The sequence below is a fragment of the Oncorhynchus masou genome, chromosome 22 (genome assembly GCF_036934945.1).
Source record: "Oncorhynchus masou masou isolate Uvic2021 chromosome 22, UVic_Omas_1.1, whole genome shotgun sequence".
NCBI lineage: Eukaryota > Metazoa > Chordata > Actinopteri > Salmoniformes > Salmonidae > Oncorhynchus > Oncorhynchus masou.
The window spans coordinates 25,971,930-26,098,953 of NC_088233.1; the positions used below are offsets into that span (position 1 = coordinate 25,971,930).

Sequence of the window (127,024 nt, forward strand, 5' to 3'; positions counted from 1 at the left end):
TTAATGGGGGACATCATTTTAAAAATTAAATCGGGACCTTGGTGATGCAGTACAGGAACGTTTGGATCGCTGTCGTCATTGCTCACACAGAAAGTGCCCCCTGCCCCAATGATTTGGCTATTCAAAGAAGTATCCAGAAGATGGCAGCATCATACCATACTGGAGACTTAGTCAAGGAAATCAAGTCTGTTTTGAATAACACTGGAAAGATCTCAAATTTATACTCCTTGCATCCTCTCTCCTCATCTCCTTCTCAAAGCCCATTGGAGGAGATGTCAGAGGGGAGGGACCTCTGGCTTTCTCATTCAATGGGTTTTGAGAAGAAGATGATGAGAGAGGACACGAGAAGTATGCATTTGAGATCTTCCTTAGGTCTTTCTCATTTGGTCTTTCCTGGAATCCTTGTGTCCTCGACAAACCAGAAGGTTAGCTTTCTGTCCTCGCACTTTTCATCTTTATTTGAGTCCGTGTGTCTTCTCACTTAATTTTCAAATCACATTGGATGAGAAGATCCATGTTATCCAATGCACTTTGAGAAAGAGTAAGTGAGGAATCAAGGAAAGTTGTTGAGAAAGACACACTGTTCCTGGATGATTTGACATGCTAAGATGGATTCATTGTAGTCATACTTGGGAGTCAAATTTGGTCAAACTGTCCAAACAGATGGTTTGTTTCCTGGGGCAAAAAGGTCACTGATACGGTGCCATCTGTTCTCAAATCTCCATGTTATGAATAGTCCAGTGCTGTATGTCTATGATGCGGCATATTTCATGGCATTTTGAATGAAAATTATATTGTCCTGAATTCACATAGCCCACTGTATGGCCTACAGGTGTGGAGGCCTACTGGTTGCTAGGCTCAGCATGACTCAGTTTTCTCAATTAATTAAAAGTGAGCAGACTCAGGTTGGTGGTCAGAGTTGTGTGACCCAGAACATTCTGGGATGTAATGGTGAGCATGATGGGGCCTTTGGCTTCAGTCGTGGATGTTGCCCCTGAAAATGCCTAATGTAAAAACATGATTGCACAAAAATCCTTAGCTATACACCTTAGGTCATTTGGACCAGTTGCTGTGTGGGGTGCAGAGCTGTTGGCCGGGGTTAGTGTAGCCAGATGGAAAGCATGGCCAACCGTAGAGAAATGTTTATTGAATTTCTCTATTATCGTGGATTCATCAGTGGTGACAGTGTTTTCTAGTCTCAGTGCAGTGGGCAGCTGGGAGGAGTTATTCTTATTCTCCATGGACTTTACAGTGTCCCCAAACTTTTTGGAATTAGTGCTGAAAGTTGAAATTGAAACATGAAAACAGAAAACAAAATGAAAACAGACAAATTCTAATTAAGTGATGACCTGTTGAACTGGTGACCTTTCTGCTGTTTGTCTTTACAATCAATGACCAACAATCTCTGGATCTGATTATGGTAATAGGGCTTTTATAAGGCTGGAGGAAAAAACATACTCTATGAAATAATTTCAGTCAATGATGGAGTGGGGCAGGGCAATGTCTTACAGACAGTCCTCGAGCTGAAATATCCTGATGTAGCAGGCCCTCCGTCTCTTGTTCGCTCACACAAACCCCCCCTCAACATTGAACACACACATGCACAGCACACACTCAATTGCACATTGGGTTCCACTGCCTGTTCGGATTCAGAGAGCCAGGATTATGAATGGGGGGTTTCAGAGGGCATTCTTTCAGGGCATTGCTGTGCAGTGATGTGCTCATCCAGACCTGAGTTCCTTACACATGACATGCAGAGCAGAAGGAGACCGTCGTACATTAACGGCAAAATAAACACATGGACAACCACACGATAAAAGGTTCCCTCTTTTCTCCCACAGCTTTGGCCCACCTCCTTGTATCATTTGGGTCTTGCAGGACCTTTAACCATTATCTAACTAGGCAAGTCAGTTAAGAACATATTCTTATTAACAATGAGGGCCTTCTCCAGCCAAACCCTAACCCGGACGACGCTGGGCCAATTGTGCACCACCCTATGGAACTCTCAATCACGTCTGGTTGTGATACAGCCTGGAATTGAACCAGGGTCTGTAGTGACACCTCTTGCACTGAGATGCAGTGCCTTAGACCGCTGCGTCACTAAGGAGCTCAATGAATCAGATTGTTCTGAAATAATTTCTGTAGTTAGAAACAGACAATATTAGCATTGAAATGTTATTTGATCTCTGAGAATCAGTCACCTAACTAGATGATGAATGCTGGGTTCCACATAAAAAGAGCAACAACTAAATATTATGGCTGCTGTACAGTATCAGCTCTCTATGTCTGAGTAGTATGGAGACACATCTTGGAATAGTATGGAAATGAATCTTCATCATATGTAATGTATTCCTTGTGAATCTGGTGATGTTAAATTAGCCATTTAAATTAAGTTCATAATTTACCATGACATTTTGCTCTCTAGATGCCACATCATTTTACAGACAGTCTTATTCAGAAAGATTTACAGGCGAATTTAGGATTAAGTGATTTACTGACGTGCACATCAGCTCTGGGCTTTGAACTAGCAACCTTTTGGTTACAAGTTCACTGCTCTTAAGCACCATGCTAAAATCAAATCAAACATCAAATTTTATTTGTCACATACACATGGTTAGCAGATGTTAATGCGAGTGTAGCGAAATGCTTGTGCTTCTAGTTCCGACAATGCAGTAATAACCAACAAGTAATCTAACTAACAATTCCTAAACTACTGTCTTATACACAGTGTAAGGGGATAAAGAATATGTACATAAGGATATATGAATGAGTGATGGTACAGAGCAGCATAGGCAAGATACAGTAGATGGTATCGAGTACAGTATATACATATGAGATGAGTATGTAAACAAAGTGGCATAGTTAAAGTGGCTAGTGATACATGTATTACATAAGGATGCAGTCGATTATATAGAGTACAGTATATACGTATGCATATGAGATGAATAATGTAGGGTAAGTAACATTATATAAGGTAGCATTGTTTAAAGTGGGTAGTGATATATTTACATCATTTCCCATCAATTCCCATTACTAAAGTGGCTGGAGTTGAGTCAGTGTCAGTGTGTTGGCAGCAGCCACTCAATGTTAGTGGAGGCTGTTTAACAGTCTGATGGCCTTGAGATAGAAGCTGTTTTTCAGTCTCTCGGTCCCAGCTTTGATGCACCTGTACTGACCTCGCCTTCTGGATGATAGTGGGGTGAACAGGCAGTGGCTCGGGTGGTTGATGTCCTTGATGATCTTTATGGCCTTCCTGTAACATCGGGTGGTGTAGGTGTCCTGGAGGGCAGGTAGTTTGCCCCCGGTGATGCATTGTGCAGACCTCACTACCCTCTGGAGAGCCTTACGGTTGAGGGCAGAGCAGTTGCCGTACCAGGCTGTGATACAGCCCGCCAGGATGCTCTCGATTGTGCATCTGTAGAAGTTTGTGAGTGCTTTTGGTGACAAGCCAAATTTCTTCAGCCTCCTGAGGTTGAATACAGCTAATATACATTGCACTGGTCTTTTCTGTTTTACCATTGAATACTATTAGAGACCATACCATTTGAAACCATTAGAACTGCTGTAGCCTAATCGTTTGGTTGTTCACCAGGAATCGTCTAACTAATACAGACCTTTTTTGAAGGGATGAAACCAAACACAGATGGTCTGTTTCCTGGACACAGATTAAGCCTAAGAGAATGATGAACGACATTGCTTTCATGGAGGACTGGCTTGATTGTGAAGATGACCACATTATATATTTTCATCATGAGTTAAAGCTATTGGTTTCCTGTTGTGATCTTTTTAATAAGCTCAGGAGACCAGCAAAATGGATAAAAGGTTGTGGCGGTAGCAGGAACAGCAGCATCTAGTGGGTGAAACCTGGGACTTTCACACTAATTTATGGTAAATATTGTAAGCAACTTCAATTTACAACATTAACAATGTCTACACTGTATTTCTGATCAATTTGATATTTTAATGGACAAAATATTAGCTTTTGATTCATTACAAGGACATTTCTAAGTGACCCCAAATGTTTGAATGGTGTAAGTCGTTTATTTTTGGTATCTGCACTTTACTACTTTTTTTAACCACTTTTACTTCACTACATTCTTCCAGAAATAATGTACTTTTTGCTCCATACATTTTCCCCGACACCCAAAAGTACTCGTTACATTTTGAATGCTTAGCAGGACAGGAACATGGTCCAATTCACACACTTATCAAGAGAATATACTGGTCATCCCTACAGCCTCTGATCTGGCAGACTCACTAAACACAAATACTTCACTTGTCCTTTGTCCTTGTCTTGTCGTGTCCCGTATATGTATGTATGTATATATATATATGCACCTTTCTTCGCATATCTTTTATATATTTTCTTTTCCAAAAACTCAACTTCAAAACACTCTCCTGCAACCCGCCTCACCAATTTAAAAAAAGTATTATTTACCTCAAATCTGAAATCCACAATAGAAGCTAGCCAGAAGCTAACCAGAAGCTAACCAGAAGCTAACCAGAAGCTAGCCAGAAGCTAACCAGAAGCTAACCAGAAGCTAGCCAGTTTACTGGCTAATGTTAGTATTCAGCTAACCATGGTTTGTGGTCATCAGCTATCCTTTAGCTTGAAAATCTATCGGCAGTTTTGTACAACGCGACTCAGACTAGAGCATACCGGACCTATTTTTCTCTCCATGCCCCCGGATTTCAACCGCAAGCTCTGGACATTTACACCTGGATCTCGCAGCTAGCTAGCTGCTATGCATGTGACTATTGGCTTACGTCGATCCCGGAGCAAACATAAATTATTCCGGAGCTAGCCAGCTGAAAAGTTCCATCAGTTCCATCATTCTTGGCTTACTATAACTATATATATTTTGCCAATTCGATTGATCCCCTCTACCACACGGAACCCCACTAATCTACAGAAGGAAACAAACGAGGTGGCTAAAAACAGACCTCCATCCTATACTATCTTGCTACCGATGGCCTGGCTAGCTGTCTGAATCGCCATGACCCCAACCAACCTCACTACTCACTGGACCCTTATGATCACTCGACTAAGCATGCCTCTCCTTAATGTCAATATGTCTTGTCCATTGCTGTTCTGGTTAGAGTTTATTGGCTTATTTCCCTGTAGAGACTCTAGCCCTGCTCATTATACCTTATCCAACCTTTCAGTTCCACCACCCACACATGCGATGACATCACCTGGTTTCAATGTAGTTTCTCGAGACAATATCTCTCTCATCATCACTCAATACCTAGGTTTACCTCCACTGTATTCACATCCTACCATACCTTTGTCTATACATTATACCTTGAAGGTATTTTATCGCCCCCAGAAACCTCCATTTACTCTTTGTTTAATATGTTCAAGACGACCAATTCTCATATTGGGTTCCACTGCCTGTTCATATTGGGTTCCACTGCCTCCTCTGTTCCTCTGGTGATGTAGAGGTGAATCTAGGCCCTGCCATGCCTAGCTCCACTCCTATTCCTCAGGAGCTCTCCAGGAGCTCTCTTTTGATGACTTTTGTAACCGTAATAGCCTTGGCTTCATTAATGTTAACATTAGAAGCCTCCTCCCTAAGTTTGTTTTATTCACTGCTTTAGCACACTCTGCCAACCCGGATGTTCTAGCCGTGTCTGAATCCTGGCTTAGGAAGACCACATTTTCAGACAAGATAGAACAGCCAAAGGGGGCAGTGTTGCAATCTACTGCAAAGATAGCCTGCAGAGTTCTGTCCTACTATCCAGGTCTGTACCCAAACAATTTTAACTTCTACTTATAAAAATCCACCTCTCTAAAAACAAGTCTCTCACTGTTGCCGCCTGCTATAGACCACCCCCAGCTGTGCTCTGGACACCATATGTAAACTGATTGCCTCCCATTAATCTTCAGAACTCGTGCTGCTAGGTGACCTAAACCCCAAAGCCGTAAACACAGGCACCCTCATAGATATCATCCTAACCAACCTGCCCTCTAAATACACCTCTGCCGTTTTCAACCAAGATCACCAGCAATCACTGCCTCATTGCCTGCATCCGTAATGGGTCAGCGGTCAAACGAACTCCACTCATCACTGTCAAACGCTCCCTGAAACACTTCAGCGAGCAGGCCATTCTAATCGACCTGCCCGGGGTACCCCGGAAGGATATTGATCTCATCCCGTCAGTAGAGGATGCCTGTTTTTTTTAAATGTCTTCCTCACCATCTTAAATAAACATGCCCCATTCCAGAAATGTAGAACCAGGAACAGATATAGCCATTGGTTCTCTCCAGACCTGACTGCCCTTAACCAACACAAAAACATCCTATGGCGTTCTCCATTAGCATCGAACAGCCCCCGTGAAATGCAACTTTTCAGGGAAGCTAGAAACCAAAATAGACAGGCAGTTAGAAAAGCCAAGGCTAGCTTTTTCAAGCAGAAATTTGCTTCCTGCAACACAAATTGGAAAACGTTCTGGGATACTGTAAAGTCCATGGAGAATAAGAACACCTCCTCCCAGCTGCCCACTGCACTGAAGATAGGAAACACGGTCACCACCGTCCTAAACGATATCTTAACCGCCATTGATAAGAAACAATTCTGTGCAGCCGTATTCATTGACATGGCCAAAGCTTTCGACTGTCATTCAGCACATCCTCATCGGTAGACTTGACAACCTTTGTTTCTCAAATGATTGCCTCGCCTGGTTCACCAACTACTTCTCTGATAGAGTTTAGTGTGTCAAAACAGAGGGTCTGTTGTCCGGGCCTCTGGCAGTCTCTATGGGGGTGCCATAGGGTTCAATTCTTGGACCGCTCTCTTCTCTGTATACATCAATGATGTCGCTCTTGCTGCTGGTGCATCTCTGATCCACCTCTACGCAGACGACACCATTCTGTATACTTATGGCCCTTCTTTGGACACTGTGTTAACAACCCTCCAGGTGACCTTCAATGCCATACAACTCTCCTTCCTTGGCCTCCAATTGCTCTTAAATACAAGTAAAACTAAATGCATGCTCTACAACCGATCGCTGCCTGCACATGCCCGCCTGTCCAACATCACTACTGTGGACGGCTCTGACTTAGAATATGTGGACAACCACAAATCCCTAGGTGTCTGGTTAGACTGTAAACTCTCCTTCCAGATCCACATCAAACATCTCCAATCCAAAGTTACATTTACATTTTACATTTAAGTCATTTGGCAGACACTCTTATCCAGAGCGACTTACTTAAATATTTAATTGGCTTCCTATTTCGCAACAAAGCATCCTTCACTCATAATGCCAAACATACCCTTGTAAAACTGACCATCCTACCAATCCTTGACTTCGGCGCTGTCATTTACAAAATAGCCTTCAATACCCTACTCAATAAGTTGGATGCAGTCTATCACAGTGCCATCAGTTTTGTCATCAAAGCCCCATATACTACCCACCACTGCGACCTGTATGCTCTCGTTGGCTGGCCCTCGCTTCATACACGTCGCCAAACCCACTGGCTCCAGCTCATCTACAAGACCCTGCTAGGTAAAGTCCCCCCTTATCTCAGCTCGCTGGTCACCTTAGCAGCACCCACCTGTAGCATGCGCTCCAGCAGGTATATCGCTCTGGTCACCCCCAAAACCAATTCTTCCTTTGGCTGCCTCCCCTTCCAGTTCTCTGCTGCCAATGACTGGAACGACTACAAAAATCTCTGAAACTGGGAACACTTATCTCCCTCACTGGCTTTAATCACCAGCTGTCAGAGCAGCTCACAGATTACTGCACCTGTACATAGCCCATCTATAATTTAGCCCAAACAACTGCTATTTATTTCTATCTCTACTTTGCACATTCTTCCACTGCAAATCAACCATTCCAGTGTTTTACTTGCTATATTGTATTTACTTCGCCACCATGGCCTTTTTTTGCCTTTACCTCCCTTATCTCACCTCATTTGCTCACATTGTATATAGACTTATTTTTCTACTGTATTATTGACTGTATGTTTGTTTTACTCCGTGTGTAACTCTGTGTTGTTGTATGTGTTGAACTGCTTTGCTTTATCTTTGCCAGGTCGCAATTGTAAATGACAATATGTTCTCAACATGCCTACCTTGTGACTCGGGGGCAGTATTTTCATTTTTGGAAAAATAACGTTCCCGTAGTAAACGGGATATTTTGTCAGGACAAGATGCTAGAATATGCATATAATAGACAGCTTAGGATAGAAAACACTCTAAAGTTTCCAAAACTGTAAAAATATTGTCTGTGAGTATAACAGAACTGATGTTGCAGGCGAAAGCCTGAGAAAAATCCAATCTGGAAGTGCCTCATGTTTTGAAAGCGCTGCGTTCCAATGCGTCCCTATTGAGCAGTGAATGAGCTATCAACCAGATTACTTTTTCTCCGTATTCCCCAAGGTGTCTACAGCATTGTGATGTAGTTTTACGCATTTATGTTGAAGAATACCCGTAAGCAGCTACATTGCGCAAGTGGTCACCTGATGCTCCCAGAGTGATTCTCGCGTAAAATAAAGAGGTCGCCATTATTCCTATCGGTCCTACTGAAAAACAAATGATCCCGATGGAAATATTATCAAATAGATATTTGAAAAACACCTTAAGGATTGATTATAAACAACGTTTGCCATGTTTCTGTCGATACTATGGAGCTAATTTGGAATATTTTTTGGCGTTTTCGTGACTGCAATTTCCGGGCGATTTCTCAGCCAAACGTGAAGAACAAACGGAGCTATTTCGCCTACAAAAATAATATTTTTGGAAAAAAGGAACATTAGCTATCTAACTGGGAATCTCGTGAGTGAAAACATCCGAAGCTCCTCAAAGGTAAATTATTTAATTTGATTGCTTTTCGGATTTCCGTGACCAAGTTACCTGCTGCTTGCTGGACAAAATGCTATGCTAGGCTATCGATAAACTTACACAAATGCTTGTCTAGCTTTGGCTGTAAAGCATACTTTGAAAATCTGAGATGACAGGATGATTAACAAAAGGCTAAGCTGTGTCTCAATATATTTCACTTGTGATTTTCATGAATAGGAATATTTTCTAGGAATATTTATGTCCGTTGCATAATGCTAATTAGTGCCAGTCGATGATTACGCTCCCTCATGTGGGATGGGGAGTCACTAGAGGTTTTAATTAAATAAAGGTAAAATAAAAAAATAAAAAAACTTGTAAATTATGTCTGAGTGTTGGAGTATGCACCTGGCTATACGTAAATGGTGCCATCTGTTTTGCGTAATATAAATTATTTGAAATTATTTAAACTTTTACTTTTGATCCTTAAGTACATTTTATCAATTACATTTATTTTGGTACTTAAGTATATTTAAAATCAAATACTTTTAGACTTCTACTCAAGTAGTATTTTACTGGGTGACTCACTTTTACTTATTATTACTATTATTTATTTATTTATTTATTTTCCATTTACTTGTCTTTTACTTTTACGTAAGTATGACAATTGTGTACTTTTTCCACCACTGGGTGAGAGTGCTGGTTCCAGAGTGTTAATCATTGACCCTGTGAAATCACGTCCTTCTACACAGCAGTCAGACACCAGGCAGGTAGAGGAAGGAAGGCAGCTGATGGCTGCTGCCAGCTAATTGGGACAGTGAAACTTGGCCGTTGTCTATTCGTCACCAGGTAGCAACGCTGTTCCCCTCGCTGCCATAAACACACAGCCATTCATTAGAGACAGGAAGATGGACAGCACATGCCCCACTCCTATTGGTCGCCATGCCCCACTCCTATTGGTCGCTTTACATCGGTGTAGCCTCTGTGTTGCCATGTGGCTGCTCTAACACTGGAAGGGAATGTATATCGTGGTATAGAGAGAATATTTATCAGTTTTTTATAAAGACTTATGGGTATATGTTTCTAGAGAATGTAGGTGTAACCAATGTGAAATGGCTAGCTAGTTAGCTGGATGCGCGCCAATAGCGTTTCAATCGGTGACGTCACTTGCTCTGAGACCTTGGAGTAGCTGTTCCCCTTGCTCTGCAAGGGCCGTGGCTTTTGTGGAGCGATGGGTAACAATGCTTCGAGGGTGGCTGTTGTCGATGTGTGCAGAGGGTGCCTGGTTCGGGACGAGGAGAGGGACGGAAGCTATACTGTTGAATAGGTTACACCATCGCTCTCTATATATAGTGGTGTAATATTAATGTCGACATTTTGGTTTGCCAGAGGTGGTATAAAAATAATCAGATGTAGGCTTTTGTAAATAAAACGTGTTCCTAGATGGAATGACCTTGTAGAGCACAGCAATTGGTTTTTCATTGCTGTGTGACGTGAGTGTCGGAGCATGTTTATTTCAAGTGGAGTAGGAACCCTTTTCTGCAGCCCTGTGATTTACGGCTGCAACTCTAACCAAGGCCTCCTGTCAGTAGCAATGAGGAGTTAGTTAGTTAGAAACCTAAACAGAAACCCTATCCCACCCCCTTGTATTGTAAGTGTCCTGTTTGTGTCACCATTTCGCCTAAGCCTATTGCTATTCCAGTCGGGGAGAGGTTAAAGGGGTTGACTGTTTAAACTTTAATATTGTACATCACCGGCTAACACCTTGGGTCACCTGGTGTTCAAACCACACACACAAATCCAATTTCGTTCTCCCGGCTCTCTTTAGCTTCTGAGGTCAACACTCACTCCCACCCCCACCCCCGCCCACTGCTTCTCTCCTTTCCTCTTCCCATCACTTCCTCTCTCCCATCCTCCCACTAACCTCTCTCCCTCACTCCCACCATTTTCCCTTTCTCTCTTCCTAAATGTTGAGGTGATCTTTTACTAAGCAGGCTATTTGAGCTAAGGTTGGTGTTTCCCTGTATGGATGTGTACCTTCTCTCTCCCTGTGTTATTGTCCTGCCCTGAGATGACATTTATACTCTAGGATCGCCTGTTGAAAATAGAGACTGACTCAATGTGCCCCATAACCCATAGGCGACAACCTCATCTGCCTTTTCTGAACTTTCTTCACTACACTTTTTTAATAAAATGGCAATTCCAATCTGAGACTCACATTTTCCACTTTAGAATGTATGCCAAACAAAAGCCAATGCTTGATAAGTTAAACAACTATATGCACAAAGGTATCTTATTACAATTTCCACAGATAATTCTACGAAAAATGTTTTACTTGAACAATAGTGCAGATGCCAAGTTCTGTAACAGAATTACAGTTTGAGCTGTCGAACCAGGGTGAACGTTTTGAATCGTATAGCACTGAGATGCAGTGCCTTAGACCACTATGCCACTCTGGAGCCCTCTTTGGTTTTAGTTTGACATACATTTTAAAATTGAAAAATCGGTGTCTCTGCTTCATTCCATGGAATTGCCCAAAAGATATTGAATCCTCCCTTTCAGGTTGTGGATTTGATTCACCAGCCCTGCAGGAGACATGAGGTGATATTGGGGAAATCATCCACCAGAACCCATCTTCCCTTCTCCTCTTCCTGTACACCCAGTACTGCTGCTGTCCCCCACGCTTTCTCCTGTGTGTCTGTAGGTGTGATGTGCATAATATGGATGTGGTGGAGGGAAGCAGAGTTTCCTAATTGCAGTCTTCTTCCATTGCTAAGCAGATGTTAATGCCTTCCAGAGATGTAGCCTGCTATCAAACATTCCAGGGACCTCGCCTGGTCTTTCCCATTAAATATTGAGCGTGCTGTTCTTTTGATATTTTCCCGAAACATCTGGGTTTTTTAACACCACAGAGTCCGACTAGTTGCTATGATGCACATTCTGCAGGATGATAGAAACTGACTTATTTAGCATATAGCATAAAGGCACGTGCCTTTTGATCATATTGTTAGTCTATATTAGGAAGCAGAGGCAGTGCTTCCTTTCTAGCCATAGTTTATTTTTCATGTATGTATGTATGTATGTATGTATGTATGTATGTATGTATGTATGTATGTATGTATGTATGTATGTATGTATGTATGTATGCATGTATGTATGTATGTATGTATGTATGTATGATGTAGCCAGAAATTACCTAATGATTAGGGTGTTACAGCATTCCTTGGAAATTGACTTTCTATACTACGGTCTATTGCCTATTTTTCATGTATCTTTAATTTTGTATCCCAGTTATTAACTTAAGTCTTTGATGACATTCTAAGTGGTCTGACTGCTGCTTGTGTCCTGCAGGTGAGGCGGTGGCAGCTGGCTCTCTGTTAGATCGAGACACACAAAGCTGTGGTTACACTGGAGTCCAACAATGATGGTGTCCTGGCCAAAATACTGGTGAGTGAACAGTGTGGGTGCGTGAGGCAGCTCTTCGGGCTTCCCACCTCTATAATTGTCAGACCATCACTGATGAGGTGTGCTTCATGACAACTCTCTCTCTCTCTCTCTTACTGTTTCTCTGCCTCTGTTTAATGTGGAAATATGAATGGTTTTAACAAAGATGGACAGATCAACTGTCTCTCATCAACACTGTGCCACATGTTTGTCCCTCCAAACAGTGTGATTAAAGCAGTTTATCGTCTGCTGTCAGATCGATCTGGCAGAGACGGAAAACACCTCCTATTACATCCTAACGAGAGAGAGGATGTTGATGGCAACTCAGTCTGGTACTGCTACGGCTGGAAAACCCTCCCTCCTTTCCTCCATCCTCTTCCTCATCAGAGCTAAATGATCCAGCAGCCATAATTACTTATTTGTTGCCCTTTCTAATTGGAACCCGGCATTCATCAACTAATTAGGTGACCCTGATTATACACACGCACACACACATGCCTGTCTTAAAGTTGATGTCATTGTCCCCTCCAGTCAGTCATCCGACTAGTGAGTGTCACATCATTCAGAGCAGTGTCCAACTGGCAATTATCAATGTAAACCAGGCCGCTTAGCACAGCGCAGCATGCACATATTGTTTTAGCGGTTCATGTGTTGTCTGTGAGTGTACCCTAAATAAAGAGCGGATTTTGAGCTGGTCTACTCTACCACATGCATATTGGAATTACTTAGATCTTCCAATAGGATGGACTGGACCAAGTTATCACTAACAGCAGGGGAAGTGATCTCTCTCATGTATGTACTTTCAATTATTATAATAGGTCTCTCCCTCAGCCATGTCTATAAGGGATCCTGCTTTTGTCAATTTAACGTCAGATTTGACATTTCATAGCAGGTTAGGAGAATATAAACAGCAGGTTAGGAGAATATAAACGGCAGGTTAGAAGAACTTAAGCAGCGGGTTAGGAGAACATAAGGTAGGTTTAAAATATATACATATATATTTCACCTTTATTTAACCAGGTAGGCCAGTTGAGAACAAGTTCTCATTTACAACTGCGACCTGGCCAAGATAAAGCAAATCAGTGGGACAAAAACAACACAGTTACACATGGGATAAACAAACGTACAGTCAATAACACAATAGAAAAGGTCTATGTACAGTGTGTGCAAATGTAGTAAGATTAGGGAGGTAAGGCAATAAATAGGCTATAGTGGCAAAATAATTACAAGTTAGCATTAACACTGGAGTGATAGATGTGCAGATGACGATGTGCAAGAAGAGATGCAAAAGAGCAACAAAACATTTTTTAGGAGGTTAGGAGAACTCACGCAGCAAGAAGAGATGCAAAAGAGCAACAAAACATTTTTTAGGAGGTTAGGAGAACTCACGCAGCAGTTACAGTTAGGAGAACTTAAGCAGCAGGTTAGGAGAAATTAAGCAGCAGGTTAGGAGAACTTAAGCAGCAGGTTAGGAGAACTTAAGCAGCGGGTTAGGAGAACTTAAGCAGCGGGTTAGGAGAACTTAAGCAGCGGGTTAGGAGAACTTAAGCAGCGGGTTAGGAGAACTTAAGCAGCGGGTTAGGAGAACTTAAGCAGCGGGTTAGGAGAACTTAAGCAGCGGGTTAGGAGAACTTAAGCAGCGGGTTAGGAGAACTTAAGCAGCGGGTTAGGAGAACTTAAGCAGCGGGTTAGGAGAACTTAAGCAGCGGGTTAGGAGAACTTAAGCAGCAGGTTAGGAGAACTTAAGCAGCAGGTTAGGAAAAGGGTTATCTAAAATTATCTGGCTCTCGTTGTAGGTCTGTCTTTTTTTAGTCCTTGCTCCATTCCTGTATTGCTCATTCTCTCTCACTCTCATTTTGTAATTTTTATTGATTTCTCTTTCTCTTAAACTCCCCACTCTCTCCCTCCTTCCGATCCATGTCTCAGCTGGGGATGAGGTCATTTCCATGGCAACGGTCTAGGAGTTGGGGGTAGGGGCTTAGGAGGACTGGGAGCTGGCAGAAAAAGAGAGAGGCAGTGAATTATATAAGCCCCCCTAGGCTCAGACAGTATCCAGATCAAGACCCCACTCCACTCCTGAAAAACACACCCCTGAACAACACACCCCAGGCCCAACCTGTAGTGGGCGTGTTGGAGAGGAAGCATACCAGTCTCATTGTGTGTGTGTGTGTGTGTGTGTGTGTGTGTGTGTGTGTGTGTGTGTGTGTGTGTGTGTGTGTGTGTGTGTGTGTGTGTGTGTGTGTGTGTGTGTGTGTGTGTGTGTGTGTGTGTGTGTGTGTGTGTGTGTGCGGGATGTGTTTCTTGGCTGTGTGGGGCAGAGACAGTATGGTCTCTGCTCTGTGTAAGTCATATCGGAGATTATCCCACAGTGAGTGTAGTATGGTGGTCTCTAAGTATGTACCCACTAGGATTCTAATTTAGCAGCCAATTTAATGTGCAGCCTGTGGGGATAGGGCAGGGTATGGGCTAGTCAGGTTGCCTGCAGAGCTCCACTGGTGTTATTTATGAGGGTCAGGCCTTGCTGCATCCTTCAACCTAGCTCCTCTGGCTCCACAGGCTAAATATCTGGTGCCTCATTTATCAATATTGTGTGGAAACTATACTAACTACTTTCAAACAGAATTTAGGATGTTTGTACGTATAGAAAAAGTGTGATATATCAAACAGTCTTACAGACGTCAAATGCACACCGGTAGGAGATAAGCAATCATAAATATAAATGTTCTCAGCATCAGTGCTTGTGCACGACCTTGGCTATTTGAATTCTGTAAACGCTCCTAATTAACCATATATAGTCAATTATCATTTTAAAGCCCACAGGGTATATACATTGCCATGAAATAAAATTACACAACCAAGTAAAGTGAAGAAAAAAATATAGTTTTCTGATACTGAAATAGAGGTGCTGGTGGCAGACATTGAGTACAACCAAAATATTTTATTTGGCTCGCTCAGTTGTGGCTTGACCTGTGAAAATAAAAACATAGCTACAAAGAGAACCGTTAGGACAATCCAAGTTGCTTTAGCAATGGCAAATATTATACACTTAAAATGAATAGGCAACACTCACCAATAAGCTATCCATCCTCAACAGCTCCCTCCCATAAGCGTATAGGCCAACATTGCAGTTCTGCAGAATGAATGAGTCATGCGTGCCACCAAATCACCTGCACATTAACCTCTAGCGTCAAGCAATCCCGTATCCGGGAGCGTAATCATAGCCTCAAGCTCATTAGCATAATGCAACGTTAACTATTCATGAAAATCGCAAATGAAATGAAATAAATATATTGGCTCACAAGCTTAGCCTTTTGTTAACAACACTGTCATCTCAGATTTTCAAAATATGCTTCTCAACCATAGTTACACAAGCATGTAAGAGTATTGATAGCTAGCATAGCATTAAGCCTAGCATTCAGTAGGCAACATTTTCACAAAAACAAGAAAAGCATTCAAATAAAATCATTTACCTTTGAAGAACTTCAGATGTTTTCAATGAGGAGACTCTCAGTTAGATAGCAAATGTTCAGTTTTTCCAAAAATATTATTTGTATAGGAGAAATCGCTCCGTTTTGTTCATCACGTTTGGCTAAGAAAAAACCCCGAAAATTCAGTCATTACAACGCCAAACTTTTTTCCAAATTAACTACATAATATCGACAGAAACATGGCAAACGTTGTTTAGAATCAATCCTCAAGGTGTTTTTCACATATCTATTCGATGATAAATAATTAGTGGCAGTTGCCTTTCTCCTCTGAAGCAAATGGAAAAGTGGACGCAGCTGGAGATTGCGCAATAATTTCGACGGAAGACACCAAGCGGACACCTGGTAAATGTAGTCTCTTATGGTCAATCTTCCAATGATATGCCTACAAATACGTCACAATGCTGCAGACACCTTGGGGAAACGACAGAAAGTGTAGGCTCATTCCTGGCGCATTCACAGCCATATAAGGAGACATTGGAACACAGCGCATTCAAAATCTGGGGCATTTCCTGTATGAAATTTCATCTTGGTTTCGCCTGTAGCATTAGTTCTGTGGCACTCACAGACAATATCTTTGCAGTTTCGGAAACGTCAGAGTGTTTTATTTCCAAAGCTGTCAATTATATGCATAGTCGAGCATCTTTTCGTGACAAAATATCTTGTTTAAAACGGGAACGTTTTTTTAATCCAAAAATTAAAAGAGCGCCCCCTATATCGAAGAAGTTAATTAAGAGTGGAAGTCTTTTCTGTTTACATATTTGAACTTGTTTTGGGATGGTACTTTTATGGCGATGTGGGTTCTGTGCTGTCTATTGATCCGTTTGTACAGTATTTGGGAACCCATTGATGGAAAAGAAATGCCTGTTGATGTCAACCTGTTGTGCGATAGTGTATGAAAATGTATGTTAATTTGTTTCGCTGATAATTGTATCCAAAACATTGGTTTATTGAGGTGCTGTGAGACATGTTCCCAATGGAAATAAAATACAATCCAAAAACGATTTTAATTATTACTCTCACAATTTCACACATTTTCAAAATATATATTCCACATTCTACACTTGACAAACAGTTCCCTTATTCTATCACTTGTCTTATTCATGGTCATGGCTGTGCATAAATTTACACACACTCTTAAGCATATCAATAAATCTAGCCCTTTGCCACGCTTGGTTTATGCATAGATTTGTGCCTACTCATGATTGATAAATGAGACCCCAGGAGAGGGGGATGTTACTCATAGAGGAAGTGGGGTACGCACCAACACCGATAACAGAACCACTAGCCCACCCTCTACCCTGACCGTATGGCTTCAATATGAAAATCTGATCATGATGCGATCAATCACACCAATACACACACACTGGCAAAAACACAACTAGTATTTCTGTGAACCTAGAATATGCATGAACACACAAAAGGCTGACATGGCACATGTAGCGATCACCCACACATTGATTGGTGGGTGGATGAAGGGCGGGTAGGGGGGCCTGGATTGAGATATGGATTGATACTGTGGATAGAATTTATGTCAACGTTTAGCCATCGAGATTACCAGTGGCGAGACGGATAGATGAATAAATGGAGGTAGGGGTACATGGAAGAAGAAAGGCTGAAGAAGATATCTGAAGATATCCACAGTGCTTACATGATAACAACCATCATGCAATGTATCACTCTCTGCTTCCTCCTTCTTTCCCTACACAGTTTGTCAGGACGCTGTTATTTTAGGATAGATGAATCTTAATTGACTGGACTTCATCCAGGAGGGAGGTTGTTGGCCATGACACCCACATTCATACTACACACACATCACAACTGCTAGTACCAGACTCGTGTTATACTGATCAATTTATACACTTGCCCCCATCCTCCCCTCCCCCAATACACTGCCTTTTAGTTTATGTTCGTATTCTTATATTTCATTTTTTTCTTATTGTTGTTGCATTGTCGAAAAGGAACATGCAAGTCAGCATTTCTTTGAACAATGTATACCATGCATATCCCGTAAATACGACTAATACAACTTGAAACTTGATGTCTCAACTGACAACTTCCCTGTACTGTAACTGGCCAAAGCCTAATGGAGCCCATCATTTGAGACATAGCTATTGTGTTGAGTGATCCCAATGATGGTTTCCATTGGGCTACTTCTTTCTTCTCTTTGATCTGGTGAGAATGTGACCCACAGGGTAAAACAAAAAAGGACAATTTTACAATATAGCCTACAGCTATTCCCTCCCTGTCAGTGTAAGTCATGTGCACATAAGAATTAGGGTAGATAGGGTACGGGGCAGCATTTGGAATTTTGGATGAAAAGTGTGCCCAAATTAAACTGCCTTCTAGTCAGGCCCAGAAGATAGGATATGCATATAAATGGTAGATTTGGATAGAAATCACTCTAAAGTTTCCAAAACTGTTAAAATAGTGTCTGTGAGTATAACAGAACTGATTTGGCAGGCGAAAACCTGAGAAAAATCCATTCAGGAAGTAGGATTCTTTGTTGGTGTAGTTTTCTATTCAATGCCATTACAGTATCTATTGACTTAGGACTCAAATTGCAGTTCCTATGCCTTCCACTAGATGTCAACAGTCTTTAGAAATTGTTTCAGGCTTGTATTCTGAAAAATGAGGGAGTAAGAGCAGTCTGAATGAGTGGACCCTGCCGTATCACAGAGCTTTTTCATGCGCACAAACAAGAGAGTGCCTTTCTAGTTTACCTTTTATATTGTTATTGTACGGTTGAAATATTATTGATTATTTAAGCTAAAAACAACCTGAGTATTGAATATATCCATCGTTTGACATGTTTCTATGAACTTAACAGATGCAATTTGGATTTTTTTGTCTGCCTGTTGTGACTGCGTTTGAGCCTGTGGATTACTGAAGAAAACACACGAACAAAACGTGTTTTTGGATATAAAGACAGACTTTATCGAACAAAAGGTACATTTATTGAATAAATTAATGTCTTCTGAGTGCAACAATATGAAGATCATCAAAGGTACAGTGGGGAGAACAAGTATTTCATACACTGCCGGTTTTGCAGGTTTTCCTACTTACAAAGCATGTAGAGGTCTGTAATTTTTATCATAGGTACACTTCAACTGTGAGAGACGGAATCTAAAACAAAAATCCAGAAAATCACATTGTATGATTTTTAAGTCATTAATTTGCTTTTTTATTGTATGACATAAGTAGTTGTTACATCAGAAAAGCAGAACAGAGATCATACGTCTCCTGTAGTTCTTGCCAAGGTTTGCACACACTGCAGCAGTGATTTTGGCCCACTCCTCCATACAGACCTTCTCCAGATCCTTCAGGTTTCAGGGCTGTCGCTGGGCAATAAGGACTTTCAGCTCCCTCCAAAGATTTTCTATTGGGTTCAGGTCTGGAGACTGGCTAGGCCACTCCATGACCTTGAGATGCTTCTTACAGAGCCACTCCTTAGTTGCCCTGGCTGTGTGTTTTGGGTCGTTGTAATGCTGGAAGACCCAGCCACGACCCATCTTCAATGCTCTTACTGAGGGAAGGAGGTTGTTGGGCAAGATCTCACGATACATGGCCCCATCCATACTCCCCTCAATATGGTGCAGTCATCCTGTCCCCTTTGCAGAAAAGCATCTCCAAAGAATGATGTTTCCACCTCCATGCTTCACGGTTGGGTTGGTGTTCTTGAGGTTGTATCCTTCTTCTTCCTCCAAACACGGCGAGTGGAGTTTAGACCAAAAAGCTCTATTTTTGTCTCATCACACCACATGACCTATTACCATTCCTCCTCTGGATCATCCAGACGGGCCTGGACATGCGCTGGCTTGAGCAGGGGGACCTTGCGTGTGCTGCAGGATTTTAATCCATGATGGCGTAATGTGTTACTAATGGTTTTCTTTGAGACTGTGGTCCCAGCTCTCTTCAGGTCATTGACCAGGTCCTGCCATGTAGTTCTGGGCTGATCTCTCACCTTCCTTATGATCATTGATGCCCCACGAAGTGAGATCTTGCATGGAGCCCAAGACCGAGGGTGATTGACCGTCATCTTGAACTTCTTCCATTTTCTAATAATTGCGCCAACAGTTGTTGCCTTCTCACCAAGCTGCTTGCCTATTGTCCTGTAGCCCATCCCAGCCTTGTGCAGGTCTACAATTTTATCCCTGATGTCCTTATACAGCTGTCTGTTCTTGGCCATTGTGGAGAGGTTGGAGTCTGTTTGATTGAGTGTGTGGGCAGGTGTCTTTTATACAGGTAACAAGTTCAATCAGGTGCAGTTAATACAGGTAATGAGTGGAGAACAGGAGGTCTGTGAGAGCCGGAATTCTTACTGGTTGGTCGGTGATCAAATACTGATGTTATGCACTAAAATGCAAATTAATTACTTATAAATCATACAATGTGATTTTCTGGATTTTTGTTTTAGATTCTGTCTCGCACAGTTGAAGTGTAACTATGATACAAATTACAGACCTCTACATAGTTTGTAAGTAGGAAAACCTGCACAATTGGCAATGTATCTCCCCACTGTATATATATATATATATATATATATATATATAATACTTATTTTACTTATTTTCCACCATAATTTGCAAATAAATTCATTAAAAATCCTACAATGTGATTTTCAGGATATTTTTTCTAATTTTGTCTGTCATAGTTGAAGTGTACTTATGATGAACATTACAGGCCTCTCCCATCTTTTTAAGTAGGAGAACTTGCACAATTGGTGGCTGACTAAATACTTTTTTGCCCCACTGTACATACATAGACGTAGGTGATCATACCACTGGGGAGTGATCACATGTATAAAATCAGCTATGCCCTTAAGTGTGGTACAGAACTTACTCTGAAACATACAAGCTGTGTTTCCGTTGTAAATTTCTGTCCGCATGTCACGAACGTCATCAGGGAAATGACCGGACCAAGGTGCAGCGTGGTGAGCGTACATTTCTTTTTATTATGAATGTCGCCAACAAAAACAAGCAATCAAAAACAACAGAAAAGAACGTGAAGCTTAGTAGGGCTATACAGGCTTCTAACAAAGTCAACTACCCACAACCAAGATGGAAAAACAGGCTGCCTAAGTATGATTCCCTCACTTCTGTTGTGTCCTTCACTTCCTTCATCAGAGTCCCCTTGAGGAGAATTGTGGTTGCTTCTCCATTTTCTTTTGTCAGTGGTATGAGAGGGTAGATCTGTGTATAGTCACCTGGGGGTCCTCTGGGTTGAGTCTCATATGGCGGTGGGGAGTACTCCTGTTCTGCCTCTGTCATGACTAATTTCTTTCCTCCCACACTTATTGTTCTCTCCAGCTTTAGTTTGATTACGGTAGCCTTGTTCATGAAGATCATCATTCCTATCACGGTTTCTGAAACAAGGATACCTTTCTTCTTCCCCTTCTTTTTGTCAATTTTTCTTCTCTGAATTATCTCCTTGACTAAATCCAACCTAGTCTTGTTGAATGAACCATCCAGTGGATATCGTTTTCTTCTGCCATCTCTGTCCAGACATGCCATTTCTTAAAAGTTAATGTAAATAGAAAATAGATGATTATCGCTGAACCATCTCTCCAAAAACAAAATAACTAGTATTTAATTTAATCATAATCGGCCACCCCCGTAGGATAGGGCAGCCTCAGACAGCCTCAGATAGCCTCGTCAAGCCACCTCTACAAAATCATCCTACCTCTCCTCATCCTACCTCTACCTCTCTACATTCATTCATCAATCATTCATTCCATTAATCATATATTGACATCATGCATTTCACCAATAGCCAGTTATGTAATATCTCCTATCTAGAATTTGACTATGTCATATTAAAAGTTTATGTATATATTTGGGTGAGTGAGGTGTCACTTACTTGTTAGGGAAACCACACCAGCGAATGCCAATTAATTACAGATTTAGATTAAAACGATGGGTGACCAGAAGTTTGTGTCCATCTATCACCTGCAGAGTAACGAGATTACTGAGAGGGCTAAACAAATGATTAAAGGGGAGCTTGTAAAAGCCTGTCATTCCACAAAAATGAGCTGGGTGGAATGCTTGCCCCTTGTCCTCGTGAAAATGCGCAGCAGCCTTAACGAAGGTATTGGGTGTACACTTTACGAGATGTTAACAGGATGACCCATGAACACACCAGGTGTTCGACCTATGACTGACCGACAGATAGACATAACTGAGGTCTCTCCACTCTGCCCACAGGAAAGCAAAGGTTCCCCCAAGTAAAGACCCTGACAAGCTTCCCATGAACGAAGACTGGGTGAAATTCAGAGTCCACAAACAAAAATTGAACCAACCACGATGGATGGGTCTGTTCCAGGTAACCATAGTGACACCAACAGCCCTGTGAGTGGTGGAGAGGTCCGGCTGGTATCATTTCTCCCACTGCAAGCAACCCCCAGAGTGGGAGCCATGGATGAGCCACTAGAGGGAGAGCAGGGCCCCGAGAACATCTGAAGGAGAAAGAAGGTCAGAGCCAAAGGAACAAAGCAGAGGGCCCAGACCTAAAGGCCGGAAAGAAAGATGAAGAAAAAGGCGTCATCATTTCACACTCACTATCAGGTTCTATAACTAGGAAACAGTGACTACCCCGGGTCTGGTGGTTTGTTTTCCCCATCATCCTTTCCATGGGTCTCCTTGTTGGCTCAGCCAAGGGACCCCCTGGGGGATCTGAGGAAAACAACAAATGGATGCAAATGGTGAGAAAAATTGGAAATCAGACTAAGAGGCCAGTAACCCAGGTTTTAGTGTTTAGAAAGCCTACATCATTGGGAGACAGGTTGAGCCTATGAGAAGTACGGAGTTTGAATGTGTTTTTTTATACTTTGCTGAGAGGTAATGAGAAAAAACCTACTAAGCGAAGGGAGACCACAGGACTGTTCTTTGGGAGAAGAACTGAGCAGTTAGCCGGGGATCATGTGACACATGTACAGTATACACAGGGTCAGTCATTTCCAGTACCATATTTACAGGGGGGATACTGGAGTAATAAGAGTTAGATTTGTATAGGGGTAAGGTGACTAGGCATCAGAATATATGATAAACAGACTAGCAACAGCGTATGATGATTGTATGTGAGTGCGTATGTGTTTGTGTGTAGAGCCCGTATAAATGTATGTGCATATTGTGTGGGTGTGAGCATATTAGGAAGTGAGTGTTTGTGTGTGTGTGTTGGAGTGTCAGTGTGTGTGCATATTAACAGTACAAAAAATAAATATAATCATATATAATTAATGGTTATTTTCTGAAATCCATGCATAGCCTACTAAAAATGGTGTCCTCATCCACCTCTTGACCTATCGTTCTTCACTGAAATCAAGTTATTATGTGAGTCAGTTGTGTTAAAACGGCATCGTTTACCTGTCTGGTCCATTTGATGTGCTGCTCATGTATTTGACTAAATGACTCTGAGCGACTGAATGGCTCAGTAGCTGTCCTTTAACAGCCAGATGATGGCAGTGTTGAGCCCCACTGGTGGTGCTTGTGTTTCTTCTCTCACTCCCTCTGTCTCTCTCGAGTCTAAATGTGTGCTTATATGCCTTTACTTCATTGATGGAGACATCCACACATCAGATGGTATGCCATAATAATAAAATAAAATGACAGTGGCAAGGGGGGGTGTTTGTGTGCGTGTCCATGTGCGGGTGCGTGTGTGTGTGAGTGTGAATTACAGCCCCCAGCAGCAGCTTCTTAGGCAGCTGTATTAAATAAGTCTATAAATACCTGGTTGTCTAATTGATGTTTATGGAGAACCTATTAGTGGGGAGGGAACATCATTGGGCTTTCTCTCTCCCTCACACCCCAGTCACATGCTTTGTGTGGCACATTGTGGAACACTCCGTGGTTGTACATTTCCTTGTCCACTGCTCAGTATGTGTCCCACAAAACATCAAGCTCTAATCTGGAGTAGGAAAAGGCACCATAGTCACAGTGAGAATTGAATGGTTTTATATTGTAGTACAATAGACTAGCTGCATGTATGTGGACTCGATGGGACAGTGTGGAGAAGAGGAAGATCAGCTGGAAGGATCTGTGGGCCATGGAAGCGAGGCGGTTGAGCTTTTCAATCAGAGCAACATATGACGTCCTTCCAACACCAGTTAATCTTCACCAATGGTATGGTGAAGATCCGGACTGTGCCCTCTGTTCCATGCCAGCCAACCTCAGGCACATTCTCACAGGGTGTAAAACAAGCCTCACCCAAGGACGCTACACTTGGCGTCACAACCAAGTCCTTAAAAACCTTGCGTCCGCCCTGGAGGACAAGCGAGCTGCCACCAACTCCCTACCACCCACAGCAGCATCACACTCCTTACGGACAAACTTTGTCCGCGAAGGGGTTAAACCACCGAAGAGCGGCTCTACACCATTAGAGCGAGACCAGCTGCGCTTGGCCCGCGACTGGAAAATGCTAGCTGACATTGGCCGGCAACTTGTGTTTCCTCCGGAGATCGCAACCACCACCCTAAGACCTGACATGGTGCTCTGGTCCCGTTCACTCAATAAGGTCTTCATCATTGAGCTCACAGTACCCTGGGAAAACTCAGTAGATGAGGCTTATGAGCGAAAACATCTGCGCTATGCTGATCTAGCTGCCGAAGCACGGCATCATGGCTGGAACACAGAAGTCCGACCAGTGGAGGTGGGCTGCAGAGGTTTTGTGGCAACATCTACAACCAGACTGCTTAGAGACCTGGGAATTAAGGGCCAGAGCCAGCGTTCAGCAATCAAAGCTGTATCAGAGGTGGCAGAAGGCAGCAGTCAGTGGCTCTGGATGAAGAGGAAAGACCACAGCTGGGCCCCGAAGTGAGAGGGCCAGGAGGTATGCGGTCAACAATGCTTGACTCAGGGAGGAGGACGCCCCTGCCATGCATAGTCCCATGGGATGTTGGCTATCAACAACAAGGCAACTCCTATGACTAATTGGGAATGGGACGCAAGCGTAGGATTGATCACCCTGTCGCTGGCCGCCTTTGGGGAGGGTGTATAGTGTGAAAGCCCGAAACACCCTAGGAACCAAAGGTACACTACTGACGATGCGCTCCCCAAATTTCACCACGTTCACTGTTTATTAACTCTTGGAAGTGCTTGCACAACGGATAGTAACATCTCATCCTGTGTTCTTGGAATCTGGGACAGTGATTGTCAGAGACAGTTTATGATATACTGCGGTGTTGCAATGATCCAATACAATGAAGATGTATGGATACCTCATCTGCCACCTTTCCCCATCCTCCACTCTGGATTATAAACCGGATAAACGCAATCACTGTCCCAGTGCTCCATCTCTGTCCTTCTTGCTCTCTCTGTCTCTCACTCACTCATACACTGAGTGTCAAAAACCTGGCTGCAGTCCTAACCAAACACTCATTACAGCCTGTCAATGTGTAATCATTAGTGGCATTTTGTTCCCCACTGCTGTCTTTAGTGGTCCTCATGTTTATAAATCTGTTACAATGAGAATCATAATAACCCTTTGGGATGTACATGGATAAGATGGTGACACTAAGATGGTGACCCGTCTTGCCGGTTCCTGCTCGACTTTGCTTCTTGGAATGAAAACCCACAGAACGGTAGATCTCCTGGAAGAGGGTTGGGCAGCCCTGACCTAAGGTAACACCGATGACAAAGAAGAGTAAGGAGAGAGGGAATCCAAGCTACGCTGAAAAGATGGGCTACACAGCCTCTTCCTAGTATCCTGATGGCTCATGTCTAATCAATGAAAAATTAAGTTTGTGAACGCAGAGCAAGGCTTCAAGTGATAAAACGGGGCTTATGGAGAATACACTCGACTGTGCTTTTCAACCAGACTGCTTCTCCATATGCTGAATAGATTGATCGGCAGCTTGTGGAATGAGTTGGGGGTGGAGAGGTATGTTTTCTAACACAATTCCTGGTCAACAAGATATCCCCAACATGTATCCTGCCCTACAAGAGAATCCAGTGTGTTTGACCATATATACACAAACATCCATGACCCATACGAGGCCATCCCCCACCTCACTTTGGCCAATCAGATCAAGTCTCTCTTCCTACTCCCCACCTACAATCAGCAACTCGATGGACCCACCAGCGAAGATTCATCCACCCACCTCCTGAGTTGCGCAGCAGTCTAAGCTGCCACTGCAGCCTCTGGTTCAATCCCAATCCCAGCCAGCCGTGACCAGGAGCCCCATAGGATGGCGCATAATTGGCCCAGCACCGTGAGGGTTTGGCCGTGGGGATTTCCTTGGCTCATTGTGCTCTAGTGACTCCTTGTGGTGGGCCTGGCGACAGCCAGCTGACTTCAGTTGTCAGTTGAACGGTGTTTCCTCCGACGCAGTGTGTTAAGAAGCAGCGCAGCTTGGCGGGTCATGTTTCCAAGGACACATGACTCGACATTTGCCCATCCCGAGCCCGTTGGGGAGTCGCAGCGATAAGACAAGATCTTAACTACCAAATGGATATCACAAAATTGGGGAGAAAAAGGGGGGGAGTGCAAAAATGTAATAATAAAATGATTTATCCATCAACATTGAGGAATATTCATCGTCAATCACAATCTTTAGAAAATGTGTTGATGATGTAGAACCCACAATAAAAATCCAGATATACCCCAACCAAAAATGGAGGATCGGGGAAATCCATACCATGCTGAGAGCCCGTGCTGCGTTATTCAATGTCAGCAGAACAAACCTTGATGTATTGGTGGCGCACAACGCATACAAGGCAAGCAGGTACAATCTCCGCAAATCCACTTGGGATGCAAAACGATAATACATACTCAAACTTGAATAGACTCGTGTCATATATGGCAAGGACTACAGAATATCGATGCAGTGCCCATCGAAGCCTCCCTCCCAGACAGGCATAACACATTTCATGCTTGCTTCGAGGCAGACAATACCGATCCATCCAGGAAGAATCTCGCTGCTACGGACGACCAGGTGCTTTCACTCTTCGAGGCTGACATGAGGAAAACTTTTGAGTGAATATTCACTAAGCAGCCAGCCAATATGGCGTCCCTGGCCGCGTCCTCGGTGTGTGCTGAACGGCTGGGGGCATCTTCTCGGACATATTCAAACTGTCCCTGTCTTAGGCTGTAGTCCCCACCTGATATAAGGAGACCGCCATTGTCCCAGTGCCCAAGAAAAACAAGGTGACATGCCAAAATGACTATCGCCCTCTCGTGCTCACCTCAGTCATCATGAAGTGCTCCAAGAGGCTTGTCAAGGCCCAGATCAAGGCATGCCAGGCACACTGGACCCACTCCAATTTGTCTACCGCTCCAACAGGTCCACAAAAGATGCAATTTCTATTGCTATTCACATGGCCGTAACACATCTGGACAAGAGGAACACCGATGTGAGAATGTTGTTCATTGACTACAGTTAAGCATTCAACACTATTGTTCCATCGAATCTTGACACCAAGCTCAGTGCCCTGGATCTGGACACAACCCTCCGCAACTGGATCCTTAACTTTCTGACAGGAAAACCACAGGCTGTGAACATTGGCAACAACACCTCCTCCACATTGACTCTTAACACAGGGCAACCCCAGGGGTGTCTCATCATTACTCTGCCTTACTCCTTGTTCACCCATGAGTTGACCGAGAACCCAGAGCTCTAGAGCTCCTCTGTGGAGATGGGAGAACCTTCCAGAAGGACAACCATCTCTGCAGCACTTCACCAATTTAGGCCTTTTATGGTAGAATGGCCAGACGGAAGCCACTCAGTTAAAGGTACATGACAGCCCGCTTGGAGTTTGCCAAAAGGCACCTAAAGGACTCTCAGACCATGAGAAACAAGATTATCTGGTCTGATGAAACCAAAATTGAACTCTTTGGCCTGAATGCCAAGCGTCACATCTGGAGGAAACCTGGCATCATCCCTACGGTGAAGCATGGTGGTGGCAGCATCATGCTGTGGGGATGTTTTTTAGCGGCAGGGACAGGGAGACTTGTCAGGATTGAGGGAAAGATGAACGTAGAGAAGTACAGAGAGATCTTTGATGAAAACCTGCTGCAGAGCACTCAGGACCTCAGAATGGGGCTGAAGGTTCACCTTCCAACAGGACCTGATGACCACCAATGGTCACCTTCCAGCAGCTACAGTATATCCCTAGTTTCAGTCTCCTAATATTCCTTACACCTCTGAAGATTCTAGCCACTTCCATGCTAGGCAGAAGAACATAGGTGTTTTATCTCTGAGCAGTGAAAAGATTGTTTTTCAAAAGACAGTTGGATAAGGGGAACCTTATGTGGTGTTACCAACACTTAGTGGAGACTAGAGATCCTGACTGCGAATGTGTCACCCTCAAGGAAAAGCCAAGTGTTGACTATAAACATGTTTTTATTTGAATGAAATATTCCTATTAACTACTATTTTCTTTACATAGATGAATGTGCTGACCACAAAATCAAACAAAAATTATCAATGGAAATCAAATGTATCAACCCATGGAGGTCTGGATTTGGAGTCACACTCAAAATTAAAGTGGAAAATCATACATACTACAGGCTGATCCAACTTTGATGTAATGTCCTTAAAACAAGTCAAAATGAAGCTCAGTAGTGTGTGTGGCCTCCACGTGCCTGTATGACCTCCCTACAACACCTGGGCATGCTCCTGATGAGGTGGCGGATGGTCTCCTGAGGGATCTGCTCCCAGACCTGGACTAAAGCATCCGCCAACTCCTGGACAGTCTGTGGTGCAACGTGGCGTTGGTGGATGGAGCGAGACATGATGTCCCAGATGTGCTCAATTGGATTCAGCTCTGAGGAACGGGCGGGCCAGTCCATAGCATCAATGCCTTCCTCTTGCAGGAACTGCTGACACACTCCAGCCACTTGAGGTCTAGCATTGTCTTGCACTAGGAGGAACCCAGGGCCAACCGCACCAGCATATGGTCTCACAAGGGGTCTGAGGATCTCATCCCGGTACCTAATGGCAGTCATGCTACCTCTGGCGAGCACATGGAGGGCTGTGCGGCCCCCCAAAGAAATGCCAACACCATGACTGACCCACCGCCAAACCGGTCATGCTGGAGGATGTTGCAGGCAGCAGAATGTTCTCCACAGCGTCTCCAGACTGTCACATTTGTCACATGTGCTCAGTGTGAACCTGCTTTCATCTGTGAAGAGCACAGGGCGCCAGTGGCGAATTTGCCAATCTTGGTGTTCTCTGGCAAATGCCAAACGTCCTGCACGGTGTTGGGCTGTAAGCACAACCCCCACCTGTGGACGTCGGGCCCTCGTACCACCCTCATGAAGTTTGAGCAGACACAAGCACATTTGTGGCCTGCTGGAGGTCATTTTGCAGGGCTCTGGCAGTGCTCCTCCTGCTCCTCCTTGCACAAAAGCGAAGGTAGCGGTCCTGCTGCTGGGTTGTTGCGCTCCTATGGCCTCCTCCACGTCTCCTGATGTACTGTCTCCTGGTAGCGCCTCCATGCACTGGACACTACGCTGACAGACACAGCAAACCTTTCCACAGCTCGCATTGATGTGCCATCCTGGATGAGCTGCACTACCTGAGCCACTTGTGTGGGTTGTCTCATGCTACCACTAGAGTGAAAGCACCGCCAGCATTCAAAAGTGACCAAAACATCAGCCAGGAAGCATAGGAACTGAGAAGTGGTCTGTGGTCCCCACCTGCAGAACCACTCCTTTATTGGGGGTGTCTTTCTAAATGCCTAGAATTTCCAACTGTTGTCTATTCCATTTGCACAACAGCATGTGAAATTTAGTGTTGCTTCCTAAGTGGACAGTTTGATTTCACAGAAGTGTGATTGACTTGGAGTTACATTGTGTTGTTTAAGTGTTCCCTTTATTTTTTTGAGCAGTGTATATTAAAAGATGTGTACAACATAAGACATAAGAAAAAGTTTTTTAAAAGATTCCCAAGTCCCCTGCCAAAAAAATTGCAAAATATTTACCAAAAATTATATGGGGGATTGGAAATGATAACGACAATAACATTGATGGAAGCTACAATCTATCTGCAATATTAAAGCTGATCTTTAGTATTGTACTGTGTAACGGATGTCGTCTGGAGATAGAGAGGAGGACCAAGGTGCAGCGTGGTAAGTGTTCATGTCTTTCTAATAAACAAACTGAACACTGGAACAAAACAATAAACGATGTGAACAAAACGAAACAGTACCGTGTGGCCCAAACACTCACAAGGAAACAAACACCCACAAACCAAAAGTGAGTACCTAAGTATGATTCTCAATCAGGGACAAAAATTGACGGCTGCCTCTGATTGAGAACCATACTAGGCCGAACTCAAAAACCAACATAGAAAAACAAACATAGACTGCCCACGCCAACTCACGCCCCCCTGACCATACTAAAACAAAGACAAAAACAAGGGAACTAAGGTCAGAACGTGACATACTGAGAAAAACGTCAACCCTCGGGGCACTTTGGAGGAGGTGGGGCTGAACAAGTCACAGCTGTGGGTTTTCCTCCAAAACTTATGGTTCAAAACCAACTGACATTCAGCCAGTTACAAGGGCTTGTGGTGTGATCTAACGCAGAAACCAACTTCCTGATCAAGTTCTGTGTCGCCATGATCAAAAGAGACGGCTCTCCCTTTCGCCAACAGCTGTTGTTGTGCTTTCTGTCTTATTTTTCCTTCCTGTCTGGCAAACAGAGCTACGCCCTTTAGCAGGAATGACAGCTCAATAAGTGGATCCCTTTTGGAAATAGATGGAGTGTCGCGGCCCTGGCCCATCTATTGTGCTAGCCCTATCATTTAGAACTAATCAATATTGACAGAGGAAAAACACCTAGCTGACAGTGGGGGGGAGGAGACATCCATGCTGTGCTTTTTTGACTCTGTTAGAAAGGGAAATGGATAGCTAGAGAGAGGGAGAGAATCAATGTGCGATGGGAGGGGGGGTTAAGAAACTGTAAGCAATCCATTCCCCCCTCTATTAGTCTTTACCCTTGTTTGTGTTTTGTTGGAATAGAACAGCGGCAAGGGGAAATTAAGTTGAGTAGGCAGTGGGGAGGGACGCACAGCGAATTGAAGGGTCTGCCCATGGTCCCTCTGGAAACAGTATTGAATGTTGTGTCGAGGTGCACATCTTTTGAAAACCCTCTCTCTCCTGTTCTCTTTCCATTCTTCCTATCATTTGGCCTCTCTCTCTTTAGTTTCTCACTCATTCTCCCTTCCTTCTTCTCCCTAGTGCTCCTCTTCCTTTCTCATTCTTTTACTTGTTATTTTGTGCACTCTCTTTCTCCCCCTCTCCTCAGTCTTCTTGAGCAGTCTAAGTCATATCAAATGCTATCTGATGAAGTGATTATTGTTTTAAGTGTGTCTCTGTCTTCCCACAGATGGAGGAGGGCAGTCGTGCAGTGCATCTGGGGACTCTGATCGCCCTCATGGTGGAGGAAGGGGAGGACTGAAAGACGGTGGAGATCCCTCCCACTGAGGCAGCCGTGCCCACCCAGGATCCTCCTCCTGCAGCTGCAGCCCCGTCCCCTCTGCACCCCCACCACCTCACCCAAGAGTAGCCCCCACAGGACTGTGAGTCTCACCTCCTTGGCATGAACACCTAAAGAGCAAGCAGCTGGCTCATTGGTAACAAAAAAAAACTCCAGAGGAACTAGACTAGAGCTGAAGCCTATCCTCTTTTGCATGGCCAGATAAACTTTCAGAATAGATAGCTGCAGTCTTTAGAAACAAAGATTGAAAAACAGATGCGTTTCAGGTCCAATACAAATTAAGGCATTTTAATTAATTATGTAAAGAGTGCCTTGGTCCTCCCTTCTTTTTGATGACCAATTTACGAAAGAGCACCTTCTGTCCACATTAGTACCCCAGGTCATCTTAGGTTTCATTACATACAGTCGAGAAGAACTACTGAATATAAGATCAGCGTCAACTCACCATCAGTACGACCAAGAATATGACTTTCGCGAAGCGGATCCTGTGTTCTGCCTTTACAACCAGGACAACGGAATTGATCCCAGCCGGCGAGCCAAAAAAACGACTCCGTAAAAGAGAGAAACGAGGCGGTCTTCTGGTCAGACTCCGGAGACGGGCACATCGTGCACCACTCCCTAGCATTCTTCTCGCCAATGTCCAGTCTCTTAACAACAAGGTTGATGAAATCCGAGCAAGGGTAGCATTCCAGAGGGACATCAGAGACTGTAACGTTCTTTGTTTCACGGAAACATGGCTCACTGGAGAGACGCTATCGGAGGCGGTGCAGCCAGCGGGTTTCTCCACGCATCGCGCCGACAGAAAAAAACATCTTTCTGGTAAGAAGATGGGCGGGGGCTTATGCCTTATGGCTAACGAGACGTGGTGTGATCACAGAAACATACAGGAACTCAAATCCTTTTGTTCACCTGATTTAGAATTCCTCACAATCAAATGTCAACCGCATTATCTAACAAGAGAATTCTCTTCGATTTTAATCACAGCCGTATATATTCCCCCCAAGCAGACACATCGATGGCTCTGAACGAACTTTATTTGACTCTTTGCAAACTGGAATCCATACATCCTGAGGCTGCATTCATTGTAGCTGGGGATTTTAACAAGGCTAATCTGAAAACAAAACTCCCTAAATTGTATCAGCATATCGATTGCGCAACCAGAGCTGGCAAAACCTTGGATCATTGTTATTCTAACTTCAGCGACGCATATAAGGCCCTGCCCCGCCCTCCTTTTGGAAAAGCTGACCACGACTCCATTTTGCTGATCCCTGCCTACAGACAGAAACTAAAACAAGAAGCTCCCACGCTGAGGTCTGTCCAACGCTGGTCCGACCAAGCTGATTCCACACTCCAAGACTGCTTCCATCATGTGGACTGGGATATGTTTCGTATTGCGTCAGGCAACAACATTGACGATTACGCTGATTCGGTGTGCGAGTTCATTAGAACGTGCGTTGAAGATGTCGTTCCCATAGCAACGATTAAAACATTCCCTAACCAGAAACCGTGGATTGATGGCAGCATTCGCGTGAAACTGAAAGCGCGAACCACTGCTTTTAATCAGGGCAAGGTGACTGGCAACATGACCGAATACAAACAGTGCAGCTATTCCATCCGCAAGGCTATCAAACAAGCTAAGCGTCAGTATAGGGACAAAGTAGAATCTCAATTCAATGGCTCAGACACAAGAGGTATGTGGCAGGGTCTACAGTCAATCACGGACGACAAGAAGAAAACCAGCCCAGTCACGGACCAGGATGTCTTGCTCCCAGGCAGACTAAATAAATTTTTTGCCCGCTTTGAGGACAATACAGTGCCACTGACACGGCCTGCAATGAAAACATGCAGACTCTCCTTCACTGCAGCCGAGGTGAGTAAAACATTTAAACGTGTTAACCCTCGCAAGGCTGCAGGCCCAGACGGCATCCCCAGCCGTGCCCTCAGAGCATGCGCAGACCAGCTGGCTGGTGTGTTTACGGACATATTCAATCAATCCGTATACCAGTCTGCTGTTCCCACATGCTTCAAGAGGGCCACCTTTGTTCCTGTTCCCAAGAAAGCTAAGGTCACTGAGCTAAAGGACTACCGCCCCTTAGCACTCACTTCCGTCATCATGAAGTGCTTTGAGAGACTAGTCAAGGACCATATCACCTCCACCCTACCTGACACCCTAGACCCACTCCAATTTGCTTACCGCCCAAATAGGTCCACAGACAATGCAATCTCAACCTCACTGCACACTGCTCTTACCTATCTGGACAAGAGGAATACCTATGTGAGAATGCTGTTCATCGACCACAGCTCGGCATTTAACACCATAGTACCCTCCAAGCTCGTCATCAAGCTCGAGACCCTGGGTCTCGACCCCGCCCTGTGCAACTGGGTACTGGACTTCCTGACGGGCCGCCCCAGGTGGTGATGGTAGGCAACAACATCTCCACCCCGCTGATCCTCAACACTGGGGCCCCACAAGGGTGCGTTCGGAGCCCTCTCCTGTACTCCCTGTTCACCCACGACTGCGTGGCCACGCACGCCTCCAACTCAATCATCAAGTTTGCGGACGACACAACAGTGGTAGGCTTGATTACCAACAACGACGAGATGGCCTATAGGGAGGAGGTGAGGGCCCTCGGAGTGTGGTGTCAGGAAAATAACCTCACACTCAACGTCAACAAAACTAAGGAGATGATTATGGACTTCAGGAAACAGCAGAGGGAACACCCCCCTATCCACATCGATGGAACAGTAGTGGAGAGGGTAGCAAGTTTTAAGTTCCTCGGCATACACATCACAGACAAACTGAATTGGTCCACTCACACAGACAGCATCGTGAAGAAGGCGCAGCAGCGCCTCTTCAACCTCAGGAGGCTGAAGAAATTCGGCTTGTCACCAAAAACACTCACAAACTTCTACAGATGCACAATCGCGAGCATCCTGGCGGGCTGTATCACCGTCTGGTACGGCAACTGCTCCGCCCACAACCATAAGGCTCTCCAGAGGGTAGTGAGGTCTGCACAACGCATCACCGGGGGCAAACTACCTGCCCTCCAGGACACCTACACCACCCGATGTTACAGGAAGGCCATAAAGATCATCAAGGACAACACCCACCCGAGCCACTGCCTGTTCTCCCCGCTATCATCCAGAAGGCGAGGTCAGTACAGGTGCATAAAAGCTGGGACCGAGAGACTGAAAAACAGCTTCTATCTCAAGGCCATCATACTGTTAAACAGCAACCACTAACTTTGAGTGGCTGCTGCCAACACACTGACTCAACTCCAGCCACTTTAATAATGGGAATTGATGGGAAATGATGTAAAATATATCACTAGTCACTTTAAACAATGCTACCTATTATAATGTTTACATACCCTACATTATTCATCTCATATGTATACGTATATACTGTACTCTATATCATCTACTGCATCCTTAGTAATACATGTATCACTAGCCACTAACTATGCCACTTTGTTTACATACTCATCTCATATGTATATACTGTACTCGATACCATCTACTGTATCTTGCCTATGCTGCCCTGTACCATCACTCATTCATATATCTTTATGTACATATTCTTTATCTCCTTACACTGTGTATAAGACAGTAGTTTTGGAATTGTTAGTTAGATTAGTTATGGTTATTACTGCATTGTCGGAACTAGAAGCACAAGCATTTCGCTACACTCGCATTAACATCTGCTAACCATGTGTATGTGACAAACAAAATTTGATTTGATTTGAACCTACTATTGTCTACCTTAGCAGCGCTTCCTTCCTTCTTTTTCTACTTTAGAACCTTTAAAATATAATAAATTGGAAGGTTGTGCATAACTATGGTAGATGTAGGAACCAATCTATCTTTTCAGACTGTCGAGTATTTATCTGGTCAATATGTCAGTGTATTAATTCTGTTTGTAACAGTGCGTTATACAGTATCACAATGTATGTGGACACCTGCTCGTCGAACATCTCATTTCAACATCATGGGCATTAATATGGAGTTGGTCTCCCCTATTATAACAGCCTCCACTCTCCAGGGAAAGCTTTCCACTAGATGTTTGGAACATTGCTACGGTGTTTTGCTTCCATTCAGCCACAACCATTAGAGGTCGGGCACTAATGTTGGGCGATTATGCCTGGTTCGCAGTCCGCATTGCAATTCATCTCGAAGGTATTCGATAGGGTTGAGATTGGCCTCTGTGCAGGCCAGTCAAGTTCTTCCACACCAATCTCGACAAACCATTACAGTTAGGACCTCTCTTGTGCATGGGGGCATTGTCATGCTGAAACAGGAAAGGGCCTTCCCCCAATTTTTGCCACAATGTTGGAAGCACAGAATCATCTAGAATGTCATTGAATGCTGTAGCCGTAAGATTTCCCTTCACTGGAACTAAGGGGTCTAGCCCGGACCATGAAAAACAGCCCCAGACCATTATTCCTCCTCCACCAAATTTTACAGTTGGTGCTATGGTTTGGGCAGGTGGTGTTCTCCTGGCATCCGCCAAACTCCGATTCATCCGTCGGACTGCCAGATGGTGAGGCGTGATTCATCACTCCAGAGAACAGATTTCCACTGCTCCAGAGAACTATGCGGTGAGCTTACACCACTTCAGCTGAGGCTTGGCATTGCGCATGGTGATCCAAGGTTTGTGTGCGGCTGCTCAGCCATGGAAATGTGTTTCATGAAGCTCCTGACGAGTTCTTGTGCTGACGTTGCTTCCAGAGGCTGTTTGGAACTCGGTAGTGAGTGTTGCATCCGAGGACAGACAAATGTTACGCGCTACGTGCTTCAGCACTTGGAGGTCCCGTTCTGTGATCTTACCACTTTGCGGTTGATCTGTCGTTTCTCTAGAAGTTTCCACTTCACAATAACAACACTTACAGTCGACCGGGGCAGGTCTAGCAGGGCAGAAAGTTGACGAACTGAGTTGTTAGAAAGGTGGCATCCTATGACGGTGCCACATTGAAAGTAGCTGAGCTCATCAAGAAGGCCATTCTCCTGCCAATGTTTGTCTATGGAGATTACATGACTGTGTGCTCGACTTTATACACCTTTCAGCAACGGGTGTGACTGAAAGAGCAGAATTCACTAATTTGAAGGGGTGTCCACATACTTCTGTATATACAGTGTATGTTAAAATGTATTTGGATTATACATTGAATTTGTATGTTTAAGGACTCTTGGAAGATTATTCAAAATGAGGACTAAAAGAAATCCTAATACAATAGAATATTCTCTGACCAATCAGAACATTACGGTGAGACTAACTTTGTGTGTGTCCCTCGGTCCCTGTCTTTCTGTGTGTGTTTTGTCTTCTCCCCCCAGGTTGTGGCTGAGCTCGGCAACACACGGTCTAGACACACATGGTCTAGATCCCCAGCTGGCCTCACCCACTGGACACGTGTATTGTCACCAAGGAGTGAGTAGTTCACACAAGCTGTGTTCAGGGTGGAGAAATGTTCCAAATGTTACGGATAGTAATTTAATGAATATGGTGTACATGAGTCCCCTATTCTAATCTAGCTCTAATCTAGCTGCATGGCAGACGATCATATCATTATCGTGTAAGTACAGAGTGTGGGCACTGGGTGGTATGTACTGAGTGTACAAACATTAAGAACGCAAGCGCTTTCCATGACAGACCAGGTGAAAGCTACGACCCCTTATTGGTGTCACTTGTTAAATCCACTTCAATCAGTGTAGATGAAGGTGGAGGAGACAGGTTAAAATGATTTTTAAGCCTTCTTGGTGACAGGTGCACCGGTTTGTGTCAAGAACTGCAATGCTGCTGGGTTTTTCATGCTCAACAGTTTCTTGTGTGTATTACGAATAATCCACCACCCAATGGACATGCAGCCTACTTTTTAGAACTGTGGGATGCATTGGAGTCATGGGCCAGCATCCCTGCTTTCGACACCTTGTACAGTCCATGCCCTGACACATTGAGGTTGTTCTGAGGGAAAACAGAGGGGAGGAGGGGTGTACCTCAATATCAGGAAGGTTTTCCTAATGTTTGTAATACTCACTGTATGTGTTATATAACACTGAACAAGGTCAATGCAAGAGTGCAGATATCTCTGAGGAGGAAATAATGAACTGTCCGTTTGAGACAAACATTCATGTCCCAGGATGATAACGATTTCTACTAGGGGTGGTGTTGGGGGATAGAAAGCTACGCAGTTCAAAGAACTTCCAGGTAATATCAATAAGAGGCCAGATTAAAGCTGATGCTCACCTCAGAAATAAGCACACACATTATTGGAAAATGCAGAGCTGACAATTTGTTACTTCAGAAAACCAAGAGTGACAGCGTGACTGAAATCGAGAGAGAAAGAGCCAGCGTGGTATGAAGTTAGTGAGGGAAGTGACAGAATTTGAAAAAGTAAGGGAGTTGCAAGGTGCTTTAACCCTGTTATGTGGGTGGGCTCACACAAGGGGAAGCTGTGAAACTGCGCACACACAGACATACACGTTTCTAATGGCCACCTGCTGTCACGTGGGTCTGATGGAACATTCTCATTTCCCACCCCATACCCTGCTGGGGAATCTCATTAAGACACAGCTGTCTCCATGGCAACCCAGTCTCTGGAGCTCACTGGTGGCCATAGAAACACAGACCATATGTTTTGAGAGACGTGTGTGCGTGCGTGTCTGTGTGTTTCCGTGTGCCATTTTGTTTGTTAGTCGTGTTTGTACACGTGTGTCATTTTGTTTGTTAGTCGTGTTTGTACACGTGTGTGTGTGTGTCTGTGAAAGAGAGAGTGTAAGGAGATACTGTATGAGGAACCACACCCGACACAGAAAGTTCACCTAGGGTAAACAATGCAGTAAAGTATTTAGCCTACTTCAGTGAGGGGAGATGACCAGGTGAAGGAAACCAAATCCCTTCAATCAGTGCTTACCTTGACATTTGATAGGCTGTGATGCGCCATGGTTTCATGTGTCCTTTGTTAAAAACATGCTCGGTTACAGTTTATTGGTTATTTTGTCACCCAAATTTCTTTGTTAACCGCTCAACACAAAATAGCCAAATGTGCTCACTTTGGAGAAAATATTATTTCTATTTTATTCAGCTATGTTCAGTTGTGTTCTTCATACTATAACATAATACAAAATAATTCCATGGAATTCTAAGCAAATCTTGTCTGCAAAATGAACCAGTGTAGCCCACAGACATATGCAATAGCCATATCAGGGCTTAACATAAGGACGACTCAAAGTATGCTATTCTGTTCTGAAATAGATTACATTTTCTTCCTATCATGTTTCTTTAGACCTGTCTATAATTACAATTAAATGTATTTATTGTGAAGGTGTAGGCTGTATTAAGTGGATTTATTGGACTATTTAAAGTGTAGATGTTCTAGAGGTCTGCATCAATGGCTTGTAGGCTATGCATGGCATCCAGGAGATGCTGGACGTGTTTATGTTAATTAACAGTCAATTCCCGTGAGACCGGCAGTTATTTGCTTGACAATCACCGGGTGACTAAATTTCAAGACACATCAGCCCTGGGTGCGTACCACGCATAAGATTTTCCCGAAGCGGATCCTTTGTTTGGCGCACCACCCAGGACAATGGATCGGATCCCAGAGACCGAAAACAATGACTCCGTAGAAGGGGCAGACAGAGCGGTCGCGCACCGTTCCCGAGCGTACTACTCGCCAATGTCCAGTCTCTTGACAACAAGGTAGACGAAATTCAAGCAAGGGTAGCATTCCAGAGAGACATCCGAGACTGTAAAGTCCCGTTTCACAGAAACATGGCTCACTCGAGACACACTATCTGAGTCGGTAAAGCCACCTGGTTTCTCCACTCATCGCGCCGACAGAACATCTCTCTGGTAAGAAGAAGGGCGGGGGTGTCTGCCTTATGATTAAAACCTTTTACAGCTGCGGTTCCTGTACAGGAACCAAATCAGCGGAAATTCCAGAGCGCCAACTAATTGTACTCGATACAACTCAAACTTTCATTAAAACTCACATGCAGGGTACTCAATTCAAGCCACACTCGTTGTGAATATAGACAACATGTCAGATTTGTAAAATGCTTTTGGGTGAAAGCATGAGAAGCTATTATCTGATAGCATGCAGCCCCCAGAAACACACAAAGGGGACGTAAACAAAGAAATTAGCGTAGCCGGCGCTACCCAAAACACAGAAATAAAATATAAAACATTCATTACCTTTGTTGGCACTCCTATATGTCCCATAAACATCACAATTGGGTCTTTTTTTCGATTAAATCGGTCCATATATACCCAAAATGTCCATTTATGAACACCGTGAAATCCATGGAAAAAGGAACGTTTCCCAATGCAACGTAATTTTTTAAAATTCATAAAGTTCCCTATAACTTTGACAAAACACTTCAACCTACTTCTGTAATCCAAGTTTAGGTATTAGTAAACGTTAATAAACGATCAAATTGATCACGGAGCGATCTGTATTCAATAACTATAAGTTTTCAAAACGAAGTCCAATTTCTAGTCGACATTTTTTTTGGGTGCACATCTGAAGACCGGATGTGGTATTCAGTGGTCTGACCAAGAATAAATGGGCCTGGAAATCACAACACTGGCGACATCGTGTGGAAGCTGTAGGTATTGCACGCTCAGTCCCATCTTTATGGAAAGCCATAGACAATACAGAGACTGGCGGATGGATTTTTTCTTCTTCGATTTTGTGATGAGGTTTTCTTGGGATTTTCACCACGGAACTCGTTCTGTTATAGTCACAGACACCATTGAACCAGTTCTAGAAACTTCAGAGTGTTTCCTATGCACACATACTAATCATATGCATATACTATATTCCTGGCATGAGTAGCAGGACGTTGAAATGTTGCACGATTTTTAACAGAATGTTGAAAAAAGTAGCCCGATCTCTAACAGGTATTAACGAGACGTGGTGTGATCATAACATACAGGAACTCAAGTCCTTTTGTTCACCTGACTTAGAATTCCTCACAATCAAATGCTGACCACATTATATACCAAGAGGCACTGCGCAGCAGTGCCTCTTCAACCTCAGGAGGTTTGTCACCATAAACACTCACAAACTTTTACAGATGCACAATTGAGAGCATCCTGTCGGGCTGTATCACCGCCTGGTACGGCAGCTGCTCCGCCCATAACCGGAAGGCTCTCCAGAGGGTAGTGAGGTCTGCACAACGCATCACCAGGTGCAAACTATTTGCCCTCCAGGATACCTACACCACCCGATGTCACAGGAAGGCCAAAAAGATCATCAAGGACAACAACCACCCGAGCCACTGCCTGTTCACCCCGCTATTACACAGAAGGTGAGGTCAGTACAGGTGCATCAAAGTGGTGACAGGCAGTGGTGCTTCTATCTCAAGGCCATCAGACTGTTAATTAAACAGCCATCACTAATATTGAGTGGCTGCTGCCAACATACTGACTCAACTTCAGCCACTTTAATAATGGAAAAATATATGTCATCAATTTATCACTAGCCACTTTATATTATATAATGTGTACATACCCTGCATTACTCATCTCATATGTATATACTGTACTCTGTACCATCTACTGCATCTTGATGTAATGTATCGCTAGCCACTTTAAACAACGCCACTTTATGTTTTCATATCCTACATTACTCATCTCATATGTATATAATGTACTCTATACCATCTACTGCATCTTGGCTATGCCGTTCGGCCATCACTCATTTATATATTTTTATGTACATATTCGTATTCATTCCTTTACACTTGTGTGTATACGGTAGTTGTTGTGAAATTGTTAGGTTATATTACTTGTTAGATATGACTGCATGGTCGGAACTAGAAGCACACGCATTTCTCTACACTTGCATTAACACCTGCTGTCCATGTGTATGTGACAAATAGATTTGACTTGTCAGCCAGGTTAATTCAGTGATTGACTATACAACTATCCCTCATACACACCCAATATAGCAGGGAAGTAATTCAAAACAAACATGCGGACACTCCCACTCTGTTAAGTAACCCTTCAGTGAGTTTTCTAACTAAAATAAACAGATGTTATGTGGAGTGGTGATATGACAGCTCTGACTCAAACTCAACTGTGAAATCATTAGTCTCTCTGTCTCTCTATATATATATTTTATTCAATTCAAAGGGTCTTTATTGGCATGGGAAACATATGTTTATATTGCCAAAGCAAGTGAAATGTACAATAAACAAAAATTAAATAAGCTATCAGAAATGAACAGTAAATAGTACTCTGTTTCTTTCTCTCTTTCACTGTCTCTCTCTCGCTCTCTCTCCCTTTATCTGTCTCTCTCTCTCTGTCTTTCCTCTACTCATCTTCATTTAATGGAGAAGAGGAAGGCCCCGTGTTTCTGGAGAACATTGTTTACCATGAAACTCAAGAGGAGGGAAGTGTGTGGGGTGAAGGTGGGAGAAAAATATCTTGATAGGCTTTCAAGCTTTCATTCCCCCTGCCATGTTTAACCTTGGAAAACACAAAATATCCAATAACAATGACAGGCATGTTGCTGCTCTCTTTTCTCCCCCCTCTCTAAGACTGACAGGTATGGCATGTTCAGAGAACACAGATTGATAAAGCACCACTACCTATCTCTACCATGCTTCACCTCACCTCAATGGCTTGGAAATTACTATTTATCACTTGCCATATGTGTTCCAACATAATAAATGGTTAATGGGATTGATTTACACAAGTATGATACATGAATATTGTAGCATGGACATTATTTTGTAATATCTGTGGTAATTCCCTTTTCTACTGAGGCTGTAAATTAGACTATTGGGTGTTCACCCGCTAATGTCACATTACGTAATAGGTTATCATGTCAGGGCATGTTCTTGTATAAGCATATAGTGGACTTTGTCTTTAAAAAGTGAACATTTACATTTAGTCTGCCTCAGAGGGACGTGTGTATAAACCAGGCATATTGTCTTCATACAATAAGGGTATTATAGTGGATTATGTCCCCCGTTGTTAACACCAATACCAAGTTAAAGGCACATCCACCATTTCAGAGTGCTACTGTATGTTTGCCTGCCGGAGGGTAGAGAAATGCTGTAGAGATTTTTTAATGCTGCTGATTTATAGTGTTTTTATGGGAACGGTTGGTTCAGAAATACAAACATTTGTCCAAGGAAGTCTGTGGTCGTAAGTTATTTCAAGGTACGCTGTACATTTATTTTAGGTAGACTTTTGATTTATTCTCCACCTGTCCGCAGCATACATTTTCTAGATATCTTATAGCCCTCTGATAAGTGATGTGAAAACTCTAAGCTTTAGTTTTACCAACATCAGCATTACGTTTTATGTCTTTACAGTATACCTTAACACAGCATTCTTTTCATAGAATGATAGACCATGGATATCTAGTGTTTGATGATGAGAGACTCAGATATTTCTCTCTCTGTGAGGACATGAGGCTTTTCTTCACTGGAAGGAAGAGGTTTTCATGACCATCACTCTGTCCCAGATGACAGTGTAGTCTGGGTTTGACTCAGGACAGTTGGGATGGTGTGTGGGGTGGGGAGTTGTGCATGCGCGTGTCTGTCTGTCTGTCTGTCTGTCTGTCTGTCTGTCTGTCTGTCTGTCTGTCTGTCTGCCTGTCTGCGTGTGTCTTTAATATTCCAGTCACCATTTGAGGCTCTTTTGCCTTGTCTGTCTATCAGTGGGAGTATAAATGGCCTGTGTGAAAAGCAGATGCCTTGTGTGAGGAAGGATAGATCAGCCAGCCAGTGAGCCAGCTAGCAGCACACAGTAGCCTATCAGTGGATGATGTCATCGCCACACACTGGGGACTCTGGGCTCAGGATTTATGAGCTGATCAATTGATGTTCTCATCACATGGAAAAGACACTTCATATTGCTTTGGGATTTATGGAGAACTGTACCTCACTCCATCATACAGAGGAATAGGAGAATATTTGGTAGATGGTACACGTATATTGTGGGGTTTTCTTCAAGTTATAATGTGAAAATCTCCCTATGCAGCCCTCGTCCCTTTTAAAGAAACTCCACAGGGAGGTAATGACATAGTCAGTGGTGGTAAATCTCATATCTCCTCTTGTTCACTGGCTGGGCTCACCATGTTCTCTTAGCCTGAATAGGAGCTGTCATGCGAATTCAGATGCGCATGTATCAGCAGAATGGGTAGGGGTAGGGAGAGAGGAGTGGCAGGTAGTGATTTGGCCACCCAAGCAAATTGGCTTAGGTTTTCAGAGGGCATGTAGCTTCCTGTAGCTTACCTAACCTGAAGGAACCGGGCTCTTCTGCCTGCCTGCTTACTCTGCAGCTATTAGTGAAAGTGTTCGCTCCTGCACAATTGTTTGTGTGTGTCACTCTCTTATGTGTGGTTAGACGATTTCCTACATTCCAACAAGGTCCCCACAAACAATAACCAAGAACAATGAGAGGGAGGTAAGGAGAGAGAGGGAAGGAGAGAGGGAGGGAAGGAGAGAGGGAGGGAAGGAGAGAAGGAAGAAGAGAGGGAGGGAAAGAGAGAGGGACTACATGGAAAGGGAAAATGAGAGCAGGGTGTGGGGCCCAGCGTTCTCCCTGCTGTATGAACGAGGGCAGCAGGTGCAGCTGACTCAGACAAAGATGAGGGGTAGGAGGGCCTCAGTGCACTGGTGTGAAACTAGAGACCTCTGAGCAATCACACCTGATACCTGCCTCACCCTCCTTGCCCCACCTCCCGGCCTTGACACCCTCCCTGAAAGCAAAGATTAGGAATACTGGGGCTGAACTTTCCTATTCTATTTACATCTCTTTTTCCTCCTCTTAGTTTCTCTTCCTCCATCTCTCCCCCACCCTTTACTTTCACGTTTTCACACTGCTCTTTTTGTAGGAGTGGCGGTGTCATTGTTTAGAGTCTAACTGGCAGTGTTTGGTCATAAAGGTGACAATGTTAATTTTATTTTATTTGATCATTTAAAATAAATCCAAATGTTGCAGCAGATGGGTCGTTTCATGTAACCAGTCCCTTTTGAAATAGAAATATTGAATTTTAAAAGCATGTTAAATTAAATTAAGTGCCCTTTAATTAATATAGACCAAGTTTACGTTTTTTATATGACTAAATACTTGCTAAAGTGCAGGTCAACTTTCATTTTAATATGGTGGAACTATTCCTTTTTAATTTTTATCTAAGGAAGTGTTGATAATCTAATAGTCAAATCATCGTGTAAAAGCAGGTGAGCTGGTTGTAGTCTTTTTGGCCATTTTCTGGTGTTTTGTGATGGAAAACTGAGTGGGTCGATCACAACACATCAAACCCTGTTATCCATACAGTGTCTTCAGAAAGTATTCACACCACTTTACTTTTTCCATATTTTGTTGTGTTACAGCCTGATTTTAAATTTGACTAAATTGAGATTTGTTTTACTGGCCTACCCACAATGCCCCATAATGTCAAACTGGAATTATGTTTTTAGAAATGTTTTTGCTTAACAAGTTGCATGATAAGATTTATGGACGCACTCTGTGCTCAATAACAGTGTTGAACATGATTTTTTAATGACTACTTCATCTCTGTACCCCAAACATGCAATTATCTGAAAGGTCGCTCAGTCGAGCAGTGGATTTCAAGCACAGATTCAACCACAAAGACCAAAGAGGTTTTCCAATGCCTCGCAAAGAAGGGCACCTATTGGTATATGGGTAAAAAAAATGCAGATATTGAATATCCCTTTGAGAACAATGAAGTTATTAATTACGTTTTGGATGGTGTATCAATCCACCCAGTACAAAGATTGCATACTTCCTAACTCAGTTGCCTGAGAGGAAGGAAACTGCTCAGGTATTTTACCATGAGGCCAATGGTGACTTTAAAACAGTTACAGAGTTTAAAGGCTGTGATAGGAGAAAACTGATGATGTATCAACAACATTGTAAGTACTCCACAATACTAACCTGATTGACAGAGTGAAAAGAAGGAAGCCTGTACAAAATACAAATATTTGAAATTCGCATCCTGTTTGGAACAAGGCACTAAAGTAATGCAGCAAAAAAATGGCTAAGAAATTAACTTTATGTCCTGAATACAAAGCGTTATGTTTGGGGCAAATCCAACACACACATCGCTTCATATTTTCAAGCATGGTTGTTGCTGCATCATGTTATAGGTATGCTTGTCATCGGCAAGGATGTTTTTTTTTGATGAAAATACACAGAATACAGCTAAGCACAGGTTGATCAACAACCAATTTGACAGAGCTTGAAGAGTTTTGAAAAGAATAATGGCTCTTAGAGAATAAGGTTCTAAGAGACTTGTATTGGGGATGGTGAATACGTATCTAATCAAGATATATTTGTTTTTATTTGTTTACTATTTTTACAAATGTAAAAAAAAAATCCACTTTGACCATAAAGATGGCTGCCAACTTTGAACCTCCATGCCAGGTGCCTTTCTGACAAACCACATGAATTATGCTTCAGGAACACTTGATGAAACTAATGATAATCAGAGTCAGGTTTTGTTTTCACTCAGTGGTTGTGATTGGTCGTTGGATTGATAAAGATAATCATTTGGAGAGCGATGTGCGGGTGTTGTTGTCTTTCGTTGCTCATATTTGTTCTGTTCGTTTTTTATTTACCTACATCTCCTAACTTGATCAGCCTGCCCAGTGTGCCCATGTGAAACGCATGCTCTGTTTGTCAGATGAGAGAGTGAATGCATCTGACATCCGATCCTGGCCTCCATTGTGGGGAAGTGTTTGTTTATGATTGGTGAGTGCTTGTCTTCTCACGTCCAATCTCTGTGCTAGTCCTAGGAGTATTTCATAACTGAAAGTTACCACTCTTGCTCTCGACTCCGGTTGTGGTTGAGATACATTTAGATATTAGTGTTTTCTCCCCCAAAGCCAAGCAGGGTCCATATCAATAGGCCCAGTCACTCAGGGAAGGCCAGAGTTGGATGTGTACGCTGGGATAGAAAGTACATCATGTATGCTTTCCTCAGACTTTCAATAACACAACACAGATAAATAGCTGCTTATTGCAGAGCTACGTAGCTACATACTGGTGTTTCTGCATCTACTGTCATTCTGCATACAGGTGTGTGAGAGCAAAGTGAGGGCAGTTTTTTTATTTCCATTATGAGAGTTTGCGCATATGGATGTTTGGACTGTAAGGGTGTCAGAGGAGTGGCGCAGTGTTCAGTCTTTTCAAAGCCCATGGTCCCAGATCCACCCTCCATGAGTCATACTGTACTCATAGCCTACATTACTTTGGTCTTGTTCAAATTATACTTACTGTAAGGTACTGGGTGTCGTGAGGGTGAAGTCAGGCGCAGGAAAGCAGAGTTCAATATAGTGCTCCTTTAATGCACACACGGTGAACCACGGCCACCCCACTTTTGGGTGCTCAAACAAAATGTCCCAGACACAGGGAACGAAAACAGTCCAGCTCTAAATACACGAACACGTTCATTTGTTGCAAACACCAGGGTTACAATGATCAATCCCGCACAAAGAAACGGGCGGGCCGGCTGACTAATAAAGCCCAACTAATACAACCAACTCAAAACAGGTGCAATCTATAAACACATAAAGAGGGGGAGAAAATAATCCGTGGCAGCTAGTAGGCCGGCGGAAGGGGAAGGGGAGCCACCTTCGGTTGGAGTCGTGACACTTCCTTTGTATTGATCTGTGTAATAGGTGCAAGTGGTGGTGAATGTGTGGGTCTTTTCTATTTTGCTTCATTTGTTTCATCTATTCTCTACCTGCCATTCTTTTCCTCTATAGAGATGACCTGACTCTCCTGAAAAAGTGTCCTGATTCCAAGGCAGCTCCCGTTACTGTAGCCCCAGCAATGGCTGTCCCCAGTCCAATGGCCACCCCAGCACTTGCACAACACCCCCAGACAGCAGGCCCATGTACCCCCCTCAATCCTTACCTGGCAAGCCTGGAGCACCAGTAAGTACACACACACAGCAAACTGCCCTAGCACTAAACACACAATTCTAAATCGAGATCTACACAAAGTGCTCTTGGGGCCAGGGCTTGATTTGGGATGGGCAATGTCTTCTAAGAAAGTACATGACTGCCGTGCACCTGCACTCAGTGGAAAACATCATGATGTTAGACGAGCGTGTTATGGCCAGGGTTAGAGACGAGTGTGTTTAACTCTTCAAGACTCAATGGTGTGCGAGCAGATAAAGGGAGACAGGGACCACCTCAAGGTTAGTATGACTCACTATGGGCTCCTACCCTCCTTACCCTATACACACACTCTACCTTGTCCTCTCTCAGTGCTGCAATTCACTGTAGATAATTGGCATTACCCACAATTTATCAATGTATCTATTCTTGGTTGAATTGAGGGTGCGTTGTCACAGATTCACATAGAAGGTTCACATTGATTGACTCCTGACTTCACATGACTCACTTGCCAGTAAGTGTTGGAGACTCTTTCTAGCCTTATGTAACATTTGTATAATGTCCTGTGGGGGAATAACAGAATATTGCAGTAAATAATCCCTCAATCAGAAAGCCAAGGTTATGCAAATATTTTCCACGTGCCTATCGGTATTTAAATGGTGTGATTTGTGGCTTTCATGTCCTTAATTTCGTCCTGTTTATTCCTGTTGTGGCACCTCTTCCCATGTACTGGTAATAATAAGCATGTTATAGCCGGTCAGTGAGTTTTGTGAGTAGACAGTTATTTTGTATTTCAGCAGGGTTTGGAAGAAATACTAGGGAATTAACCAAACACAAACAACTAGGCTTCAGATATTAACAAACATTGTATTACCATTCTGCTCCAGAGTGTATGAATAATTGGTCATATAAGATTAGCAGTGTCTTAATAGTTCCCCTGAGTGCCCCTAAGCCATATGTGTTCTGGTAGATTTTCTATGGAACAGATCCTTATCATTGTTTGCACAAAGGAGAGTTTACTCACAGCCCCTATGATGCCATGCAAGGTGAGCATGAACGCCTATCGCCTTACTCCTCATGCACAACGAGAGACCTAGCCATCCGATAAACTGACAGACAGAGACCTGGGACTTTTGGCTGTGCACGGGGTATCCAGACCGAAACATCTGGTCAGTGGAGACAGTGTAGAGAGCTGAAGACATAGACCTCTGACCGGGTCCTGACCAACTCCTCTAACCTCTCTGTAATTTGGAATGTGTGCTGTTGACAGCGTTTTCTATGGCCTGGCACCAAGGTCACAGTGTTAACAGGACACCATGTAAAAATGTATTTACTGACTGACTGATTGATTGATAAAGCCCTTTGGTTTGAGACGTGTACGACGTCTGCAAGCATAACATTGGTGTTGATAGCCATCCCTCCCTCCCTCTCGGCTTACCGAGGGAGTAACCGTATGTCGACGAGAGAACCAGAAACCTCAGACACAGGCGACTGTCTCAACATGTCTGTTAAAAATATAGAGAAACAGATAAAGAGACAATCGGCCTTGGTCTCCTCAGGTTTATCTCGCTCGCTCTATGAAAGTGCCCTTGCTTCTAAGTGACTGCTGGGACTCCAAAGTCAGTATAACTTCGGTTTCCTTTGACCGATGGCGGGTGAGGAGGCAGAAGGGAGGCAGAAAGGCTCCTGGGTCTCTTGATAAGTCACGGTAGTTGTGTCAGGGCGCTGGACATCGCTCAGAGAGAAAAAGCCCACCTCCCGTTTTAAAATAAAACTTTAACCTATTTTTAAGTAGTATGGTGATGGGGGATTTTGATTTCAATAATCTGATGTTATGAGGGAATAGGATACTGTGGAATGATGACTCACACACATACAGTGGGGCAAAAAAAGTATTTAGTCAGCCACCAATTGTGAAAGTTCCCCCACTTAAAAAGATGAGAGAGGCCTGTAATTTTCATCATAGGTACACTTCAACTATGACAGGCAAAATGAGAAAAGAATATCCACAAAATCACATTTGTAGGATTTTTTATGATTTTATTTGCAAATTATGGTGGAAAATAAGTATTTGGTCAATAACAAAAGTTTATCTCAATACTTTGTTAATACACCCTTTGTTGGTATTGACAGAGGTCAAACGTTTTCTGTAAGTCTTCAAAAGGTTTTCACACACTGTTGCTGGTATTTTGGCCCATTCCTCCATGCATATCTCCTCTAGAGCAGTGATGTTTAGGGCCTGTTGCTGGGCAACACGGACTGTCAACTCCCTCCAAAGATTTTCTATGGGGTTGAGATCTGGAGACAGGCTATGCCACTCCAGGACCTTGAAATGATTCTTGCGAAGCCACTCCTTCGTTGCCCAGGCAGTGTGTTTGGGATCATTGTCATGCTGAAAGACCCAGCCACGTTTCATCTTCAATGCCCTTGCTGATGGAAGGAGGTTTTCACTCAAAATCTCACGATACATGGCCCCATTCATTCTTTCCTTTACACGGATCAGTCGTCCTGGTCCCTTTGCAGAAAAACAGCCCCAAAGCATGATGTTTCCACCCCCATGCTTCACAGTAGGTATTCTTTGGATGCAACTCAGCATTATTTGTCCTCCAAACATGACGATTTGAGTTTTTACCAAAAAGTTATATTTTGGTTTCATCTTACCATATGACATTCTCCCAATCTTCTTCTGGATCATCCAAATGCTCTCTAGCAAACTTCAGACGGGCCTGGACATGCATTGGCTTAAGCAGGGGGACACGTCTGGCACTGCAGGATTTGAGTCCCTGGCGGCGTAGTGTGTTACTGATGGTAGGCTTTGTTACTTTGGTCCCAGCTCTCTGCAGGTCATTCACTAGGTCCCCCCATGTAGTTCTGGGATTTTTACTCACCGTTCTTGTGATAATTTTGACCCCACATGGTGAGATCTTGCGTGGAGCCCCAGATCGAGGGAGATTATCAGTGGTCTTGTATGTCTTCCATTTCCTAATAATTGCTCCCACAGTTGATTTCTTCAAACCAAGCAGCCCTACCTATTGCAAATTCAGTCTTCTCAGCCTGGTGCAGGTCTACAATTTTGTTTCTGGTGTCCTTTGACAGCTCTTTGGTCTTGGCCATAGTGGAGTTTGGAGTGTGACTGTTTGAGGTTGTGGACAGGTGTCTTTTATACTGATAACAAGTTCAAACAGGTGCCATTAATACATTTAACGAGTGGAGGACAGAGGAGCCTCTTCAAGAAGAAGTTACAGGTCTGTGAGAGCCAGAAATCTTGCTTGTTTGAAGGTGACCAAATACTTGTTTTCCACCATAATTTGCAAATAAATTCATTAAAAATCCTCCTTTTTCTGATTTTGTCCTTCATAGGTGAAGTGTACCTATGATGAAAATTACAGGCCTCTCTAATCTTTTGCAGTGGGAGAACTTGCACAATTGGTGGCTGACTAAATACTTTTTTGCCCCACTCTAGGTTACTCTGGCCTCTCAGTCTATAACTGCCGAACAACGGCACCTTGACTTTTGCTTTAGTATTGTTATTTAACATACAGTTGAAGTCGGAAGTTTACATACACTTAGGTTGGAGTCATTAAAACTCGTTTTTCAACCACTCCACAAATGTCTTGTTAACAAACTATAGTTTTGGCAAGTCGGTTATGACATCTACTGTGTGCATGACACAAGTAATTTTTCCAACTATTGTTTACAGACCGATTATTTCACTTATAATTCACTGTATCACCATTCTAGTGGGTCAGAAGTTTACATACACAAGTTGACTGTGCCTTTAAACAGCTTGGAAAATTCCATAAAATTATGTCATGGCTTTAGAAGCTTCTGATAGCCTAATTGACATAATTTGAGTCAATTGGAGGTGTAACTGTGGATGTATTTCAAGGACTACCTTCAAACTCAGTGCCTATTTGCTTGACGTCATGGGAAAATCAAAAGAACTCAGCCAAGGCCTCAGAAAAAAATTGTACATCTCCACAAGTCTGGTTCATCCTTGGGAGCAATTTTCAAACACCTGAAGATACCACGTTAATCTGTACAAAAAAATAGTACGCAGGTATAAACACCATGGGACCACGGAGCCATCATACCGCTCAGGAAGGAGATGCATTCTGTCTCCTAGAGATTAACGTACTTTGGTGCGAAAAGTGCAAATCAATCCCAGAACAACAGCAAAGGACCTTGTGATGATGCTGGAGGAAACAGGTACAAAAGTATCTATATCCACAGTAAAACGAGTCTTATATCGACATAACCTGAGTGGCCGCTCAGCAAAGAAGAAGCCAATGCTTCAAAACATCCACATGACCATGGGGGAAAGATTGTACTTTTTGGAGAAATGTCCTCTGGTCTGATGAAACAAAAATAGAACTGTTTGGCCATAATGACCATCGTTATGTTTGGAGGAAAAGGGGAAGAATGAAGATCAAGCCGACGAACGACAATCAAACTGTGAAGCATGGGGGTGGCAGCATCATGTTGTGGTGGTGCTTTGCTGCAGGAGGGACTGGTGCACTTCACAAAATAGATGGCATCTCAACGCCCTGCCCTCTTACCCAATAGAATATTTGTGGGCAGAACTTACAAAACGTGTGTGAGCAAGGAGGCTTACAAATCTGACACAGTTACACCAGCTCTTTCAGGAGGAATGGGCCAAAATTCAAGGCTACCCGAAAGGCTACCCGAAAAGTTTGACCGAAGTTAAACAATTTAAAGGCAATGCTACCAAATACTAATTGAGTGTATGTAAACTTCTGACCCACTGGGAATGTGATGAAATAAATAAAAACTGAAATAAATCATTCTCTCTACTATTATTCTGACATTTCCCATTCTTAAAATAATGTGTTGATCCTAACTGACCTAAGACAGGGATGTTTTACTAGGATTAAATGTCAGGAATTGTGAAAATGTATTTGGCTAAGGTGTATGTAAACTTCTGACTTCAACTGTATTTGTACTTTTATTTGATAGCTTAGTTTTGTTAATCCTGATTTGATGCCTTTGTTTAGCGTAGTCTAGTGATTATTGGACAATTCTGTATTGTGAAGTTGATAGAAGGCTCCTCCTGTACTCAGACAGAGACCAGACCCTGGCCAAGCTAAGAGCCAGGCCTGTCCAAACACGCCAAGCAGCAGCCTCATAAAGACGACCCAGACTAGTTGGGGTTGGCCATGGTCAGGCACCCAGCCTGCTTTCCATCCCTGCCTCTTTATCACTGTAATGGGGATGGAAAGATCTTGTTTAGTTTCATGACTTTGTTGAGTACTAAATGTTGCATTACTGCAAAAGGGGTTACAGAAGGAAAGATTTACACAGGAAATTAGGAAATTACATCCAGGATTTAGTCATAATGGTTATTTCAGTAATGTTTATAAAAATGCCACATTTCCTCCTCGTCTTGTTTCCCATATTGTATTTTGAAGACCATTACATTGACAAGATACAAAAAAATGATTTAATATACCACCTTAGAGTTGGTCCCATTTTTAGTTCAGCGACATCGATCACAATCAATCAATCAATCAATCAATCAATCTATCTTTTGTAACAATTTTTTTCAATATCATCGAGAGTACTATAGCTTCAGAGGAAAGTCTAACTTCAGATATGTCTGTAACCTGTAATGGGAGGAAGGGTTGGGGGGGTTCAATTTCAGGTGAAAGTGATTTTGTCCAGAATGGAGTTATTGATGGAAGCTGAGTCATAAAGTCATCCAGAAACATAAATCTGCACATTGACCGACTGACATTCTTCAATTTTCTCCTCTCCTCTCTTCTCCTAGGGTACCTACACAGAGATCACTGCCTCCAACATATGGTGTGTCATTGCCCAGAGGCTAATGCAGTCCAAGACCACCATCCCCCATGCCTACGCCACCGTAGACTGTGACCTGGGTGCCATCTTGCAGCTGCGCAAGGAGATGGCTAAAGGTGAGGCCACAGCACAACGTAACATAACACAGCATAACAGGGCACAACACACAAGAACACTACATAACAGAACACATCAGAACACAGCATAACAGAACACAACACATCAGAACACAACATATTAGAAGACAATACATCAGAACACAGCATAACAGAACACAACACATTAGAACACTAAATAATACAACACATCAGAATACAATATAACACATCAGAACACAACACATCAGAACACAGCATAACAGAACACTACATAACAGAACACAACAGGGCACAGCACAACAAAAAGCTGGTCAAAGATGAAGGCTGGCTGTGTTCAAGTACACAGTAGCACTACATGATACAACCCAGCTGAACACTCATGAGACCTATTTGAGCACTGTATGAGACCTGGATGGGATTTAGCTCATAGTAGCACAGAGTATCACAATGTAGTATATAACACAGTACAGAGCGGGAGAAGGAAGTGGGGAGGGAGATAGAGAAACTGAATAAGATATGGAGAGAGGAGGGGTAGTTTTTACTTTGTTGTGATTGGATGTGAAGTAATTAGGCAGGCCTGGCAGTGTCTAGCCCATTCTGTCCTGCCTGTGCTACTCTCACAGTCTCACCTCTCATCCCATCTCTCCACCAATGAAATTAGCCAAAACATTTTGCACAACATGTGTTCTATGTTACTTCTGCTTAATGGCTATTCTCAGTGAAGGGTGGTACATGCACTCGCCAAGTAAAGAGAGAGAGGGAACATTGTAAGAATGTCAAAACAACCACCCAAGGGTGTTTTTGAAACTTGGACCAGAGCCAGTCCAGAAACCCCTGGAGATGTGAAGGGGTGCCGCAAGGTCCCAAGTTGTTCCTTCTTAGTTTACATGGTCAGGTGAAACTCCTGGTTCTGCTCATTATTCCCTTTGAGAGATGAACACAATGCAAAGCCTCCTCATTCCATCTAAACCTGACAGTTAAACCTCACTTTATTTATATTCTCTTCAAGATGACGTTGACAATGTGTTTAATACATTTCCATTTTCTGGGATGATAGGATGAACATATGATTTAGCCTGATTTGATCAACATTCATACAGCTCTTCAGCCCTGTTTCAGCCCTGTGTGTCTGTGATGCAGAAGAAACAGAGAGAGACTGGCCATTCCAGTCCTATTAGCAGCAGGGTGGTGTGTGTGTTAAGGGATTCTCTTTTCATCCGGTTGTTTTCCCTGGCTCTCTTTGTTCAGATGCACAGTGATTTCACGGTTAGCTTGTTGGTCATCCCGCTAAGAGCATTCATAACCGTTTGGCACTAATAGGCGCTGTTATACAGTCCAGTTTTAACGCCATGCCAGGCACTGCCGCCACACCATGGGCACTGTATGGAGAGAGCAGAGAGGGAGAGGTATAGAGGAGAGAAAGAAAGAGAGGGAGGAGTGATGGAGGACATAGAATTAGAGGGATGGGAGAGGCAGGGCGGAAGGTCAGGGAAGTTGAAGGAGAACAGTAATAGAAAGTTGTGGGTGTTCTCTAAAGGAGTGGTCTTAGTTTTGGGGGGTTTTAATTATTCGCACCAAAGAAAAGAAGTGAAAGACAAAACGGTACAAAAAAATTATAATGTGAAAACGGTGTGCAAGTGAGGTTGGAAGCCCAAAAGGGCTTATATGAAACCACACCACAACTATAAGTACCCACAACAAAAAAGTATGTGTGGGTTTGTTAAACTGGGCATTATTGTGAGAGAAAGTATTGGTAGGAGGGTGATTGAGTTTATATTGCACTGGGTGGGGGAGTGAAGGGCGTTTGTTCATATAGACATTTTCTCAACCACCCAGCTGCCCCTCACCCAGTACCCCCTGCCCTGTATGATAACACTGCCCTTCAACTGGAGGAGAGAAGAATGGAAAATAAACTCCACCAGTAACAACAATAACAGCATAAGGCCTCTCTTGGTCCTAACACACATAATTAGTATGTCTGATTCTCTTACAATGCACATCATCCTATAGCGTGCACACCAGATGTCATCTGCCATGCTTGTTGGAGAAGTTGTTATGGGATACTTTGCTTTGGCGAATAAGAAAGCATTTTTTAAACATCCTGCTTTGGGCTGGATGTGTCAATGTGTAGTTCGTACATGCATAACCTGTGAGCAGAATCCCTAACAGAATCCCTAACACTTACCTGACTAACAGCACTTGAATTACATATCTGTAGTGTTGTCTCCTTTCTTTCCAGCAGAGATCAAAGTGTCCGTCAATGATTGTATCATCAAGGCAGAAGCTGCTACACTCATGGAGTATTAACTACCCTTCCAGTTTCTAACAATGTTCATGTTTCGATATGCAGTGCATTCAGAAAGTATTCAGACCCGTTGAATTGTCCACATTTTGTTACGTTACAGCCTAATTCTAAAATGGATTGAAATGTTTTTGTTTTTCCTCAATCTGCACACAAGTACCCATAATAAAAATGTTTAGACTCGGACAATTCATTCGACCTCATGGCTTGGTTTTTGCTCTGACATGCACTATCAATTGTGGGACCTTATATTAACAGGTTTGTGCTTTTCCAAATGATGTCCAATCAAGTGAATTTACCACAAGTGGACTTCAATCAAGTTGTAGAAACAGGAGGATCAATGAAAACAGGACGCACCTGAGCTAATTTCCAAATCTCATAGCAAAGGGTCTGAATACTTATGTAAATAAGGTATTTCTGTTTTTTATGTTACATTTTTTTACTAAAATGTATAAAAAACTGTTTTTTCTCTTTGTCATTATGTGTGTAGATTGATTATGTGTGTAGATTGATGAGGAAAATGTTTTATTTAATCATTTTAGAATAAGGCTGTAACGTAACAAAATGTGGAAAAAGTACTGAGTACTTTCCAAATGCACTCTATCTACAGTGCCCATAGAAAGTATGCAACCCTTTGCACAAATATCACAGTTTTGCCTCACAGCCTGGAAGGTAAATGTGTTGTTCAGCTTCAGTTTCCTGAGCAACAAAGCCACATCACGTCACCGTTACAGATCCCCTGAAGCCATTCCTCTACAACCATCCCTGGTTCAAACACCCCCATGTATATTTATCAACTGACTTTAACTGGTGGCAGGCAGAGTCTGCTATTGTCTGGCTGGTGGACAGATCTATAAATAGACACCAATTCCCAGTAAATTCTATCCTGTCTTTCCGCCATTTGATGGGAATTCTGAGGAAATTGGCTGAGTATTCATCTCTAACCAGACAGGTTTTTTAAATTCCTTTTCTAAATTATTTATGGAGAGGATAGAGAGAGAAAGAAAAAATGCATCCTTGACTTGTCTTAGTAGGGAAATGTCTGTAGATCTTCCTTTCTCTGTGTTTTACCTGGGGCTCTCTTTGATAAATTTCAATGCCTTATTCCATCCTTTCCCCTATAGTTCCTTATGTAGGAAAAATATAGCACATGACACTCTCTCCCTCCCCCTCTTTCTCCTTCTCTCCTCTTACCCTCTGTGTGAAGACTGGGAATGTAATCACCAAACAAACTCCCTTGGATTTAGCTGGGTGCCTTGGCTGGGATAAGCTTTGATTTGATTTTCATAATGTGCATTTTGAGTATGAATGTGGCTCCTTTGTGTGACTGACTGTATCCATGGAAACAGAGACATAGGTGAAAAGAAGATGGGACCATCTCTCACCACTTTGTTCGGCCCTGTGGTCATGCCTTTGGTCAGACCACTGAATCTACTGTAACACTGGGCCGTTCACCTTTCACCCTGACCCTGCCTTACTTCTGTGGAAACATTATCATATCTAGTCTCTTATCTTATCAATTGCGGGGATAGGACAGGGTATACCGAAATTCTCTGTCCTGTCTTGTGAAGGCCATGGATGGTGTGTCATTTAGTCCTTTTTCCTCTTCCATCCCTCCACTCTCTCTTCCCCTCAGTCCTCTTCTCCTCCTCCTTGAATCCCATCTAGCAGAATCTGTCCTAACCTCTGACCTTGGCCTTTAGGCTCTGCCGGAGGTCAACGTGACCTGGACGGGGGAGGCCCCCCAGGCGCTGGACTCCGTCAGCATCTCCATCGCTGTGGCGACTGAGAAGGGCCTCATTACCCCCATCATCACAAACGCTGCTGACAAGGGAGTGCAGGAGATCTCCGCTAACACCAAGGTAGGGTGGAACTCTACTGATACCTGGGTAGTGTAGAGCTCATAGTTCAGAATCAGGGCCTGTGCTGTTGGAGAAATACATGCCAGTGAGCTGCTAACTTTCCCGGGCGGAGTGGAATAAAATCATGAAATGTTACAGTATCTGAAATGGAACTAGCTGTCTCAATTATTTAGTGGCAGTTACAAAGCACTCAAATTAAAGATCTATAAAATGAGTGAAGAATGGTAATATCACCAGCAGCCCCTTACCTTGAGACTGTGGCTGAATCCCAAATCACCCTTGACCCTCCATTTGCTAAATCACGCGTGCCTCTACAATATCCACATGTCCCAAAGCTGAGGTTGTGAAAATAATGGAGGGTGTAGGGGCTAATTAGACCCTCCAATAGCCACTTTGACATAGTCTACTATGCTGCCGCCTTCAGAGTGAAGTGGTATCCCATAATTCATTGCATAATATTTTAGCTTGCACAATTTTATACACAAAACATTTTCCACCTGTATTTGTTCGTCAGATTTTGAGAAATGACACAAGTAACATTGGAAATCAAATAAAAAACTATTACTGAGGTTTATATCTTGTAAAACGACAGTGGGAATTTTCCCATTTGAATTTCATGCTAATTTTATAATTTAAATGTGGAAGATGAATTTCATCATTCAAGTCACGAGTGTGTCCCGAAGTTGATTGGTTTATTTGATTCCTTTGCCAGTTTTGAATTCACCCTCAGAGTTTTGTCAGCAACATTTGACAACGGAGGTCCCTCCAATCGAGTTGGTCGGGGCGAGGGGCTGGTTTCAGATTCAGTGTGTAACTGCATTCCTCAGGTGCTTTCTTTGGAAAGCTCAGGCTGGGAATGAATCACTCTCTAGGTAAACACATTATCAGGGTTGGTGGTGTTTACATTCCTGGACAGGGACCAGAGATTGTTGTACTGCAGGGTTAAACCAGACCATTATCTGCATCATTTTTTGCAGCTCTTAAATCTGCCACCATTGGGCTGATTTTGGTGATGATGGTGGATTGCTAAAATAACTTAGTCAATTATTTTGACACAGTAGATAACCATACTAGTGATGGGGGAGGAGAAATCGATAAAGTTACATATGGCATATTATTTTTGACAATATCGCAATATTGTTTTTACGGCTGCTAGTCAGCTGTACCTACACCAAAGCTCACCTACTTCTTTTTAAATAGTGAGCCAAATTTGTTTTCAGCAATTTAATATCCATGTTTAATCAAAACTTGTTTTCTCATGACTCGCTTATCCCTCTGCGGCAGTCATATGGTGAGCAATATGTTTGGAACATCGAATCGCAATAAAATCACAGTATCGAATCGCAATACATATTTAAATAATTGCGAGAATCGCAATACATATCGTATCGGCAGGTCCCTGGCAATTCCCAGCCCTAAACCATACTGAATCTAGAGGGAGTATACAGTGCCTTGCGAAAGTATTCGGCCCCCTTGAATTTTGCGACCTTTTGCCACATTTCAGGCTTATTGCGATTCGATGTTTCAGGCTTCAAATTTTGCACGCCCAATTTTTCAGTTTTTGATTTGTTAAAAAAGTTTGAAATATCCAATAAATGTCGTTCCACTTCATGATTGTGTCCCACTTGTTGTTGATTCTTCACTAAAAAAACACAGTTTTATATCTTTATGTTTGTAGCCTGAAATGTGGCAAAAGGTCGCAAAGTTCAAGGGGGCCGAATACTTTCGCAAGGCACTGTACATATACAGGGGGGCGATTACTTAAAAATCATACAATGTGATTTTCTGGATTTTTGTTTTAGATTCTGTCTCTCACAGTTGAAGTGTACCTATGATAAAAATACAGACCTCTACATGCTTTGTAAGTAGGAAAACCTGCAAAATCAGCAGTGTTTCAAATACTTGTTCTTCCCACTGTATGTCTGTATGATATGACACTATAGACACTGTAGTTCTCTCCATCTCAGCAGCCAGTGGCAGGGTCTACAGTAGACCCTACATGTGGCAGGGTCTACAGTCAATCACGGACTACAGGAAGAAATCCAGCCCAGGCACGGACCAGGATGTCTTGCTCCCAGGCAGACTAAATAACTTTTTTGCCCGCTTTGAGGACAATACAGCGCCACTGACACGGCCTGCAACGGAAGCATGCGGTCTCTCCTTCACTGCAGCCGAGGTGAGCAAAACATTTAAACGTGTTAACCCTCGCAAGGCTGCAGGCCCAGACGGCATCCCCAGCTGCGCCCTTAGAGCATGCGCAGACCAGCTGGCTGGTGTGTTTACGGACATATTCAATCAATCCCTATACCAGTCTGCTGTTCCCACATGCTTCAAGAGGGCCACCATTGTTCCTGTTCCCAAGAAAGCTAAGGTAACTGAGCTAAACGACTACCGCCCCGTAGCACTCACTGCCGTCATCATGAAGTGCTTTGAGAGACTAGTCAAGGACCATATCACCTCCACCCTACCTGCCCCTAGACCCACTCCAATTTGCTAACCGCCCAAATAGGTCCACAGACGATGCATTCTCAACCACACTGCACACTGCCCTAACCCACCTGGACAAGAGGAATACCTATGTGAGAATGCTGTTCATCGACTACAGCTCGGCATTCAACACCATAGTACCCTCCAAGCTCGTCATCAAGCTCGAGACCCTGGGTCTTGACCCCGCCCTGTGCAACTGGGTACTGGACTTCCTGACGGGCCGCCCCCAGGTGTTGAGGGTAGGTAACAACATCTCCTCCCCGCTGATCCTCAACACTGGGGCCCCACAAGGGTGCGTTCTGAGCCCTCTCCTGTACTCCCTGTTCACCCACGACTGCGTGGCCACGCACGCCTCCAACTCAATCATCAAGTTTGCGGACGACACAACAGTGGTAGGCTTGATTACCAACAACGACGAGACGGCCTACAGGGAGGAGGTGAGGGCCCTCGGAGTGTGGTGTCAGGAAAATAACCTCACACTCAACGTCAACAAAACTAAGGAGATGATTGTGGACTTCAGGAAACAGCAGAGGGAACACCCCCCTCTCCGAGATCAGTACAGGTGCATCAAAGCTGGGACCGAGAGACTGAAAAACAGCTTCTATCTCAAGGCCATCAGACTGTTAAACAGCCTCCACTAACATTGAGTGGCTGCTGCCAACACACTGACACTGACTCAACTCCAGCCACTTTAATAATGGGAATTGATGGGAAATGATGTAAATATATCACTAGCCACTTTAAACAATGCTACCTTATATAATGTTACTTACGCTACATTATTCATCTCATATGCATACGTATATACTGTACTCTATATCACCGACTGCATCCTTATGTAATACATGTATCACTAGCCACTTTAACTATGCCACTTTGTTTACATACTCATCTTATATGTATATACTGTACTCGATACCATCTACTGTATCTTGCCTATGCTGCTCTGTACCATCACTCATTCATATATCCTTATGTACATATTCTTTATCCCCTTACACTGTGTATAAGACAGTAGTTTAGGAATTGTTAGTTAGATTACTTGTTGGTTATTACTGCATTGTCGGAACTAGAAGCACAAGCATTTCGCTACACTCGCATTAACATCTGCTAACCATGTGTATGTGACAAATAAATTTGATTTGATTTGATTTTGACACACACACACACACACACACACACACACACACACACACACACACACACACACACACACACACACACACACACACACACACACACACACACACACACACGTGTGCCAGCTTAAGAAATAGAGAATGTGACAATGTAATTCCAATGTATTCCCTGCAAAGTACAACGTATGTCTGCCACAACACATTTATTAAACACATACACACTTGCAGTGCCACACACACACACGCACGCACAGTGGTCTCCTGTCCGTGTGTTCCCACCCAGAGTCAGAAGCCTGGTTTGAGTTAGGGCAGAATGTAAATCCCTTATCAGCAGCTAATTGAATACAACATGTGGTCTGGAAGGGACACAGAGCGCTCAGTGGCTACCATGCCTGAACCCACAAAACACATGATTGCTTTTCCTTTCGATGCTGTTATCGCTAATGTTTCCCCATGTATTCTAATGTGTCTCTGGGTCTTTTGACATACTGTTTTTTAGATAAAATCAGTGTCTCTGCAATATCTCTAAAGTAAATGTCCATTTGAATGAGCATGACGTGCATGCGTGTTAGATGTATTATTGCACATCTGCTGCAAATTATTTCCTATATTTGGTCCAGGGTTGTCATGTTGGCCCATAGAAAATAGAATATTAAGAGAGTATCTTACATAGGGTTGTATGACATGCTTCAATGCATAGGCCTGTGTGTGTACTGTTTGTGTTTGTGTATACTTGTGGAGCCTCTGTGTCCCAACTGGTTATATCCGCAGGGTGGGGCGGATCATTAAATATTGTGTAGATAAAGGCCGGGTGGGTGGCGGGTTAAATAAACATAAAAAAACAGTACCTTAAAAAAATCCATAAATGTGTCTTTGTTGTTCAATTTATATCTATGTGCTACATTGAGGTTTTAATTTCCTTATTTTAGGCTGATATTAGTGCATACGCTTAATTAAGCTTCAGGGCCTAACTATAAGCGCACAAAATAGCCTACACGCCAATCGCCAAATTCTTTTGGGACTGGGTAGAAAAAGTTAACTTCGATCCATGGAGGCAAAAATTATTCAGCAAGAGTAAAAACTGCAAAATGTAGAGTTGAAAATAATGAAAAGGGAGGGCAAGAAAAGTAATGTTTGGGAAAGATTTGGTGAAGTGGTAAAAGAGGATGGCAGCAGTGTATGTGTGATGATTGTGAAGCGCAATAAAATTTGACACAAGATCAGGACTTCAAATAGGCCTATGGCACATAAAGGAACTGTAGAGTCGCCAATACTGTTCGGATGGGTAAATAGAAACTTAAATCTGGAGGTCTATAATCTGTAGGTCTATAATCTCTCACATAGCCTTAATATTAACTCAGAATTAAGCATCTACAGGAAGAAATCCAGCCCAGTCACGGACCAGGATGTCTTGCTCCCAGGCAGACTAAATAAGCATTTCTTGCAGTAAAAGGACACACCAAATGTAGGCTACATTTTGACAGGAGTGAAGAAATATGATTTCTTTCTTCCAGCATTTTGAGAGAAAGCGAATGCACAGTTAGATTCATAAACACTGAGAGTATTTCAACCACATAAAATATGGATCCAAGCCGATTTCAAATCTGATCAGATACATGTTGGGACATTTTCACAGCTTTCTATTTCCTTACAACCGGTCAAACTGATTTCATTAGAAATTTTGCAGAGAATCTTTCCAGTTTTTTCTACCTGGTTCGTAAACGTCTTTGCTCTAAGAAAAATAAGCTGATATGGCAGAGAACCTTACCGGTCTTCTATTGATTTATGACATTCTGGTGAGACAGGGTTTATTTAGTCTTTTAGGGCAACATATAATAACAGGAGGGAAGCTGCATGTACAATATCTAATTATAGACAAGTTGACTAATAAATAACCAAAATGTTGGAAAGTATCAACAGAAACATATCTAAATCGGCAAATAAATTCCTGACACCCCCTGTCAAAAACTGTTTCTGCCGTCCTTGACTGTAGTTTACAGAGCATATATCTATATTAGCGAGTTAGGGCCAGGTACAGGCCTCAGATTTTCACTTTATCTCCTATAGTCGGGCGGTTGCGAATGCATTATTTGCAATTAAAGGCAGGTGTTAGTGAACAAACACCTGAACCGCGCACTAGTAATGTGTGAATGTGACGAACATATGGATGGTTTTCCACCTCACATGCACTGGGATGAGACTCAATAATCCAGAAAACACACACACACACCTATATAAAGTGCAACAGTGCAGCCTCCAAGCTCTTTATGTAGCGTATTGATTTGTGCTCTAGTAGCATATTGATTCATGTTGACTTTTGAGTGATGGAAGATAGGGGGGTGTTTAATTGTTTCTTAAGCACCATTACATTAGAGAACTCGTCTTCTCTCTGCTCACTGAGTCATGTCAACTCCCTTACTCCGGCTTGCCAAGCCACAGACGGAGAAAGCCCACTCAGATCAATACAGAGAGTACACACAAGATCAATTTGGCGAAGCAGCAACTTGGACTGACACACCACTGTATGCAGGAGAGGAAAATATATATCCTACAATAGTGGAATAGGGTAGGGCCTGATGTAGAAGACCCTGGAATTGGAATCAGTGGGGTTAAACATTGATGATGCAGTAGGTCTACATGCATTCAGACAAAGTGGTCAATTTTGTATAAAAATGTGTCATTATTCTAGTGCAGTCCCATTCCACCCCATATGGCCTGCTTGGAACCCTCCTAAAGACTAACTTTCAAGGATTTTTCTTTAAAAGCAATTGCCTGCACTGTTTCTTCCTGCTCAGCCATTTTGGTTTTCATTGTGTAAATGTAAAAGTGTTGCCTTCGATGGGGTTTGATGAGTGCTGATTGAACTTGGAATATTATTAATTATCAACTGTCCTATTGGAATATTGTTAATTATCAACTGTCCTATTGGAATATTGAGTGCTATAGTCTAGGGTCTACATCAGAAGTTAACGGTTATCTGTAGGAGGAATGTATATGGTGGAGGCAATTAAGTTTGGAGTGTATTGAGTAAAGAACGGGCAATCACATGTGGCAGGCACGGATAAGGGTGGAGAGATGTGGTGTAGAGAGGAAGGGGGTCGAGGTTAGGTCAGGTTACGAACAGTTTATTGCTCGTATCACTTTACTTCCTGCCTAGCAAAAAAGATGTGATGTTTAGAGAGAGGGAGGAGACTCCACCCAAATTAGAGTATTTATACTACCACTGGTGGAAATATGTTTTTTTCTTATGCAACTGTATGACCCAGTGGGTGAATAAACTCAGTTTGAGCTTGATTAAGCATCTGTGAGGTTTTTACTTTATTTATTTAGAACCTAACAGGTTCAACACAGTGGGATTGAACTGCACTCTGCTCTGTGTGTGTTGATGCCTGGATTCATTTAAGTAATGCTAACAGAAGCTCTTGTGTGAAGCATTTGGAGTATGCAGTCTGAACTCTGATTGAGGGCTGCCTTGGAGTGTTGACTATTATTTTTTTACCTTTATTTTAATAGGCAAGTCAGTTAAGAACAAATTCTTATTTTCAATGACAGCCTAGGAACAGTGGGTTAACTGCCTGTTCAGGGGCAGAACGACAGATTTGTACCTTGTCAGCTCTGGGATTTGAACTTGCAACCTTTCGGTTACTAGTCCAACACTCTAACCACTAGGCTACCCTGACAAGCTGAAGGGTGGTTATCAGCATGACATTATTTCAACATTATCGTTGAACCATGAGGTCCATACTGTATCACTGAGACGGCTAGAAGCGTGATTGATGGATCTGATTGAACCATCACCACCTCTAGACAGTAGATCATTGATTAGCCTATGGTTCACAGTGGATCACTGCCTCTGACTACAGTAGATGACTGACTGCTGATCTGTTTTCTCTAGGCACTATCCCAAAATGCTTGGGATGGGAAGCTGCTTCCTCATGAGTACCAGGGAGGCTCATACAGGTAAACACAACACACCTTATTATCTGGGAGCCAGATAATACTAACCCTCAGTCCTTTACACCTGGAATATTATTTAGATAGATATGCTTTGAACAAATGCAGTGTAGACTTGGCTGTGGGATTTCTCTCTTGGCTTGTTAGACGGTGAACTGGTGGTGTTTGACTCAGGTTCTTACTTAGCACTTCAACATTAGTCAAACGTTTGAATATGCAGACATACAGGTCTACGGTGTGGGAGAAAGGTGTTCAATAACTGTATCTGGATCACCGCTGACAATCTGCAGCGTTTCTAACAGGCTCTAAGATAATCGTTTCTTGAATAGGTCAGTAGGCTACTGGTAGGGAAGCAATCAGTAATGTCCTGCTATTAGAGTTACAACCATCACAGCTAGTCCATATAATATACAGATTCTACATTATCACATGCAGGCATGAAGATAATATGTGGCCAGACGACAAGAGCCATCAATTATGTGGCCATCCATTCCAGGGAGGGCGGGCTGTTTTAACTCATTTGAATTAATTGGGTAATTTAGACATAAATGGGGTTTCTGTGTCAGAGGAGGATAATTAATTTATATAAAGGATGCAAGCTCTTTCTATCTCTTCTTGAAGATGTATGCATGCTTCTTCCCTCCCTTTATCCATCCCTCCATCCCCCAGGCCTGGTTATGTTATTAACCCTCACAGGAAATTGCCTGTGGATGTTATTGCTCACTAAACACAGAGATAGTATGGTCTCTCTCTCTCTCAGTGAGTTCACCTCAGGCTGTTGGAAGTGGCACAATGTTTTTATGTGTCTATTGAGGAAATGTCTCCTGGTATCCTCTTTTGTATTCTCCTTAATTCACCTCACACACAGCCTCTTTGTGTTCTGAGTGCATGCTGTCTTGACTGAATTAGTAACAGGGAATAGGTAGCAATAAGGCCCCATTATGTCTGGCTGTAATCTCCCCTTGGTTAATTGTCTGCATGTTTTCCCTGGCTGAGCCAGACTGATGATGCAATGCCCAATTTCTCCTCTCTCTCTCATTCCCCTCCCTTCGTCTCTCACCACCCTCCTTCGTATTTTTTTCTCTCTTCCTCCTTCATTCTCTCTCTCTCTCCTCCCCCTACTAATTCCTCCCAATTCCTCTCACAAATTAAAATGAGCTTTATTGGTACAAATGGAAAAATCTTTCTCCTTCCCTTCCTGTCTCTCCCTGACAGTTTTTCTAATCTGGGCATGTTTGGCATCAGTGGGTTCAGTGCGGTGATCAACCCTCCGCAGGTGTGTATCCTGTCCCTGGGCACCTCCAAGGCTGTGCACCGTCTGACCGAAGAGACCGGTGCCCTGAGCACAGTCACCCTGTCTAGTGACGGGTGCCTAGTGGACGACAAGCTGGCATCACGCTTCCTGGACAAGTTTTGTGTTGATCTGGAGAGGCCGCAGTGCATGTCACTAGCCTGAGATGGAGGGATGGAGAATGGGAAGGAAGGAGAGAGGGAACACTTCCACCGTGAAACTTATAGTGTGTTCTGCAAAGGAGCAGCTGTCTTATTTTAACTAAATTAACATTGCTAGTTGTGCATATATGTTTTATTTTACCTTTATTTAATTAACAAGGCAAGTCAGTTAAGAACAATTACTTATTTTCAATGACAGCCTAGGAACAGTGGGTTAACTGCCTTGTTCAGGGGCAGAATGACCGATTTGTACCTTGTCAGCTCGGGGACTTGATCTTGCAAACTTTCGGTTACTAGTCCAACGCTTTAACCACCAGGCTACCTGCCGCCCCGTACATATAGCAGATATGACTTTTTATGACCTCTGCTATGTCATGATCATCAGTGATAAGGCTTTTTGATGGAGGTGCCAATGCTACGACCCATGTCTAAATGAGTTCTTATCCATTCACCTGGACAATGCAAACCGATGCTGATGTATAGACTGTTTTGTTTTTGTACTCCCAAGAATTTATTATCGGCCATGGACTGCACTGCGTTTCTCCTGTGTGAATACATTTTTCCTGACAGAGTGAGTGGTACTTTGACATTTCCCTCAACATTCTGACTAAAGACTTTGTTGGGATTGTAGGTTCTGTTAGGTCTCCTGAAGGGTTACGAGGAGAAACAAAATCCACTGAAAACTCACAAGATTGTCTATATGATATATTCTAATTTACTGTATTTAAAATACTGTATTATAAAACCACCCCAAGAAAACAGATGTCAAAAATACACATGGACAAAGCAGTAGAATGGCCTTACGAAACAGATCATTGACATTCCATGTGCCACCATCATATGATGCCACCTTTCCAACAAGTCAGTTTGTCAGGTGTCTGCCCTGCTAGAGTTGCCACAGTCAACTGAAAGTGCTGTTATTGTGAATTAGAAACGTCTAGGAGCAAACACGGCTCAGCCGAGAAGTTGTAGGCCACATAAATGCACAGAACAGGACCGCGAGTTCTGAAGCATGTAGCACGTCTGTCCTTGGTTGCAACACTCACCACCGAGTTCCAAACTGCGACTGGAAGCAAAGTCAGCACAAGAACTGTTCGTCGGGAGCTTCATGAAATGTGTTTCCATGGCCGAGCAGCCGCACACAAGCCTAAGATCACCATGCGCAATGCCAAGCGTCGGCTGGAGTGGTGTAAAGCTCGCCGCCATTGGACTCTGGAGCAGTGGAAACGCGTTCTCTGGAGTGATGAATCATGCTTCACCATCTGGCAGTCCGACGGTTTGGTGGAGGAGGAATAATGGTCTGGAGCTGTTTTTCATGGTTCGGGCTAGGCCCTTTTGTTCCAGTGAAGGGAAATCTTAATGCTACAGCATACAATGAATGACATTCTAAACGATTCTGGGCTTCCAACTTTGCGGCAACAGTTTGGGGAAGGCCCTGTTTCAGTTTGATAATGTCCCTGTGTACAAAGCGAGGTCCATACAGAAGTGGTTTGTCGAGATCGGTGTGGAAGAACTTGACTGGCCTGCACAGAGCCCTGACCTCAACCCCATCGAACACCTTTGGGATGAATTGGAAAGCCTACTGCGAGCCATGCCAAATCTCCCAACATCAGTGCCTGACCTCACTAATGCTCTTGTGGCTGAATGGAAGCAAGTCCCATCAGCAATGTTTCGACATTTGGTGGAAAGTCTTCCCAGAAGAGTGGAGGCTGTTATAACAGCAAAGCGGGGACCAACTCCATATTAATGCCCACGATTTTGGTCATGTAGTGTATGTTTAGAAAAGCTATTTATGTGTGTCAGTACTGGTGGGGCACTGTAATCCTACAAAAAATACTATAATGAAAATGTAAAATTTAAAGAAAATAATGTTCTTCTGTAGGTATGTAGTGTGTTGTGGGACAGGTAGCAAATAAAGAAATGTTGGAGAGTAGGGCCTCTAAGGAAATGAGGGTTCTCATTGGACAAGTCCACCTATGACCTCCCATTTCAATGCATTCGTTACGTTCTGTGTACTGAACAGGTCCCAGTGCCATCCCCCAGGGCATGTGATGTCTCACGTGGGCCTGGGACGAATCAGGGAAAGCCTATGATCTCCAATCAGAATTACATGATGTAACAAAGGTGAGCTCGGTTAGGGTCACAAGGAGCTCTATTAGGGTTCAGAAAATGTGTTGGATATTGATAGTGTCATTGGACACACTAGAAGTGTTCTAATTTTTATATGTCCTTACTTTCAGGAAATGACTGATGCTATCTACAGTAGATACAGGAAATGACTGATGCTATCTACGGTAGATACAGGAAATGACTGATGCTATCTACGGTAGAATCAGGAAATGACTGATGCTATCTACGGTAGATACAGGAAATGACTGATGCTATCTACGGTAGATACAGGAAATGACTGATGCTATCTATGGTAGATACAGGAAATTCAGACTAGCTATATATTTAATATCTCAGAAAGGGCTATGGTATGCCATGTGAATGAGAAAAGAACACACAAATGAAACCTGAACTCCACTCAAACTATACTGGTTACAATTACCAGGATCCAATTAAGAGCCCCCTCCCACTATTTCACCGGTGACAGTGCTGCTTTTCATCCCTTACGCTGCATACAATCTGCGGTGAGAGAAAATGTTGTTCTTCCTTTGAGGTTGGCTTGAACCGTTGCTTTGGTAGCAGGGAAAGATGTGTGCATTCCATTTTGAGAGGGAGGGTGAGTGGGGGGAGATAGACAGGCGAAGGGGGTGGGGATGCAGGGGGCATACAGGCAATTGGCACCACACAGCTGCTTTCTACAGTGTGCCCACTGTCTTTCCACTTATTTCCATGCACACCCAGACACTGTCTCCTAGTTACAACGGCGATGGCAGGTGTGAAAAGAGAGAGAGTGACAAACACCCCTGTTATAACCGACGAGCTACAATAGGAGGAAAATACACATTGTGTTTGTTGTTACGGAATGCCACCTATTCTGTTCCCACTGTCCCCAACTCACACACAACCCTGAAAATCCATCTGAATATTCAGTGGGGTTCGCTATTATTTCTCATATTGCCATACCATAGGATATTTTATGTATACAGCATATGTGTAAGTCACTTTATGTGATATAGCCTTGCTTTATACACAGGAAGCCATATGTTAACCCTACATCCTCCTACTGTATATCTGCACCAGACAAGATAATCTCCTTCCACATCTCTGCCAATCTTGTTTTATTAAAAATGTAATCCAGTCCATTGTAAGGGTCTCATTTTCCCTTCATTGTACTGCCTAGTATATAGTGTGTATATATGGATACAGGGGAGGTAGCAGCTGCTGCAGGCAGATACGGTAGGTTTGATTCCCCTCTGAGAACCATGGGCCCATAGATTAGATCTGGCCAAAGGCCTGACTCAACAGAACCACAGGAGAAAGGGAGCGGATGTAGAGAGGTCCATCAAAGACAGGCTCTCACATGCTAGGGGGATTCAAGGGGAGGAAGGAGAGGGATGAAACGAGGGAGAAAGGGGTGGCCTTTGCTCCAGGAGAGGGGTGTACACATCCTTTCACGACTCCAGTTGGGATGCCAGACAGAGAAGGCTAAGACCACAAAACCTTGGCACTAGACAGGTGGAAGCATTGCTATTGTGGATACACTCACACAGCCAATAGCAACTCATGTAGCAATGGTACACAAATCACAACCTTGCTGGTCTACTGACAAACAGCGGGACTGTCTTTTATCTGGGAGTCAGAAAGTGTTCCAGAATGCCAAAAGGAATTTCATCCCCGTAAACACCCCTGGCAGGACAGATTCTGACATTTTGCAGCATCCTACCACAGAGTGACATTTCCTTCCTTGAGTGGAGGCTGCAAGTCCCTGTCATTCAGCCCAATCTCATTACCCAGAACGTCTGGAGCCGGGGACCGCTCACTGCAGAGGAACACATCCAATTGGCTGTTTTAGAAGGACATGGTTTTGATGAAATGAGGGTGGCCAGCATGTTATAGTTACTGGGGTGTATGGCTGGAGGGCACACTCACGGACACACAGCAGGGTGAATCACGTGACATTAGTAGTACCATGGGCAGTTGCCATGGAGACAGAAGAGGGCAAATCCTCTCATGGTGTGATGGCTTGTCAATTATAATAGTGTCCAGATGTCCTTCTGATCCAACTTGAGGGCGTGTGTGTTAGGTATGCGTAACTGGCTGTAAGGGCAACCCAGCGCAAACCAGTTTATCGTGCACATACTTGAAACAACAAACAATACCACACACAGACATGGGAGGAAACAGAGGGTTGTATACATGTCTAATACTGAGGGAATTGAAACCAGGTGTGTAGGAAAACAAGACAAGATAAATGGAATTAGTATGGTCAGGGCATGAGTTGGGTTGGGCAGTCTATGTTTCGTGTTTCTATGTTTGGTTTCTGTTTCGGCCTAGTATGGTTCTCAATCAGAGGCAGGAGTCATTAGTCTCTGATTGAGAATCATACTTAGGTAGCCTGGATTTCACTGTTGGTTTGTGGGTGTTTGTTTCCTGAGTCAGTGTTTGTGCCACACGGGATTGTTTCGTTTATAGTCACTTGTTATTTTGTATTGTCTCATGTTCAGTTTATACTATTAAAACATGGACACCTACGACGCTGCGTTTTGGTCCGATCCTTGCTACAAATCTGCCGTTACACTCCAACACTTTGTTTTTGCATTATTTAAACCAAATTGAACATGTTTCATTATTTATTTGAGGCTAAATTGATTTTATTGATGTATTATATTAAGTTAAAATAAGTGTTCATTCAGTATTGTTGTAATTGTCATTATTACAAATACATTTTTTTTTAAATCGGCCGATTAATCGGTATCCGATTTTTTTTGTCCTCCAATAATCGGTATTGGTATCGGCATTGAAAAATCATAAACGGTCGACCTCAAGAGCATTCATCAACCCGTACGGCATGACGAGGTAATACTCATAATGCCCCGAGGTCGTACTGAACATCGTCTTCCACTCGTCTCCCTCCCGGATAAGTACCAGGTTGTAAGCACTCCCGATATCTAGTTTGGTGAAGAAGCACGCCCCTTGCATTGACTCAATCGCTGTGGTGCTAAGAGGTAGCGGGTAACTGTACCTCACCGTCATCTGATTTAGGCCTCGTTAGTCAATACACGGGCACAGACCTCCCTCCTTCTTCTTCACAAAAAAGAAACTCGAGGAGGCAGATGAAGTGGAGGACCGAATGTACCACTGAGGCAGGGATTCGGAGACATATGTTTCCATAGCCGCCGTCTCCACCTGTGACAGCGGATACACGTGGCTCCTGGGAAGTGCGGCGTCTACCAGTAGATTTATCTCACAATCCTCCAGTCGATGGGGTGGTAATTGAGTCACCTTTTTGGAGAAGGCAAGAGCCAAATCATCATATTCAGGGGGAATGCGCACGGTGGAGATCTGGTCTGGACTCTCTACCTTAGTAGCACCAACGGAAACCCCTAAACACCTCCCTGAGCACTCTCGCGACCACCCCGTGAGAGCCCTCATGCCGAGCTAACCAGGGAAGGTCTAGTACCACCGGAAACACGAGAGTCAATGAGGAAGAGACTGATTCTCTCCTCTTGATCCCCCTGCATCACCATGCCCAGTGGAATGGTAGCCTCGCTAATCAACCCGGACCCTAATGGTCGACTGTCCAGAGTGTGAACTGGGAAAGGCCTAACCACTGGAACAATAGGGTTCCCTAACCTATGGGCGAATGCTCTGTCGATAAAATTCCCAGCTGCGCCGGAATCGGCCTTATACTGGGAATGCAGGTCCACCAGTTGGTCGAAGGTGAGGGTGGTATCCCTGCAGGCCAACTCCCGACGGACATCCTCGCGCAGGCTGCAGTGGTAGTGGTCGATAAGGGCCCTGTTGTTCCATTCCGCTCCTGCGGCCAGGGTCCGAAATTCCAGGGCGAACTCTTGGGTGCTCCTCGTCCCCTGCCTCAGGTGGAAGAAACGTTCACCCACTGCCCGGAATCGAAGACTGCCCGGAAGCGGCGGGTGAACTCCTAGAAGTCGTCCAACGCCGCATCTCCTTCTCCCCACATGGAGTTAGCCCACTCCAGAGGTTTCCCCAAGAGGCACGAGACAAGGGCGGACACCCTCTCTTTTACCGAGGAAGCCGGGAAATGGTTCCCAGGTATAAGTCCAGCTAACGCAGGGACCCCTGGCAGCGTGCCGCTGTCCCATCATACTCCCTGGGAATGGTGAGACGCTTCCCACTGGGACCAGTAACAGGAGGGACGAGCAGTGGTAACCCCTGTTGTGCTGGTGGAGGCGCTGGAGGGACTCTCTGTCTCCTCCAGCGGTCTATGGTCTGAACGACGATGTCCATTCCGACGCCGAGATGTTGTAGCATCGCCGCGTGTTCTCTGACTCGCTCCTCGACTCCTATAACTGGGGTACCTGCTCCTGCTGACCCCATGGTTGGGTGTGGAATTCTGTTAGACATGCGTAACTGGCTGTAAGGAGTCAAGCGCAGGAGAGCAGAAGTTGGGGAGCCAAAGGAGCCTTTTATTTCGGCATACAAAACACACGGCACTAAGAACCCTAAACACAATATGGGTTGACATGACCCAGCGCAAACCAGTCTATCATGCACATAAATGAAACAACAAACAATTACACACAGACACATGGGGGGGAACAGAGGGTTATATACACATCTAATACTGAGGGAATTGAAACCAGGTCTGTAGGAAAACAAGACAAGACAAATGGAAAAATGAAAGGTAGAACGGCGATGACTAGAAAGCCGGTGACGTCGACCACCGAACGCCTCCGTATAAGGAGAGGAACCGACTTCGGTGGAAGTCGTGACAGTGTGTGTGTATGTGACCAGGAGTGTCTTGGAGCCTAACAGAATGGAGAGGTTTGAGTACAGACCCAACGGGGAACATGCAGGTGAGGCAGGCTACTTACTCACTGTTGTGTGGGCAGTGGAGGAGGAAGGGTGGGAGGTATTGATTCAAAATTCTGAATGGAGGGAGGGTGAGAGAAACTCCTTCACTCTACTCAATGCTGCCCTACCCCATCCCTCTCTCTTCCTCTGCCTTACTCCTCCTTGTCCCTCACCCATTGAACTTTATCAAGGCAGTGAACCATACATTCCTATCTTAAAGGCCCAGTGCAGTCAAAAATGTGATGTCCCTGTGTTTTATATACACTCAGTGGCCAGTTTATTTGGTACACCCATCAAGCTCCTAGTCAGACACCCCTTTGACTCCAGAACAGCCTGAATTATTTGGGGAATGGATTCTGCAAGGTGTGGCGTTCAAACATTGCTCAATTGGTTTCAAGGCACCTACCGCGTGCCAGGATAAAATGCTAGGTTTATATAAACATCTAATATCAGGAGGTCCACGCTAGGTTTAAACAAACCTATAATATCAGGAGGCCCACGCTAGGTTTATAAAAACCTATAATATCAGCAGGCCCACGCTATGTTTATAAAAACCTATAATATCAGCAGGTCCACGCTACATTTATATAACCCTATAATATCAGGAGACCCACACTAGGTTTATATAACCCTATAATATCAGGAGGCACACGCTAGGTTTATATAACCCTATAATATCAGGAGGCACACGCTAGGTTTATATAACCCTATAATATCAGGAGGCCCATGCTAGGTTTATATAAACCTATAATATCAGGAGGACCATGCTAGATTTATATAAAGCTATAATATCAGGAGGCCCACGCTAGGTTTATATAACCCTATAATATCAGGAGGCCCACGCTAGGTTTATATAACCCTATAATATCAGGAGGCCCACGCTAGGTTTATATAACCCTATAATATCAGGAGGCCCACGCTAGGTTTATATAACCCTATAATATCAGGAGGCCCACGCTAGGTTTATATAACCCTATAATATCAGGAGGCCCACGCTAGGTTTATATAACCCTATAATATCAGGAGGCCCACGCTAGGTTTATATAACCCTATAATATCAGGCGGCCCATGCTAGGTTTAAATAAACCTATAATATCAGGAGGACCATGCTAGATTTATATAAAGCTATAATATCAGGAGGCCCACGCTAGGTTTATATAACCCTATAATATCAGGAGGCACACGCTAGGTTTATATAACCCTATAATATCAGGAGGCCCATGCTAGGTTTAAATAAACCTATAATATCAGGATGCCCACGCTACGTTTGTACAAACCTATAATATCAGGAGGCCCATGCTAGGTTTAAATAAACCTATAATATCAGGATGCCCACGCTACGTTTGTACAAACCTATAATATCAGGAGGCCCATGCTAGGTTTATACAAACCTATAATATCAAAAGCCATTAAAACCAGACAACGGAACAGTTCATTGCTAGCAACAAACTATTTAGCTAGATCCTAGCCTAGTGTTTGATATGCAATCTCCTCGTAATTAATAGTCATTGTTGACGAGTAGGCAACTTTCAATCTTACATACCACAGTTGCCACAGAAAACAATATGAAAGAACGCATTTTTCAGTAAAAAAATTTAAAATTTGCCAGAGTCGTGTCCATACATATAGAGCTAATCTAACGAGCGATATTGCCTATATTGTTTTTGTTTTCATATTGTTTGCTTAGACATCTTTTGTAGCCAGCTCGCTCTGTCACACACACACACACACACACACACACACACACACACACACACACACACACACACACACACACACACACACACACACACACACACACACACACAGACTCCTCTGGATGAGCAGGCTTTGTGAATGATCATCAGACTTGGTAAAAGGCCGACTCCCATTCACACTCACGCTCACGTTTATTTAACCATTGTGGACAGGATTTCCTCTGCCCTCCCCTCACTACTTCTGCTTGCTTTAAAAGAAAACTCTTCCCTTTCTATATTGGTGTGTCCCTTCTTAGTAATTTCTTTGAACAGTCCCCTCAACCATACCATTTCCTTATTCATTGGTAGTGGATGGGAGGGGTTCTGGTTTGGTGGCACCAAAGGTACAGTGGCATTTAAGCTCTATACCACTGCACCTGTGGGCTTACCTGTCATGACTCACTAAGTCTGACAAAAGCACATTGTGCCCAAATATTGTTGCGATTGGTTCACCTGTGCATCAAATAGGAGTGTAACAGTAAGTGACGTTCTTTGTTTTCCTCTGAGTATGTACTGTATGACCCAGAGGTGAATGACACCGGGACATTCCAGCTGGTCATACAGGAGACTCACCTGGCTGCCCGAACCGAACTGTCCCGTCACCCAAACACCAGCCAAGCCCCTCGCTCTCTCTGTTTATTGTAGAGCAAAGCCAGGCTTTTTGAAGCAGCCCAGTCATGCTCCCATGATGCTCTGCCCAGTCGGTTCATTCTGGCACTGACCCTTCTGCGTCAACTGAGCAGGGGTGAGGTAGGTTGACCTATCCCATTCTCACACATAGAGGTACACACACACACAGAGACAGAGGGCCGCATGTACACACACACACATATACACAAATATACACACACACAGAGGTACGCACGTACACTCACAGATACACATTCACACACAAACACACACACACACACCATTCTGGCTCATGCTGTAAACATCACATCATGTTTAAGTGGTTGTAGAGAGAGGTTAACCAATCCCCACAGGAAACTGCACCACTGCAACCAGCATGGTTCCATTTCCTCACCATCGTCCTTAAAGCTCACATTTTTACCAGAAAGAGAAAATACAGATCAAATGATAAGTTTGCTTTGATGGTTTTTAGATATAACAGAATCCGAGCTCTTGATGGTATTTTCTAAATTGTTGATCTCACTGAGGCTTGTCTAGGTCATGTCCTCCTTACTTATTCCCTCTAACTGATTAACTGATACCTGTTTAATCAAATCAAATGTATTTATATAGCCCTTCTTACATCAGCTGATATATCAAAGTGCTGTACAGAAACCCAGCCTAAAACCCCTAACAGCAAGCAGGGCAGGTGTAGAAGCACGGGTATGAGTAACCTGTTTAAATCACCACAAGGGCGAATGTCATCTGCCCATACACTAGACATTGTGACAGAGGTATAGTCCACTACTCCAACTCTAACTTACAGTTCATCCTCACCAGAGTCCTTGCCCTCATAGTTTAATGATTTTTAAAACCAGCTTTCTCATTCCTCTGCACATATATGGACATCTTGCAATCGTGTCAAGCCACATTCCTCTCAATGCGCTGCTCCAAGGGAAAAAGGCACGTTGCTGGAGAAGAATGCTGAGGAAGTGCCATTAGTCGGCCAGGCCATTACCACAAGCAGTTTTGACCACGAGGGTGGGTGGGTGGGTGTGTGTGTCTGTCTGTGTCTGTGTGTGTGCGTGCGTGTGCGTGCTTGTGAGCAAACCAATGAGAGCGGTGGAAACTCTTACTGGGTGTGTTCTGGCTGACTCAGCCAGTACATTTTGTGGGTTTAGGCTTGCCTGCCACACACCAGTTAACCTCCTGTGCTCCTATTCTACTCATACTTACGTCATGTGGAGAACCAGAACAGAACCAAGTTGGATTTGTTGGGCTATTGGTTCAATTATTGAGAATGCTCACAGACAGCTCAATACTTTTTTATTTGTCTCTGATTGTCTGCTTCTCCCTCCTATATCGCTCTCTGGGTTCTCTCTCTCTCTCTAGTTCTATTGACTGGCTGTCTGTCAACTTGTCTCTCATTATTCCTTAATGGTTTATATCCCAGACATAAATGAAACGGAACCCTTTTAAATAAATATTATCCTCTCAGTCAAAGGCCATGTTCACTCTTGAGCAAGTTCCTGTGTACTTTTGACTAAGAAACAGGTAAGCATAAGTGAAATGGTTTGCTGTTTGAGCATCTGAAGTATTCCATTGTGCTACGCTGTTGACATTTTGTCAGACATTTTTGTCTCTGCTACATTTGGCCATGACAGTCGCTGTGTGCCTAAGTGCTTTTATAAGACCTTAGTCGACAACAGCAAATATGACACAAAAGGCCCAGCGCGCCCATGAAGGACAGGACCGTCTTTTCCGTGTGGGTCACTGTAGTCTCCCCACAGAAAGAAACTAGGACAGCCATTGTTCTCTGGAGGGTAACTCAACTAGGCTTGGTGGTCTAGAGCTCAGCCTAGCTCGCTCTCCCTCTTTGTCTCTGTTTCTGTCTCTCTATCTCCGATACATATTCAAAACTACATGCTAGTTTATACAGATTGTATATTTAATCTTCATAATTCTTTGTCTTAACTCCAGTCCTGGGAGTCTTTTCATGCGTGTAAGTGCACTTTCATTACCTCCAGCTCTTTTGATGATAATACAAATGAGTGTGTTGTGTGGGCATGTGGGCGTCTCGTTATCTGCTTTTGCTTTGTACCCTGTCATTACCAGAGAAAACAAACAAAAATGTGTTGCCATGCCAACGGCTGAACAGGAAATAACATGTTGAGGAAGTGTGAGGTAAAGTATGATACAGAGAAAGAGGGAGTGGTGGAGACAGATGGAGACTGCTTTAGTCACTGTGGTTTATGCTAGTTCCTCTTTATCCTACAGCACAGTATGTTACTCAAGTTCATCCCATCATTAATCACACTTTATCCACTCTCTCACATAATCTTCTTGTGTATTACATCCAGGGGTTGGAACGGGAATTATTTTCCAATCAATATTTTTTTTCATTCCATTCCACTGTTCCACCATGAAGGCCTGATTTACGCCGTCTCCTCTGAACAGTTGATGTTGAGATGTGTCTGATACTTGAACTCATTTATTTGGGCTGCAATCTGAGGCTTGTAACTCCTTTTCCAAATTCTGCTTTTTTCTAAACAATTGTGGAATGAACTTATCCTCTGCAGCAGAGGTAACTCTGGGTCTTCCTTTCCTGTGGCAGTCCTGATGAGAGCCAGTTTCATCATAGTGCTTGATGGTTTTTGCAACTGCACTTAAAGAAACATTCAAAGATCCGGATTGACTGACCTTCATGTCATAAGGTAATGATGGACTCTTGTTTCTTTTAGCTTATCTGAACTATTTTTGCCATAATATGGACTTGCTTTTTTTTACCATATAGGGCTATCTTCTGTATACCACCCTACCTTGTCACAACACAACTGGTTGGCTCAAACATATTAAGGAAAGATATTCCACAAATTAACTTTTAACAAGGCACGCTGGTTAATTTAAATGCATTCCAGGTGACTACCCCATGATGCTGGTTGAGAGAGTGCCAAGAGTTTGCAAAGCTGTCATCAAGGCAAAGAATGTCTACGTTGAAGAATCTAAAATCAAAAATGTATTTAGATTTGTTTAACACTTTTTTGGTTACTACATGATTCCATATGTGTTATTTCATAGTTTTGATAGAAAATAGTACAAATTAAGGAAAAGCCTTGAATGACTACATGTTTCCATGGTACTGTGTACATACTTAAGCAATAAGGCCCGAGGTGGTGTGGTATATGGCCAATATACCACGGCTACGGGCTATTCTTATGAACGAGGCAACGTGGGGTGCCTGGAGACAGCCCTTAGCAGTGGTATATTGGCCATATACCACAAGCCCCCGAGGTGCCTTATTGCTATTACCAATATAATTAGAGCAGTAAAAATAGATGTTCTGTCTTACCCGTGGTATACTGTCTGATACACCACGGCTGTCAACCAATCAACATTCAGTGCTCGAACCACCCAGTTTATAGATATATTTCAAAAAAAGATTATTATATATAATTTTCCCATCACCCTACCACCCCTCCCCTAATTGGAGAAAACTAATGAACAACAACACTTAGGCTTCTTCTTCCATCGTATAGAGTACATAATGTACGTACACAATGTATTTTTACAATAGTTATCTTTTTTCTTTTTTGTTCATCCTTCAACTTCCATCAACCCTCTCCATCTATCTCTGAAGACCATCAAGTTTGATTTCTATTTTGCCATATATATTTTTAACTGTGCTGTTTCACAAAAGTTCTGAACATATATATATACAGTGCCTTGCGAAAGTATTTAGAATTAGGCTGTAACGTAACAAAATGTGGAAAAATTCAACGGGTCTGAATACTTTCTGAATGCACTGCATATCGAAACATGAACATTGTTAGAAACTGGAAGGGTAGTTAATACTCCATGAGTGTAGCAGCTTCTGCCTTGATGATACAATCATTGACGGACACTTTGATCTCTGCTGGAAAGAAGGGAGACAACAGTTGTCAAACACTACAGATATGTAATTCAAGTGCTGTTAGTCAGGTAAGTGTTAGGGATTCTTTTGCACATGTTTTAGCCCATAGTTCTGAAAGTAGCACTCAAGCCAAAAGTGGTCCCCGAAAATTGTGCACTACGTCACATATGTGCAGATATGTGCACTACGCCATTGTTCAAAAATAAACATATCCAGGTGTTAGAATGGCCAAGTCAAAGTCCAGACCAGAATCCAATCGAGAATCTGTGGAAAGAACTGAAAACTGCTGTTCACAAATGCTCTCCATTCAACCTCACTGAGCTCGAGCTGTTTTGCAAGGAGGAATGGGAAAAATGTTCAGTCTCTCGATGTGCAAAACTGATAGAGACATACCCCAAGCGACTTACAGCTGTAATCGCAGCAAAAGGTGGCACTGCAAAGTATTAACTTAAGGGGGCTGAATAATTTTGCACGCCCAATTTTTCAGTTTTTGATTTGTAATTTTTTTTGAAATATCCAATAAATGTCGTTCCACTTCATGATTGTGTCCCACTTGTTGTTGATTCTTCACAAAAAATACAGTTTTATATCTTTATGTGTGAAGCCTGAAATGTGACAAAAGGTCGCAAAGTTCAAGGGGGCCGAATACTTTCGCAAGGCACTGTATATATTGTACAGACACAGAATATTTTACATTACTTATCTTGTTGTTTTTAATCCCACCCTTCAGCTCCACTCAACCCCTCCTTTTTAGTAGGCTCCTTTTCCATCTGTGTGACAAGAAATCAAAGCCTTATTCAAACCCTTTGTTATGGCAAGCCTAAATAAGCTCAGGAGTAAAAATGTGCTTAATAACAAGTCACATAAGTTGCATAGACTATCTCCGTGTGCAATAAGTGTTTAACATTATTTTTTAATGGCTACATCATCTCTGTACCCCACAAATACAATTATATGTAAATTGAGCAGTGCATTTGAAACACAGATTCAACCAGGGAGGTTTTCAATGCCTCAGAAAAAAGGGCACCTATTGGTAGATGGGTAAAAATTTAAAAAAGCAGACATTGAATATCCCTTTGAGCATGGTGAAGTTATTACTTACACTTTGGATGTTGTATCACAATACAATCACGTCTTTACAAAGACACAGGCGCCCTTCCTAACTCAGATGCCAGAGGGGAAAGAAACCACTCAGGAATTTGACCATGAGGCCAATGATTACAGTTACAGAGTTTAATAGCCGTCATAGGACAACACAGAGGATGGATGAACAAGTTACTCCACAATACTAACCTAATTGACAGAATGAAAAGAAGGAAGCACTAAAGTTATACTGCAAAAAAATGTGGCAAAAGGATTAACACATTACTGAGTAACTGTCTCCATATTTTCAAACATAGTGGTGGCTGCATCATGTTATGGGTATGCTCGTAAGCGTTAAGGCCTGGGGAGTTTTTCAAGATAAAAAATAAACTGAATGAAGCTAAGCACAGAAGAAATCGTAGAGGAAAACCTGGTTCAGTCTGCTTTCCACCAGACACTGTGAGATTAATTCACTTTTCAGCTGGACAATAACCTAAAACACAAGGCCAAATCTACACTGGAGTTCCTTACCAAGAACACAGTGAATGTTCCTGAATGGCCAAGTTACAGTTTTGACTTAAATCTACTTGAAAATCTATTGCAAGACCAGAAAATGGTTGCCAAGCAATGATCAACATTTTTTTATTTATTAAACAATAATGGGCAACAGCAGGTTGCCAGGGGTGTAAAGCTCTTTGAGACATGTGGCGGCACGGTAGCCTAGTGGTTAGAGCATTGGACTAGTAACCGGAAGTTTGCAAGTTCAAATCCCTGAGCTGACAAGGTACAAATCTGTCATTCTGCCCCTGAACAGGCAGTTAACCCACTGTTCCCAGGCTGTTTTTGAAAATAAGAATTTGTTCTTAACTGACTTGCCTAGTAAAATAAAAATACCTAGAAAGACATCTGTAATAGCTGCCAAAGATGCTTCTACAAAGTATCAACTCAGTGGTGTAAATTAGATATTTTTATATTTCACTTTCAAGAAATTAGCAAAGATTTCTATTAAACATGTTTTCAGTTTTCATTATGGGTTATGGTGTGTAGATGGGTGATAACTAAAATCAGTTTAATCCATGTCGAATACAACAAAATGTGGAATAAGTCAAAGGGTATGAATACTTTCTGAAGGCTCTGTATTCACTGTGTAATGCAGCACCTTGCACACTTTGTTTTATTGCCATATTATTGCTTTACACAGTCCTGACTGCTTTACTGTTAGCATGTCAAAACTTTAGCTTTTTACACAGCAAATACCTAGAGAGCGATTTGCCATTCACAACACTCCCACACTGTTTCCTCTCACTGTAACATGGCCAATCCCCTAGAGCTGTCATCAAGATAGTGGGAGTTCCAGCCATATTTCTCTGTACCATCATATTGTATTTGGTGTGATAAAGATAAGCCATAACAATGCTCTCTTTATCTCTCTCCTAATGAACTGAACACAGTGGTTTATTTCTCACTCGTTCCCTCTATTGCCTCACATAGATAGATGATGTATTGTATATAGGATAAACGAATAGAGATATAACAAATCATACCTCACCTAAAATGCTACCCTCCAACGTTATTGGTAATGGTGAGAGATTAGCATGTTTTGGGGGCATGATCTTTGTGCACCTGTAACTTTCTCACTCAACATAATTCACGATTCAGTAATGAATATCTGTAATCATGGAGGCATCCACGTTAATGTAGAAGTGTTCAGAAACATATTCTATTCTTATTTACAATAAAAGTGACTCCAAAATTACACAATACATAATTTACCGTTCATTTCTATTGGACACAACATAATCTGAAGCACAACCAAAACAAGCTGCAAATGCATCCAACAAGTTTGTGAGTCACAAGCTTCATGTAGTCATTGTATGCTAGGAATATGGGACCAAATACTAAACATTTTACTATATTTATTTTATTTAACTAGGCAAGTCAGTTAAGAACAAATTCTTATTTTCAATGACGGTGTAGGAACAGTGGGTTAACTGCCTGTTCAGGGGCAGAACGACAGGTTGTCAGCTCGGGGCTTGAACTTGCAACCTTCCAGTTACTAGTCCAACGCTCTAACCACTAGGCTACCCTGCCACCCCACTATAAGTACATTTGTATCAACACTTATGACACATTCAATAGGTCGTCTAGATACATAATTTGCATTCCTTTCTAAACATATATGCATGAAAATACCCTAAAATAAAAGGTGACATTCTGTACTGTCGCCACATATAAAACATTTGATCTCAAATCCAGGGTAGTATAGAGCCAAATTAAACATTTTATTTTCACTGTCCAAATAAATACACAGGGGAATGTACCTCATATGAATGTAGAATCACATTATCAAGGTGTTTCACTTAACCTACTTTATGTACACGTGTTTAGTTGATTATCTTGAAAGGATTACTGGAAATGATTGGCTGGGTCATTACAGCAGTCTCTATACGTGTTTGGTTGAGAAGCAGAAAACAAGACAACTACAATAGGCCTCCACCTTTCATGTTGTTGACCTGCTGTAGGTACTTACTTGGAAATGTACAAAGATTTTGCCAGAGGACTTTCCTTTAGAACTGAAAGGACCAAGGACTTAAACATGAACAAAGATTTTGTCTGATTTCTTATCTTTAGACCTGCAAAAAACCTGGGTATTTTCAGTTAGAAGCTAAATATGAACATAGTGATAATATTACTCCCATTGACAGCTTCCTTAATCATCGCATAGATGCCATCTAAATTCCATCTAACATGAGGTCAAAGCTATTTTTGGCCCTTCACAGCTGAGACTAGAGTTGGAACAAATCTTCATGAACATCAATGTAGTTTCCTTCATGCTTATGTAGTCAGTCAGTTCATGGTTCTGTCTTATTAGGCTCTCCTTGAATTCTCATGGACCTTACTGATCTATAGGACTTAGCTAGGTGAAAGCAATATGAACATGGCTGAAATACCTCCAGGTCACCTACCAGTGAAAAGAGACTGGGATAGGTAGGGGGCTTGAAATAAAGCCCCTAGTAAGAGTAGAAGTGATCTATATTTAATCCGATGACATAGTGGCACTCAATATATCATTCTGGTTTTTGAGATTGGAGAGGGGGGGCTTTTTTTGAGAGAGGAGAGGGGAGGAGGATATTCATTGAAAGCAGAGCAGGGAGAAAACAAAAGACCAGATGCGCTCTCAGCAACTGTTGCTGTCATAGACAGAATGAGAGAAATGTAGAACAGGGATAGAAGGGGGAGCAGAAAGAGGATAGTTAGCAAAACATAAGAGAGGGGCACCTTCCAAGCTAATAAAAAACTGAAGAAGACAGTGACAGAAAAGAGAAAAAAAGAGTGATTGAGAGAGAAAAAATGGAGAGAGAGGCTGCGCAAGGTAGGGTGGGAGGGAGCAAGAGAGGGAGAGGCAGAAGGGTGTGTACACACATGCACCACCCTCTTCCCCATTCTGCCTGTCACAAGGCTCAGAAACCCTCTCTCGCAGAGAATAGAAAAAAGTTGGGCAAAGTCTGTCTCAGCTCCAATAGCTACCAGACACCCACTCCCTTTAGAGGACCGGACTCTCCCTCTCTGTCTCTCTTTATCTCTCTCTCTCTCACACACACACACATACACACTTCCTACTCATCCAGTAACTCACCCAGCCATCGGCAGACGCTAAGACCAAGATGTGGACTCTGCTCTTGGGGGTTACCTTTGGATTACTGGCCTCCTCCAGGTTGGAACCGACTCAAGGTGAGGCTGTGCATCTCTCTCTGCCCAGCAGACACCTCTTTGTCTGGGGCTTTTTTTCTCTGCTTTCAGCCTGGAAACACTCTCCTTTGTTGGTAGATTTTATGGCGAGACAGTGTAGTTTTTTTCATTATCAGCACTTGATGAGCATGTATAGTGTGTGTATGTGTGTGTGTGTGTAAGAAGAGAGTAGGATAGGCTGAGGCAGTGCCTGTGGAATGGATGAGTAGACGCCAGTAAAGCAGCGTGCGCTAGGCTACACTAGCACAGACAGGCTTACGTCTGGCAGTCTGAGACTGATGACAGCACAGACACAAAGGAGAAAGTCTCTCTCTCTCTCTCTCTCTCTCACACACATGCTCACATACACACTCACCACTGAGTGTGTTAGGGAGGAGAACAATGAGCCCATGCCAGGCAGCTGCTCATTTCTCATTCCTTCAGCCGGTTATCTTGGTATTGTATTGCCACTGTAGCCTTCAGAAAGCATCTATCTACACTTCAATCAATGTGAGGATACGAAAGAGCTCTATTCATTGTCTGACCACAGCTGAGAGCTATGCTGCCGTGCTTTTACGCTGCATTTTCTAAGGATATTCATTCATTCCTCTACCTTTCTCTCTCTTTCGCTCTCTCTCTTTCTCTCTCTCTCTCTTTCTCTCTCTCTGTTTCTCTCTCGCTGTCTTTCATTTTCTTTGTCTCTCGCTTCCTCATGCTTTCAGTAAGGGCTCTTGATTGGATTTGTGTCTCAGAGCAGCATCTTTCTGACAAGGGGAAGTTGGTGCTGAATCAAACAGGTCTGGGTTAGTCTCGCTCTCTTTGATTTGGCTGGGGGGGATCTCGCTGTGCCTCCTCTCTGGCTCTGTGCCAAAGCACAGCCAGCGTGGAGCTGTAAATCTGACCGGTTTAAAGACAAACAAAGAGGAGCTATAGTATGTGTGTTCACATTTCCCCTGTGTATTCCTCCAAGTTTATGCCTCTTGGTTTAACCTTAGGGAATGAAGGGTTGTATGAAGATGATAGCTGTGTGTGTGTGCATCTATGTGCGTGTTCACAGTAATTGGGTGTCTGGTGAGTTGAGTCCTGGGGTAGTTCCAGCTCATCCAGTCTTTGAACCCTAAATGTGCTGCAGTCCAGACATCAATGTAAACCAATAACCCATTAACAAGGCCGCTCCCATGACTGGAGATCCAATCCACATATGGTTCTGTAAATGACCAAAGCAGTAGGACCCTGAAATTTGACCTTCAGAAAATACTTGCTCTCCTAGCCCCCCGGTCCAATGGATATACTTTTTCAAAAGCAGGTTTTGCTTTAGACACACTCGCTCACAAATACACATGCACCTAACGACATCCATGCATAATGCTTACGTTACAGAAATATGAGCTAGGCATTATTACGGCTGTTCCCATTGCTGGGTTGTTTGCTCAGGGTGTCTTGGCAGTTGGCCAGCTTCACTCCGCTCCTTAGAGCATGTTAGACAAGGCCTGATTGATCAGATGGCTACAGGTATGCACAGGGCCAGTGCAGGCTGTGTCCGTCCAGGCTGGACACATGCATGCACGCACACACACCTCACAGAGACCAGCCCATGCCAGTGGCTGTATTTGCTCCCCTGGCGTAACGACCCTTCCCGTACCTCTGGGTGTCCATTTCCAAGGTTAGGGGTTCCTGTGGACCAGCACTAGGGCCTCACAAAGAGGCCTTGTGCCCATGCACGCTTGGACTACCGTCACCTGCCATCTGATCTGCGTGGGCACTTGTTTGGCCCCTGTCCAATACCCTTCTACCCTTCTACCCTCCTATACCCTTCTCTATCCTTCTCTACCAACCAATCACACATAGGCCTTACAGCCGGCCACCACTAAGTTGAGCCGTTCCTCTCCTCCTTCTCTCCCTTTCTCTCCAGTACTTTTGGTGGCCCCTTCACTCAGTCAAAAGCTGATTGGCTTTTAAACTGATCTTGAACGAGGGGTACCTCGTATTTCAGCACTACTGTATCTTCAAGAATGCTGTTAAACCTATTAATTATGATTTAAAGCCTCTCTGTGAGTCTTAGGTTCCCCAGTAGCCAGGCTGTACACCCGCCCCCTTCCTTCTCTTCACTGTTCATATACACTGAAGTCTTTGTAGCCAAGGGAAAGCTGCTCCAAAGGCCTCTTTCTGTAATGTATACAGACCCTTACTGCAGGAGGCAAGCCTGACCATCTCTAATGCCCAACCAGACTACATTTTGTATCTGGGACCAATACAGCGGCTGTAGCTACGTCTATTTTTTCACAGAGATGTCTGTGAAGTTTCACTGCAAGTCAATAATCATGTAAGTGTTCAGAGGTTAGGATATACACATTTAAAAGGTCATATTGTGGATTTATCCACTAAAAGGTTCTTTCAATTTTGATGTAAGATTTGTGAGCCTATGAGCTAAAAGTCTTTGAAAGACATAAGGGGGAAAATGAATGGGTGACTGAGAGAGAGACAGGGAAAGGGGGGAAAGAGGGGCAGGAGTTAGCCTGGAGCTAGGCCCATCTCCCAGCTAGCTGAAGAGATCCATCAGACAATTCCTGGGCTTCAATACCTGTTTTGCCAATTGGCCTGGACCCTTTGCTGCGGACACAGATCCCCACGGATCAATCTCGACTAGTCTGCCGACGTAACCATCCGAGGGGGTTTCAACAGGCTCTTCCATTGCGACGTCCCTCTGAGGCCCATCTGCTAGCCTGCTAGCCCCGGCCTGCTAGCTGTCTGAATCTCTGTGCCTCCAGCTCGCCTAGCTACTTACTGGATCCTATGATTTCTTGGCTACACATGCCTCTCCCTAATGTCAGTATGCCTTGTCTATTGCTGTTTTGGTTTGTGATTTTTGTCTTATTTCACTGTAGAACATCCTGCTCAATATGCCTTAGCTAGCCGTTTTGCTCCAACCCCCACACATGTGGTGACCTCACTTGGCTTAAATGGTGCCTCTAGAGACAAAACATCTCTCATCGTCACTCAACGCCTAGGCTTACCTCCACTATACTCACATCCTACCATACCCTTGTCTGTACATTATGCCTTGAATCTATTCTTCCACGCCCAGAAATCTGCTCCTTTTACTCTCTGTTCCGAATGCAGTAGACAACCAGTTCCTATAGCCTTTAGCCGTACCCTTATACTACTCCTCCTCTGTTCCTCTGTTGATGTAGAGGTTAACCCAGGCCCTGCAGCCCCCAGCATCACTCTCATTCCCCAGGCGCTCTCATTTGTTGACTTACGTAACCATAAAAGCCTTGGTTTTATGCATGTTAACATTAGAAGCCTCCCTAAGTTTGTTTAATTCACTGCTTAATTCATCTACCAACCCGGATGTCCTAGCCGTGTCAAAATCCTGGCTTAGGAAGGCCACCTAAAATCCTGCAATTTCCAACCCTAACTATAACATTTTCAGACAAGATAGAACTGCCAATGTCGAAGTAGTTGCAATCTACTGAGGCCTGCAGAGTCCTGTCATACTATCCAGGTCTGTGCCCAAACAATTTGAGCTTCTACTTAAAAAAATAACTTTTCCTGAAACAAGTCTCTCACATTTGCCGCTTGTTATAGACCACCTTCAGCCCCCAGCTATGCCCTGGACACCATATTTGAATTGATCGCCGCCCATCTATCTTCAGAGTTCGTACTGTTAGGTGACCTAAACTGGGACATGCTTAACACCCAGGTCCTACAATCTAAGCTAGATGCCTTCAATCTCACACAAATTATTAAGGAACCTACCAGGTACAAGCCTAAATCTGTAACCATGGGCCATTGGTTTCATGCATGTTAACATTAGAAGCCTCCCTAAGTTTGTTTAATTCACTGCTTAATTCATCTACCAACCCGGATGTCCTAGCCGTGTCAAAATCCTGGCTTAGGAAGGCCACCTAAAATCCTGCAATTTCCAACCCTAACTATAACATTTTCAGACAAGATAGAACTGCCAATGTCGAAGGAGTTGCAATCTACTGAGGCCTGCAGAGTCCTGTCATACTATCCAGGTCTGTGCCCAAACAATTTGAGCTTCTACTTAAAAAAATAACTTTTCCTGAAACAAGTCTCTCACATTTGCCGCTTGTTATAGACCACCTTCAGCCCCCAGCTATGCCCTGGACACCATATTTGAATTGATCGCCGCCCATCTATCTTCAGAGTTCGTACTGTTAGGTGACCTAAACTGGGACATGCTTAACACCCAGGTCCTACAATCTAAGCTAGATGCCTTCAATCTCACACAAATTATTAAGGAACCTACCAGGTACAAGCCTAAATCTGTAACCATGGGCACCCTCTTAGATATCATCCCAACCAACTTGCCCTCTAAATACACCTCCGCTGTCTTCAACCAGGATCTCAGCTATCACTGCCTCATTGCCTGCGTGCGTTATGGGTCCGCAGTCAAACGACCAGCCCTCATCACTGTCAAAACGCTGCCTAAAACACTTCAGCGAGCAGGCCTTTCTAATCGACCTGGCCCAGGTATCCTGGAAAGATATTGACCTCATCCTGTCAGTAGAGGATGCCTGTTTGGTCTTCAAAAGTGTTTTCTTCTCCATCTTAAATTAACATGCCCCATTCAAAAAATGTATAACTAACAACAGATATACGCATTGCTTCACCCCAGACTTGACTGCCCTTAACCAGCACAAGGACATCCTGTGGCATTTTGCATTAGCATCGAATAGCCCCCAGGATATGCAACTTTTCAAGGAAGTCAGGAACCAATATACTCAGTCAGTTAGGAAAGCTAAGGCTAGCTTTTTCAAACAGAAAATTTCTTCCTGTAGCACTAATTCCAAAATAAATTGTCCATGGAGAATAAGATCACCTCCTCCCAGCTACCCACAGCACTGATGATAGGAAACACTGTCACCACCAATATATCTGCGATAATCGTTAATTTCAATAAGCATTTTTTCTATGGCTGGCCATGCTTTCCACCTGGTTATCCTTACCATGGCCAACATCTCAGTACCCCCTGCAGCAACTTGCCCAAGCCCACCTGCTTCTCCTTCACACAAATCCAGACAGCTGATGTTCTGAAAGAGCTGCAAAATCTGGATCCCTACAAATCAGCAGGGCTAGACAATCTGGACCATCTCTTTCTGAAATTATCAGCTGAAATTTCTGCAAACCCTATTACTAGCCTATTCAACCTCTCTTTCGTATCATTCCGCAGTCATCCCCCTCTTCAAAGGGGGAGAAACTCTAGACCCAAACTGTTATAGACCTAAATCCATCCTTCCCTGTCCTCCTAAAATCTTTGAAAGCCAAGTTAACAAACAGATCACCGACCATTTTGAATCCCACCGTACCTGCTCCACTATGCAATCTGGTGTCCGAGCTGGTCATGGGTGCACCTCAGCCATGCTCAAGGTCATAAACGATATCATAACCGCCATTGATAAAAGACAGTACTGTGCAGCCGTCTTCATCATCCTGGCCAAGGCTTTTGACTCTGTCAATCACTGCATTCTTATCGGTCAGACTCAATAGCCTTGGCTTCTCAAATGACTGCCTCGCCTCGTTCACCAACTACTTATCTGATAGAGTTAAGTGTGTCAAATCGGAGGGCCTGCTGTCCTGACCTCTGGCAGTCTCTATGGGGGTCTCTTCTCTGTATATATCAATGATTTCGCTCTTGCTGTGTTGATTCTCTGATCCACCTCTACATAGACGACACCATTCTGTATACATCTGCCCTTCTTGGGACACTGTGCTGACAAACATTCAAACGAGCTTCAACGCCATACAACACTCCTTCTGTTGCCTCCAACTGCTTTTAAATGCTAGTAAAACTAAGTGCATGCTCTTCAAACGATTGCGGACCGCACCCTCCCGCCCGACTAGCATCACTACCCTGGACGGTTCTGTCCACTGAATATGTGGACAACTACAAAATACCTAGGTGTCTGGTGAGACTGTAAACTCTCCTTCCCAGACTCACATTAAGCATCTCCAATACAAAATTAAATCTAGAATCGGCTTCCTATTTCGCAACAAAGCCTCCTTCACTCACGTTGCCAAACATACCCTCGTAAAACGGACAATCCTACCGATCCTTGACTTCAGCCATGTCATTTATAAAATAGCCCCCAACACCCTACTCAGCAAACTGGATGTAGTCTATCACAGTGCCACCCATTTTGTCACCAAAGCCCCATATACTACCCACCACTGCGACCAGTATGCTCTTCTTGGCTGGCCCTCACTACATATCCGTCGCCAAACCCACTGGCTCCAGGTCATCTATAAGTCTTTGCTAGGTAAAGTCCCACCTTTTCTCAGCTCACTAGTCACCATAGCAACACCCACCTGTAGTACGTGCTCTAGCATGTATATTGCACTGGTCATCCCCAAATCCAACACTTACTTTAACCGCCTTTCCTTCCAGTCCTCTGCTGCCAATGACTGAAACAAATTGCAAAAATCACTGAAGCTGGAGTCTTATATCTCCCTCTCTAAATTTAAGCATCAGCTGTCAGAGCAGTTTAACGATCACTGTATCTGTACACAGCCAATCTGTAAATAGCACACCCAACTACCTCGTCCCCATATTATTACTTACCCTTATGCTCTTTTGCACCCCAGTAGCTCTACTTGCACATCATCATCTGCACATCTATCACTCCAGTATCAATGCTAAACTGTAATTATTTCGCCTCTATGGCCTATTTATTGACTACCTCCCTACTATTCTACATTTGCAGACACTGTACATAGATTTTGACATTTTTATTTTCTATTGACTGTATGTTTGTTTATATGTAACACTGTGTTGTTGTTTTTGTCTAACTGCTTTGCTTTAGCTTGTTCAGGTCGCAGTTGTAAATGAGAACGTGTTCTCAACTGGCCAACCTGGTTCAATAAAGGTGAAATAAAACTAAATTAAAAGGAGAAACAGTCCTTCAGGTGACTTTGCCTGGGTGAGTTTTGTGTGAGGGGGGGGCGGATCTCATGTTTCACTTGTACCACCGGTCTATTGGCTCTGTGGATCCTGTGACCAGCAGAGTGAGGGCTAGCCATAACAAACATGCTGGCTCTGCACTATCTTGACAGAGAGCGAGAGAGAGAGAGATTTTGCAGAAATGTATGGTGACAGTCTATATTTGTGGCTGTAGCGTTGTTTCTCAGAGAGTTTAATAAACACATACATCACAGAGAGAGAGAGAGAGAGAGAGAGAGAGAGAGAGAGAGAGGGGTGTGTGAGAGGGAGAAAGATAGTAAGAGAGAGATTTGCTTCTGAGAAATTCAGACATAGGTGATAAAGAGCAAGCTGTTTGGCTTTCAGGCCTGATAAGATGTGCGTAGCTAGACAGAGCACAGACTGCAAATTGACTGATGTTTTGGATTTGAGGCGAGTGTATCAGTTTGTGTGGTAGTCGTGGTGGTGGCTAGTGTTTGGATGCCAGTGTATTAGTGTGTGTTGGTTGGAGGCCAGTCTATCAGTGTGTTCTGGTTTGGAGGCCAGTGTATCGCAAAGTGTTGGTTTGGAGGCCTGTGTATCAATGTGTGTTGGTTTGGAGGCCAGTGTATCAATGTGTGTTGGTTTGGAGGCCAGTGTATCAATGTGTGTTGGTTTGGAGGCCAGTGTGTCATTGAGTGTGGTGTTGGAGGCCGAGTGTATCAGTGTGTATCAGTGTGTGTGGTGTAATTTGCTGTGTATAGCTACAGGAGAGAGACGAGAGAAGAGCCTGTCTGTTCCAGTCAGTGCAGCTGGAGAATCTGGCATGCACTGTGTAAAAGCTCCCTTTTCTCACAACTAGCAGCCTCTGTATATCCAGACCCTCTGTGGTCTCTGGCCCTTTCAAGTCCATTAACTGACAATAGCATCTTTTCGAGAGTCACTGCCTTGGAATAACAGGATCTTGGAGTGACAAAGTTGTGCATGGCCACTCTCCCTGCATGCTAATGGTAACACCTCTGATTCATTGGTTACCCTCTCTCTTCTGCCATCCAAATGCTGTGTTCACTTTGATCCACTCTGGGCAGTGTTTGTGCCGGTGCGTGTGCTCGTGCGCGTGCATGCGTGTGTTTTCCTCTAATGCAGAGTTCCATGGTGAACACACAGCTACAGCTACACCCTCCGAGCCCAACCGTCACTAACGGTAAAGTAACTTCCTGCTCAACCTCCTCTCTCTGCCAGTACTATGGTATTCACCAAAGTGCTGGGTCAGGCGGTTTTACTGATGCCATCAATGTTTAATGTTCATTTTCAAAATGTGATATGTCATTGGTTAACATACCAGGTTGATGAGTGAACTACTTCAATACTATGACTCTCTACAACTCTGTGCTGTTGTCAAAGCAGACTGCAGTCAGACAGGTAGAAGATCAAAGCAAATTGTCAGACACACAAGTGGTGAATCATTGAGACATCAAAACATAGAGCAATGTCAAATAGGTGTAGGCATTGAGACCATGTTACTCTGGTACACTTACTTGTCAGCAATTTAAAAACATAACATCTGCATGTGTCTTGTTCCTTTTATAGAGTTCCGTGTTAAAATCTTTAAGTGTGCGTCAGTCTAAGTAACATAATAAAAAAAATCCCTAACAAAATTGCCAGCTGGACGATGTCCTCCAACACATTGGTGAGGCTGGCTTCCGGGTTAAGCGAGAAGTGTATCAAGAAGCAGTGTAGCTTGGCAGGTTTGTGTTTCGGAGGATGTATGGCTCTCGATCTTCGCCTCTCCCGAGTCTGTAGGGTAGTCTGTAGGGGATTTGCAGCGATGGGACAAGACTGTAACTAGCCATTGGATATCACGAAATTAGGGAGAAAATGGGTAAAAGTAGAAAAAAATCATAATAATAACAATTTGTCCGTTTAATCTAGAGATATGTTTTTTGCATGGGATGTGCCTCAGTCCAATGCATCTGTTTGTCAGACCTTGACATATTCAGAATAGTTACAGACACATTCATAGATATGACAAACCTGACCTCTCCCCTCTCTGGGCCCCAAGTAACTTTCCGCATAAGCATACTTATGAACATTGATAAAACATCTTATTTATCAATGTTACCTAAAGGATTCTGATTCTGCCACAACAAAGGGAAACGATACAAATGAATGGAAGTATAGAGATAGTTTTGTGCCAACAAAAAACAAGGGGTCAAAAGTTACAGGCGGAGTCAGAAAGATGGATGTCAGAGGTATTGCAATGTATTGTAAATGTAATTTTAAAAACCTCTTAGAGATCGGGCTAATTTTTTCAACATTCTGTTAAAAATCGCGCAACATTTCAACGTCCTGCTACTCATGCCAGGAATATAGTATATGCATATGATAGAAAACACTCTGAAGTTTCTAGAACTGGTTCAATGGTGTCTGTGACTATAACAGAACGAGTTCCGTGGTCAAAATCGCCAGAAAACCTGGTCACTAAATCGACGGGAAAAAAATCCGCCAGCCCAAGTATTGTCTATTGGAAGGAAAAATAATTAAGAGTGAGATTACAGTTCCTACAGATTCCACACGATGTCGCCAGTGTTGTGATTTTGATTCAACTAAATCCTTGGTCATCTGAGTAATAGCCACATCCGGTTGTCAAGTCCACAGATGTAAACAATGGAACCGGAAAAGTTAGTTACGTTACCCAAACTCGTGCTTATTGAATACAGATCGCTCCGTGATCAATTTGATCGTTTATTAACGTTTAGTAATACCTAAAATTGGATTACAGAAGTAGTTTGAAGTGTTTTGTCAAAGTTTATAGGCAACTTTTTTAATTTTAAAAACAACGTCGCATTTAAAAAATGTGTTTTCACTGGATCTGACGGTGTTCATAAATTGACATTTTGGGTACACAAGGACCAATTTAATCGGAAAAAAAGACCCAATTGTGATGTTTATGGGACATATAGGAATGCCAATAAAGAATCTCGTCAAAGGTAATGAATGTTTTATATTTTATTTCTGCGTTTTGTGTAGCGCCGGCTACGCTAATTCCTTTGTTTTACGTCCCTTCTGGTATTTCGGTGTGTTGCCTGCTATGAGATAATAGCTACTCATGCTTTCGCCGAAAAGCATTTTACAAATCTGACTCGTTGGCTTGATTCACAACGAGTGTAGCTTGAAATGACTACCCTACATGTGCATTTTAATGAACGTTTGAGTTTTAACGAGTGCTATTAGCATTTGGCGTAGCGCATTTGCATTTATTGTTGGAAGGGGGTGCGGTTGCGTCCCGGGTGGGCCAGAGAGGTTAATTCCTCTGTCTGTATATTTCAAGACATAACATATGAGGTTGCAGTGAGATACTCGATGGGTTGGACGATACTCTTCTTATAAGGTATCTTTAAAAAACATATACTCAAACTGGAAATCAACCAATCCTCAATAGTTCACACAATGGAACGGTCAAATTCTTTATTATCTGAACATTTCAAGAGCCTGTTAGACGGAGAGAAACAAAATGGTGCAGGTTGAGGCCATGTGAAGAAAGTGATATGGGTGCTGGAGATAGGGGTGGGGGCTAGTGGGTCTGGGAAGGTGTGATGTTTGTGTACTGATGTTTGTGTGATGTAGTAATTTGTATGTGTATGTTTTGCATACAATTCTAACTTGAAGTTATGGGTTCCCCTACAGGAACTCCACCCCCCCCCCCGTTCAGCTGAAAAGGTGGCGCAGGGAATGCAAAAATATTCTTCAAAATATTTAACTTCCACACATTAACAAGTCTAATACCTCAAATGAAAGATAAACACCTTGTTCATCTCCCCAGCGTGTCAGATTTTTTAAATGTTTTACGGCGAAAACACAACATATATTTATGTTAGACCACCACCAAACCAAAGAGAAAACGTAGCCATTTTTTCCAGCAAAAGATAAAATGACAAAAGCAGGATTTAAAAAAAAAATCAATCACTCACCTCTTGAAAATCTTCATCAGATGACAGTCATATGACATGTTACACAGTACATTATGTTTTGTTCGATAATATGCATTTTATATCCATAAATCTTGGTTTACATTGACACCATGTTCAGAAAATTCTCCAAAATATCCGGAGGAATTATAGAAAGCTACGCCAGATAACAGAAATACTCATCATAAACTTTGACTAAAGATACATGTTCTACATATAATTAAAGATACACAGCAACCGCTGTGTCATGTTTTTTTTTATGTTACGGAAAAAGCCTAACATTGCAATAATCTGAGACGGCGCTCAGACGTAACAATATTTCTCCGCCATGTTGGAGTCAACAGAAATACAAAATTACAACATAAATATTCCCTTATCTTTGATGATCTTTCATCAGAATGTAGTGCAAGGAGTCCTAGTTCAACAATAAATAGTTTTGTTTCATAATGTTCAATTCTAGTGTCCAAGTAGCAGCATTTGCTACCACTTTCAGCTCAAATGCCCAAAAAATGACTTCTGGTCCAGGATAACTTTGCATCAAAACTTCCAAATGACATATTACAGGTCAACAAAACTGGTCAAACTAAGTGCAGAATCAATCTTCAGGATGTTATAATCATATATATCAAATAGAATTCCAACCGGATTATTCGTTTTCATCTGGGGCTGATTGGAACAGCCGAAGCACTCAAACGCAAACACGCCTCAACAAAATGGAAATCTTTTGCGACACCTACTACTTTCCTTCCCATTAGGTCAAAGTTCACAGCAAATGCTCCATTACACTTTCTACTGAATGAGGACATCTAGTGGAAGACGTAGGAAGTGTTTCCAGATCCATAACTTGTTGGGAAGGGAGGGGGCGATGACGTCAAAGTTGCCCCAACTTTCAGGATTTCAAAACTTGTTTGGAAGATTGCCTGCCCTGTGAGTTCTGTTATACTCACAGACATAATTCAGATGGTTTTAGAAACTTCAGAGTGTTTTCTATCCAATATTAATAATAATATGCATATATTAGCAATTTAGGACAGATTTTGATGCAGTTCACTATGGACACGCAATTCATCCAAAGGGGAAATACTGCCCCCTATCTCTAACAGGTTTTAAATGACAGAGTGTAAAGAAGGAAGCCTGTACAGAAAAAACATATTCCAATGCATGCATCCTGTTTGCAATAAGGCACCAAAGCCAACTTTAGGTCCTGAATACAAAGAGGTAGGTTTGGGGTAAAAACACAACACATCACAGCTTCATATTTACAGCTTCATATGTTCAAGCATAGTGATGGCTGCATCATGTTCTGGGTATGCTTGTCATCGGCAAGGTATACAGAATTTTCTACGCAATAGAGCTAAGCGCAGGCTAAATCCTAGAGGACACCTGTTTTAGTCTACTTTCCAACAGATATCGGGAGACAAATTCACCTTTCAGCAGGACAATAACATAAAACACAATGGCAAATATACACTGGAATTGCTTACCAAGACGAAATTTTAAAAGGAAATGTGTATAATTCACAGCTGTCATCACTGTCAAAAGTGATTCTAACATGTATTGACTCAGGGGGTTGAATACATTGGTTGTATCATTTGATTTACTCAATATGCCTACCACTATGAAGATGCAAAATATTTTTTTAAATTGTGAAACAAACCAGAAATTAGAAGAATAAAAATTGAAAACTTGAGCGTGCATAACTATTCACCCCCCCCACACCCCCAAAGTCAATACTTTGTAGAGCCACCTTTTGCAGCAATTACAGCTGCAAGTATCTTAGGGTATGTCTCTATAAGCTTGGTACGTCTAGCCACTGGGATTTTTGCCCATTCTTCAAAGCAAAACTGCTCCAGCTCCTTCAAGTTGGATGGGTTCCGCTGGTGTACAGGAATCTTTAAGTCATGCCAGAGATTTTCAATTGGATTGAGGTCTGGGCTATGACTAGGCCATTCCAAGACATTTTATTCCCCTTAAACCATTCAAGTGTTGCTTTAGCAGTATGCTTAGGGTCACTGTCCTGCTGGAAGGTGAACCTCTGTCCCAGTCTCAAATCTCTGGAAGACTGAAACAGGTTTTCCCTGTATTTAGCACCATCATTTCTTCAATTCTGACCAGTTTCCCAGTCCTTGCCGATGAAAAACATTCCCACAGCATGATGCTGCCACTACCATGCTTCACTATGGGGATGGTGTTCTTGGGTTTTATAAGAGGTGTCGGATTTGAGCCAGACAAAGCGCTTTCCTTGATGGCCAAAAAGCTCAATTTTAGTCTCATTGGACCAGAGTACCTTCTTCCAAATGTTAGGGGAGTCTCTCACATACCTTTTGGTGAACACCAAACATGTTTGCTTATTATTTTCTGGCCACTCTTCCATAAAGCCCAGATCTGTGCAGTGTATGGCTTAAAGTGGTCCTATGTACAGATATTCCAATCTCTGCTGTGGAGCGTTGGTCTCTTTGTTGCCTCTTTAATTAATGCCCTCCTTGCCTGGTCCGTGAGTTTTGGTGGGCAGCCATCTCTTGGCAGGTATGCTGTGGTGCCATATTCTTTACATTTTTTTAATAATGGATTTAATGGTACTCCGTGGGATGTTCAAAGTTTCTGATATTTTTTTGTAACCCAAACCTGATCTATGCTTCTCCTTAACTTTGTCCCTGACCTGTTTGGAGAGCTCCTTGGTCTTCATAGTGCCGCTTGCTTGGTGTTGCCCCTTGCTTAGACTCTGGGGCCTTTCAGAACAGGTGTACATATACTGAGATGATGTGACAGATCATGTGACACTTAGATTGCACACAGGTGGACTTTATTTAACTAATTATGTAACTTATGAAGGTAATTGGTTGTACCAGATCTTATTTAGCGGCTTCATAGCAAAGGGGAATACATATGGATTCACCACTTTTCATTTTTTTTCCATTTTTTTATGTTTTGAAACAAGTTATTTTTTTAATTTCACTTCACCAATTTTGACTATTTTATGTAGGTCCATTACATGACATCCAAATAAAAATACATTTAAATTACAGTAATGCAACAAAATAGGAAAAAAGCCATGAGGGGTGAATACTTTTGCAAGGCACTGTATGTATCTAATCAAAATATATGTTTTACTTTCCATTCATTAAAATAACATTTCAGAATTTTTCTTCGACTTTGACATTACAGAATATTTTGTGTAGATATTTGACAAAAAAATAAATCAATTTTAATCACACAACAACATGTGGAAAAAGTCAAGAGGTATGAGTACTTTCTGAATGCACTGTATGTTATAGCCCTGAAGCGACAATAAGCAATGACATGACAGATAATCAGAAACTTGTGCTCATGATTTATGGTTGTGTGCATTCGTGCATGTGCGTATGTGTGTGTGTTTACTCCAGTGAAACAAAATATTGTGAAACAGAACCATTTTAAGGTTAAAACACATTATATGAGTGATATATTACATGATATCTTACAGCACTTAGACTGCATCGAAAGCATTATGAAATTTAGTAACTCATAGGAAAATGTATGAACATAACTAGCTTGAATGCATTTGTAAGATGAGTTGTATTCATCTGTATGCTGTCTATTGTTTAGGAGCATAGTCATATGTATTATTATTTTTTTTAATTTACCTTTATTTAACTAGGCAAGTCAGTTAAGAACAAATTCTTATTTTCAATGACGGCCTAGGAACAGTGGGTAAACTGCCTGTTCAGGGGCAGAATGACAGATTTGTACCTTGTCAGCTCGGGGATTTGAACTTGCAACCTTCCGGTATGCTGAGTGACACAATGGCAATCAACGACCTCAACAACTTTATAATGACAGTTAGGGTTATTATTATGTGCAAAATATGTTTAATTTCACAGTAAAACAGACTCAGAATAGGACTCTACAAAGCCTTGTAAAACCAAGCATGAATGAACTGTAAAGAGACAATTAAAGGAAACTATTAAAGGAGACTATTAAACTATTAAAGGAGCCTATTAAAGGACAAAGCTAACAGACATGACTATTTATATAGAGGTACTCAGGTTATGATAGTGCTGGATAAATACTAGTACGCCAGAGCTACAGTGAGGTCACAACTGGTCCAGTATTTGTCATTTACTGTTGGGTGATATACTAGAAGAACTAGCTACTGATTTCAGAGGTATTTCCCAAGACCCCTATTCAAAAACGCTAAATGTTAATTAAGACGTTTTAGAAAAGCAACATAATTATGTCAGATTTCTTTTTCTGACGACAGGTGGTTGTTGAAATAACATAATTACAAGGGAACTTGCCTTAGCTGTTTTACATTTTTCTTGTAAACCCAAATTTGTGATGGAATCTTTATTGTGAATGCCAACTTTATTTCTAATGCCAGGAGGAAATTGATTTGTTCACCCATCTGTTTTGTTTGTCGCCAGTTGGTCTTGTTGCTATGTACGTTGCTAGTAAATGCCTAGTTCTTTTCAGAACATATTGAAAAGCAATCTTTCTTCCACGTTGTGTTTTTTCATTCTCTTTGAAGATGTCTAAATATTATACAGTTTTAAAATGTATAGTTAAAAAATGGCCGACATGCAGTCAGTGTCTCACAGGCTGATTTCATCAATACTAACCTCTCTCTCACCTTCTCTTCCTTTCCCCAGCCATAGTAAAGTCCCGTAGCTGCAGCCATGCTGGAGTGTTCCACGTGGAGGGAGAAGCTCGCTACTCGTTGACCTTTGGCATGGCCAAGAACCTGTGTGAGAGCCTGAGCGGGACCATTGCCAGCAAGGAACAGGTCACCGAGGCCCACGCCCAAGGCCTAGAGACCTGTAGGTGAGGTCACACATCCATCTTTATGACTACACACTGTCCTCTTAGGACTCACATGATGTGCTTTATCAACGGGTAAATAATTAAATGGAAATTAAATGGAAATCAGCAAAATGACTCTGTAAGACTAAGTCATTGTTCCAATATCCACACGAGCGCACCATTTAGAATCAAGCAATGTATTGGACGTGTGTGATATGATGGCATGTATATTAAAATGGAAGTGTTAATCTTTCATGTGTTTTTTTATCTGTAGTAGACTACTTACTCATTGAATGACCTACTATAAAACCAAAACGGTAATGGTCAAGAAATTGTATTATTATGTAACCTTTATTATGTTCCTTATCTCAACCTAAACACTTCTAGCCATTTTGGTTGACTGTGTCAATATAAATTACTTTTTTACTACTTTACTGTTTAACCTGCTGCGTCGCGCAATCACGGATCCGGGATTCTATTTATAGCCTCAAGCTCATTAGCATAACGCAACGTTAACTATTCATGAAAATCGCAAATGAAATGAAATAAATATATTTGCTCTCAAGCTTAGACTTTTGTTAACAACACTGTCATCTCAGATTTTCAAAATATGCTTTTCAACCATAGCTAAACAAGCATTTGTGTAAGAGTATTGATTGCTAACATAGCTATAAGCCTAGAATTCAGCCAGCAACATTTCACAAAAACAAGAAAATAATTCAAATAAAATCATTTACCTTTGAAGAACTTCAGATGTTTTCAATGAGGAGACTCTCAGTTAGATAGCAAATGTTCAGTTTTTCAAAAAAATATTATTTGTGTAAGACAAATCGCTCCGTTTTGTTCACGTTTGGCTATGACAAAAACCTGTATACAGTTATAGCCTCAAGCTCATTAGCATAATGTAATGTTAACGATTTCTGAAAATTGCAAATAAAATGAAAATAATGCGCCTGCTCTAAAGCTTAGCCTTTTCTTAACAACACTGTCATCTCAGATTTTCAAAATATGCTTTTGAACCATCGCTATTCACTAATTTGTGTAAGAGTATGCTAAGCTAGCTTAGCATTTTGAGTAGCATTTAGCACGCAACATTTTCACAAAAACCAGATAACCAAATAAATAAAATCATTTACCTTTGAAGAGCTTCGGATGTTTTCAATGAGGAGACTCTCAGTTACATAGCGAATGTTCAGTTTTTCCTGAAAGCATCTTTGTGTAGGAGAAATCGCTCCGTTTTGTACATCACATTTGGCTACCGAAACGAACCGAAAATTCAGTCACCAACAACGTCAAACTTTTTCCGAATTAACTCCATAATATCGACCGAAACATGGCAAACGTTGTTTGGAATCAATCCTCAAGTTGTTTTTTCACATATCTCTTCATTGATATATCGTTCGTGGAAGCCTGCTTTCTTCTCTGAATTCCATGGAAAAATACTTGCAGCTGAGGTTTGCGCACCAATTTCGGCGCAGGACACCGGGCGGACACCTGGTAAATGTGGTCTCTTATGGTCAATCTTCCAATGATATGCCTACAAATACGTCACAATGCTGCAGACACCTTGGGGAAACGACAGAAAGGGCAGACTCATTCCTCTCGCATTCACAGCCATATAAGGAGACAATGGAAAACGGAGTCTCAAAAATCCTGCTCATTTCCTGGATGCCGTTTCATCTTGGTTTTGCTTGTAGCTCACGTTCTAGGGCACGCACAGAAAATATTTTTGCAGTTCTGGAAACGTCAGAGTGTTTTCTTTCCAAAGCTACCAATTATATGCATAGTCGAGCATCTTTTTGTGACAAAATATTGCGCTTAAAACGGGCACGTCTTTTTATCCAAAAATGATATAGCGCCCCTAGAGTTTCAAGAGGTTAATCACCTATTTAGAAAAAGGACATTGCAAAAAGCAACAGCCATGTGGTAGATTACACTGAACAAAAATATAAACGCAACATGTTCATTGTTGGTCCCATGTTTTGTGAGCTGCAATAAAAGATCCCAGAAATGTATCTTATGCACAAAAAGTTTATTTATCTCAAACTTTCAATTTGAATGTTCAAATATCAATAAGCTTACCTTTCTAGGGCAGGCGTTCCGCTAGCGCAACCCCTCAACAACATTCCATTGAAAAGGCAGCGTGCAAAATTCAAAAATATTTTTGGGAAATATGTAACTTTCACACATTAACAAGTCCAATACAGCAAATGAAAGATAAACATCTTGTTAATCTACCCATCATGTCCGATTTTAAAAATGCTTCACAGTGAAAGCACAACATATGATTATGTTAGGTCATAGCAAAGTTAAAAAAAAACACACAGCCATTTTCCAGCCAAAGATAGGAGTCACAAAAAGCAGAAATAAATATAAAATGAATCACTAACCTTTGATGATCTTCATCAGATGACACTCATAGGACATCATGTTACACCATACATGTATGTTTTGTTCGATAATGTGCTTATTTATATCCAAAAATCTCAGTTTACATTGGCACGTTACGTGCAGTAATGTTTTGATTCCAAAACATCCGGTGATTTTGCAGAAATACTCATAATAAACATTGATAAAAGATTCAACTGTTATTCACAGTATTAAAGACAAGACTTCTCCTTAATGCAACCGCTGTGTCAGATTTCAAATAAACTTTGCGGAAAAAGCATAATCTGAGAACGGAGCTCAATCCAATCCAGCCAAAGAAATATCCGCCATGTTGGAGTCAACAGAAGTTAGAGATAACACTATAAATATTCACTTACCTTTGATCTTCATCAGAAGGCACTCCCAGGAATCCAAGTTTGACAATAAATGACTGATCTGTTCCAAAAAGTTCCGTAAAGTCCATCATTTATTTCCAAATAGCCACTTGTTGTTAGCGTGTTCAGCCCAGTAATCCATCTTCATGAGGCGCGAGCACTTCGTCCAGACAAACACAAACAAAAATCCATTACAGGTTGTAGAAACAAGTCAAACAATGTATGGAATCAATCTTTAGGATATTTTTAACGTAAATCATCAATAAGGTTCCAACCGGAGAATTTTATTTGCTGAAGAAAAGCACTGGAACGAGAGCTAACTCGGGAGCGCACGTCACCAGCCTGAGACACTCTGCCAGACCACTGACTCATTCAGCTCCCATTCCCCCTCCTTTATAGCAGAAGCCTGAAACAAGTTTCTAAAGACGGTTGACATCTAGTGGAAGCCGTAGGAAGTGAAATTTGACTCCATAGACATTGTGTATTTGGTAGGCCAAGCTTTGAAAAACTACAAATCTCAGATTTCCCACTTCCTGGTTGGATTTTTCTCAGGTATTTGCCTGCCATATGAGTTCTGTTATACTCACAGACATCATTCAAACAGAGTGTTTTCTATCCAATAGTAATAATAATATGCATATATTAGCATCTGGGACAGAGTAGTAGGCAGTTCACTCTGGGCATGCTATTCATCCAAAAGTGAAAATGCTGCCACCTATCCCAAAAAGGTTTTAATACAGCATGATCATTACACAGGTGCACCTTGTTTTGGGGACAAAAGGCCACTCGAAAATGTGCAGTTTTGTATCACAACATAATGCCACAGATGTCTCAAGTTTTTGAGGGAGCGTGCAATTTGGCTTGCTGACTGCAGCAATGTCCACCAGAACTGTTGCCAGAGAATTTAATGTTATTTTTTCTACCATGAGCCTCCTCCAACCTCATTATAACCTCTAGCGTCGAGCAATCCCGTATCCGGGAGCTTAATCATCGCCTCAAGCTCATTAGCATAACGCAACGTTAACCATTCATGAAAATCGCAAATGAAATGAAATAAATATATTGGCTCACAAGCTTAGCCTTTTGTTAACAACACTGCTTTTCAACCATAGCTACACAAGCATTTGTGTAAGAGTATTGAAAGCTAGCAGAGCATTAAGGCTAGCATTCAGCAGGCAACATTTTCACAAAAACAAGAAAATCATTCAAATAAAATCATTTACCTTTGAAGACTCTTCGGATGTTTTCAATGAGGAGACTCTCAGTTAGATTGCAAATGTTCAATTTTTCCAAAACGATTATTTGTGTAGGAGAAATCGCTCCATTTTGTTCATCACGTTTGTCTAATAAAAAAAAACGAAAATTCAGTCATTACAACGCCGAACGTTTTTCCAAATTAACTCCATAATATCGACAGAAACATGTCAAACGTTGTTTAGAATCAATCCTCAAGGTGTTTTCACATATCTATTCGATGATAAATCATTCGTGGCAGTTGCCTTTCTCCTCTGAACCTAATGGAAAAGTGGACGCAGCTGGAGATTGAATAAGATTGAATAATTTCGACGGAGGACACCACGCGGACACCTGGTAAATGTAGTCTCTATATGGTCAATCTTCCAATGATATGCCCACAAATACATCACAATGCTGCAGACACCTTGGGGTAACGACAGAAAGTGTAGGCTCATTCCTGGCGCATTCACAGCCATATAAGGAGACGTTGGAACACAGCGCATTCAAAATCTGGGTCATTTCCTGTATGAAATGTCATCTTGGTTTCGCCTGTAGCATTAGTTCTGGGGCACTCACAGACAATATCTTTGCAGTTTTGGAAACGTCAGAGTGTTTTCTTTCCAAAGCTGTCAATTATATGCAAAGTCGAGCATCTTTTCGAGACAAAATATCTTGTTTAAAACGGGAAAGTTTTTTATCCAAAAATTAAAAGAGCGCCCCCTATATCGAAGAAGTTAAGAGTATATAGCAGTATGTCCAATCGGCCTCACAACCACAGACCACATATATGGCGTCGTGTGGGAGAGCGGTTTGCTCATGTCAACGTTGTGAACAGATTGTTCCTTGGTAGCAGTGGGGTTATGGTACGGGCAGGCATAAGCTATGGACAACGAACACATTTGCATTTTTTCGATGTCAAGAGATACCGTGAAGAGATCTTGAGGCCAATTGTCGTGCCATTCATCCTGCAAGATAATTTCAGGGCTCCCAAGAGGTGCAGTGGTCAATGGCATCTCATCTCAGTGTAAGAGGCATCACTGCAGTCCCTGGTTCGAATCCAGGCTGCATCCCATCTGGCCGTGATTGAGAGTCCCACATCTGGCCCAGCATTGTCTTGGTTTGGCCGGGGTAGTCCGTCATTGTAAATCAGAATGTGTAACTGACTTGCCTAATTGAATAAAGGTTCAATAAAAAATAATTATCATGTTTCAGCATGATGATGCATGGTCCCATGTCCCAGTTCTTCCATGGCCTGCATACTCACCAGACATGTTACCTATTGAACATGATTGGGATGCTCTCGGTCGACGAGTACGACAGCGTTTTCCAGTTCCCGCTAATATCCAGCAACTTTTCACAGACAATAAAGAGGAGTGGGACATCATTCCACAGGCCACAATCAACAGCATGATCAACTCTATGCAAAGGATATGTATCGTGCAGCATAAGGCAATTAGTGGTCACCATATAGTGACTAGTTTTCTGATCCATGTGCCTACATTTAAAAAAAGTTATCTCTGACGAACATGCTAATCTTTGATTTTAGATATGGTTGGATCAGCAACGGAAATACCACTATCCTCAGACAGAAGGCCCATGTTAACTGTGCCAAGAACTTGACAGGACTCTTCTTCCACCATGACACTCCGGACCAACCCTTTGATGCCTTCTGTTTCAATGCATCAGGTGAGTTTAACTTTTTCATAGTTCATATTGACCAGGTTTGGCATGACAACAGAGCTCTTTGAGAGACAATCACTTAAACACTTGTACATCTTAATGATTCTTGCCATTCTTAGAACTTGAACTGTAACAAATGCTGGAGACAATCACACATTTGTACTTCATTTCTGATCCTTGACCCCTCCCCCCCCCCCATAGATTTGTCTATGAAGAACTGTGATTTGGCCATCAATCCTGACTCAACAGGACCAGAGAGTGTTCAGGTGACAGATGGAGACCTTGCTCCTGATGCTGCAGGTCAGTCCCGTCTTTTTCACCATCTACATTATCAACCCCACAATCAATAGAATCAACAAAATCATGACATTTTCCATCTCCTCTGTATTTCATACAGTATGCCAGTCTGCGGCTACACTATCTAATAAGTAAGCCTTGTCCGAGCCCGTAGGGGCAGGAGCCTCCTGATTCTGTAGCATATGACAGCTTTCTAGTACAAGTACACCCCCTGGACAGGACGCTAAAGACCCGTGGATCTTTATAATACTCTCTTTTTGTTTACAAAGCCCTACATCATAAACTTCTGTTATATCTAACTTTGCTGGTGAAGTATAGACAGCTGCGTTGCCTAACCCATTCACAGGATTGGTTAACTCTTGAGGTTCTTAGGGTCTCCGCCGAGGTAAGTAAATCTGCTTTTATTTTACATACTGTATTGCTAGATCAAAATTCTAAATATATTTCATATTGATGTTCTGATGCCGTTTGGGCAAGATAAAGTATTGATCTGGGAATTATTTGTGGAGGAATATTATAATATATATATATATATATATATATATACAGTGGGGCAAAAAAGTATTTAGTCAGCCACCAATTGTGCAAGTTCTCGCACTTAAAAAGATGAGAAAGGCCTGTAATTTTCATCATAGGTACACTTCAACTATGACAGACAAAATGAGAAAAGAAATCCAGAAAATCACATTGTAGGATTTTTTATGAATTTATTTGCAAAGTATGGTGGAAAATAAGTATTTCTTGAAATGTTGAACTTATAATACGGCTACTAATACTGGAAAAGCTAAATCAAAGTACAAGGATATAGATTATACGATATTCTTGCAGAAAAATATCATATGAATGCAAATGTCTTCTCCACGATTTGCCCAAATGTACCTGGGTGACTTCACACTAAATGTCATGTCGTTCGCTCAAACCTCAAGTTATCCATCTGAAACTTTGCACATACACTGCTTCCATCTTTTGGACACTATCGGAATTACCAGAGTGATGGCTATAACAGTGATCTTTCTCTTGCATTTCAAAGATGGAGGTAAAAAAAACACTGGTTGTTTTTTCTTTGTTTTTTCTTCTACCAGATCTACTGTGTTATATTCTCCTACATTCAAATTGACATTTCGACAAATTTCAGTGTTTCCTTTCAGATGGTACCAAGAATATGCATATCCTTGCTTCAGGGCCTGAGCTACAGGCAGTTAGATTTGGGTATGTCATTTAGGCGTAAAAAAAAGGCTGCTATCAAATCAAATCAAATCAAATGTATTTATATAGCCCTTCTTACATCAGCTGATATCTCAAAGTGCTGTACAGAAACCCAGCCTAAAACCCAAAACAGTAAGCAATGCAGGCGTAGAAGCACGGTGGCTAGGAAAAACTCCCTATAAAGGCCAAACATTGAGGTCAGTCAATGCGGACATTTCAAGAACTTTGAAAGTTCCTTCAAGTAAAGTCGAAAAACAATCAAGCGCTATGATGAAACTGGCTCTCACGAAGATCGCCACAGGAAAGGAAGACCCAGCGTTACCTCTGCTGCAGAGGATAAGTTCATTAGAGTTAACTGCACCTGAGAATACAGCCCAAATAAATGCTTCACAGAGTTCAAGTAACAGACAGAAGTGTTCAGAATAGAATGTGTGAATCAGGCCTTCATGGTCAAATTGCTGCAAAAAAACACTACTTTATTTGTTTATTTAACCTTAATTTAATCTTTATGGAACTAAGCAAATCAGTTAAAAATACAGACAACTCCCTATGGGCCCCTAATAAAGTTCATCAATAATAAGAAGAGACTTGCCTGGGCCAAGAAACACAAGCAATGGACATTGGACCAGTGGAAATTGGTCTGGTGTCCTAACTAGATGTTTCTTTGTGAGACGCAGTGTAGGTGAACAGATGATCTACGCATTTGTAGTTCCCACCGTGAAGCATGGAGGAGAAGGTGTGATGATGTGGGGATGCTTTGCTTGTGACAGTGTTAGTGATTTATTTAGAATTCAAGGCACACTTAACCAGTATGGCTACAACAGCATTCAGGCAATACTCCATCACATCTGGTTTTGGCTTAGTGGGACTGTCATTTGTTTTCAACAGGACAATGACCCAACACATCAGTCAGGAAGTTAAAACTTGGTCGCAAATGGGTCTTCCAAATGGTCAATTACTCCAAGCCATACTTCAAAAGTTGTGGCAAAATGGCGTAAGGACAAGAAAGTCAAGGTATTGGAGTGGCCATCACAAAGCCCTGACCTCAATCCTATAGAAAACTGAAAAAGAAGAGTGCGAGCAAGGAGGCCTACAAACCTGACTCAGTTACACCAGCTCTGTCAGAAGGAATGGGACAAAATTCACCCAACCTATTGTGGGAAGCTTGTGGAAGGCTACCCAAAACATTTTACCCAAGTTATTAAACAATTTAAAGGCAGTGCTACCAAATACTAATTGAGTGTATGTAAACTTCTGACCCACTGGGAATGTGATGAAAGAAATGAAAGCTGAAATAAATCTGTAACGATTCTCGTCCTCTTCTTCTGACGAGGAGTAGCAAGGATCGGACCAAAATGCAGCGTGGTATCTATCCACAAGCTTTAATGAGAATTCATTCAAAATACAAAAGAACAAGAGAATTACAATGAAAACCGAAACAATCCCGAATGGTCCAGACACTGAAACGGAAAAATAAACACCCACGAAACACAAGTGGGAAAAGGCTACCTAAGTATGATTCTCAATCAGAGACAACTAACGACACCTGCCTCTGATTGAGAACCATACCAGTGTCACGGCTTTCGTCTGTAGAAGGAGGAGCGGACCAAAATGCAGCGTGGTTGTTATTCATTTTATTTTAATAAAGAAACTATACACTGATAAACTAACAAAATAACAAACGTGCGAGAACCTAAAACAGCCCTATCTGGTGCAAAACACAGAGACAGGAACAATCACCCACAAACACACATTGAAACCCAGGCTACCGAAATATGGTTCCCAATCAGAGACAATGACTAACACCTGCCTCTGATTGAGAACCATATCAGGCCAGACATAGAAATAGACAAACAAGACATCCAACATAGAATGCCCACTCAGATCACAACCTGACCAACCAAAACATAGAAACATACAAAGTAAACTATGGCCAGGATGTGACAACCAGGCCAAATGCAAAAACACAACATAGAAAACGGAACATAGACATCCCACCCAACTCATGCCCTGACCATACTAAAACAAAGACATAACGAAGGAACTAAGGTCAGAACGTGAACAAATCATTATCTCTTCAATTATTCAGACATTTCACATTCTTAAAATAAAGTGGTGATCCTAACTGACCTAAGACGATATTTCTACTAGGATTAAATGTCAGGAATTGTGAAAAACTGAGTTTAATTGAATTTGGCCAAGGTATGCGTAAACTTCTGTCTTCAACTGTATGCTGACTTTGTGACAGTTGTGTTGTATGGGGAGGATGCTACGACACGTGACAAGTGCACAAGGTAGGTGTTCACTACAATGAACCAACATAGCCTGGGGCTACACATTAACTTTCCCTCTCCACCGTCAGTCCTTCCAGTTACTAGAGACCATGGAACTGGATGCCACATGCCAGGAGGCCGTTCAACAGCCAAAATGCCATCTGGAAATTGTTGCCGTGCATTGTCCTCATATGTACATATTTTGCTACCAACAATGGCTGGCCAGCCCATGTGGCACCTGAACTGGACTCACGTGAATCATGCATTGGTCTGGGAACCTGCAGTAATCCCAACATCCATATACGAATTGACGGTGGCAGGGGATTGACTTTGTGCACCATGTTTGACAAGCTCCACCTCCTCTGCAACCCTTTTACTGTCCATCAAAGCCGGGGGATCACCTTCAAATGTCCACCACCATTCAAAAGTTTGGGATGCTGACCTTCTAGGCAGAGTTCCTCTGTCCAGTGTCTGTGTTCCTTTGCCCATCTAATCTTTTATTTTTATTGGCCAGTCTGAAATATGGCTTTTCCTTTGCAACTCTGCATAGAAGGCCAGCATCCCAGAGTCGCTTCTTCACTGTTGACGTTGAGACTGGTGTTTTGCGGGTACTATTTAATGAAGCTGCCTTGTGAGGCATCTGTTTCTCAAACTATACACTCTAATATACTTGTCCTCTTGCTCAGTTGTGCACCGGGGCCTCCCACTCCTCTTTATATTCTGGTTAGAGCCAGTTTGCTCTATTCTGTGAAGGGAGTAGTACACAGCGTGGTACGAGATCTTCAGTTTCTTGGCATTTTCTCACATGGAATAGCCTTCATTTCTCAGAACATGAATAGACTGACGAGTTTCAGAAGAAAGTTCTTGGTTTCTGGCCATTTTGAGCCTGTCATCGAACCCACAAATGCTGATGCTCCAGATACTCAACTAGTCTAAAGAAGGAGAGTTGTATTGCTTCTTTAATCAGAACAGCAGTTTGCAAATGTGCTAACAGAATTGCAAAAGGGTTTTTTAATGATCAGTTATCCTTTTAAAATGATCAACCTGGATTATATAAACACAACGTGCCATTGGAACACAGGAGTGTTTCTTGCTGATAATGGGCCTATGCAGATGATAATGTACATCTATGTAGATATTCCATTAAAAGTCTGTCGTTTCCAGCTACAATAGTTATTTACAACCTTAACAATGCCTAACTGTATTTCTGATCAATTTGATGTTATTTTAATGGACAAAAAAATATGCATTTCTAAAACAAGGACATTTCTTACTGACCCCAAACTTTTGAATGGTAGTGTATATGTGTGTGGAGCTGTGCTATGTCCCTCACAACCAGCACTTTTTAGTCATAGTCTATGACCTAGCTACACTTTGACTAACCTCTAAGTAACCTGAGGTCACCCTCATGTCACTCTCCACATCTCCTGCTGGGCTTGCCCCAGTCTGTAATCAATGCCAACCACCCACAGTTAATATCGACAAAATTATAATTATACCTGCCTTCCAAAGTAATATAAAATCAAATGTGGCACGTGACCTGTAGGACCTTTTGCCACATTAAAGTTAAAAAAAACTCCCTCCAGAGGCCAACTAGGCACTGGGAAGATCTAAAGGCAAGTCTGTTTGTGACAGCCCTTTCACCGACTGTCCTTCACAACCAGAAAACCAACCATTCCACTACTGGAGTATCCCCAGCATCATTCAGACTGAGATAATATTCCAGTTAGTCAAAGGGTCTCTTTCGTATGCAAGCAAACTGTAGAAATGGAAACTGATCACTCCACAGCCCCAATACCCCGCCAGTCATACAGGAAGGATACTACCCTTGTCGCTGTAGCTTGCTCCGAATGACCAGTTAGCTGTGCAAGCTGGTCAGGCCTGAGAACTACAACCACCACTGGCTACTCTGTCTCCTCACCCATTGAAGGACACACTCATGTTTATGTGGCCTACCCCTCCACCCAGGCATTATTCTACACTGTTTGACTTCAAGGGGTGTGTCACAATATCTATCAATTTAACCACTTTTGCAGTCAAATTGTTTTACTCGACCATCCATTTCATATATGGGAGACATTAAAGATATTGAAAAACATGGTTGTGTTTTGTTATACCTCGGGGGTCCTTGCCACTAGCCTATTCCTCTCAATGGTGAATAAGGTGTTGTGAGGCAGAGAGGCACAGAGTGACCCAAGATTATCTGATTGTCCCCAGTGGAAAACAGGTCTAATTTGGATGAAAACAACATGGCTGACATTAGCTAGCAACCTGCCCATGGTTATTGCAGATAACTGCACAACAGACTCACTCTGAATGTGCTTTACAACCGCCTGAAATTGACTGAATTTGGGTCTGTCAATTAGCAAATATTTATTCAACTGCCGACTGTCCTCCAAAAGTAGCTTAATATCTCTTACACATCCAGGGCAGCAGGTATCCTAGTCGCTAGGGCGTTGGGAAAAATCTGTCAAAGTGCCCTTGAGCAAGGCACTTAACCCTACTGGCTCCAGGGTTGCTGTTGATAGTGGCCTTGCTGTGATCGACGAGGTTGTCTCCGGGGGAGTGGGATAAAAAACAAATGTACAATTCACATATGCATATTAATATACACATTCACATGTGTGAAATAGGACAAATATACTGTAACCACAGTCTTAATAAAAGGGAGATAGATATGAATTGCTGTCTCAACAGACATCTTTTATATGATATGATTTATTGGTAATTTGATCTTCCATGTTCTCATTTCCTCCAGAAACAGTACAGTAAACGCATGTGGAAATGACTGTGTAACTCGTTGTAATGACCGGTAAACAGATCATTACACTCTGGTACACAACAGATGATGTCATAGGTTACATAATGGATGTCAAAAGATAGGCGTGAGATCGCTTATCACCGTAATGATATCCACTTGGAAACTTTCACTGGCCAGGCAGTCTTGGCAGACACAAACAAAAGCTATCAATCACCTACCTGACAGGCTATTCAACTCCAGGTCAATTACAGGGCTGTCTCTCTTGTCTCCACAAGCTTCCATCTCTTCTCCATTCCTTTATGGTAATCACTGCTCTATACAGTAGGTGATTGGACAGATGAAAGCATGTCTACCCCCCCATTGCTTTCACCAATCCAACCTTGACAGATTTGGGATAACCTCTTGGAATGAGGGGATGTGTTTTGTGAATAATAGTTTTATATAGTTATAATTTGATATAGTTATAGTTTTATAACAGTTTTAATATCAGAACTGGTCTCAAGCATCTATCTTTCTGGTCTGTTATCCCACAGGTGAAGCCACAGAGCAGCCTAAGACAGAGGAGGTCCCAGAGGAGAAGACAGACATCCAGACATATGCCCCAGCAGTGGTGGAGGACCAGGACCAGGTACAGCCAGAGGCCACAGAGGGAACCCCAGAGGACAGGGCCCAGCCTGAGGACAGAGCAAGCACAGAGCCTGACACAGTGGATACCACCTCTGCACCTGAGAAACAGGGAGCCGAGAGCATCGCTGAGGGAGTTGAGGAAGTGGACCCGACCCAACCTGCATCCACTGAGGAACCAACATCTGGGGCTGGGGGTGAGGCCTCAGAGGGGGCAGACACAGAGAGCCCTGGTGGAGAGGAAGAGCAGACTGAGGGGGATGAGACCCAGTCAGCCGGCCGCACTGGGGTGCTGGCCACTGAGATGGAGGACACCACCGGGTCTGGGATGCAACCGACTGGCGCTGAGGAGGGGGCCTCTTCTATTGCACCACCTGTTGGACAGCCAGGAGAACCACAGGGCTCAGCCAGCGAGGAGGATGTGCAGGAGATAGTGCCAGAGCAGGAGGAGGAGGAGGGGGTAGAGGGTAAGCAATTATTCTGTTTGTTACATTCATAATATCACATACAGAATACTGTTTTTTGCTTTGGTCACTCAGTTGGGTATCATAAACATAATTATAATGACAATGTATTTAATTTAAATAGCACACTTTAAAATACGAACACATCTCAAGTAAATCATATATCATGTCAGAACAGAGAAACATAAGAGGTACAAAACAAGTGCCTGGCATTACCCTGCAACAATCATACTTTTCATATATGATTTCTGTGACAGGATGAATGAAAAGCTTTCCCTGAGCCTAAAAATAGCAGTTGTGATACTCAAGGGCAGGATGTCCCCCTGTACATTTTGGTCCTAATGCAGATGCCAAACATTCTGCTGCTGCTGCAAAATGTTGAACCAGCAACCTTTTCCAGTCAGTGTGGTATGTATAAATGTTTACATGAGGTGTTCCTCTTTAGACCCCTGGTTACACCCCAGAGAGAGGAAATTGGTGGAATGTGGTTCGGAAGCCTAAACTAAAGATACATTCTGTGTTTATCTCAACTAGCCTTTTTTGCTTCCACACAAAGATGAATTTAGCTACGTTTTTGTAAACAAAAGTATAAGCACCACCAAAACAAATTGACACATCTCCATGATGAAACGTTTGATACTATGACATTCATCTATGATGACAGAAAAGGTTTTAAAAATTTTACAAAATGTTAAAAGATGTATCAACTGATGTGTACATCTTCAGTTGTATCATTAATCAAATCCATTTAATAACTGGCTGAGTCTTGCCAGAATCACGACAACACATATCTATATAACATCACTGCCCTCTGGCTATACTGTACAACTGTTTCCAAGGCGACTCAAAAATCTGTGCTTTCAAGGTGATTAATTTAATCATATCAATCTCTAAATATACATCTCCGTGTTCGTCATTCTCCTCAACACTTTTGTCAAGACACATTATTATGCAATCTCTAATACAGTCTTCTCTGACTGTAATAATTAGCACCATCTTTACCTGTTTTTATCTTTACATAAATAGTAAGTATCCTTTACATTTCCTTGAAAGTGCTTAGTCAGAACTCAGAGAAGGATACTTAGAACAGATAGCCTACCACCCACATACAGCAATTTGGTCAGACTCTGGGAAGTTAAAGAACTAACTTCGCCCCCTGGTGTTGGGGTGTGAAAAAGATTGTGGATTAAACCTCCAATTTCCACTCTTGTTTGTATTGTAATATCTGTGTGCATTTAGAGTTATGTAAGAAGACATGTGGCACTAGGTATAAAAGATATATCCAACTTTATATTAAAATATTCAAGTGCAAGGAATCATTTGCATAGTCAGCTCTATGGTAAAGTGTCATGCCCTGACCATAGATAGCCCTTGTTTCTCTATGGTGTCGTAGGTCAGGGCGTGACTAGAGGGTATTCTAGTTTATCAATTCTATGTTGTGTTCTAGTTTATATTTTCTATGTTGGTGTTTTGTAGGATTCCCAATTAGAGCCAGCTGGTAATCATTGTCTCTAATTGGGGATCATATTTAAGTAGCTATTTTTCCCACCTGTGTTTGTGGGATATTGTTTTATGTTTGTGCATGTGCACCACGTAGTCACGTTTAGTTGTTAGTTTATTGATATATTTTGTTTTGTTTAAGTTTCTCTTTGAATTAAATATGTGGAACTTAACATCCGCTGCGCTTTGGTCCCGTTCTTACGACAGCCGGGACATAAAGTTGTAGTTTGGTGACACTTTCAAATAAAATAAGCACTCAGATTGACCACCATTCATGAAGAAATATTCCATGGAGGCTTGAAAGTTTGTCTTTCTCTGTGTGTCCTCTCCTCTGTGGAGTTTGTTTGAAGAAGGCTCCCCCTCTTGTGACCGGATGAGGGAGAGTGTGAAAGAGAGGAGAGAAAGAGAGGAGCACTAGTACACCACTGACTGTGCCTCAGCATGATTCTTCCTCTCAACTCCCCATCTGTACTGGATCAAATTCTCAATACAAGAACTCTATATAAACTATCTCTGCATCCAATGATTTAATGTAATACACAGACCCTTTCAACACAGTAGCTAATATTTGGGTCCAATGCTCCTATAGTGTATTCCTATGGGGCATCAACTTGTATTTTGAAGCACTGAATCATTCAGTCAAATCTATCTTAATAATGGTGTGTTTGTGCACTACTGTGCACCACTGAGATTCACATTAGTCCTGAATAGTGAATAGTGTAAGCAAGTTGTGTTATAATATAACAACTGCTGGCCCACAGCCTTTTATTATTCATTACATTATAATTGGATTCTTATTCATTAGATGTATTTCTGTATTGAGATTATTTAATGCAGGGGTGTCAAACACATTCCACGGAGGGCAGAGTGTCTGCGGGTTTTTGTTTTTTTCTTTCAGTTATGACCTACTATAAACAACCAGGTGAGGGGAGTTCCTTACTTATTAGCTACCATAATTCATCAATCAAATACAAGGGTGAGCTAAAACCTGCAGACGCCCGTGCCCTCCTTGGAATGAGTTTGACACCTGTGATCCAATGAGACAGTTTAGAAGTAGAGGGGGAGGCAAGGAGGGATAGGACAGGAGACACAGTAGGACGTGTGGACGTAGGGATAGGACAGGAGACACAGTAGGAAGTGTGGACGTAGGGATACAACAGGAGACACAGTAGGAAGTGTGGATGTAGGGATACAACAGGAGACACAGTAGGAAGTGTGGACGTAGGGATAGGACAGGAGACACAGTAGGACGTGTGGACGTAGGGATAGGACAGGAGACACAGTAGGAAGTGTGGATGTAGGTATAGGACAGGAGACACAGTAGGAAGTGTGGATGTAGGTATAGGACAGGAAACACAGTAGGAAGTGTGGAAGTAGGGATAGGACAGGAGACACAGTAGGAAGTGTGGATGTAGGTATAGGACAGGAAACACAGTAGGAAGTGTGGAAGTAGGGATAGGACAGGAGACACAGTAGGACGTGTGGACGTAGGGATACGACATACGACAGGAGACACAGTAGGAAGTGTAGACCTAGGGATAGGACAGGAGACACAGTAGGAAGTGTAGACCTAGGGATAGGACAGGAGACACAGTAGGAAGTGTGGACGTAGGGATACGACAGGAGACACAGTAGGACGTGTGGACGTAGGGATACGACAGGAGACACAGTAGGAAGTGTAGACCTAGGGATAGGACAGGAGACACAGTAGGAAGTGTGGACGTAGGGATACGACAGGAGACACAGTAGGAAGTGTAGACCTAGGGATAGGACAGGAGACACAGTAGGAAGTGTAGACCTAGGGATAGGACAGGAGACACAGTAGGAAGTGTGGACGTAGGGATACGACAGGAGACACAGTAGGACGTGTGGACGTAGGGATACGACAGGAGACACAGTAGGAGGTGTAGACCTAGGGATAGGACAGGAGACACAGTAGGAAGTGTAGACCTAGGGATAGGACAGGAGACACAGTAGGACGTGTGGACGTAGGGATACGACAGGAGACACAGTAGGACGTGTGGACGTAGGGATACGACAGGAGACACAGTAGGAAGTGTAGACCTAGGGATAGGACAGGAGACACAGTAGGAAGTGTAGACCTAGGGATAGGACAGGAGACACAGTAGGAAGTGTGGACGTAGGGATACGACAGGAGACACAGTAGGACGTGTGGACGTAGGGATACGACAGGAGACACAGTAGGAAGTGTAGACCTAGGGATAGGACAGGAGACACAGTAGGAAGTGTAGACCTAGGGATAGGACAGGAGACACAGTAGGAAGTGTGGACGTAGGGATACGACAGGAGACACAGTAGGAAGTGTAGACCTAGGGATAGGACAGGAGACACAGTAGGAAGTGTAGACCTAGGGATAGGACAGGAGACACAGTAGGACGTGTGGACGTAGGGATACGACAGGAGACACAGTAGGACGTGTGGACGTAGGGATACGACAGGAGACACAGTAGGAAGTGTGGACGTAGGGATACAACAGGAGACACAGTAGGAAGTGTAGACCTAGGGATAGGACAGGAGACACAGTAGGACGTGTGGATGTAGGGATACGACAGGAGACACAGTAGGAAGTGTGGACGTAGGGATAGGACAGGAGACACAGTAGGACGTGTGGATGTAGGGATACAACAGGAGACACAGTAGGAAGTGTGGACGTAGGGATAGGACAGGAGACACAGTATGAAGTGTGGACGTAGGGATAGGACAGGAGACACAGTAGGAAGTGTGGACGTAGGGATCGATCTGGTAGAGGATGTATTGCTATGGGGGGAATGACACCCCAAAATGGGCACTACTTTCCACCAGAGCCCTGTGTGAGAAATAGGGTGGCATTGATTTACCCTATGAGATACTAATCAGATAAACAATGTCACTTTAATAACAGCAATAACTCATCAACTCATCAATTACTTTGCAATGAAATGTTGGCATTTGCTCTCAGGTGCCAACTCTGCCCCAACGAGACAGTTCCACATTCCTTAGTAGGTTCAGTTCATTCCACAGCTATAACATCAGCCCTGTTGTAAGCACATGATTCCTGGTCATCACATGATAGTGTTATACATCATCACATGATAGTGTTATACATCATCACATGATAGTGTTATACATCATCACATGACATTGTACAAAATCACAGTCTGTCAGTGCTCATACCCAGGCAGTCTGTCTGATTGACAAGATGGACACAGGTCTTCATCACACTTTAGTGTGATAACCAAGCACTATTATTGGGGCCTACTGCACTCTCTCCAGGGTCTCTGTGTGTGTTTCCTGGGTGGACGTGTATGGCATCTGATGACACCACTTGACATCTTTGTGTAATTCATTTGTGAGGCATCAGAGACGTTTGTTTAACACTGTATCTCATTGTTCTCCCCATCTATTCCCAGATCAGCCCATTCCCAGGGGGAGGATGAATCCAGGTGAGGGAGTAGCCCCTCCTCCAGCCGGGAAGGAGAATAGTAGCACACCCGGTGAGTGGCCCACTACCCCTAATATCTCTACCAGTAGTATTACTACTATTATTGTACATGTCATGAGTGATTAGTTGAATCATGGCCATGTAATTACAATGTATTATATGGTTTAATTCAGCGATTCTCAATTGGTGGGTCGTAAACCAAATTTGGGTCGCGGGAGGTTTTGTGTGGGTCGCGGGTGTCTGAGTTTTTGTTAATGAAAAGAAAACCCAGTCTGAACTTGAAATGACTTAAACCAGGTAGAATGTGTGTAGAAATGATAATGAACTTACATGTTTAAACAATTTATCTTCAATCACAGTATTTTCAGTACAGAGCTATTAGCAGCGCTATGGTTGATTGTGTGGTCTTAAATTAGTGAGTTTATTAACAGTCAACATCAAGAATATGGGCAAAATGTAATTATTGACAATGATAGATGTGGGAATGTTGTTTCCTTGTCATACAGTTGGTACATTTAATATCAATATAGCATTACAAATAATTGTCCAGATTGTATTTTGACGATTCTTTTTAGCAATGCGAAACCAGTTGAGAACCACTGGTTTAATGTATTCATAATGTATTCATAATGTATTCATAATGTATTCATAATTGAGCAAACCATTTCATTTATATAGCACTTCTCAAAGCACTTTGCATTGTAAAGGGGCATATGCTACACCTCCAAGTGAGAGACATTATAGACATGAATTATTAATGTTATTCAACCTTTCTCATTTCTTTCCTTTGTGCAGATTGGCTGATCATTGTGGGAGTGGTTGCGGCAGTGGGCGCTATTCTCCTCGTGTGTGCTGCTGTGGCCAAGCGGAAGAGGTAGGTCTCATTTCACCAATTGGAATTCTGATCAATAATTAACTGTGTGCATTACTCCCTCTCTCTGTCCGTTAGCTGGTGTGAGTATCCTAATGTGTACACTGCTTCCTCCCTCTGTCTGTTAGGTGTTGACAGTATCCTAATGCTAATGTGTTCACTGATTGCTCTCTGTCTGTTAGCTGGTGACAGTATTCTAATGTGTTCACTGCTCTCTCTCTCTCTCTCTCTCTCTCTCTCTCTCTCTCTGGCTGTTAGCTGGTGCGGTCAGCAGCAGACCCTGATGATCACCAACAAGGATGGTAGTGACGGGAATGGGGCGGTGGCGTCTGTGGCTAGCTCCCGCGCCCAGGAGAGAGAGCAGGAGATGGTGACCCTGATGAACAAAGAGAAGATCCAGGAAAACGGCAACACAGAGGAGTTCACCGTCATCACACTGGATGAGTCCCCAGAGAAAGGACAGCTGGCATGAGAGAGGAGAGGAGGACAAGGAGGAGAAGAGAGAGGGGACAGAAGGATAGAGAAAGATGAGTAGCTATGGGGGTGCTGACACCGGGGCAGGACTAGAGAAGGTCTGGCTGGGGGTGTAGATGGACACTTTGGCCTGCTACCAAGAAGAATGACACATTGAACATGCCAGCTGGGGTTGGGTGGGGGATTTGTAAATGTAAGGGATGGTTAATACTCTATTGATTCTGTTGTTGTATTCTGGGGAGAATGGCTGGTTTGTCCCACCTTGCTACTAAGGTGCAATATCGGAAACTGGCCCTGTCCTTTGCCTGTCTCTCAGATGGGCTAGCTAGACTGTTAAAGCCAATATGAGCAGAATGCTACTTTCTACCCTGTTATGTCAGGTATGTGGTTAGGATTGGATAGTTCCCAGTCCTAGGGTTTGGACTGAGTCGCTACATCTGGGGTGTCAAGCCAGGCTTCATACACACATGCTGATATTCACCCCTGCCTTTCAATCAGTGTCTAATCTAAATCTGAGAAAATCAGTCTGGCTTCTCTAGCCAATCAGTAACATTAATTCAATAATAACAGGTTGAAATTTAACCCTACATACCCTGTGACACTGGGGGACTGGAGGTTGACATCCCTGCTCTATGCCGGGATCTGAGTGGAGATGTTGAATAGGTGTGTGCGTGTGTGTGTGTGTGTGTGTGTGTGTGTGTGTGTGTGTGTGTGTGTGTGTGTGTGTGTGTGTGTGTGTGTGTGTGTGTGTGTGTGTGTGTGTGTGTGTGTGTGTGTGTGTGTGTGTGTGTGTGTGTGTGTGTGTGTGTGTGTGTGTGTGTGTGCACAGTATGTACCGTATGTATGTGTGAGGGGAGAGAGGAAGGGTGTTGATAAAGGCACAGGGGTGTGGGTGGGAGTTTTTAAAGGTGGGGGGTGGGGGTTTTGGTTTGCCCACCAAGACCAGTCGGGGGTTGAGGGTTAGGTTGAGGGGAAGGATATTGTTGATAGTGTGTCACTTGAAGCTTTTGAGGAATTGAGTTGGAAAAACAGGCGTGCAGAAATGTGAAAACTAAAGAGACGTCGTCAAATAATTTGGCTGGATGTTCATGGGATTAATATTGTTTATTATGGATAAGTAAACGTGGGACGTTGTGGCCCACTGATGTCTATGCTCTTTATCATTCCCCTGTTTTCTTTCAATATTAACCCTTTGTATATTTCAGTTCTTTCCTGTGGATTGGGATTTTGTTTTTACAAGAAAACACAACGAGATGTTAGTATTTTAATTAATGCAGTTTGGATTTTTCTTGCTATTTTTGCTTCTGTATATAATGTACACGTATTTTCCAAATGCCTTTGCAACAGTTGTCATTCATCTTTTTTGGCATGCAATGCCCTTTAATGAATAAATAAAAGCTGTCATATTTGAGAATTATTTAAACAAATTCAGAACCTATGGTCTTTAATTGTGATAGAACATTTGCAATAGTCAGAGTAGATATTGTATGAATCAACTTCATGTATAGTATTCAAGACTGTGCATTTTAAAAACCTTTTTTTATGATGTCTATTAACATGGTCTGTATAAATAATACATTCATGTTGAGTAGCGCATGGGATTATATGGAATATCAACAGCTTTCGGAGAATAGATGCAATGGTCAGATGTGGATGTTGGAGTACACGTATCACATGTACTTACCATATAAGTCACCTTATATGCTATATTGACAGAAATGTGCCATTTACAATGACCTAGAATTGTGTAGTAATGCATTACACTGTGATGGAACCTAATAACTGTTGCGGCCAACATGAAAATCAATGTACAATCCTGAGGAGTGACCGCGTCCCTCACTGACAAAATAATTGATTTGGCTGGACACACTGACAACAACACATGATCTGGACACAGATATTACAGTAATGGGCATAACAGTAGAACTCCAAGCACAACTTTGGATTCTACTTCTCTGGGCTCCTTTGTAACAAAGCAGCAGAGGCCATCATATTTCTGTGGCTTTCCCTGTTATGTGCACCAGAGAGAGGGAGGTTGATGAATTCATGTGTCTCTGGCTCTGAGCTCTGTGTCTCCATAACGATCAAGGTCCCAATGTGCCCATTGCTCCACACCTCCATCTGATTACATTATAATCTTTATGCTGTCTCTTTCTTTCATAGGCAAATCACTTTTATGTGTCTGTGGATATTATGTGGATATTATGAATCCTCTCATATCAGTTTGACAGTACATTTGTCATGCCTTTTGAGTAAGCGGCATGACAAATGTGTGTCCCAGCTTTTTTGTGTGGCTTTTTGCCTCTGCTTTTGTTCCTCTCCGATCTTGCTCTCATTTGATTCACTTTGAGGAAAATTAGAAAATGTATTAGGGTAGGAGTGTGTAATGATGAATTAATAAAACATTGTTAATGGGAAAATATGTGTAAAGTCATGGATTAAATAAATGTGTATAGAGGAAATGTTTGATTGTGGTGTTCATTCAGCAGGCAGGAGGGAGGGAGGGAATGGAGAGAAAAGGGGTTGCTCGGGAGAAGGAGAAAGTATGGTTGCCATGGTATCCCAGTCATGATGCAAGAGTATGTTTTTACCCAGGCAAGACAGAGAGACAGTAAGACAAAGAAAGCCATTTTGAAAGCTGGAAAGGCCATGTTCTTGTAGATGTAATCACAGACACTGTGATTCCATCTTGAAAGGTTAAACCAGTCTCATATAGTGACTTCAGCTAAGTCATCTAATATTCTAAAATAGTATCAGTGTCTTGAGAAATGATTAACACCCTTTGATTTACGCTTTGTTGTCTTACAAATGTGGGATTAAAACTGACTAAATTGTCAAAGATCTACACAAAATACTTTAATGTCAAAGTGGAAGAAACATTTTATATTTTAATAAAACACAAATACATGTTGATTAGATATGTATTCAACCCCCTGAGTCAATAAATGTTAGAATCACCTTTGGATTAGATTTAGACTCGTGTTTTAGGTTATTGTTGAAAAGTATATTCCATTTATTTTAGTTGTAAAAGAACTCCCTAGGCCTTGCCAATGACAAGCATACCCATAACAGGATGTAGCCACCACCATTCATTTTTTGCAGTATTGCTTTAGTGCCTTATTACAAACAGGATGCATGTATTCTGTACAGGCTTCCTTCTTTTCACTTTGTCATGTATGTTGTTGATACATCCTCAGTTAATTCCTATCTCAGCAATTATACTCTGTAACTGTTTTAAACTCATGGTGAAATCACTGAGCGGTTTCCTTCCTATCAGGCAGCTGATTTAGGAAGGGCGTCTTTATCTTTTCTTCTTCTTTTTTTTATTAGAGGGAGGATCAGCTTAATATTGCGGAAAGAATGTTGCTTCTAATGTAATTGTCTGCATCATTTCCAATCCCCCATATTTTTTAGGTAAATATATATATCCATACCCGTGTAACGGTTGTCTTGGAAGGAAGAAGGAGAGGACCAAAGTGCAGCGGGGTTAGGGTTCAATCAAAACTGAACACTGAATAACAAAAACAACAAAGAAACAACCAAAACAGTTTTGTCTGGTGCAGACACACAAAGACTGAAAATAACCACCCACAAAACACAAAGGAAAACAGGCTACCTAAATATGGTTCTCAATCAGGGACAACGATAGATAGCCGCCTCTGATTGAGAACCATATCAGGCCAAACATAGAAAAACTAACAGACTGCCCACCCCAACTCACGCCCTGACCATACTAAATAAAGACAAAACAAAGGAATAAAGGTCAGAACATCCAGTTTGATTTCTATTTGTAACTATGCTATTTCACAGAAGTTGCAAACCTATATTCATTTTACAGATCCCGTATGCTTTACATTGTTTATCTTGTTATTAGTCCCACCCTTCAGCTCCACTCAACCCCTCCCATCTGTCTCTCAACATTATCCATTTCGGATTTCTATTTTCCATAAATGTTTCAACTGTAATGTGATGCTTCACAAAATAATTGAACCTTCCTATTCTCATAGATTCTACAGATTGTAAATTAAAAATAAACATTTTTGCTAAAATAATTATTATATTATTGATTGATTGACTATGGCTTTTCAAATCACCCAGTATTGCTATCTGTAGCGTTAGTTCTACGTAGGCAAATGTTGCAATTCTTCAGCCATTCCTGGACCTGTGACCAAAAACGAGCTACATCTGGACAATACCAAAATGATCTAATGACTCTGCCGCCTCACAGCAGAATCTGCAGAGATGGGAAGATTGTATCCCCCATATATATAACATTCTATTAGTTGCAAGAATTTTGTATAGTAATTTATATTGAAAAATTAGAAGTTTTGAATCCGGTGTTGTTTTGCGTATCAATTCATAAAAGATGTGGGTACATCGAAAATCTCTTCCCAACTATTTAGCAATTTATATGGCACAGCTTTTAGTTTTTGATCCTTAAATGAAATTGGTTTATGTTTTTATTTATCACACTTTTCTTTAACCATTTATGTTCTTTAATACAGGGCCGACATACAAGTTCCTTACTTTTTCCCCTTCTACTTGCCTCTTCCATTTTGGTGGTAATGCTGCAATTAATTGGTTGTAATTTTGGGTAGAGCAGACATTTCCATATGTCTGTGTTAGCTGCTTGTGTGACATAACTCCACCAGTCATATTTATGATGTAATTCACATTTTTTTTTTACATTTCTTCAATAAATACAGTTTTTTTTATCAATTAGTATATTTGAATTTAACCACAACATTTGTTGTACTATTTGTTCCGTCCTTTCAGGTGGATTAAACTGAAATTGCAACCAACTTTCTAAGGCTTGTCTGTATTTTTGTAATGACTGGGTGTATTGATATACTGTACCACCCAAAGTTTAAAATTAATAACTGCCCCATGTTGAAGGGGATATTCAATGTCTTTGCAAACCATAGGAAAACCATACTGGTCTTTGTGGTTGAACCTGTGCTTGAAAAACACTGCTCGACTTAGGGACCTTACAGATAATTGTATGTGTGGGGTACAGATATGGGGTAGTCATTTAAAAATCATGTCAAACATTAGGGTGGCTTGGGGTGAAATGTCCCCCCAGGGTTAAACCACATTTTCACCAATATTTTGGGTTTAACAGTTTCCCTGGATGCCAGTAGTCTTGCTCGATTCAAAGTGTCATCTGTCTCATATCAACTTTTTAAGTAACTCCAGCAAAATATTTTAAGATACATTGATCTAATATTTTATCTTTTAGCAAAAGTTACAGTATATACAGTGGGTCAAAAAAGTATTTAGTCAGCTACCAATTGTGCAAGTTCTCCCACTTAAAAAAGATGAGAGAGGCCTGTAATTTTCATCATAGGTACACTTCAACTATGACAGACAAAATGAGAAAAAGAGAGGCTCCTCTGACAGTGATATGCTGTGTGTTTAAATCTTCTCCTTCCGTAGGCTAAAATACTGCTATGATCATCATAAATAAAACAGTGCTATTTTTCTATAATTTAAGGATGAGGTGTATGAGACTTCCTGCAAGCGCTGTTCCTTATTTTAGCATACTTCACTGTCCCTTTGTGAAAATAAGGACGTTGGACTGGTTTCTGGTACTCCAGAAGCTTCTCTTCCATCTCCTTACTCTTATCCTCCGCAGAAAAGAAAAATGAACAAGAATGACAACTACGCTGAAGCTTTATTATCTTCTTCTGTGCACGATTATTAGCTATGATTCATCAACATTTGCATTTGTCATACTTGCCGACATTTACTGGTGACATAAACTACAGTATATTTAGCTCTTTAGAATAGACAGTACATGCCTGAGCAAAAGAAGGAGCATTCTTGGTGTCATACTAACCAAAGTGCTGATATAAATAGTAATGTGCTGTAGATATGGCTCTACAGACTGAGTTCCTCTTGGTCTCCTCACAGCATGTGTATCTACCATCCTGGTAACTCTTCTCGTGGTTGATAATGGTCTCAAACTCATGCTCCAGACAGTTGGCATTGACCTGGGTCACCTCCTCTCGAAAGTGTCCCTTGCTATCCTCGTTTATAATGCAGAGGAAACCCCCCAGCAATGTTCCATAGAGCTCAAGGATCTCCACAGTAAGGAGTTCAATGGTGATGTCCTCTGTTCCCAGCAGGTGGGACACCTCGTGGATGAGGGTGCCTGGTTTAGAATCCTGGCACAGGTCATCTGGTGCTGACCAGAATTCCTTGCACAATAGACCAAGTTGCTCCCATCTTCGGGACAGATGTAGGCAAAGGTTTCACTCTCTCGAGGGTCTGAGTCCTCTCTGAGGCTCATCTCCTTCATCAACTGCAGAAGGTCCCTGAGGAGCATGCAGAACTGGTCCCTGAGGGATGCAGCAGAACTGGAAGGAGTCCAAGGGCTCTGAGCAGCTGTAGCCAAAGCTGACTGGAAAGCCATAGAAGCATTTCTCCAAAGCATCCTCCAGTATCTCTTTGGTTGCCCTCCTAGCCTGCTCAGAAACCATCAACTTCTTCCACTCAGCTCTGTGATGTAGGAAGACTTCTGCAGGGCAGAGAATACTAATATTTCTGCCATGGTGTTAATATTAAACTCTCCGGGATATGTGGGAGGCTAGCGTCCCACCTGGCCAAACGCCAGGGAAAATGCAGAGCGCCAAATTCAAATAAATTACTATAAAAATCAAACTTTCATTAAATCACACATGCAAGATAGCAAATTAAAGCTACACTTGTTGTGAATCCAGCCAACATGTCAGATTTCAGGCATTTCGGCGAAAGCAAACGATGCTATTATCTGAGCACAGCACCTCCATAACAAAGAGAGAAAAGCATATTTCAACCCTGCAGGCGCGACACAAAACGCAGAAATAAAAATATAATTCATGCCTTACCTTTGATGAGCTTCTTTTGTGGGCACTCCAATATGTCCCATAAACATCACAAATGGTCCTTTTGTTCGATTAATTCCGTCGATATATATCCAAAATGTCCATTTATTTTGCGAGTTTGATCCAGAAAAACACCGGTTCCAACTTCCGCAACGTGACTACAAAATATCTCAAAAGTTACCTGTAAACTTTGCCAAAACATTTGAAACTACTTTTGTTATACAACTTTAGGTATTTTTTAACGTATATAATCGATAAAATTGAAGACAGGATGATCTGTGTTCAATACAGGAGGAAAACAAACCTACAGTTTGCTAGCTTTCTGGTCACTCGCCTCTATCTAACAGTACACTACAAGTGACCCTCGTTCTGAACAGGGCTACTTCTTCATTACACAAAGGAAAAACCTTAACCAATTTCTAAAGACTGGTGACATCCAGTGGACACGGTAGGATCTGCAAGAAGATCCCTTAGAAATCTGGATTCCCAATAAAACCCCATTGAAAAGAGAGTGACCTCAAAAAAAAAATCGGAATCGTTTGTCCCCGGGGTTTCGCCTGCTAAATAAGTTATGTTATACTCACAGACATGATTCAAACAGTTTTAGAAACTTAGTGTTTTCTATCCAAATCTACTAATAATATGCATATCTTATCTTCTGGGGATGAGTAGCAGGCAGTTGAATATGGGCATGCATTTCATTCGGACGTAAAAATACTGCCCCCTGTCACCAAGAAGTTAAAG

The 127,024-nt window shown here is 42.6% G+C and overlaps 1 protein-coding gene and 1 pseudogene across 1 annotated transcript; both read left to right on the top strand.

Moving 5' to 3' along the window:
• The first annotated feature begins 6,471 nt into the window (after positions 1–6,471).
• LOC135508803 (pyruvate dehydrogenase protein X component, mitochondrial-like) lies at positions 6,472–66,147 on the top strand (annotated as a pseudogene).
• A 17,724-nt stretch (positions 66,148–83,871) lies between these two features.
• On the top strand, positions 83,872–121,880 carry LOC135509240 (CD44 antigen-like). Its single transcript, XM_064929729.1, has 8 exons — positions 83,872–84,155; positions 99,674–99,845; positions 105,369–105,508; positions 105,704–105,802; positions 112,573–113,130; positions 118,038–118,121; positions 118,865–118,943; positions 119,199–121,880. Exons 1-8 carry the CDS (start codon positions 84,089–84,091, stop codon positions 119,410–119,412), a joined length of 1,413 nt encoding a protein of 470 aa, XP_064785801.1. The 5' UTR covers positions 83,872–84,088; the 3' UTR covers positions 119,413–121,880.
• Positions 121,881–127,024: the final 5,144 nt, after the last annotated feature.

Bases quoted from the DNA above. Each gene is read 5' to 3' on its own strand.
- LOC135509240 (XM_064929729.1), top strand. From the start codon at position 84,089: ATGTGGACTCTGCTCTTGGGGGTTACCTTTGGATTACTGGCCTCCTCC. The intron at 84,156-99,673 runs GTGAGGCTGTGC...TCCTTTCCCCAG, and splicing joins CAGGTTGGAACCGACTCAAG to CCATAGTAAAGTCCCGTAGC. The intron at 118,944-119,198 runs GTAGGTCTCATT...TCTGGCTGTTAG, and splicing joins GCTGTGGCCAAGCGGAAGAG to CTGGTGCGGTCAGCAGCAGA.